Source organism: Callorhinus ursinus, unplaced genomic scaffold, assembly GCF_003265705.2.
Source record: "Callorhinus ursinus isolate GAN/ISIS: 27379988/994484 unplaced genomic scaffold, GSC_fseal_2.0 scaffold8, whole genome shotgun sequence".
Classification (NCBI taxonomy): domain Eukaryota; kingdom Metazoa; phylum Chordata; class Mammalia; order Carnivora; family Otariidae; genus Callorhinus; species Callorhinus ursinus.
The window spans coordinates 46,430,928-46,570,998 of NW_027397070.1; the positions used below are offsets into that span (position 1 = coordinate 46,430,928).

The window sequence follows — 140,071 nt, forward strand, 5'->3', positions numbered from 1 at the left end:
GAGTACCCCACGCTTTTAAATCTTCCAAGCTCTGTTTCCAGTTCTGTCTCCTTCCCAAGGGCCCTTGGGAGGAACACTTGTTCAAGATGACTAGCACCTCAGTGACCTATCTCACACATAACCCTTTCCTCTGCATCAGTGTTCTTCCTGTGAACCGTGACCTTGTCCTCATACGAACCATTTCCCTCCCCAGATCCAACTGTAGTGTTTATTAAATAATTATTCTCAGTAAGCAACCCAGTCATTTAAGCAGTTTTTGCTTTTTGGATTACCAGACCTGAATGGCTAATCCTAGATCAGCTTCCCTTGGCCTGGACCTCACCTATCAAGTCACTTTTCCTACGTCCATGGGTTTTCTCGGAGAACAGACTTTTATCAACCTTTGCAAAGCATAATTAAGATCAATCTTAATTGTTTCTTTTAAAAAATCAACTAAGATTTCAAAACCAAATGTACAGGCTTGGAAATTACTCCATGCTTATTGCTTTTTATTAACCCGAAGACCTGACTAAATGTCAGGCCTCCCACCTAAACCTCTCCCAAACTGGAGATACTGGATATCGGGTTCCTTTTATTCTGTAAGCAGGGGTGCTCCTCATGCTTTTTTGATGACCGGAGTCTGGGATTGTTCTGCCCTGGAATTCATGCAAGAGAGGAGCTATGTCTGAGCCTCCACGGCTTGCTCAGTGGACTAGAAAAGTATGAGACTGTCATTGGAAAGAGCATGACCTTTTTTATGTAGCCTAAGTTTCAGTGCTTCTCAATGCTTTGATGACTCAGGGGGCGCCTATGAACTGTCTGTACAGAAGGCGACCTTTCAAACTAACGCCCCCATGGGAGCACTACCTAGCTCACACGGCGGGCGCTGTGTAGCCTCACAGTGGCTGGTAAACAGTTATAAGCTGTTGCATGACCTTCCTGCTCCGACTGAAGGGTAGATGCTATCTTTAACATATGAGGGCACAAGTACAGAATGCAGGGCAGGCCGCTGTGAGCCTCGAACGCGCTCAGTGACAGGAGCAGTCTTCTGGGGGTAGGGAGAAAGCCGGCACACATGAGAACTGAGCGTTTCCAGGCATCTCAAAGAGTTCCATGCAGAGGATGGGCTCATTTTTCTGAGGTGACATATCATCACACATCCGATTGAACCTTCTGATTTTCCTGCTATTTCTAGATAAGAAACAAGGTCTACCTCCTAGAATAATAGCTAACATCTACCAACTGTGTACTATGGGCTGGGGGGCATTCTAAGTGTTTTACACACATCAACCTGTTTAGGCCCCGCAGCCCTGCTGTTTATTATCCCTATTTAACAGGTAAGGAAACAGAAGCAGAGAGGTTAAGGGATTTGCAGACTGCACTGGTAGGTAGTCCTATGAATTGGTGAAGCCAGGATCCAACTACCAGCAGTCTGAAGTCAGAAACCACAGTAGTTACCCTTCTCTGGAGTCATCCAAGTCTGACAGACCTAGGGCCCATCATGGTGAGACTCATGAATGGGCTGACCCTCTAGACACAACGTGAGAGGATACACAAAGTATCTCAGCTAAAGAGGACAGTGGTTGAATGGCTCTAGGAATTAACTAGTAAGGCTTGGCTGCTGCTAACTTTATTCCTGATCTATGGCTGTCCCCTGGTGGTTTTCCCGGGAAACTCACAAGCCAAGGAACTCCAAGGCTCTAGTGAAGTTAGTGGGATGAAATGAACTGGACCAAATGACTTACTTGCTGCATAAGCACCCCAATCTAAAAGGGATGGCCTTTCAAAGTCCACATTCCCCAACTCACCCATGAATAGGGCCGTAATACTTGTGACTGCTAAAAGCTGACTGACAGTACAGATTAAAACAAGCAGCAAAATACATGCCCCACGATTGTATTTGCACTTCAAAAGCAGTAAACTCCAAGATTTAATTAACTTGGCTAGCCATTATTTGCCACAACTTCACATTTCATTTTTAAGCTTCTGGGCTTTCCTCATGGTTAAGGCTCCCAAAAGACTACTATGCTTCATGCCAACTTGCAACCTCTTACAACTCTGCCCCCCCACCCTGCCCCCAATTTAGTTCCCTTGACCTTTCGGATGTTATTCAACTAGGTGGTATTTGCTTTCACTGCTTCTCTCAAGCACACCTGCTGGTGGTAAGAGTATGCAAAATAGAGCAAAACGATAATGTCATTTTGTATAAAATAGATGGGTAAAGTCTAATTGGGCGAAGAAGGAAGAAAGGGCAGTGTCTGAAAGAGCCATGTCTTTCCCGCATTCCGGGACCATGGGACCGGGAGTCCGCCTTCCACAGATCTGGGGGAAAACACTCTGAAAGAAGCAGATGACCACCACCAACATGCAGAAGACAAGACTGCCAAGTTTTATTTATTTCAAAAGGACATTTCCAGGTGCATAAAGAGGCCACAAGTTAATGTTGTTAAAAAAAAAAATCAAACATCTGCTAATCAAGTGCTACATTTAATGAAAACCACCTAAGGAGAAAAGGAGACAGGAGATCACTGTAGAGGACCGGCCGCTCCGAGGCGGGTTTCTGTGGCGGACCACCTCCCCTCCACCGAGATGCTGGGCACCACTGGACAGCAGGTCACTGTCGTTGAAGCGGCGGAGCTGGAGCTGCTGGCCCAATGCACTGAACTCTAGGAGGCACTTGGAGATGAACTTGCAGATGTAATATCCCAGGAGGTGGGGGAGGTCTGGGACCCGTCCTCTGCTGCCAGGGCCGATAACCCGAGGGCAAGTTATCCAATAGCCCTACGCAGCCTCATTCGGGTCCTGACCGGCTGGACCCTCCTTATTCCAACAGCAAAAAACACTGAAGACAATTCAATCCATGCCTATCCCTCCCTCTCTCTTCTTTCCTCCAACCCTTCACAAAAGATATTACAAGGGCAATAGTTCTGAGCTCTCAGGAAACAGGGTCTGGAACCTTCTGGAGGTTGAGAGGCATAAAACAGTGGTGTAGAAATTCCTTTCATCTTATGGCACTGATTTAGGTTAGACTGGATTTCTCCTGTGCTCTCTCACCCCCAGACGGACATACTGGCAGCAAAAGATCTAGCCTTCAATCTGCACTGGGATTTCCCAGCAGAAGAGACGCTGGTCTTTGTCTCCCAGGAGCTCCCACTGAACCACCAGTTTTATCTGGAGAAAGAGAAAAAGAATTGGGAAAAATGAAAGCAGGACCTCGCCTCGATCCAGAACAGGTTTAACTATGAATCCTAATACCAAACTGCCTAATTCCTCAGCTCTTTCTTCTTAAATCACACTATCATGAAGGCTGCCTGGGATGTGGGCCCACCTGTGGCCTTAAGCTCAGAAGAGCAAACCAAGTCACATCTGTGATTCGGTGTTCACTGCACCACATACTCACCTCATTAGCTCCTCAGATATAATTTCTAAAGCATTCTTTTCCCTCTTAGATCAATGGTACAAAATGAAGCCTTGCACAGGAGAGAATTTTACATTTGAACAATCTCTTATGTGTTTGGCAATCTGATCCAGCTTTCTCCAAGCATAACCACTTAAGAGCAGAGAGTAGAATGTCAGATTCGTAGGCATAACAAAATACCTTGTTACTGGTACTGAAGATGTCAACACACAAAGGATGTCCCTAGAAGTTTATGACTGTATGAATAATTTCTGGAACAATAATGCTTTGTAGCAATATAGCTTCAGTTATACCTTCCTGGAGCTGTGTGTTTTTTTTTTTTTAATAATACACCTCATTAGAAATCTCTGCTTTGATCTGTTATACTATGAACTGCGCCTTCTAATTCTTAATAAATCACCAATAATTTTCCAGTCCTTTCTTATGTAGACAGCTGCTTGTTATTTGTTAACTACCTCTAATTTGTACTCAAATGTTTCTTTACAACACATTTGAATGACCGGGATACCTGGTTTCTCGAACCTTTTAAGTCTTTCAAGACTAGTACACATTGGGGCGCCTGCGTGGCTCAGTCATTAAGCGTTCAGCTCAGGTCATGATCCCAGAGTCCTGGGATTGAGCCCCTGCATCGGGCTCCCTGCTCAGCAGAGAGCCTGCTTCTCCCTCTCCCACTCCCCCTGCTTGTGTTCCCTCTCTTCTGTCTCTCTCTCTCTGTCAAATTTAAATAAAATCTTTAAAAAAAGAGTAGTATATATTAACTGTTTCACTTAGTGCTTACATTAACGTAGTTTAAGCCGTTTTTCAAATGAAATGTAATTCACTTAACAATAGCTACCATATATGAAGTGCCTACTACATGGCAGGCCCTAATTAGACATTCCATATAAGTGACCAGAGACTCAGAAATGCCAGTGATTTTATGGATACCCTACAAATTAATCTACAAACCTGTTCTTGACCTGTAGGGTCTCCGACATCCCTTAAACACAGGTACCTTCTATTAGAGTCTCTTTGCAATGTTCTTTAATGACTTGCTATTTCTAGAAAATAAATGGCCAGGTTGCTCCTGGGTTCTCCTTAATTTCCTTTCAAAACAATGCAGCTCGTTTTCCTTTATGGAAAACAGGAATCCCTTTACTTCCTCCATTCTTATCAGGATTCCTATCTTTAATATACGCCCATTCCAACAGCTTCTGCCTCACAAGTGTCTGGTAGAAAAAGAAGTAGGTATAGCAGGGTGAGTCAGAGGGGAAGGTAGGGGCTGGAGATGGATGCAGGGGAGAAAGAAGTGTGTGGAAAAAGTGACCTCTCTGCTCTGGAGCTGGGACATTACTGCTCTCTTAAGAGATTAATGGAGAAACCAGAATTTTTGGGTAACAACTTGACATCTTGACTATTTGATACCTGCCTAAAATCTTTTAACAGTGCACAGGTTTTGGGGGTCACAAGGCCTGGCTCTAGATCTAGATGTAATATTTCTGAGCCTATTGCTTAACATCGGAGGCTCAAATTTTGTCATTCACAAAACAGACATAATATTGCCTCAGCAAAGGGTCGTCATGAGGATCCAGGGAAACACTGTATATCAAAATGGCATCAAGAGGTGACAAAGAGGGCGCCTGGGTGGCTCAGTTGGTTCAGCGACTGCCTTCAGCTCAGGTCATGATCCTGGAGTCCCGGGATCGAGTCCCGCATCGGGCTCCCTGCTCGGCAGGGAGTCTGCTTCTCCCTCTGGCCCTCCCCCCTCTCATGTACTCTCTCTATCTCATTCTGTCTCTCAAATAAATAAATAAAAAAATATTAAAAAAAAAAAAAAGAGGTGACAAAGAACAGAGGGGCATGGTGAAAATTATCTGTCCTACCTCAGGGTTCCTAACACTCCAACTCCTCTCCTCCTCCTCAGCCCCCAAGCTTCTGCTTCTTCATCACAGAGAGAAGGACTCCGACCGCAATCTTTTCTTTCTGCCCCCTCTCCTCAGATTTCTCATCTAGTCATAGGTCTTCAGCATCCTGAACGACAAGGTCACTTACAGTGGGGTACTCATTCTTCACTGGTAGTTTATTCACGTAGCTGTAGGTCCTGTCCTTTTGGATGGGGCAGTTGATTCCACTCTTACAACCATCAGCCTCAGGAATGGGAAAGGGCACTGGGACACCCAACACGATGCCATGCACCACGGCTTTGCTACTTTGAGACGGAATATCTAAGAGGAACAAAAGAGAACAGATAGTGAAGGGAACAGCCTACACTAAACCCTAAGTAAAAAATTCAGATATGTTCCCAAACAATGGCATTGCTAGGAAACAAATCATAAAGTTTGTACTTCTTAATTCCTAGAGTCTATTTCTCTTCGTAGTTATGCTTAATACCTCTGCGAATGCTACAGAATAAGTATTCACTCCAAAAAAAAAAAAAAAAAGCAACCGAGAGGGTTATTTTCTTTGCTCTCACCCCCACCTTGCTCTTCATCGTCTTTCAGTTTCTAAGGAGAATCAGAGCTACATAAATAACCTTATCCAACAGAGTGAGTTTTTTGGCAGTAAACTTTCTATTTGTTAATTATATCAGCTTCTGTCAAAGTGTACAGGGTATCTTACAGAGTTTTAGAAGACTGGTTTCTGAATTCTCAAATGACCTGCCCACAGGATTCCATTAGAAAATAAGAACAAAATGGAAACGAATTTCCACAGAAATGCCATGGGCTGTAACAGTAAGAGATAACCCTTTAGAAACTGGCTAAGATTAGAAAGAAGAGGTACATTTCTTGCTATCCCTCTACCCTCCATATCACAAGATGGGCAGGGGGAATAAATACAATAAAATTAGGGCAACTAGGGTTATGAGCTATTAGGTTATCCTGCAGATCCAGAATATTGGCTGTTTGTTTCTTTCTGGTTTGGGGATTACTTTTGTTTAGAAGGCACATTTTTGGTTTGGGACAGTAGAGGTGGCAGGGTATCATCCAGGAGAGAGAAAACAACTCTAGTATTTAGAGTTGTCTTTAGGCTTAAGAACAGAAGATGACAGGAACTTTGAGATTTCTTATTGGACTGCCCCGTCTAGTTCCACAGGATAGAAAGTAAGGAAAGGATTCATGGTAGATGCCCTTTCTAGAAATGAGGCTCAGATTTTTTCTTGGGTCCCAAATGGATTCCTTAAACCTTATAGAAGGTAAGTCTGAGCTTTGCACAGTTTGGAAGGGAGGTCACAGACGTCCTGACTGCACTGCCCCTACCGCACATCCCCACACATTCCAATACTTGAGACTGTTGTTAGGCTTTAAGATAAACTTGAAGGCAAGAGCCACTTTTACTCACTACTGGTGAAGGTGACATTGACACTGTAAGACTGGCCTTTGTGCAGTTTGCAGGGCTGGGTGGGGCATGGGTTCACATTCAGTTCCTTTATAACTCCAAGCCCAGTACCTGTTAAAAAAAAAAAAGAAAAATGAATTGGAATAGGAGGGAAAATAAACCACCTATGCTGTTGCCTACCTAATGGGAAGGTGCTCTGCTCTCCGAGAAACTCTTCGTATCTGATGGCTGAGAATGAATAAAAGCAGTTAAGTATAAAAAGCCAGCTCCACTGCTCTAGATCCTGGGAGGGCTACACCAGGGAAAGTCATCCCCACCCCTCCTCCCATCCCCCTGTAGGATTTAAAGCAGCACACACATGGCACAAGTGATGGCTCAAGCCTCAGGCCTGCCCTATCCACCTAGACTCTTGAGACTGGCTGCTCCTGAACTGCCCCCACCCCAATGTCCTTCAGATCCTGTCCTGGTTTTGCTCCAAACTGGTGGTCGACCAGCTTTGTATACCCCTACCAGTGAAAGCAATTTTAAGAATGCATCTGCAGTATACAGGCTTACACTCCACTGTGGAAACATGTGTTCTTCAAAATAAGTGTCTCTGAGACCGGGTGTGTGTCTTTGCAGTCTAAACAAAGACAAAAGTGCTGTTTGTTCCCAATAAATGCTTGACCTAAACAGGTTAAGTAAAATTTTTAAAAATCCCACTGCCTCATCCAGGCCCCTGAAACTGGACAGCTGAATGGAGAGATTGCAGGCAAATTGCCTGTTAACACCACCTATGCCATGGAAAGCTTTTTTTTTTCCCCCAGAGATTTTATTTATTTATTTGAGAGAGAGAGAGAGAGAGAGAGAGAGAGCACAAACAAGGGGAACAGCAGGCAGAGGGAGAGGGAGAGGGAGAGGGAGAAGCAGGCTCCCTGTTGATGCTCGATCCCAGGACCCTGGAATCATGACCCAAGCTGAAGGCAGATGCCCAGCCGAGCTACCCTGGTGGCTGCCCCCCCCCAAGGAGAGCTTAAGCTCAGCCATCATGGCTAAGAGGTAGGCTCTGGGACCTGACACCTGGGTTTGCAATCTCACGGGCTCCATGACTTACTGAGAAACCTCAAAACAAGATACTTCACCCCTCTGGGGAAAATAACAGTGACTGCCTCATAGGGTAAGTGAGGTAACACACTTATAGCTCTTACATAAGTGTTTGCAACATAGTAGTGCTATGTTCATTTTATTGTAACAAGTAAGTGTTCATTTTATTACCATCATATGGGATTCAGTCCTCGAATTTAGTCTAGAATAGTTGCTCCTGGGTGGGTTGGCAAGTTCCTTTTTGACACAAAAGGTGGGCCTCTCCTTTGCAGTCACCAGGTTAGCTTAGCCTATAGGATATGAAGAGAAGCTCATGTAGATGCACTTGGCTTTTTCGGCCTGTGCCTGCTCTTGAGTGGGACAGTTTCATCATACAGACCAATACTGCTCCAGCTAGGTCTGTAAGTAAGAACTTGCTGTCCCTCATCCGCAGCATGCTTCTCCATCATGGGCAAAGTTCTCAAAATACACCTGCAAGAATTCTCTTCTTCAAGCACTGTCTTCCACTGTCCTATCTTCTACAGACAGGAAAAAAAAAATCTGGAACTTGAATCAACAACCTACTGAAAATCAGTGCTTATGCTAGAGCTTTCAACATCCACTTCTACCTGCTTCTTTCCAGGCTGGGTCACGTGATCTAGTAGGGCCTGAGGAAAGGGTAGTACTTGTAGCTCCCTCATCCAGTTTTACTGAGAAGAGGTGCTTGGACTTTCAATGTCCACAGAACAAACTCCTCAGTCCTAACTGGCAAAAACAGCAAAACCAGTTTGCTTGGTCCCATTGCTTACTTGAGGAAATACCACTCCAGGGGAAAGGGTCGGTGGTAAAGTGGAACTCAACTCGAAAACCCTTTGATGTGGGCGCTGAAGTTTTTACGTTGTTATTTCCCAATTCAGAAGTCAATTGAAAATCTGTAACTGAAACCACCCCTCCCTTAAGAAGTTCTTGCCATAGGTGGACATCTACTTTTTTCAAATGAGTAGAACAGTATCTGGATTTGCTTTCCATAGTTGTTGTTGTTGTTGTTGTAATGTTAATGTTACCACTGAAACCCAAAGTGGTTCACAAGCCCCCACTAATTTCCTACTCCTTACTAGCTGTGAGAACTTGGAAAGTTACTCCATGTGCCTGATTCCTCATCTGTAAAACAGATCCTGAGGGTTGAACGAGTTAATAAAGTTAATATAATATCTTCATCCAAATTTGGCCACTAAGTTTAATGGAGGGAAAGGCAGTAATTTGAAGTGATAATACCATCTTTCAAGTGCCAGCAATTTAGTGGAACAGCATTTGTTAAGTATTAAGAGGCCAGCAGTCTTTACTCCTTAATCAATCCTGTCCCCTCGCCTAACTTTGCTTTTGCCTCAACATGAATTTTGATAATATAGTGGAGAGTATTTATTCCCTCATTTACTTTTTCAACAAATATTTATTGAGCAGTTACTATCACCTGGGCACTAGATATAAAGGATCAAACTAATTCTCGTTCCCATTCTGCTGGGTGACTTTGGGTAATTTATCCAACATCTCTGGAATTCAATGATTGACTCCAGGATCTCCAAGTTTCCTTCCAGCTCACTGATTCTATCAAATGTCTTCTTTCATTTACCATTGCACCTTTTCACTTCAGGAAAGTTCTGCTCGAACGAATAATTCCATAGACTTGACTATTTTGTATCCGCCCCTCCCCCATTGTATTTCCCAACAAAGATCCCTACCACAGCGGCAAGGGGAGGTTATGTGTCACAAGCTGTGACCAGCAACAGGAGTTTTATATGTAGGAGGAAACAGTGATTAAGGATCACAAAATTATATAGCCCAAAGGAAGTGGTAATGGAGTAAATCATGAAAAGGAGAATTGACTTTTGACTTGTCAGCAAAAGGGAAATTAAAAATAAAAGCAAACGGCGTGGGGAGGGAGAGATCCTCCAAGATACGAGGCATATGTAAAAAGAAGTTCTGCGCCCCACCGCTCACGCCCCGCGCAGCGTTGGGACCTTCAGTTGTCTGCTCTACAAACTTTAGGAAACTTCAGCAAAAGGCCCAGCTCTAGGAAATGTCCAGGGACCCCAACCACGCGTCTCAGGAACGAGACAAAGTTGTGGGCCGTTGGGTTTCGCCGCCCGCACCTTCTCCCCGACCCCTGCCCACTCCAGCCCACTCCACGTCGAGTCCGCGGCTGAGCCTGGCCGCCCGCGGGACCCGCCCAACCTAGCGGGGGGTCTCGGCGCGGGGCTCCCGTAGGGGTCCCTGCAGAAGGCGCGGGAATCTCGGGCAGGTTCGGGCTCACCGCAGTCCTTGAAATGCACCGGCTCCGCAAGGGCGGAGGCGCCGAGCGCCAGAAGGAGGAACGCGGCGACCAAGAAACGCATCGCAGCTAAACAGGTTCCCAGCGCCAGGAAGGAAGAAGCGACCGCCTCAGTCACAAGATAAACTTGCCGGGGCGGGCCGGGGGAGGAGCTCGGTCAGGCCACTCGTCACCAGCAACCAGGGCTGGGCCTGCCCGCGCCCCGCCCCCCGGTCCGGCGACCCAAGCTCGGCTCGGTCCCGCCCAGACGCCAGCTTTCTCCGCCCATCTTGTCCGCTCCGCGGCCCCGCAGGCTTGGATCCATCTCCGCCCCGCCCCCTCCTTTCTCCGGCGCTCCGCCGGGTTTTGTCGGTTCGCCCTCACTTCCGTAAATGGGAGCATTTCTAGCCAATCAAATCCCTTCTCCTCCAGCACCACCCAATAGGTATGCTCGGAGGCGGGGTCTCTGTGGGTCCCGCCTCCGAAGGCCCAGGTGGAGAAAGGGATTGGGGCGACGTGAGGGGCGGGGTTCGTGGAGGAAGATGGCGGCGGTCCGCGGGTTATCTCTAACGACCGCGGCGCTGAGGGCGGTCGCTCCTTGGGCAAGGGGCAGGTACGAAGCCTACGACAGCACCTGGGAAGGGTGTTAAGAGGCGCATAACTAAGGCCTGCGGGAGGCGAGGGTTTGGCGTGAGGCTGTCCAAGTGGAGGTCGTCAGGTTTGCCGTGAGGCTGTTCAGGTAGAAGTCACCAGGTGCCCCTCTGCTCCCGGACTCATCCTCCTCCGTTGTGCAGCAGGCTCCTCGCGGCCTCTCGCGGACCTCAGGCTCGTCGGGAAGCGTCGTCCTCCAGCCCCGAGGCCGGCGAAGGGCAGATCCACCTCACCGCCAGCTGTGTCCAGGTAGGAGGCCGGACGCGGAGAGGTACGGGGGAGAGGGCCCGGAGTGCAGGGCCTTCCCCTTGGCCCACCCTTCTTGCCTGGCATTCTTGCCTGGTATTCTTGATCCCCCTTTTTGCATTTCAGAGACTTCTGGAAATCACCGAAGGGTCAGAATTCCTAAGGCTGGAGGTAGAGGGAGGTGGATGCTCCGGATTCCAATACAAATTTTCACTGGATACAGTTATCAACCCCGACGACAGGCAAGAAGGAAGGGGTGGGTCCTCAGAGAATGTGTGGGAGGGATAAAGCACGTTTATTTCAAATTTAAAAGGTTTGCTAAGAACGCCTGACACCACCCTTCTCACACAGTGGGAATACAGTGAAGATTTGTTGTCATGATTCAGAATAACTATGTTATAGGAGGAAGGTTGGCTTGCCTAGGTCCGTAGTGTAGAGTCAGGCTGGACTGGATTCCAGGCCTAAATCCCTAAACATTTACCAGTATTATTCCATTGACTCTTTTTGCCTCAGAGAAAAGCAGCACCTGTTAGATAATAAGGAATGCTTCTCCTGTATTGGGAAAACAGGATGTGCACCCCAGGGCTCAGAGAGTGTTATGGTTTTGGTGGTTGTGATAGTCATTAATGTCTTCCTCCTGTTTTTTTCAGGGTATTTGAACAGGGTGGGGCAAGAGTGGTGGTTGACTCTGATAGCTTGGCCTTCGTGAAAGGGGCCCAGGTGGACTTCAGCCAAGAACTGATCCGAAGCTCATTTCAAGTGTTGAACAATCCTCAAGCACAGCAAGGCTGCTCCTGTGGATCATCCTTCTCTATCAAACTTTGATGCTGTGCTCGCTTTGGCAGCACATACACAAACTTTGATGTGATGACAGGTGACCCAGAGATTGCTACCACTTGTACCAATCTGTGGAACCTGGGATTAGTAGAATTCTAGAGGTTTCCTTCCAATCATGTCCTACTCTCAATTTTATTTCCCTCAGTCCAGGAGTATTGTGTTTTGCCACTGTTTTCAGAATATGAAGCTTTTATTCTCGATCTGTTTTCACTCACACATTTCTAAGGCCAAGCCTCTAAGTGCTGTGATCTGAGATCTACTAACTGGTTGAAACCCACCCAGTATAATCTGTAGAGCCTCCAAGGTTCCAAAATTTGGAGTCACTTCTCAGGCCTTCAGAGTTGCTTGTACATAGGTATATAGCTATGTATAAAAGCTTCATTTTGAAGAAAGTCCTTATTTACTTGTGTTCTGGATCAGGATCACAGATTGGGTAACTTGAACACTGGTTACTAGGCTAGAGAGGATGAGAAAGGCAAAGGGAAGGTTCTCTTTTTCATCTCATTCTTCCTGAATGTGCTAGTTGACGCCCTTCTTTTTCTTTCTTTCTTTTCTTTTCCCCCACATCCTTATTTTCTGTGCTGCCCATTCTCCACTTCCCATTTGTTAGGGTAGATACATTTTCCTCTCTTACTTGCCAGTCTGCTAGAGTCACAAAACCAGTAGTCCATCATCCAGGAAACTTGGATCTTGGTTAAACCCTTGTTTTCCTCAATAGCCTAAAAGTTCATTACAACAAAAACTTGCATTTCTGGACTGGATTGGAATTAAGGTTATTCAGCAAAAGAATTTACCATTAAAAAGGGAAAAGCAGAGTTTAAAGACAAGATATCTGAGACAGAAGCTTAGGTACTTACATTTCAATATGGGAAAACCTAGGATTTAGAGAAAGCAAACCTATTGTGTGTACAGTGTGTACAAAGAGGAAGGAGGGGACACTTAGAAACCTGACCTTTCTTAGCAGATTCCTATGGGAGGGGGCAGAAAACAGCATATCCTGGGAGCATCTGTTTAACTTTACTAAGACATTTAAAGTTGCTGCCAATACCTGGGCCTAATAAGATTTTCAGCTCAGACTAAGTCTTTTCATCCTCTTTTCTTTTTTTAAAGATTTATTCATTTGAGAGAGAATGACAGAGAGAGAGAGAGAGAGAGAGCGAGCACAGAGGGGGGAGGGTCAGAGGGAGAAGCAGACTCCCCACTGAGCAGGGAGCCCGATCGGGACTCAATCCCAGGACTCTAGGATCATGACCTGAGCCAAAGGCAGTCGCTTAACCAACTGAGCCACCCAGGTGCCCCTCTTTTCATCCTCTTTAAAAGGAGATTTTGCTACATTTTAAATGTTAGAATGTACTGTTTTAAAGAGTACGCTTTATTTTATTTATTTTTTAAAATAAGCTTAACACCCAACACGGGGCTTGAACTCATGATCCTGAGATCAAGAGTCACATGCTCTACTGACTGAGCCAGCCACGTGCCCCATAATTTTGTGATTTTAAAACTCATGCAGAGCACAAGCTTAATTGCTTTAGTTGCCAAAATAACCATTAAATTGCAGTGGTCAGTTAGATAGGAACAGAGTCCCTTTGAATGCCTATATGTAAGTACCTGCTGTTAATGGGAGAATAGGAATTCTGTGTTTTAGAAAAGGTGGGTTTGGGAGAAATCACCTTTATCACACTGAGAAAGCCGCATGGGAAAATCCTAAGTAGTAATAAGCTTCCATTGGAGTAGGGTGATGTAGAAATTTTAAGAGCATAGAGCATAGAGAAATAACAGCATCAAGGGGTCAGTGGGCAATTTGCTTGGGATAAATAGTATAGTAAAAGAGGGTTAGGGTCTTTTGCAGGCCCTGTATGACCAGATGCCCTCTTTCTGGTAAAGATCAGCGGATGTTTTCACAAATTTTGCTCACTGTGCAAATTCATTTAGGAAAACTTTTATACTCTTCTGGTATCCATCGGAAGATTTTTTGCTTCCCCATTACTTTCAAGGGGAAAGGCCTTATTGTTGCAGGATTGGTTTTATTTTTTATGCAAGTTAGAGAGTGTTTGGGGGCAGCATACCCTCCCTTTGCCTTAGTAAGACATAATGCAAGAACCAAAGGCAAGGGAGCCCCGCATCTGCTTTATGTTGTGAATCTGCGTTTTTTGTTTGTTTGTTTGATGTTATTCATTTGAGAGAGAGACTGAGAAGGAGCAGGGGAAGGGGCAGAAGCAGACTCCCGACTGAGCAGGGAGCCCAATGTGGGGCTGGATCCTGGGACTCCAGGACCATGACCTGAGCTGAAGGCAGGTATTTAACCAACTGAGACACCCAGGTGCCCCAGTTTTGTTTTTTTTTTTTTTGATGATTTTATTTATTTGAGAGAGCAAGAGTGGGGGCAGGACAGAGGGAAAGGGAAAAGCAGACACCCCACTGAGAGAGCCTGAAGCGGGGCTTGATTCCAGGAACCTGAGATCGTGACCTGAGCTGAAGGCAGACGCTTAACCAACTGAGCCACCCAGGTGCCCTTGTTGTGAATCTGCTTTATGTTGTTGACTCAAAGCGGGGGGCCTCTTAGTCAATGTCCAGATCTTACCTTGTGGAATCGTACTCTTCAGTTATGTGATTGATAGTGACTAGTGGTATGTGAACTGTAGGTGTCCCACCCACCCTTAGTTTCTTTGTGTGGGAATGTCGACAGATTACAAAGGATTAGGAGAAAACAGGTTTAGAAGTAAGAGATTAGGAAGGGCTACTAAAGTAGGTGTCCAAGAAGAACTTTCTAACTTTTCTGACTTCTAAGAATTGAAACCCGTTATTTCAGTCTTCTGTATAAAGCTCTGAGGGGAGGGTTGACATTTGGCAGGAGCATCCTATATAGAGAAGTGGGCAACACTGATTGTATGGTGTAGCCCTCCCTTAAGTGCTAGCTGAGAGTGGATAGCATGCCGCTGGTAGTGTGCAGGACCTAACATTGTCCACTGCAACATAATTAATGGTTTTGTATGTTTGTGTCAAAGGCAGGAAATTCCTCTACTTTTCTAGGTACCTAGCAGTGGTGTTTATGATTGCTCTTTTAAAATCCCTGTTTGCCATTTCTCCACAGAAATGTTTGCTTTAGGAAGTTCTGAAATAATTATGTGGCTTTAATTGTCAGATAAATATATAAATATATAAAGAAGGGAGCATTTAAGCAGTCTATGGCCAAAGCTGTATTTAAAAATATTTTATTTTTTGGAAAGGTAATACACATGGTACAAAATTCAAAAAGACACAAAAGGGGATACAGTGAAAAGTCTTCCAATCCTGTACCCATCCACCCTGTCACCCTCCCCATAAACCACTGTTGTTTCTAAGAATTTACTCTATAGGTATAATCCCATAGATATAATGTGAAGTAACATATACACAAGAATATTCATTATAGCATTACTTATAATAGCAAGAGATAGGAAACAATGGAAGTGTCCATCAGTAGGGGACTGACTAAATAAATTATGATTTATCCATTCAGTGGCATAGTGTACAGTTATAAAATAGAATGAGACAGTTCTTTATGCGCAAGTCTGGATTAAGTGAAAAGAGCAAAGTGCAGAACAGCAGGCGTAGGGTGCTATTTGTGTTTTTGATACAAAGAAATACGTGTATGTGAATGAAGTTTTTCTGGGTGAGCAGGAAGGTGAGGGTTGGGAGGAGGCGTAGCGCCAGCGGGTAATGGAGGAGTGGTGAGCAGCTCTCTGAACCATGGGGTGTGAGGCAGAGTGGCCAGGATGAGGTCAGCAGATACCCAGTTGTCTTCCCCCTTTCTTTAGACAAATAGCAGCACATGGTCCACTTTGTTACACAGCCGCCTTTCCCCGCTTAGTCTGTTTTGGATTTCTTGTCAAGGTATTTAGAGCCTTTTTTTCCTTTCATTTTTAGGCCTCCGTAGCAACTAATTGCTTCTAATCTTTTGCTGTTACAAGTAATGCTATAATAAATAACCTCTTACATGTGTTCACATTTGGTGAGAATACATCTGAAGGTTAAATTCCTAGAAGAGTCAAAGAGTAAGTGCTTTTATAATTTCGAAAGACATTGCCATATTATCCTCTTCAGAAGTTGGGTCAGTTTAAGCCCCTGTCAGCTGTGTATGTGAGTCCCTCTTTCACCAGATGCTTGCCAACTAGGAGTCTTAACGAACTTCTGATCTTTGCCAATCTGAGAGTTTTAAAAGTGTGTTTCGTGTGGTTTTAACTCGCATTTTTTTAATGACTATTTTGATATGTGTAAGAACTACATAGTTTTGTCTGCTGAAAACATCTCAACCAGTATAGTGACGTAGAGAAAATTGTTTAAACTCTGTGTCTCCATTTCCTCATCCATAAATTGGGAATAGAAATAGTGGGATTGCTGGATGATTAAATGAAATTTGTGTTGAGCACTCAATATAGTGCCTGGCACGTAACAAGCATTCAATAAGTTATTATGGGATGGCTGACAGAGCAGCAGGTGGGACAGGACAGATTAAGAAAATAGTATTCATCTCCATGTCTTCAGGCACGTGGAGTCTTGTTCAATTACATTGCCTTTCATCAGACAAATGCAAAGGCAGAGCTTTCCTTGTCCTAGAAGAGTAAAGAACCTTTTCCCATTGGATCCCAATCATAGGCTATCGGCAGAGCTGGCAAAAGGATAGGCACAGCCTCATGTCTAATATTTAGACTTAGCCAACATGGTAAAGAAATTTGGTTTAATATGAAATAAAAACAAAAACAGGAGCCCAAATGTACATTTCTTTATTCCACCATGGTTCTAAACTCCTAGCTGGCCAAGGATGGAGTGGGTCTCTCCTTATAAACTGAGAGGGATGCCAGATCCCATTTTTGAAAGAAAGACAGCAAGGGCTTCTGAGTAGAGAGAAGAAACAACATGGCAAATCTGGCTTCCCCTAAACCAGACAAATCGACCCCTTTATTTTTAGTACTTCAAACTGGTATCCACAAAAGGAGAGCCCAGGAGAGATTTGTGTCCTGCAAGAAGCGGTGTGTATTTAATACAGGTCTTCGGAGGCGGGCCCCCGGCCTGTGGCAGCCTTGCTGTGGTTGGTGCAGGGAGCTGTCGCGGGTAGATTGCGAATGTTTACCCAAAGCTACTGAACATTTTCTTTAGCCTTGTTGAAAGCCTTGGCTCCCCCTTTCTTACCACCTCCCCATATTTTTCATATTGCCCTCTTGCTGCGTTCTCAGTCTCGTGCTCCCCTTCACTTGCGTCTCTCACACTCAGCAAGCTACAATCAGTCTTGCTCCTCTGAGATGAGGAGATCTTCTGGCCCTGCCTGGGGCCGCAGAACTGCTACAGGACGGACATGTGGCAAAATCTGGCCCAGAGAGATTGGCTGAGGTGATGGTTCTTGGGAGGAGGCCTTGGAGTCACTTCCCAAACTTCCCCCAATCCTTTTTTGCTCAAGAGATACTGAAGAACCATACCTGGGCAGATGTAATCTCTGACCCAGTTGTGGAATCATCAGGATGTTATGTGGATCGTGACTGGGAAGGGTGTCTGCAATGTGAGGCCGAACGACCTTGCATGTTCGCACAGCTTGAGCGGGTGGATGAGGGCCATCCTTCGGTGAGCATTCCCTAGCAAGGCCAGGACAGGTGGCAGACTCATCCTCATGGCCGGTGGCTGAAGCATGAAAGCATTTGGTGGTGTTTGAGCCAAGCAAGGGCATGGCAGCATGAAGGCAGTGACAGAAGCTCACAGCCAGGGCCTAAGCTGGGAGAGTTGAAAGGCAGGCAGGGCTGGCTGGGAGGCTGGGCTGCAGGGCCTTCTGCCTGCTTCTTCATGGTGTCTTCCCAGCTAGGAAAGCCTCCTCCAGGCCCCTGCCTGTGGCTGGGGCCCATTTCCAGGTAGCTGTCCACACCCACCCCTCACTGCTACTCCTTGGCAGTGCAGTGTGGGGGGCCTGCCTCGGCCACATAACCTGGGGAGCAGTGGCAGCGGTAGGAGCCCTCGGTGTTCTCGCAGTGACCATGGGCACAGAGTGCAGCAGGCCCGTTCAAGTCATCACACTCATTCACATCTAAGAGGAAGGGAGGGAAGAGAGCGCTGTACGGAGCCCGGGTGCCTCTGCTGCTGTGGCACTAAGCTCTGGCCCCTGCCCAGCAGTGGAATCCTACATGTGGCAAGCGGAAGTCACTGCCCAAAACTAAGCCTCTCAGAGACACAGAGCAGGTGGTAGTGAACCTGTACTGGGACCCTGAGAGTGACCGTGCTCCCCTGTCCCTTTCCTCTGCCTAGGAATCTCCATGAAAGGGTTTTCTGTACCCAGCTGGAGACCCTCCTTTGGCACGTTCTCACCGCTTGGCCTGGCTCCAGGACGCCACACTAGGGGGCAGCAGTGGGTTTCCCAGCCACCCTAAGTTCAGTCCTGCATCTCTAACTGAGCAGTGGGGCTGGTCTGACCTTTCCACCTGCAGCCATCAGGGTCCTCCTGCTCCCTAGGTGTTGCCACTCAGATCAACACTTACCCACACAGGCCATGTGGGCCATGTCCAGCTGGAAGCCCTCAAAGCAGTCACAGGTGTAGCCCTCCCTCACGCGCACACAGCGGCCATTCTCACAGCCGTTCAGGACGCCGCATTCCTCTGCCTGCAGCCCTTCGAAGCCAGCCTGGTGCTCTGGTAGGAGGGAGTCAGAGAAGGAAGCTGAGGCCTTGCCCCCGACCCTGGGGCCCTCACCCTCCACCACGAAGGGTTGCTCCTGTTGAACTAAGGTCAGGGCTGGGAGGATCTGAACGCCTCACGGAAACCTGCTGAAATAAAAGGCTGTCCCCTTAAGAAGTAAGTATGTGTCATCGCTTACGGTGGCAGAGACATGCTGTGCTTTAAAGGTCAGCTCCAGGAAGGCTGAGACTCACTACTTTCACAGTGCCAGGGCTCCGGAGCAAGTGGGTGTCTACGGTTTTGGTTTTGTTTGTGGTTGGTGGTGGTTAAAATCTTTGCATGGTTTTTATGTGGGGAGGAGATGGGCAGCAAGAGGGGATTACCCTCACTCAACGCAAAGCAGAACTTAGGGATCTGCTTGAATCTCTCCTTTCTAAGCAGCTCCCAACCCCTGAGAAAGACCCAGCCCCTAATCCCCGTGCAGCCTTAGTCTGACGCAGGGGCTGTGCCCGTGGCAGCTACATCCGTCACACAGGTGCCAGGCCTGACCTCTTAGAATCCCAGTCCTGCATGCTGCGGTTATTGCCACTAACAAACCGAATCACCATAGCAGGCCTTTAAAGTGATTAGAAATCCGTAATGCACATTTCGGGTGACAAGTGTGAGCTCGTAGAGCAGGTTATTTTGCACACTGAGTGGCGTGGAGGGAGAAACACAGAGCGGAGTGTATCTGCTTTCCCTTGTTCTCCCAACTCCCTCAGGGAAGCTTTTGAGGTTGAGGTGGTGTCCTGTACCTCTTTGTGTCCCCTGTGCCAGTTTATCAGAGAGAGTTGTTAGGGTCTGACCCGGGCATTTGGAGTTGGCCCTTGAGTGACCTGAGAGGGCTCGGTGGGTCTTCCCCTCTGCGGCCCTGCCCTGCCGGCAGTGATTAGTGGGTAGAGGAGGCAGGAGTGAAACCGCTGCGGGGCCTACCGCTTCCCCATGTGGGCGGCAACACACACCTGGCCCGCTGGCCACATAGTGGGGCTGGAGGTCCGAGGGCTGCAGGGGTGACTCAATAACTGGTGTGTGGGCCCCGGTGTGGCTGGCTGTGTTGGGGAAGGGTGGCTCTGGGATGGTGTCCTCAGGGCCCAGGTAGTTGTAGAAGGGGGCCCCCTCGGGGCCGTAGAGGCTGTAGTGCAGATCCTCGGGCCCAGGGCCGTACTCATAGCCTGGCCGGAAGTGGACCCCTGCCTCCCGCTCCGCTTCAATCCGGGCCACGTTGCACAGCTGAGCATAGACCTCTGTCAGGGAGGAGGGAGACAGGAAGCTGCCAAGTTCCTGCTAGCTAAAGCCTGGTGTGCTGTCCCCCAGCTTACTGCCCGGGGACAGGGAACATGCTGGGACTGGTCCCCTCCGGGAGCTCCCGGCTGTGCTCTTTCCCCCCCACCCCGGCCCCCAGTTTTGTCCCCAAGCAATAGGGATGGAAGACAGGGCCACACTCTGCTCTACTTCTAAATCCCTCCCTCCAAGGTGAGTGCATTCCCTTCCCTAGGGCCCCTCCCTCTGAGCAGGCACGGGTCACCCTTCTCACCAGAGCTCCTGGGGGGGCAGAGGGCACACTGCTGGCTCCAGGCCTCGCCATCCTGGCAGCAGCATTCCGTGTAGGTGGTGCGGCGCCCGTGCAGGGGCTGGCTGCACACGTAATTGGTGACTCTTTTCCAGCAGATGTCCGTGTGGATGTCGTGGTCAGGCAGGTCCTCTGGTGGCACAGGGCCCAGAGGCACGTGAGCCCTCCCAGCCCAGATCCAGTCTCCCTGCCGCCCCACCACTCCAGGCCTACTGACCCGTGCTACCGGTGCTGTTCACGCAGCGCTGCTGGCTGAGGTCCAGGGTGAGGGGGGGGGCTGCAGAAGCAGTGGAAAGAGCCTTCGGTGTTCACACACTCACCATTCTCACAGGCCAGGTCCTGGCACTCGTCGTGATCTGGGGTGGCAGAAAGAACGAAGGAATGTGTGGGGCAGTACCAAGGCAGCTTGCCCATGGGCCGTCTTCGTGAAAGGAGGTTTTCTGGTAACTGATAATGAAGAGTAGCACCCTGCTTCCCCCTCCTCCCCTGACCCAGCCCAGCCTGTGAGGCACCTCCCCAGGGATGCCTCAGGGGCTCACATGCAAGCCCTGACAGCCCCACAGCTCCCCTCACCTCTGGCCTGCCGGCTGCAGCGGAACCCCCCCCCCACCCTGCACTGATGGGGCTGGCCGGGGGTGGGCGTGGGGGCGGGGAGGGGTGGTGTGCGTCCTCACCCTCACACTTCCTGTGGATGGCATCGTAGTGGTAGCCGGGGTTGCACAAGCAGATGTAGCCAGGCACTGTGTTGAGGCACCGGCCGTTCTGGCAGAGACTAGGCCCAAACATCACACACTCCTCTGCATCTGTGGGAGGGCAGAGATGAGGGGAGAAGCTGGACGAAGCAGAACTTAAGACGAGGGGCTCCAAAGCCAGGCTCCCTGGGTGGGCATCCTGGCGTTGCCACTTGCTAGTCTGGTGACTTTGGGCAACTGAGTTCTCCTTGCCTCCGTTTCCTACCTGAAAAATGTGGGTACTGTGACTTAACGTCTTATCACTGTTATGAAGATTAAAAGGTTAATATAGGTAGGTGCTTACATAGTGCTTGGCACATAGCAAGCACTTAAGTAAGGAAAGCCACTTCTGTTTCTATTCTATTTCTGTCTCCAGCTTCAGGATTAGGGCACCGAAGGGCTCATACCTCACTACCCACTTTGAATGTGGGTTCCCCAAAGTTTCTGGCTTGGTAAGTGGGGCCCGGGGGATAAGCAGCTGGCCCTGTACAGCAGTACTCCCCACCCTGACTCTGTGCCCCATGCCTGGGTTAGTCATGGCATCATAGTTTGTTCTGGAGGCTTCAGCCTCAGGGGAGCAGAGGAACCGAGGTCGGGTTATATGGACACCTCCAGGAGGGACTCAGGGCAGACCTTCCAGCTGCAAATCTGCAGGTAGTCAGCCCTGGGACACGAATGAGGGAAGCGACCTGGGAGGCTTGGGGCTGCATGCAGAACTTCCCCCCGGGACCTCCCGGAGGACCAGTGTGGGCCTCCTCAGGTGAGTGGAGTTTGGGGAGGAGGGTCTCTAGGGAGGTTACCTGTGTACGTGGTCTGTCCAAACATCCAGGCTCCGTCCACGGGGATGTAGCCTTTACCACTAGGGCAGATCTCACTGAATTCAACTGTGCAGGGAGGCATCCAAGCTTAGAGACAGAAGGGCTCTGCCCCCCTTCCTCTCTCCCCTTCTTCCAGATTGACTGTACAGAGCTGACACTGAGGATTTGGGACACTTGGGGGCCTTACCTGAGTCCTCAGCTGGGCAGAGGTCACAGGCATCCCCCCAGCTGGCGCCCTGGGTGCAGCAGCACTCGGCCCGTGTGGTGTTCCGGCCTAGAAGGCTGGAGCAGGGCAGCTGGCCGTTCTGACCGGAGAAGCATTCCATGCGGATGGGGCTTGGGGGGCGGTCCCCTGACGGGGCCTCAGGAATACTCTGACCTGTGTGTGATAGATGCCCTTTATCACTGTCTGTCCCTGGCCCTCTGGGGCACCCTAGCTTTTGAATTTATTTTCATGGTTTTACATTTATATAGCACTTCACAGTGCGCAGCATGCTTTTACCTGTATTTACCTGTCTCACTTGATGCTCTTGACAGCATTATATTATCAGCTGCCTTTTGCACATGACGCAGTTGAGGCTGAGAGAAGCTACGTGACTTGCCACAGTCACCAGCTATTAAGTGGCACTGACCCCAGTTCTTCTGGTGCCCAAACCCCTGCTCTTTCTGGAGTAGCTCCCTGCCGCCCCCGGTATAGGAGGTGCCCCCTGTCCGTGGCATACCATATGGGCAGCCCCTCCATTCCTCAGCCCACACTGTACCCCAGCCCCTCCCACCTTTCCTTGTTCCAAGTCTTGCTTTCGTTTTCCCCAAGTCAGAGGAGGCCATCTGAGTCCTAGGCCAGCCGGGGGTGACAGGCTGAACCCAACAGCTCTGGGGTGGAGTGGGCAGGAGAGAGTGAGGCTCAGCTCAGCTTCAAGGCCTCCCTCACCAAAGGGCTCCCTGGGGTCACTCTGAGGCTCAATCTGAGATTAAGTTGGCATCTGTTCTTCCTGAGCCCCCTGTAGGGTTGTCACAGCCCCAAGCCTCCAGGACATTCCCTGACCTGGGACAGACGTCCTCTTGTCTTGACATCTGCCATACTCTGACTCCTCACTCTGTTCTACTCCAGTCCTAAGTAGCACCCTTGCCCACATGGCCCTGGGCCCGGCCCAGGCTCCCTCTCAGTAGCCGGAGTGGTGGAAGCGCTCTGTAAGCTGCAGGGCGCTCATGCATAATGACGGGGTGGAGTATGCGGCGTGCTCACCTCCAGCCCCCCGCGGGCGACAGTGCCCCTCCTGAGCGTCGTACTCCTCCAGGTCGCTGGCACAGAGGCACAGGAAGGAGCCCTCCACGTTCTCACAGAGCGCCGCCCCACACACCGCCAGCATGAGCTCACACTCATTCACGTCTGCCAGGCACGAGGACAGGCTTGGGGGTGGAGAAGACGCAGCCCATGTCCCCCCGGCCCTCTGCTTCCAGCCCAGTGGGCAGATCCTCCTCTCATCCCCTCAAAAGAAACCGGCTAGGTCTCAGGGGAAGAGCAGAAGGGAGTTAGCAGGAAGGAGGAACAGATGAACACAGAGCATCAGAAGGGAGAGGTGAGAAGGGTGGCAGAAAAGGGTCACTAAAGGGACCAAGAGGAAGGGTCCCTGCCTCTGTGCACATTCTCCCACACACTCCCCACGTGCCTCTGGAGGCTGTGAGGTCTCTGGAGCAGGACAGTGCGCCTTCACTGCGGTGCTCGCTCCCCCTGCTGGTAGAACATGGCCACCCTTCTACCGAGCTGGTCAGGGTGCCCGCTGCGGGGTGGAGCTAACTCACCCTTCCTTGCCTACTCCCTGAGGACCTCTTATGGAGCCGTGTGACCTTGAACATTCCCTTCCCTGGCCCCGAGCCTGGCTAGCCTGCAGGCTTCTCACCAACACAGTCCCAGCCGGAGGACGAAGTCTCGAAGCCCTGGTCACAGAGGCAGCGGAAGGAGCCGTCGGTGTTGTCGCAGAAGCCGTGGCTCCCACACAAGGTGTCGTTGGCACACTCATCTATGTCTGTGGGACAGTGGGGACCAGAGTGTAGGCTGCACTCTTGCTCTATTTGCTGGGAATACTTGGTCTATTGACATCAAGGTCTGTGAAAAGTGACTTTAAACATAGGACAAGAACGCTCTAACATTACCGTTCCCCTTCAATTTCTGTGCAAGCCCTGCTGTATGGAAAACATGCAAGCTTCGAACTGCTACAAAAATGAAGTCCTCAGGACAAAGTCATTGCTAGCTGGATACGTGAAAAATAGGTGTCCTCCACCCTCCCCGTTCCTACTCACCAATGCAGTCTCCAGCTGGAGCCGTGTGGAAGCCAGGCTGGCAGCCCAGGACACAGCGGTAGGAGCCAGGGCTGTTCTCACACCTCCAGGCCCCACATGCCGAGTCTCCATAGTCCTCACACTCGTCAACATCTGGTCCCAGAGCCAAGAGAGGGGACAGAAATGGGCAGGTCACTGCTCTGGCCCCACCTCCTTGGTATTACAAAGTCATGCCCCACAGCCTTTGGGGTCGTTGATCTGTTACAAATTACTGTGCTCATCTCAACTCCAAAACATCAAGTTCAGGATCATTTCTCCTGACCCAGAAGGGATGATTGTCTAGGCAGAGAACTATATGTGATTTAGGAAAGCACTGAGCTCCTAGCTGCCTGCGACACCCCTTCCCCCACCCCTTCTCCCTGTAGCAGAGTACTTTATGATTCTCGTTATATAAAACATTCACCAAAGTGTATTGCAGAAAATTGTCTTCATATCCGTCTGCCTTGCTCAATTTCAACACTGTCCATAACTGTCTATTTGTCCTAGCAAAAGACATTGAACCTAGCGGGGGTTTAATGTCTATTGAATCAATTTGGCTTTAAAAACTAGACTGTGTGCTCTGCTAGCACAAGGATTATGATTATCTTCATTTTGTCATCTTTGGATAGGCCCTGAGTCAGCCAAGGCTCAATAAATGCATTATCCGTCGGATGATTAATCTGTGGGAAGTGCTCTGCTTCCTGCAAGCTGCAGTTCTGGTCCTGGGGAGCTGAGGACCAGGCAGGGGTGGAGGTGGGCAGATGTGGGGCAGCGCCCTATCCACGCCCCCTGGAGCCCTTACCCACACACTCCCCGCTCTCTGGGGAGGGCTGGAAGCCGGCCTCACACAGACAGCTGAAGGAGCCCTCGGTGTTGACACACTGTCCTCCCAGACACCGGTCTGGGACTGCACATTCGTCCACATCTAGAATAGAGCACCCTGTCAGCAGACCCAGCCACGGGGCCCCAGGGCCCGAAGCAGCCCAGAGGAGAGCCAGAGAGCGGCTCGGGGCTAGAAGATCTGAGGAAGTGTCCCGAGCTGGAAGCCAGAGGCCAGGCTGCGGGGAGCAGCCCTTGGAACTGAGGCACTATCAAGGGCAGAAGGGTGACACCCAAAGGGTTCAGAGGGCGCCGGTCTGTCGTAGACGTGGCAGAGAGGCCCTGTTGGAAAGACTCTGAGTGCCTTCCCAACACCTGGCTCCCTGGCATCGCTCAGCCTCCCACCTCCCATCCCTGGGTGGGGCTGGGAGCACCACATTTCAGTCTAGACATAGCCGCCAGCAGCCCCTGCCGCTGGCAAGTGGACATGGCCCAGCTGGCTCCTCACCCTGGCAGCTGGTGCCCCCCTCTGCGCTGGCGAAGCCTGGTGCACAGAGACAGAAGAAGGACCCGTGGCTGTTGAGGCACTCGCCACGGGGTGCGCAGTACTCCTCTCCCACACACTCGTCCACGTCTGCAAGGAGAAGGCAGGCAGTGGTGTCTCCCAGGCGTGCTGCCACCTCCCCTGACCCCCCACTCACTGCCCACAGTCCCCGATGGGGATGCGGAGCCACTCACCATCACACACGGTGCCATTGGTCAGCTGGAAGCCTGGGGGGCACAGGCACTGGTAGGAGCCGGCCGTGTTGGTGCACTCGCCTCCCCGGCAGCGGCTCCGGAAGTCTTCACACTCATCCACATCTGCAGGGTCACACACGGAGCAAGGCAGCCTGTGGCGGCACCTCCCAGGGACAGGAGGCAACCGGGGAGGTCTCCAGAGGGTCTGTGCCCTGCCTGGGGAGTCCGGACCCGGAGGGGCGTCATCCCCTTGTAATCGGCATAGCTGGGGAGGGGGCCTCCGGGAGCAGCGTGACTGCAGCTCCTTCCACTTCTGCCTGGAGAAGCCCAGCTGGCCTTCTCCGGCTGCCCACACGGTGCCCTTGGGGACATTCAGCCTCTCCCTGCAGGGGTGGCCTCTCTCTAGGGTGGCCAAACCCCGCTGCCCTTACCGTGGCTGAGACAGCTCAGATTTTACGGAGAAGCGATGGGAAAACAAATGAGAGATCAGTGAAGGAAACAGATATTGAGAACCGGAGAAGGTCACAGAAACTAGGTTCTTGAAGTAGGTCTACGGATTGCCTGGGACAGGCCGATGTTTTCCAAAATCCGCTCCCAGCTCCCACCCTGACAAAGAACCCAGGAGGCTGCGTGTGGAACAAACTCCCCTGCAGCTTGCGATCTGGTAGCTCACTGACCCCTAGACCCAGACTGGCAGCCGTCTTTCCAACCCCTGTTGAGGGATGGGGGAGGATAGGTGTCCTTTAGATGCCATCCAAGGTGGACAGAGCAGCCCCTGGCCCGGAAGCAGTCCCTGCTGTGTCTGGTCACTCCCTTCTCTAAGGGTGGTGGGTTAGTCTCTGGCACCCCATCGGTGCTCCCCTTCCTCATGGTGGCGGGGGAAAGGGGGTTCTCACCTTCACAAGTGTGGCCCAGGGCGCTGGGCCGGTAGCCCGCCTCACAGTCCCTGCAGGAGAAGGAGCCGGCCGTGTTGGTGCAGACTCCTGAGGGGCAGACTCCCGGGAAGGCGCACTCATCTAGGTCTGCGGCAGAGGGCCAGCCAGTCACCCTGGGGGCCCGGGAGGGCTCGCTCTACCTGGCCTCCTACCAGGAAGCTCCCCACACCTCTGGCCTCCCTCTCTGAGCTTGTGGGCCTTTCTCCGGGCCCCTGGGGAGGGGCAGGCCCTGGCTGTGGGCCTTCTGTGGGACAACCCTTGTCCCCCTCTCCTCAGAATGCCCTGGGGGCAACTCTGCCATCAGCTTCCCTCTTGTCTCTGTGACTCCCTTTTTTCCCTCCTGTCCTCACCTCCAAACCTGGGGATGATGACAACAGACGCTCTCCTCGGGGCCAAGTCTATTTCTAGGGTCCTCTAGTCTAGCCTGGAGACCCTCAGCATCAGCCCAAAGCTGGGGGACGAACAGAGGATTCTTTGGGAGGTAAGAAGGCCTATATCCTTGGTCCCCCTCCGCCAGCCCCTCCCCGGGGGTTACCTTCACAGGCAGTGCCGTCCTCGTTTACCCAGTAGCCACTCTCGCAGGCCGAGCAGGTGAAGGAACCCTCGGTGTTGAGGCACAGGCCCGTGGGGCACGAGGCCCGGCTGGCACACTCATCGACATCTGAAACAAGCCAGTGAGTTCTATGTGGGGCTCTGCAGGACAGACATGGCAGGACAGCCGGAGACTGACAGGTCGGCAGGGGTAAGGTGAGGGACGGGTCTTGGCAGGACGTGTGGCTGGGTCAGCATGGTCAGGGATGTGGGCGCAGGGCTGGATTAGGAGTGAGTGTGCAGAGGGAAGGAGCTGTAGGCTGATTTGCCTGCAGAGGAAGGTGCTTTAGCATCTTTGTACCTTGGCAGCCCTTCTCGTCTGTGGTGACCTTGTAGCCCTGCTCACAAGAGCATCTAAAGGAGCCCTCCAGGTTGATGCACTTTCCATGGGCGCAGACCCCGGGGGTCAGACACTCATTTATATCTGTGGGAGAGAAGTCCAAGATGGCGGGCGGGCCTCCTGTCCTTCATGCAGTACCCATTGTCAGGCTTAGGGCATCTTAATGATGAGGCCAGGGAATCAGCACTCAGGCCATCCTGGGAAGGCGCTGAGGTCGTTCCTGCTCCTGGCCCCCCCCCCCCGCCCGCCCGACCTACGCAGGGCAGGGTGCCCTTCCCTCCTGAGCCCACTGCAGCTCCATCTGGTAACACGTAGCACTCCGCATATGTCCTAGAAAAGGGAGCCAGGTCCCCCAGCCTTGAGGCTGGTTTGGCCCATCTGAGGACACCCGGAATGACATGTCCTAGAACCTTGATTCACCTTACAGTAGATCTACACCTTTCTGGCCTCCTACTTGCCAACCAAACTGGTATGATTCTATGTTCCCAGCCCAGCAACCAGCTTCAGTACGTGAGTGGGCAATGCAGAGAGAGGCCAGTCTATGCCTGGGTGGCTGAGTGGCAGTCTCAAGGGCCTGGGAAATGCCTGCCCTCCCCAGAGCCTCAAAGCATCTATTCACAATTCAGTCCCTCCTGGCATTCTGAACGCTGGGCCCTTCTTCCTGCAGGGACTGATGGGAAAGAACATTCCTTCTATAGCTGACATGCAGCCCCCTCTGGGGGGAGAAGAGCACCCCTGTTCAGTGAGGTGTTGCTGTTTAGACATTGCTGTGGAGATGCCAAAGGCCCCTCCTGCCCGGGAACCACAGCAGGACCTGGCTGTGAGCTCACACCACCAGAGTCAGCCTCTTCCTAAGATTCTTGGCAACTCACTCTACCCAGCAGGATCCGGCCACAAAAGCTTCTGGGACCTTGGGCTGTAGCTCCGGGATGGACATGGCCAAGGAGCCAAAGGGGCCCCCGCCCAAGCCGATTCAGAGGGCAGAGCAGCAGTCACCCAAGCACACCCATTTCATGGCCAACGTCATGTGGGAACCCAGCCAGGTCAGGGAGGACAGTGGCCTCCACGCCACTTCCCTCTGCCCGTCTCTTTCCCTCCCTGTGTGTGGGCTCAACCGGAGGTCCCAAGGCCACACAGCCCTCTCAGTGCCTTGGCGAGCAGCCCTCACCTACACAGCTCCCGCTCTGGCCCCGGTAGCCCTCCTCACAGGCGAGGCAAGCGTAGGATCCGGGGGAGTTGACGCATCTCCCGTCGGGGCAGGTGCCAGGGTGACGGCATTCGTCGATATCTGCAAAATAACATCCCCTTCCTTGGTGATCCCTGGGAGCCACAGCACATGGGTAGTTCTGTGAGGCAGCCAATCCTTGACCCTGCCCTTGGTGGGGGAGAGGGAGGGATGCCAGGTTCTGTCCAGACAGAAACTAGGAAAAAGTGAGTGCCGTCCAGTGTTTCCAGCTCCACCTCCCACCCACTGTCCCGGACAAAAGAGAGAGATAGAAGAACTTTAGAAAGGGAGACTCCCTGGGTGGGGCCAGAGGCCATGGTCACCATTAGCCCTGGGAGGGTGGGAGAGCTCTGCTTTGTGAACTGGACTGCTGGGAAGGGCCTTCATAGCTGCCTGGGTGAATCCTGTTCCTCTACATAACCGGGATGGCGCATGCTTGGCACAGCAGGTCCCCGAGGCCCCAGAACGGATCGCCAGCTGGGCAATGGAGGCAAAATGGGCTTTCCTGCAGCAGGAGAGGGGGAGCGAGGATGACCCCCAATCTCGGAAAGACCAGCCCTGAGGCCGATGCAGAGTTATGGGTGGAGGCTGGCAAGGCTTCTTGGCTGGAGAGACTTTTGTTCCAGCTGAGAACCACGTAGGGCTCCCAGCACTCTGCTGAGGTCCAGAAGAGAGTCAGAAAGGGTGAGCCTGGGCACCAGACAAACAGGGGAAGAGGGGACCCGAGGAGGGAGAGGAGCAGCCAGTCCTCGGAGAAGAACAGCAAGGAGGACAACAGAGTTCTTGCTCCCAGAGACCGCAGGCAGTGTTCTTCCTGGTGCGACCCGGCGTATCCGAAAATCCATCACTCAGGGCACACGGGGGACTTGCGCTGAGTTAGGGAGGTCACAGCGCAGGGCTTGAACTCCGGGTTGGGACTGCAGGAGGACGTGATGTGCCTTGGGCTCAGTGTTGAGGCTCCCAGTCCCTATTTGTGACAGATTGAGCTCCAGAGGAAACAAGAGGACTTACTCTTCCTAAAAGGGTAATTGTCACTCTCCTGGAGGAAGTCCACCGGCTTATGCAGATTCAGAAGCCCTCCTGCCCAAGAGGAGGACCTAGTTAGCGCCCATGGAGGGAATGCAGGAGGCAGGGCCAAGGGTCAGAACACAGACTTTCTGCAAAAGGACGAAAGCCAGCAGCTGTTGTCACAGAACAAGACATGGGCCCTGAAGTGAAGAGCGAAAATGAGTCTCCCTTGAGGTTGTTTGTTCTGCAGAAGTCAGGCCACATCAAAGCCCTCTGTCCCAGGGAACTGGGACCCTCTCAAGGCCAAAATTTCACCCCCCAGAGTCCAGAAGAGGAAGATATACACAGGGCAGGTGGTTGTTCAGGTGGGTATCTGCAAGGAGATACCCAGAAGCCCTAGGCAATCTTGGGGACACTGAGATAAGGCTCATCTCTACAAAGAGGGTAGCCAAGAGCCCTTGGTTGGGCTGGGCTAACCTATTCTAAGGGCTTCTGTAAAGACAGAGATGGAGAGAATGAGACAGGAGGGGGATTGAACAGTCTAGGACCACTGACTTTGGCCGTCCAGGAGAGAGCAGCCAGCACCATGGCCTCGGGGCCTTGGCTGAGGTACAGGAGGAAGATGGGCAAAGCCATTGGGAATGATAAGTAATCCCTGCTTCAGGAGATAAAGAGGCAGAGGTGAGGACCCTTTTCTGGGACCACTCAGAAAAATGAAGTCTTTGGATCTCTCCTGCAGGGATCAGGCAGTGTAGGAAGGAGATTAGAGTTAGCAGGAGCAAAGAGCCCTGATGTCTGTCCTGCCCCAAATGTTCTGGGCACATTCGTGGAGGTGGTACCCAAAGTGTCTTACGCTGGGCATTAGGAGACTTGTGGTACTGATGCTGTTCACTAAGTATTCCAGCTCTCCCGTTGCTGGCCAGGGTGGGCTTGTGCCCCTGGTTCTCTGTGGTTGGGTGGGACCAGGGCGTTAGCGCTGGCTCATGAGCTATGAAGTGTGTCATTTATGGACCAAAGCATAATCGTGAGCCACTCTGTGAAGGGTGCTCTTCCTTTCTTCCGTGGAGACTGGCCACATTCAAGACACTGGCTATTCCTTTCGGCGAGTTCTAGAGTCAGGAAACGTGGGGCACGATCCCCAGCTGACCCACGATGGACACGTGGCATTGGTCAGATATAAACTTGCTGCGTTCTAAGTCATGAAGGTTGGGGTTGCTCATTAATGCAGCATAACCTAGTCTGTCCCGGCACCCCACTGCTGGCTTCCTTCCTCAGACCAGAGCCCCGCCGGCGATTACTGTATGCGAGAGGTGGGTCAGCACGTGGGAGAGGGAAGGCTCTCCCAAATGGGAGTGGATGTCACAGAGCCATCTGCCAAGCCCTTTGAAAGGAGCCAGATAAAGATTCCAGACGAAGTAGACTCCACTTCTGACCAGTCTGTGTTCAGGGCACAGATTCTGATGTCACCAGATATCCTGAGGCTGTTCTACCAACCTGGTACGTGGACTGGAGCCAGATTGTTCTGCAGTCTTAGTCTAGGATTTGAATTTTAATCTAAGATTACCATATATTTTGGTAGGTTCTAATAGCTTGGTAACCGGGGGCAGGAGCTATCTGTCTTACTTATCGCTATATTTTCCTAGCCCGTGGCTGGGACAGAGGTGGCCCTCAACACATGTTGTTCACCAAAGAATGAGGCCACGGGACTAAAACTTCACACCCTCTTGCTGTGAGGTTGCTGAAGAGACCCCAGGAGACCCAGGGAAACAAGCGCCCCGGGACCAGCTTGCCAACCAGCTCTACACCCTGGGAAGATCCTGGAGCCTTTGCATGGGGAAATGTAAGGGTCCCTGTTTCGGCTCCTTGTGAGAGCACGGGGTGGGAGCGGGAGGGCGCTTGGGGCCAGAAGCTCGGGAGAATTTGGATGCAGTTGGGGCACAGGAAAGGCCTGGCAGTCTGCAAGGGGTCTACCCCTTTCCATGGGAACCCAGAGTCTTGGTATGACAGAAATGCCACTGAGACTTTGGATGGGCCACTGTCCAGAACATTTGGGCCTTCCACCAGAGACTTTGAGTTGAAATGGAGAGTGGTTTCTCAGTTGGAGCGAGAAGAAAGAGGGAGAAGAAATTGACCAGGCTCCCGGGGTGATGGCTGGGTCTGTGGTTCCTGATGGAAACCCTGGAAGAGTTTGCAGGCTACATCAGGCTGTCCTTTCAGCAGCCTGAGTGTCTGCCCGGGGCCAGAAACCCACCCTGACCTCCCAGCCAAGGTGCGCGTCTGGAACTTTTCCTCCGGGAGGGAAGGGGACAATCCAGAGGCGTGGACTGGAGCATGGGGGGAGTCTAGAAGTAAAAAAGAATGGGGCCCTCACATAGAAATGCCACCCCCTGTGCACTGGAGGTCTTGTCGTATGTATTGGCTTATTTGGTCCTCACAAGGGCCTCTGAGATGGGCATTACGGTTTGCATTTTCAGATGTCAAGACAAGAGCCAATCCCAGGCCCGTCTCTACCAGAGCCTATGCCTGTAACATGGACTGCTTAGTATAAATCTGATCTTTTTAATGTCCTGGTATTTTCTTGGTTCATCTCCTTTAGTTTTGCTTTTTTTTTTTTTTTTAAATAAAGTCTAATGTCAAATTTGTCATGTTGTCATGCTTAAACGAGATAATCTGTTAAGTCCTCACACAGCTCCTGGCACATAGAAGGCAGCCAGCAAAAGCTAACTCCCTCATTCTCCATTCTCCTGGAAGATGCCAGGCTTTCTGACTCCAACATGCTCACGAGGACAAAGAGAGTGCATTTTGGCTTTGATGGCGCGTAGGCCAGGGTATTAAAGGGAGAACACCAAGAGGGAGGCATTGAGAGGAGAAGGGGACCCCCGGGGGGTACAGTTAGAGAGCTGTCTGTCCTCCACCCCCAGCCACCTCTCCCCTTTGCTAAGACCTTCTAGGACTCTGGACTTGGCTTCCCTGGTAATGGCATTGGACAGGGGCACTCTCCCTTCGTAAGGTATTTACCTCCAGGACCCTGTGAAACCAGGGCAAGTCCCAGCCAGGAAAAACCTGGAGGCTGGCCGGTGGCTAGTCCTAAACTTGGGTCAAGGGCAGGATTTCTTTCCAGAGAGAACCTTGCTTTACCCTCCTTCATTCCTATCTCGGCCAGTCTTAGCACATAACGTAGGCCTCTTGCAAGCATTTGACACCCCAGCCTGGCAAGGAGGGGGTGGGCACAGAACTGCCAGGAGCTGGCATGATAGCGGCTTCCAGCCAGCCTGTGAGGAGACCACTTGGCAATGTCACGGCCGCCTTTTGGCAGGGCCTGGGAAATGGAGCAATGATCGGGGCTCGCACATCCATTCTTTACTCATTTACTCATTCAGCTAGCATTTGCTAACATTTGTCCAATGCAGGACATTTCTCAGGTGTCCGCACATGAGTCATCTAAGGATAGGGTCCAGCCCCAAGGAGCTCATAGCCTAACAAGCTTTAGCAAGTAGGCCAGGGCTACACCCCCAAACTCCTCCCGGAGAGACCAACTTCTCCTCTGTCATATGGGAGAACAGTATAACTCAAGGCAAGGGGAAGCGTTGTATAGAGGGATGTTCCGGGCTCTCACGTATATAACATTGGTTGTGCTCCCCTGCTTTGTGGGGCAGACAGGACGCCAAAATATCACTGAGGGGATGGAAGGCCTCATGAATTCCCAGACAAGTCTCTGTCCACAGGAGTGGGCTCAGCATCAACGGGCCCAGTCGGAGACAAGCTGGAAGTTGAGGTGGGGGCAGGCAGCGCCCCGGGGAGGGACCAAGAGGTGGTGGGCTGGCCGGCTGCCTCCCTTATCTCATTTCTTACCTTGACAGTGTCCCTTCCTGACCATGATGTAGCCCTGGTCACACTGGCAGTGGTACGAGCCCTCTGTGTTGGTGCATCGTCCCCCGTGGCACACCCCTGGCTGCTCACACTCATCTATGTCTGTGAACACACAGAAAAGTCCTGAGTTGGGCCAGCCCTGCAGGGAGTCCTGGGGCATCTCTTCAGAGGACAAGGACACCATGCTGAGGCCCCGGTGGGAAAGGCATCCTTGATGCAGCCATGATTGGTGGGGGCTCCCAGGCCAGGTCTGAGACTGATCTAGCTCAGGCCTCTGCAAACCCCTGAGTTCCTTTCTCCCTGGGGACACTACTTTGGGGGGCCTTGGGGACCCTCAAAGCTGTCTCCTCACCCTGAGGCAAAGGGCTGGTCTTGAGGTCAGGTGGCAGTCCAGATGGCATGATCTGAGGAGGCCAATAAAATCCCCTTCCTGACCCCAATACCTCCTCCAGAGGTCTGCTTCTAGAGTTCTTAAGGGCCTTCCTAAAAGTTAGGGATTAAGCAGCCAGAGAAAGAGCGTCTCAGGCAGCTGCGACCTACTGAAGTGGTTTATGCCATTGTCCCAAAGCGTCCTGGTGCCCCACAGCGGCTCAAAAGCCCGACCCGGGTCGTGCCACTCCCTTGCCTAAAACGCTACTAGGGTTCCCTGCTGTTTCAGCCTGGCTCACAAGGCCTCTGCCACCTGGCCCCAGCCTTGCTGTGTTTGCTGATCCCCACCGGTCCAGCCACCAAGCCTTTGTTCACACAGACGTCTCCACGTGGGGTATCTTTCTTCGCCTTTATGGTCAGCAGAGTCCTACCCCCATTTCAAGGACAGGTTCATTTGATCAACTCAAGGTTGCTTTGGCCACGCCCCATCCCTTGCCCCCACATCATATCAATGGAGGATTTACCTTTGCCCCCCACCCCCTGGCACTGGTTTAAACTCTTCACCGGGTAACTGTGCAGATTAAATGAGATAACTTCAATGAAAGAAAGTGTAGAAGGATATCTTTGTAGCTTAGGGTGGGGAAGGACTTCTTAACTAGAGCCCCAAAAGCATAACAAATAAGGCAAAAAGGTGAATTTCAATACGTCAGAATCAAGGACTTCTGTTAAAAGGAGGACATGTGGGTAAGGTTAGTTAGTGGGCAGAGGATGAAGTGAGAGGGTTGCAGTACCTAAACCCAGGCAAGTATCTGGAATATATAAGGAATTCCCAAGGAGCCACAGGAAAAACCAGCAACCGCTGGAAAACTGAGCAAAAAATAGGAACAAGCAATTTTCAGATAAGGAAACCCAGTGGCTAAAGTACGAAGAGATGTTCATACTTATTAGTAAAGTAAATATTTTTTTAAAATATCTAATATTCAAATAATTTATATCGATCCATTAATTTATACTTCTATTAATTTTAATTCCAGGAATGGTCATAATTTATATTAATTATACAGATTAATGAAATAACTCCTACACAATTAAATAATGAGATACTGCTTTATAAGACTGGCAAAATGTAGAAGGTGGATGTTATCCTGAGCAAGGTCCTACTGAGTGGCAGCCGAGCCCTGCTGGGAGAGGCACTGGCAGCTGACCTGGGGCTCCCTCCCCACTGCTGGGGCCGGCAGAGACATCCCACTGCTTGTGCCCGGCAGGTGCCCCAGGCTGGGCCTCTGACCTACAACACCTGCCCATGGGACGAAGCCCAGAGAAGCCCCCTGCCCCCAGCCTCTTCCTTCACGACCCCCAGGCTGCTCTGAGCCGCGCTGCTGAGTCAGGTCCCTGAAAGCCAGCTGAGTGCTATGGCCACCCTCTGCTTACAGACCTCCCCTGGTGGCTCACTGTCTGCAGGGTGGTGTCCAAACACTTCAGCCTGGCACTCAAGGCTTCACAAACTGGCCTTGGCTCCTGCCACTTCCTCCTCAGACCCCACGCTCCAGTCATACTGGATTTATCATTATTCCCAGAGCATGCCAGGCTTGTTCACCACTCTGCTCTCTGGAGAAATGGTTCCCTTTCCCTGAAATACTCTCTGCTTTCTCCATTCCCTCACTGTGCGTGTAAGGGAGTGTGTAGGAAGCAAACCATGCTTTGGGGCCAGAATGACTTTGATTCTGTTTCTAGCTCTGCTGCAACTAGGTATGAGGTCCCCTGGTATTACACTTCACCTCTCTGAGCCTCAGTTTACTTAATTATAAAATGGGGTAAGGCTTTCTACCGCCTGGGGGTGGGATGATGAGCTTCATATGATTAAGGGCTTAGGACAGTGCCAGCATACAGAAGTGCTCGTGAAATGTCCCGGGGACTACTCTGCCCCAGCTCTAACACTCCAGCAGCGAAACCTGCCTGCATCCTTCCACGGAGAACCAGCTGTTTCCTCACCTGGATCCCACAGCACCAGGAGAACACACCCGACTCACTGCAGGATCCCGGAGCTTACATGGTACCTGGCATGTAGGTGTTTAATGCTTGGTATGAATCCACGCCCCCCCCCCATTAAGTTAGCTGGTTATTCTCCTCTATTTCCCTTTCCCCCATATCAGGTGAGGGGACCTGCATGGCCCTGATCTCTGGAGACCAGATCTTTAGGGGATTAGGACCTGGGGGACTCTGGTAATGAGAGGATGCACAGCTTCCTGGCCTCCAGAAGGGGACTGTGCATAAGTGCTGGGCTGCCCCTGCCAGAACCAGCCACAAGAGCCTCAAGAGCAGCGGTGAGTGCTCCGGCTGCGTTATGCATCATAAGGCACTGCTTGGAAAGAGATGCGTCATATCCTCTGTGAGCTGATTCATAAAAATGTATGCGGAGGCTGTGTATCTCGGTGCAAATGCTGGATATTAAAGGGTTTGTGTGGGAAGCCGCTTTGCCCAGGGCCCTGTGCAGGGGCAACAGACACAGGCCTTCCCAGGGAAGTGCAAAGACTGCAGGCTCTCTGAGCTGCTGGGGACCCTCTTGCCAAGGCACTCCGGCTCCCCTGTCTGCCAGGAGTCCCAGCCAGTGTCCTCATGTGCCGCCCTCCTTACCCAAAATGAAAGCAGCTCCTAGTCGCACATAATCTGGAGACTAGCCTTTTAGTCCTCATCTCCACCACGTCCCTGACCCCCTCACACACTCAGCTCCAGCCACATCTCCTTGGAGCCTTGGTGAATGTTGTTGTCTTTCAGGTTCGAACCTCTCCTTCTGGTCTGGTCTCAGCGTAGGGGTTGGCTTCCACTCAGGTCCAGGTCAGAGCCCTGAGTCTCTGTTCTCAAGCCCCTGCGCTCCACACACTGCAGTGCAATGGCTGGGTGCTGTGAACGCCTGGATCCTCTTCCACCTCAACACTCTCTAGTGGGTCCTGAGCCCATCCCAGGGATGCAGGCAGGCTCGCTTACCTTGGCACTCCTGTGTGGTCCCCGAGGTGGCCAGTGTGTAGCCAGGGTAGCAGAAGCAGGAGTAGGAACCCACTCGGTTGACGCAGCGCCCTCTTCCCATGCAGGGGTCCCTCAGACACTCGTTGTCGTCTGAGCAGAGGAAGGTGGGGAAGGAGGTCAGGTGGACTTCCTTTGGGCACCTGTCAGCAACATGCCCATGCTAGGAGCTGGACAGGGAATGGTGCTGTGGGTCAAGGGGGGATGTGGGAGGAGGAGGCAAGGGAGATGAAAAATCTCTAAGGCTGGGGTTATGACATCTGCCCATGGGGCCCACTCAGGCACCAAGGGCTTGGAGTAGTGGCCCAGCACTTCCTCCCTGACCCATGTCCCCCTCCCCCAGTGGCCCCCTGATCACTTCCTTTCCTTTAGGGCACACTGGATGTTTCTCTCCTGTGTCAAGCTCTTGAGGGGGCTGAAAATCAGTGGAGACATTTCCAACTAGGGTAGGCCTTGGTCTGCTCTGGAGGCAGCAAGATGGCTAGTTGGAAGGGTGGGCTGATCTCAGAGCTGAGGGCTCCAGGCACTAGTCAGGGGGCCCTAGGGTGGCTTCCCACTCTCCCAGAGTCCCGGAGACTCATTGGACAGTGCTCCCAGAGACTTATCTCCCCAAGGTTAAGGTTGGCTTTGTCCATAGGGCTAGTAGTCTTCTGCAACTCATCAACCACACAGCACCACTTGGACCTTCTGCTGCCTGGACACTTGACTCTGTCTCCAGCCGTTGAGTGAGCCCAGGATGCCCCGTGCATACCCGTGCAGTAGGCCTGGCTGGGGTGCAGCTGGTAGCCGGGGCTGCAGATGCATTTGTACCCGTCTGGGAGGTTCACACACGTTCCGGGCCCACAGATGTTGGTGGCGCCGGCGGCACAGCTGTCAATGCCTGTGGGAGACAGAGCAAAGCAGAGGTTATGGCGGGGTGAGGACAGATGAAGGCAGTGAAGCCGGGCAGTGGAGTGGGATGGGAGAGTGTGGAGGGCAGGGCACAGGGGCCTCAGAGGACCCACAGAAGCCTCACTCCATTCTTGGCTGGACCCTCCCATATCCGTGTGTAGCATGGTCTTGTATAAAACCGCATGGCACCCCTCCCAGGACCCCGAGTCCCAGGACAGAGTTGACCAAGACTCAGTGGGCTCCACCAACTCGTGTCCCAGCCAAGGGCCTCTCCTGCTGAGGCCTCCAGGCTGCCCTCTCCCTGAATAAGGGCATGGCTCTCACCCACAGTCCCCAGAGCTGCCCTCCCTTTCCCCTAGACAGATAGACAGAGCTGGTAAGTAGGGTATTGGGGGACACCTGCCAGAGGGAGAGAGAAGAGGTGGGTTGGGGCCAGCTGAGCAGGGCCTTGAATGCCATGTTGAGACAGGCCTATGAGAAAGGGGGTCATGCAAGGTGGGGTATGATCAGAGCTATCTCAGAAAGACCCCCTCATCTTGCCATGCCATCTTGCTCAGAAAGTCAGCAGATGACTGATGGACTGGGCAGGAAGGCACAGGGGGCTCTTAGAAACCTTTTGAAATAATTCAAACAGGGACTGCCCTGGGTGGTGGTTATGGGGTAAAAAGTGGGGAGACATGCTGAATTCAGGAACAGTTTGACTTGCCTGGACTCAGCACTGAGGCCGCATAGAGGCTACTTTTTTGAACTGTGTCCTTAACACTAGAAAAGTGCCTGGTGCTTAGGGTGTGCTGATTGAATATGGGAGTGAGAGGCGCTTGCAGCCTTGTGTCTACCCTGAGGTCTTTGACATAAGCCCACACGCCGAGGGCTCCCCTGCCCTGCCCCACAGCACTGAGGTAACCCCAGAGACCCAAGGGAGTGGACGAGGTCTGGGTTGGTCCCCAGCAGAGCGTCAAGGCGTTCACTAAATTGGACTGAATTGAATGTGCCCTGGCCTGTTTGCAAGGCTACCCTGTCCCTGTCCTGGCTCCAAGTTTGTGTCAGCCCAGGGGATTTATGGGGACCCCCTGCCTGGTTCTAAATATCCTCCCAGAGGGATGAGGTTGGGGGAAGGCAGGGGAGAAGAGGGATTAAGCTGTGGGTGGTGACTGAGGGGGGGATTCTGTCCCCCCACACAGCTGAGAGCTGCTGCTGAGCCTGGGCTCTTCCTCCTGCCCCTCACTCCTGTCCCTGCCTCCAGACCCATTTTTCTTGTCAGAGAATCCCCAGCGGAGCCCCTTAACGCAGCTCCTCTTACCGGGGGGACGAGGACCCTCCCTGAGCACAGAGGAGAGAGGGAGTGGGAAAGGGCGGCAGGATACCCTGGTTCAGGCCTAGGAGGGCCAACCCCTTCCTCCACCCCACACTCTCTGGATTGTTCCACCGGGCTGTATAGTCTCTCTCTTTGCCGGAAGAAATCCAGAGCTACCCCTCTCCCCTGAGGTGAGCTGAGTCTGAGGTGAAGCGGTCAGCCAGCCCCCCGCGAGGGCACACGGGAGGGCGCACACACGGGAGGGCCGCACATGCAAGGATACACTTGCACAGGGAGCAGCTGCGGCATCACCAGCTTTGCTTCTCTTGACCCAGGTCCCCAGACAATGAGCCTTTGAGGAGGGCACATTCCAGAACAAGGTGGATTTGCCAGGGATCTCCCCCACACTGCACCCCCTCACCATTGTAGCCGGCCAGAGAGGGGGAACGCGGGCTCCCAGACAGTTAAACAGCCTTGAGAACAGAAGCACTTTCCTTCCCGAAAGCTGGCCCTCACTGTGGGCAGGAGGCTGCACTCAGGCGACTCAGGGTCAATAGCCTGGAGGAGCCAGGCTCCAGGAGGCTCCTTGCGCTGCCCTTCCTCCAGAGGGCCCCTGGATGCTTCTAGAAAGCCTCCGAGCAAGAGGCGCCCCCAAGACCTCCCTTCTCTGCCTCCTCCCCCGCTTGACTGGTGATCCTGACAGGACTCCTGGGTTCCCGAGGGGCACCCTCTGAGGTGAAGCCAGGGTGCTGAGCCTGAGCGGGAGTTCACTGGAGACGGTGCCTCTGTGGGAGAGGCCGCAGCTCTGACCAGGCTGACTGCAGGTACCTGAGGGGCCCAGGGCCACCAGCCCCTCGGCCGGGGTGGTCACATGCTCTGCTTCCTGGCTGTCCGGAATCCCTTGTCCAGGAGGTGGTGGCGTTGGTCTTTCGACGGCATCTCCTGGGGGCGGGGTGGGGGATGGAGAGGGGAGAGCAGCTGGGCCACAGCCCCTTGGCCACCCGCCTTCCCACCCCCAGACAACGTTCCCTGCGGAGATCCTGGCAGTGGCCCCTTCCCCCCTCCTGCCCTTCCGACTGCGGAACCAGGGGTGGAGCCTAGGGTGGGTCAGCCCCTTCTGCCCCCTAGGCTCCAGAAACTTAACCTGGCTCCAACTAGACTCAGAGAACCTGAGAGCTCTAATGGGTCCTTGAGCACACCCAGTCTCAGCTTCCATTTCACAGGGGACGAGACTGATTTGTGGAAATGGCCACTTGTTCAAAGCCAACTAGCTTGGTGGAGACAGAGCCCCTGGACAGTGCTGTCCCCAACTCCAGTGACCCTCAGCAAGCTGGGGTCTGCAGAGCTCCGGCCATTTCCCAAAGGAAGATGGGCCACAGGGGAAGGGCTCTGGGGACCTGACCGGCCCCTGCTTCAGCCTGCACTTCTGCTTTGGTCTCCTTTATACGTCGAGTGGCACCATGAAATGCAGAGAGGGTGCTGTGGCTAGGGAAATATTTGCAAAACAGCTCAGCGTCTTTCACTGACCTTACAGCACCTTAGGTGGCTAGAGCGCCCTGAAAAAAGCATTCACGTGTCACACCAGCCACCACCTCATGTATTGGCCCACGGTACAAATTCTATGGCGTCTCCTTCCCTCCCTTCTGTTTTCTGGGAGCCACTAGGAGCAGGGACTCACCTGGGACCCAGGCAGGAACTTGGGTAGCACTGGTTGTGACCTGCGCAGACATAGGAGAAGGTCACTGTTGGTTCCTAGGTGCCCCCCCCACCCCCACCCCGTGGCGTGCTTTCTTCCGCCACACTCACCCCTGCCTCCAGGCTTCCCGGCCACCTCACTTATTCACCTTCTCATTCCTTCCAGCTCTTGATGAGTTCTTCCTACATGCTGGGCACTGTGCCAGCACTTTATGTCTGTTGTCTTAACTAATCTGCTCAACTAGCCTGTGACAGTCGGTTGTGAGGACTAAGTGAGCTGATGTATGTGCTGTGCCCGCTCAGTGTCACATCAGCAAAGCTTGACGATTCTCTCAATGCCATGAGCCCAGATAAAGCGGCAGACGCTCAAGGTTCACCAGCCTCCCTAGGGTCACAGGACCGGTGTGGTGAGGCCGAGACCCTAGGCCATACCTGGCGTCCCTCACCACAGCGACCGGCCAGGGGCAGTGACCCAGGAGGGTCAGGGGCACACTGGGGGCTGTGAGGACATGGACAGAGAACTCTGGTCTGGGAGGACAACACATGATTTTCCAGGGAGAGAAGTAGCTCCCTGGAGAAACGGTGTTTGGGGCCAGTCAGGTCTGTGGGTGGGAGGGGCAGACAGGTGAGGGAAGAAGCAGGTTCACTCTTCTGGAATGTTTTTCTAGGAGGACATTCGGTTCTTTACAGGGGAATCCTGGGCCCAGGGAAGGCCGTGAAGTGGTTTGAGGCCATCCACTGCTCTGTTTCCGCTTCCCCACAAGCCACCCACAGAGATCTTGAGGTATAAGCAAGTCAGGCTCAGAAAGTGCCGAATCCAGAATTAATCTGGAACCAGTTCTAGACCTTACCTGCAGAGCCGGGACTAACAAGACATGTTCCTACTTCCTTTCTGAAGGGGGCCCCAGAGCACCCCAAATGAGAGAACACTTGTTCAAGAGCTGTTCTCACTTCCCTTAGGGTAAAACCAGGTCTTTGGATGGACCCTCCCACTCCAGTATCGCTCCAGGTAACACTCTACACATAATCCATCTGTCTCCCTTTCCTCCTTCAGGGGACACCGCCCTGCAGCGTCAGTGGCGACCCTGTCCCCCTCTCTGCCCCGCTTGCCCAGCCCTGCTGGGAGGATGCACTCACCTGGCCAGCCTGAGAGTCTCCTGGGAAGGAAAGGCGAGAGCATGAGCTCAGGGAGGAGAGCCAGGCTGCCTTCTCCCCTCCACCCATGGCCAGGGTTGGTTCAGTCTCTGACCTCCTGACTTGTCCCCAGAGGTCAGCCGTGGAGAGAGTGCAGAATCTTATTACCTGCTTCTGCCCCTCCCGCCCTGCCAGGACTGGCCACCACAGATTCCCCCAGAATGCCAGGTCTGGAGGGCCTACAAGGTGGCTTCCTTGGTGAGAGGAAATCTCTTGCCTTCCTCTAAGGCCTCAGGGACGAGTCCCACCCTTTCCTGGGCCAGTCCAGCTGTCAGTCCTGGATGTAACCTTCCTCTTTGCTCTGCCACCGCTCCTTCTCAAGCCTCCCCGCCACGCCGCGTCACTCCGCCCCTGCCCTGGGCTACAGCCCCGGGCAACAGTTCTAGAAAGAGAGGAGCTGCTCCTGGCCTGGCCAGGGTCCAGTTCCCATGACCACTGGGGCTCTGTCCTGACTTCCCTCTCTGTCTGTTCCAGATTCCTGGGGCAATTTTGGCCATCACATAGCTCTCCTGGTCTTAATATGTCCTTGGCCTCCTGCACTGTGGGCTACCAGGAACCTGGGTGTGCTTTCAGTGTGGTTCCCGGGACCCCCTCCAGGGGTGCCTCAGCCTCTCTCTCCAGCCTGTGCCTCCTGGGCCCAAGGTGATGGAGCTGCAGTTAGTGCTCAGACTCTAAGGCCAGGGAGGGGAACTACAGCAGCCAGACTCCCCAGGGTCTCCCTGCCAGCTCTCAGTCCCTCCGGCCAGCACCAGCCCAGAAGCTGCACGGCCGGGGGCCGGGGGCGGAAAGGCCTGATCAGCTGGGGTTGGGGCTGCCGCTGATCTCTCCCACCTCCAGCAGCACCCCTTGGGGTGTGGGCACCTTTGACCCCATACGTGAGGGGAAGGAGGTGAGGCCTTCCCAGCACGCCGGGCGGTGGGTTCCTGGGGCTGGGCACTGCTGCTCTAAACTCCCTCTCCTCCTGCTCCAGACTTGGGAAGCCATGGGTCCAAGATAAGTACCCAGGGGCTCTTTGGGGGGGGTGCAGGGGAACCCCTCAGCACCTCCCGCAGCCCAGATACCCTTGTCGGGGACGGTCTCGGGCTCTAGCCAGGTGTCAGTGACGGCCCGGAGCGGCTGCCTCTCCGCTGGCCCCGGCGGGGTCCCGTAGCTCTTCTGTGCTTGCTCCCTGGAGGGCCTGGCCAGTTCCTCCTCCTCGGCCTTCCTCATGGCCAGGCGGATATGTGAGCTCGAGTAGGTGTAGCCGTGGCCAGCAGGGCAGATCTCCCTGAAGGCCTCTGCAAGGTCACCGGACAGAGGACAAGCTGAGCGGCGCAGTTCCTGAGGGAAACCCGGGCCCTCCCTTCCCTCCCTTCGGGGGACAAGCACTTGTGGCAGCGAGGGAGGGAGGGCCCCAGGTTGGGGCAAGGAGTTGAGCAGGAAGGAAGGAAGGACTAAGGGTCTTCTGGCTTGAGGTGAGGTCCAGGTAGGGGAAAATGGTCACTGGCTTGGAGGAAGCCCCTTGGTGGCCGGAGATGAGACTGGGACAGATGCTTACCTGTGCCAGGCAGGGGGCATCTCTCACACTTGCTGCCCCAAGCTTTGCCCACTCGGCTGCAGCAGCAGATTTGCTTGGTGATGCTCTGGGCCAAAGGCAGGGTGCAGGTGCCAGGCCCCAGCGACCGGTAGCACAGCCCCTGCTGCATGGAGACGGCCTTGTCGGCTGCAACAGACACAACAGGTGGGGTGGGCAGGTGGCCAGCCTCAGGGGAAGTGTGGGGAGGAGGGGGGCAGTGGGCAGCCACCCAGCTGGCCTGGCCCGAGTCTCAATCTGTAGGTTCAGGCCCTGGAAATGCTAAAGGAATGTTGGGAGGAATGGCCGTCGTGGAAGGCTTTGGCATCTCCTTGTGTTACCCGTTGGAGGGGCCCCTTGACTTCCACCCTCTTGTGGAGAGCCGGAGGGCAGGAAATGGGGATGTACGTGCTTGTCTCCAGGTGCTGAGTGTACAGGTATTTACAAAAGGCATCGGCCTGGGGATGGGTGAGGAGCAATGTGCTCTAGGGCCACAGTCTCCCTGGGGAGACAGGACAAGGTGAGAGCCAAAGGCCTAATGGGGAGCTTTGAGGACAGGGACCCTGTCTTGGCCATCTTTGTAGCCCAGCACCCTGTTCAGTGCCTGGTACAAGAGCACAGTAAATGCTCGCTGGACCCATGGGCATGGATGGCTAGATCTGCAAATCAAAATTCTATGAACCACCGTGAGTGTGAGCTACGCTGGGTTTAGATGATCATAGTACTACCAGCACTGTCCCCTTTCTTGGCCTTTGACGGTGAACATCGAAGACCATCCTCTTGTATGTTATCTCAATGAAGGATGAAGTGGTCATGCCAAATGGGAATGACTGAATCCCTTGTCAGGCCGGACGAGGGGATGAGAGATGCATGGAGAGAACAACATGCACAGCTAAGGAGTTGGTGGCCCTAGGGAAGTCCAGGTCAAGGCCCAGGACTCAGCAGGCCAAGTTCAAATCCCTGCACCACCAGGAGCTACATGACCTCCCTGGATTTTACCGTCTTCATGTGTAAAATAAGGATGATGGCCATGGGGAGGAGATACCTGTGTTTCTCCCTGCTTGGCATCTATGCCCCTGTATTCTGGTGACAACATCCTGGTTTCCCTAGGGGATCCACCCTGTCTCCCTTTCTGTCCATGTGGAGTGGAGGCTGACCCTACTTCCTAGCTGAAAGAGTCCATACCCCTGGTCATAGTGAGTGGGTCAGGGATAGGCACTTGACCAAGTCGGCCCAATGATAATAATCAACTGTGGGACTTTCCCTGGATTATTACAAAAGAGATACTTCTTATTTTTCTATTTTTAAATTGGAGTTTGCAAGGCTGGGAGATGTAGGCCTGGACTGTCTGGTGGACACCTTTGAAGGAATTATGAAATCAACACAAAGGAAACAGAGCAAGAGGCATCCCAAAGATACTGTGTGCACCTGGATCCAACCAAGCCTGCGGCACACCCACCCCTCGACTTTCTAGTTGTGTGGACCAATAAATTATTTTTGCTTACAGTGGTTTGAATTGGGTTTCTGTCATTTGCAACCCAAAGGATCCTGACTAATATACTTTAAAAAAAAACGTTTGTTTGTTTGTTTAAGTAATCTCTACACCCAAGGTGGGGCTCAAATTTATGACCCCGAGATCAAGAGTCACACACTCCACCAACTGAGTCAGCCAGGTTCCCCCTGACTAATACACTTTCTTCACAGTGATGTAAGTAAGAGTGCCTTGTCAAAGGTCATGTCCTATATACACAGATCAATTATTGGTCAGTCCATGAGCCTGGGTCTCCAGGTATAATCGCTGCTTCCAATAGCCATTTCCCTTGGGATACTGTAGGAAATGGCTCAGTCCTTTTGAGCCCCAGGGTGTAGGTGACCTGGCTGAAAGTATCAGGAGGCTGCCCCAGCACAGAGGGGCCCTTGTAGACCAGCTCTGGTCAGGTGGTGGGGAAGAGGGCAAAGCTCAGAAATGAAGGGAAGAGAAACTTCATGTCTGCCCCTTTCCACCTACAGGGAGGTAAACCATCAGAGGAGCTGGAGCGGGTAACAGTAGGGAGGGCCGTCTCTGCCTCTGTATTAAGTAAGGGTCTCTTTCTGGCACTAATAAGTAAAAGTCACTTCAGGAGTTGAAAATGTCTGCCTAAGAAAGCAATCTTAAGTGGGGGGTGGGATGAGGAGAAGGAAGGGCTATATGCCCCTGGAGGCCTTGACCACATGTCCCTGTCACCATGAAGTCTCCCTGAGAGCCCTCTGACATGTTCTCCCCCCTCTGGCCTCTGCCTGTCTCCTCTCCCTGGAGACATGGACTGGGTCCCGCCTCACCCTTCCCTTCTCATGGGATGCTCCCCCTGGGTGGCACTGCAGTCTGGCTCATCCTGTGGCCTCCCCACACCCAGTACCTGGTGGTCTGTGGACTGAGGGCCTGGCCAGCCGCGGGGAGCTCTACTGAGCGGGGGATGGGGGCAACCTGACCTGGGCTGCCACTTTACAGATGCCAGTCAGGACTGGTTTTATTCAGTTCTGCTCAGGCCTCCCTGCCCAAGGAAAGCCCTGTCCGGGCCATGGTGTCAGCTCTGTTCTCTGGGGGGTGCTGCCAGCCTGGGCCTTTTGCAGCGGGAAACCACAGAGGCCGCCGGAAACCACTGCCCGGGGCGGGGGTGCGGGGGGGGACACGCATGTGCACACACGGACGCACAGTGTGCACACACCCAGACGCGGTGCCGACATGGCCAGGGGCACGTTATGTATTCGTGGATGCAGACACACTCCGAGCCGTGAGGGACCCCAGGTTTGGGGGCTGGCCTGGGTGCCAAGCAGTGCCATACATACCACAGATAGGCCCTTTAAGGAAGGCCTATCTGCAGTTCAGTGACCAGGCTGCCCAAGTTGGGCCTCGAAGAGGCAGGCACAGCTCAGCCAGACATCGGAGCAAAGACAACACACATCTCCCCGAAGTAAATGAGGCAACAGATTGGACAGAATGGATGAGAGGAAAAACAGAAGGAGAAAATCCCAAACCGCAAAGCCCCCAAAGACATGCCAAAAACCCAAACTGAAGTCACAGCTGTCTCTGCTCCAGCAGGGAGGGGCAGATCAGTTTCTGTACACTGGGCCCAGCTCCAGGTTGAGACACAGACCCTGGGCCCGGGGATGGGGCCTGGGGGAACCTACTGCTCTGGGCACGGCCGGTGGACCCCGAGGATCCTATCTTGCCTCCCAGTGTCCCCCATCCCTGGTCCCCGCTGCCACTTACACACACAGCGGCTCCTGGATGGGTCCAGCATGAGGCCAGGCCCACAGGTGCACAGGTAGCTGCCCCTGGTATTCACGCACTCCGAGTCCTTGCACAGATCCAGGGTCAGGCACTCGTTGATATCTGCGGGGGTGGGGGGGGTAGGAGGGGGTTGGAGGAGGTGAGGGAGCACCCGCCCCACCACGGCCTTAGGGAGGGGAGCGGCTGGGCAGAGATCTTCCAGTACTTTCTCCGAGAAAAAGGGACAACAATAAGAGAGCTGCCATCTATTAAGTGTGGTCCCTCTCTCCCTGTGCCTCAGTTTCCTCGTTTCTCGTAACTACCAGATGGTCTTGTTAGGAGAATAAAATAAGATAAAAATTACAAATCACTTGATTCCACTAACTGGTAATGAAGATCATAATATTAAGAGTTAATGTTTCTTGCTTGGGTCCCTATCATGGGCCAGGAACCATGCCAGGTGGCTGACGTATGCTACCTCACTGGATTCTTGCCAACAATTTTACCAAGTAGGTCCAAGTGGCTTCATTTCATAGGTGAGGAAACATGGTCCAGGAGTAACTTGCCCAAAGTCACTCAGCTAGTGAGTGGCGTGCTGGGATGCAAACAAGGGGAGCAGATAAGGGGACAGTTTGGGTTGGAGTGGACAGAGCCATCTGCCCAGTCCCTCTTATTCAGCCTTCCTTGAGGGACTCTGAAGCATCTCCACAGGACCCCAGACCCAGGAAACATGTCCACAGTGAGAGCTGCAGGCTGGAGGGAGCCCAGCAAGGACGGGAGGCAGGAGGACGGAGACAAGCGCTGAGGGGCAGAGGGTTGGGATGGCATGTTTCCAGGAGGCCAGAAGGCCTTGGGCAGGCCACACACATCCTCCAAGACCAGTGGATGCTCACGCTGTTCTTCAAACAAGGGAAGGACATTAGCTTCCTTTGTGATCTCAAAAATATTTCATGCTGGAAACGTCTTCCTGCCAAGGGGAAATCCCAACCCTCACATTCTAAGCTCCAAGAAGTCTTGATGATGGTGCCTTCTTGAGGATGGTGAGTGTGGAAGATTTGTGAGGAGCACCCCCACCTCCAGGACCAGGAGATTAGACATGGCAGCCCTGTCACCAGAGTCACCTGCTCACCCACAGGCTTCAGAGAAAGTGGCACTGAGCACAGGAATGAAGGGGCTAGAAGATGGCCCAACTATTCTTTGGCAGGACACCCTATTGGCAGGGAGGCGCCTGGGGAAATGCCATTGAGATCTAGGAAGGGGAACAGACCCATTTGCCTCTGGACTGTGGCCAGAGTGATATATCTAAATCTGACATGCCTCTGGGGTCCCCATTCACCTCCCAGAGGGAGCTCCTAAACCCTCACATGGTATCCAGTGCCCTCTACCATATTTCCCCAAAGGCTGGGGGTGAGCAGGCGGCTCTGATGGGGCCCTGGAGGCCTGTGCTGTCTCCTGTGAATACGTGGGCTGTCCTCCAGCCAGCCCAACTGTTCCTTTGCTAGTGCTGTTCCCTCAGCCTGGAATGCCTGCATCCCATTTAGCTGGTCACCTCTACTCAATCTTTAAGTCCAGGTCACCCATCACCTGAAGCCCTTCTCCTACCCTCCCAGTCTGGGAAGGGACCCCTAACATGCGATCCCATGGCACCCACAGCTTCTTTCTAGCAAGAGTACTTCTCCCATGGTGTATAATTGTTTAAGCATCTGTATTCACCGGGGGCAGCTGCTGTGTTTATCTGTCACCGTGGGCTAGCACCTAGCACAAAACATGCAGCTCCTAACCACACCTCAAAATTGCCCCGTGGCAGGAGAGAAGGATGGAGACAGAGACAGGATGGTGAGGCACACGGGTGTCGAGGTGAACAGGTCCCCTCCCAGATATGGAGACCAAGGCCATAGACATGGGAAAGGGGGGAAGTTTAAAGGGCAGGCCCTCCTCGGGGAGGGCCCCTTGGCTTCCTGTATCCTTGGGGCTCAATGGAGGGAGGGCCAAGACCTCCTTTGAGATCCTGGGAATAACTTTAACCCTGCGCACTGGGAAACCTGCCAGGAGGAGAGGGCCCTCGGGACAGTTTAGATATAAATGGCCCTACTGTACCCTCCAAAGGCAAAACTAAAGACTTCTCTCCACACCCACCATCCAGTCTACTAGTCCTCATTGCCCCCAGGGGAGTCTGACCTTGAGCTGGGTCAGAGGCCTGCCCTTTTGCCTGGTCCAAGCGCTTTATCCATGGGCCAGAAATCCCCTTTGGGCCTGGCACCTCCCAGGCAGACAGCCTAGCCACCCCAGGACTTCCTCAGCTCCCTCTCTCCTGGAGAAACCTCCAGGGGGAGGGTACTTAGGAGGCCATCTGGGTCAATCCCCTGTCTCTAACCCAGTTTCATTTAAAGTAAGCCATCGCGGCAGCAGTGTGTCCAGTTCTCCAAAGGGGAAGCTGCCTCAGCTCCCTGCTGACCTCTGCCAGCCCCAGGAGCCTCCCAGCTGGAAGGCCCTGCTCACATCTCCTACTGCCAGGCCCGCAGCCAACAGGGGCTCCCTGCTCAAAGCCTGAGGGGCAGCAGCTGCCCCTCAGTGAAGGCTTCTGGACCTCTCAGTCATCCTGGTCCTATGCATCAGCCCCACTGGGATTCCCGTAGTGACGAAGCCATAGCTGAGCCCGCCTCCCAGCCCTGTGTCCCAAGGTGCCTCTGGGCCTTGCTGCTCTGTAATGCAGAGGGCCCCAGACCTCAGGTGGCCTCAGAGAGCCGGTCAGCCAGGCCAGCAAGGCCAGGGGCTTTATGGGCCCCTCTCCTCCACCTGTGTCTTCCCTTTCCCCTCTCCTGGTTGTGGGAGGGAGGTCTGAGCAGCGGAAGGTGATTTGTTGGGGGAAGTCTACAGAGGTCCCCATCAACGCAGGCTGACTAGATCCTGAAGTCAAAAGTCCTCCCATTCCAAGGAGATTGGCCGAGGAGGTGAGGGGACGTGTGGGGGCTGGGGCAGTACCTGCACACACAGACCCCACAGCTCTAGAGAGGCACCTGGCCCAGGTCCGGTGCGGGCAGGTGGAGATGGGAAGAGGGACAGGCTCAGCTCCCAGGGCCCTTTCTAGGCTTGCTCTCTCATTATCCCCCCAATTTCCTTAGGCCCCTGGAACCAGCAGCCCCCACAACTCCCCGCAGCTGGGGCTTAGAGATGCCCAGTGAAGACCACTCAGTGACACCACTCCTTCTGTCTGGGGATGGTGGGGGAATGCACTGGCATCCTCAGACCTTCATCATCCCCCCGCCCTAAGCCTAGCCCGGGCCCGGGGTCACCCTTACCTTGACAGTGAGTGAGATTCAGTCTCTTATACCCCTGGGGACACTCCAGCTGGCCATTTTCAATCACCGGGGAGGCTGAGGAGTAAAGATATAGACAGGTCTCACCGAAGGGCCCTTGGGATCCTCTGTCACCCATGCTGAAAAGTGGGGTGCAACCGACTCCACAGCTGTGAGGCCCTGTGCCCCCAAGTCATCGCTGTGGAGAGCTGTGCCTCCTTGGCTACAGTCCCCCCACCCCCACCCCACTCCCCGGCCCTGGCTCTCGCCAGGTTACTCTTGACCGACCCTGCTCTTCCTAGAAATGACACTCGGTGACTCTGTCTTGTATATAGTTATAACATGACCTACAGTGCATTAGCAATGTTATACACGCTAATGGGATTAAACAAGTTTTATGTATGTATTTATTTATTTAATTTTTGGGTTTTGAAGTAATTATAGATTTGCAGGAAGTTACAAGAAATAGTCACAGAGAGGTCCCGTGTGTCCATCACCCAGTTTCTGCTGATGGTTCCATCTTCCATAACTATAGCTGGTTTAGTAGTTTTTAAACATGTAGATGCAACAATTCACAGTCTAATTCTTAGTTCAGCTTATTTTGATCCTGGGTTTTAATGCTGCTATAGCTGACAAGGTATCTCGGCTCAAGATGGAAGAAGCTCCCTGTCGATGGGATGGCACGGAGAAAACCACGCTATTCAGTTTTCACGCACTCTCACCAACTGTGTGATGCTGGTATTGAAAGCTAGCCAGTAACTTTCTGTCTCCCCTGAGGCTGGCTAGTCGTTCCTACAAATGTAAAATACATTCGAAAATGCCAGTTTTCAAGTTTTTTAAATGTGCAAATGGAGTTGGTTTACAGCAACAAATCCCATAATGATGAAACTGCTTCCAAACATCCGTTTTCTCAAAAGGCTCTTTCTGTAGCGCAGATGTCTTGCCCGGCAGCCCTGCCCAGAGTTAATGGCTGACCAAACCCAGCGGCTGTTTGACTCCAGATGGACCAACAAGGAAATAAGTCTCAGATTCTGGGGCCAGATACCTATCCTACCTTGATTTCCCAACATTCTTCCGTACTTCAAAGAGGAAAAAAAAAGTGCTTTGAAAAAGAAAAACCTATTGACTTAAAAACAGGGAAACATCTCTGTTACTTTGAAGAGACAGACTAGCATGTCAGCCTCCAGAGGAATGCTTTGAAGGGTGTTTTTTGTTTTTCTTTTCTTTCCCTGAAAAGCTCTAGCAGGTAGCAGAGTCCTGACAGACATTTGTCATCATAGGAAAGAGCAGCAGATGTGGACACCCATCTTTTTGGGGTTTTTGTTTGTTTGTTTGTTTGTTTTTAAAAAGAATAGCTCGTCTATAAGTGTGACCATTTCTTGGCCAAGACATAGCCAGCAATTCTCAAGGGAGAACAGGGACTCTTCTGACATAATGTTCCATTAAGATCCCCTTCTACTTTAAAGTTTTGTTTTATAAAGTGAACCACACGATGACTTCCTCTAGCAATTTGTCTCCTGATTTTATTTATTTATTTATTTATTTTATTTATTTGACAGAGACAGAGATAGCAAGAGCAGAAACACAAGCAGCGGGAGTGGGAGAGGGAGAGCAAGCTTCCCTCAGAGGAGGGAGCCTGATGCGGGGCTCGAGCCCAGGGCCCTGGGACCATGACCTGAGCCGAAGGCAGACGCTTAATGACTGAGCCCCCCAGGCGCCCTGTCTTCTGACTTTGACTTCCTTGTGGCAGTAGCCTGCCTATGACCATATGCTGTGGTGAGGGGATTTTGCTCGGAGCGCCCTCCACCTCTAAGTTCTTTTTATTTCACTCAGAGCATCAGTAACTACCCTTACAGAGTTTTTGGAAAACTTGTTTTTATTGAAGACGTCATTTACTGTTGAGACTATATGCCTGTGGTTCATCCTTTCTTTAGTAGTATCTTTACAAAAGGATAGTTCTTCATATATTTTGTTGAAATGGACTCTCGCAAATACCAAGAGGCATGTTAGAGATATCTACGTTCTCATCCAATTGTGCAGCAAAGCTTGAGCATCTTGGTGTTTTTAAATGTTTTTCTAACCCAGATGGCCTCTGCTCTATTGTTAGCTGCTCGTTCCCAGCACATTATAGAATTGGGGCAAAGTCCGTAATTCGTGATTATTGATCTAAACCGTATTTCATACAGCCTTCTTGATCATTTGGATCCTGGGGTCCCTTTTGGGTCACATCTGAGAGGTCCTCATTATTTTTACTTCGGAATACGGTTGATTACAGGTCAGGGGAGAAGGGGCAGCGGTTTAAAAGCGATTACTTGCGATTATGTAGTCTTATTTCGAATCCTATTTCTTTGCAAGAATTTTTTTAGAGTCACTTTTCCACTTGGTGAGGGTTGTTTTCGATAAAACTTGACAACATAATAGAAAAACCCCATAAACCCAGCATTGTTGTGGGCTACGTGTTGTGATATGCCAGAGACAAACATGAGGAGGCGCCATGTTTTCTTGGAAGCCCGCTCTTCCCTGAGAACACTCCACAAGCCAAACATGACATCTGACAGTCTGACATACAGACCAAGTGAGGATGTAAATCAGTAAAGCCTCATTTTTTCTTTAACATTAAAAAAATGTCAGTTGAATTTGTACTATCTTTGCCCGCTACAGATGACAGTCTCGCTCGGGCTTTGCCTGTCGTCCCACCGTCGGGGGACTAGGCTCCGGCCTGGTGGGGATAAATGAGGATTCTGAACATGCTGACGTTGAGACAGAAGGATGGGAGTGAGCCTGGGAAATGTGAGAGCCCCTGGCATGGGGCCTGCGGGTATCAGCTGAGGGCAGGGAGGACGCAAGAGAGGGGGGAAGTTGTTTGGAGAAACTCAGAAAGCAAGCTGATTCGATGCAGCCTGCAAACATTATGAGGAGAAGGTGGGAAAAAATAATGGGAGGCAGATGCCTGAGGGCCGAGGAACGGTAACAAGGGAACATTTGGATGGAGTCATGAGGCCATTGGTATACATTATCCTGTCTATTTCCCACACAACCATCCTGCAAGGCAGGGAGCATCATCCTCATTGTCCAGATTAGGAAAGCGAAGCTCAGAGGGGGCCCAGTAGTGGCTCAACCCAAGCCTCTGGCTGCGGAGGCCACATCCCTTGCATGTAACTGCTGAGAGCAGGAGGGAGAGAAGGGGCCAGGAAGCCAGAGCAGCACCGTGATGTCAGGAGGGAGACATGAGGCGGAAGGACCCCGCTTCTTGAGTGAGCAGGAGAGGAGTGGTGGGAGCGGGACTTAGTGCTGGCACCTGTGAGAGAACCCAGGAATGTGCAACCTGAGAGGAGCTGTGTTCATTCATTCATTCATCAGGATTCACGTGCTTTTCCTATAAAGGGATTTCTTCCCCAGAGGACTCTGCTCTCTCGCTAGCCTTAAGAGAAACTGTTGGAGGGACAACTGTTGGTGAAGGCAGACTTCTTTAGAGAGGAACAAATTTCAAAGCCACTGTCCCGGGTGAAATTCCCATTTTGCCAGCAACCCCAACCTGATCCCAAAGAGGGCCCTCAGACCCTGCCTCACACCTCCCAGAGGCCACCTACGAGCTTCTGTGAGACCAAGTGCAGCATCCAATCCAGAAAAGTCAGCTTCAGTCTCATCCGGGGACAGAAGGCTGAAGTTTAGATAGCCACGTGGAAGGGAGAACCTTGGCTCGGGGTGGAACTCAGCACCCACCCGCGGCTCCAGGCCTGATCCTGGCAGCCGGAGAGCTGTGTGATTCACAGAGTGGGAGAGGGCAGGCACCACTGCCCCTGCCACCCACGCTAGGTTGCCTCCCAACACACTCAGGCCTTCCCTTGCCATAGCACTTAAAATGCTGTCATGACGGCCGGTTTGCTTGTCCATGTCCCCCACTAAAGTGTAAGCTCCATGAAGACAGAAACCTTGTCTTCACCATTGCTACATCCCTAGAGCCCAGCACAGCATATGGCACACTATAGGCACTCAATCATTTTTTTTTTTTTTTTTGGTAAGCCCAACATAAGGTTTAAACTCACAACCCTGAGATCAAGACCTGAGCTGAGATCAAGAGTCGAATGCTCAATTGACTGAGCCACCCAGGTGCCCCTAGAGGCACTCAATCAAGATGGAATGAATAATAAAAGCAAACATTAAAATAGCATCTACTATGGGCGAGGCCCTATTATAAAGTCCTTACACGTATTAACTTATTTAATCCTCATAACAATCCTCGAGGGAACTTACTAATATTCTCCCCATTTTATGGAGGAGCAAACTGAGGCACAGAGAGGTAGGAAACATGCCCCAGGTCTCCCAGCTGGTGGATGGAGCTGGGATTATCAACCCAGGCAGTCTGCCTCCAGAGGACAGATTCTGAACCACTCCTCTCTACTGCTGCCAAATAAATAAATGAGTGAACTCACACCAAGCCTCAGGAGTTGTCCAGGCAGGAATCCTAGGGTCTGCAGGCTACAGGGAAAACCATGCTCATCAGGAAGTATATTACCCTTTTTGGGAACTTCTCTTCCCTTTTTTTTAACATGGGTTCAGGAGAGCAAGTGGGAAAAACAAAGGCAGGGATACCCAGAAGGAGTCAGAGATGGGCCAGAGGACTTATGGTCAGAGATGGCCCAGAGGACTCATCAGAGGTTGGGTAAATGACCCACAAGGTCTACCACCGAAGTGTCAAGCAGAATGAATAAAGGCAATGGGGCAAAACCCGCACTACACCTCACGGCCCCTCAGCCAACACAAGGAGGACACTGGGGTTGGGAAGCAGAGAGAAGTAGATCTGGAAAGAGTGGCTAAGCTGTGTTTCCCATGGGCACTTCAAAGAGACATGTGGACAGCTGCCAGGGACCTTGCAGTTGAGCTTCGTAGGCCTGAGAAAGCCCAAGCAGCTGCCAAGGGGTCAGCTGGGATCAACCCCAACTCCCAGGAATCTGAGCATCACAGAATGCCCGTGAAGCCTGGAAGGCAGACATGCGTAACTTCCTGGTACGGAAATGTGGGTCGTGTGGGCCAGAACCTCAGGTCTTCTGGCCCCTGACCCCAGCCCTGTCCCCTTATCACTGCACCTGGGCCAGCTCACACACTGGGGAAGGAAGCAGAGGGGCCCCTGGCTGCGGCCTGCCCCTGCCCTGCTGACTCTCCCCCTTGGCTGCTGGGACTCCCAAGGAGGCCTCAACCAGCACAGACTAATTCCTGGAGACAGTTTTGGCCCTGACTCTACAACAGAGTTCAGGGAAGAGATGGTGGAGACATATGTCTGGCCATGGGGCTGTTTACAAGCCATGCAGATCTCAGCCTGTGATGACAGATGGCCCCAGCAGGGAGTACTGGAGGGTACCTTGCCATACACCACTCTGCCAGAAGACAGACAGACAGACAGATACACACACACACCCCGGGTGAGGCTAAGCTGGATGCACTGGGGCATGTGAGTGGACTGGAGCTGAATCCTCGATTTGTAAGCCTCGGGCGGGTAAGCTGCAAAGAACCTTCTAATCCCCCAGAGCACTGGAAGGACTGTGGGTTCTGGGGCAACCAGACCCCATTGAATTCCTGGCTCCCACTCTGACTAGCTGTGTGACCCCGAAGCACGTTTCTTAACCTCTGTCAGTCTTCATTTTTTCATCTGTAGAAGTGGGGACAGAAACTCAGTCTCATGGGTTGTGAAGGTCAAGTTCACTGAGAATCAATGTCAGACTGAAGCTAGCACCATGCCTGGCACAGTCCCTGTAGATGCTCCCTAAGACTTAGTTCCTCCCTCTTCCTTCCCTCCCTCCCTCCCTCCTTCCTTCCCTCCCTCCCTCCTTCCTTCCTTCCCTCCTCCCTTCTTCCTTCCTTCCTTCCCTCCCTCCCTCCTTCCTTCCTTCCTTCCCTCCCTCCCTCCTTCCTTTCCTCCCTCCCTTCCTTCCTTCTAGCAACACAGTTTTAAGGTTAGCAAGCAGGCTGCTGCCCCTCACTGGCTGGAGACGCTTGGGCAAGTTGCTCAACCTCTCTGAGTTTTCTTATCAGTAAAATATAGGTGACAATTCCTTCCTTGGGGCTATTGTGAACAATAAAAAAGCATGCAAAACTCTGAGCACGATCCTTGTCACATATTGGTGATTATTATAAGGTTCATTATGCCACATTTTCCTGCTTGGTAAAGTCCTAATGGATCCCCCAAAGGATTGTGGAAATCCCACCCAAAGATGGGCTCTGACTGCTTCCTTGGGGTAGCATAAGAGCTAAAGTGGGTGTCTGGGTCACCACAAGCAGTGGGGTGGAGAGGGGTCTGGTCAGACCCTTGGCTCAGACAGGTGCCACTCCAGCCAACCCCACCGCAGCCCCCTCCCCCCAAGGACCTCTCCAGGCCAGAGATGCCACGTGTTGGTGACCCCCGCCCTGGGTTAAGGAGGGCGCTAACTTGAGCTGAGGCACAATTCCCTGGAGGCCTTGAGTCCCTTGGAAGAAGCTCTCAGAACATCCCTGAGCCAAAGAGACACTGCTTTTTTTCAGCCCAACAACTGGAATTCTGAAAAATCCCATTTCTTGAGGGCGGGAGTCTGGGCGTCTCTGCCAGAGTCCCAGAGAACAGGAGCCCCACCCCAGCACAGCTGTTCCCTAAGCCAGGGTCCTCTAGTTGAGCAAATTCCGCAAGCCAAGTGGACAAGAAGCAGCCTAGAAGGCAGATCCAGGCCAGTTAGAGGTAGGGGGTCTCAGGTCACGTAGACACAACTTCTTCACCTGTAAAATGAAGAAGGTCATGCCCATCTCCCAGAGATGTGGTCAGGATGCAGTGGAATGAGGAAGCACTTAGCATGGTGCCTGGCACACGGCTGCTAACAGCAATGGTGACAAAAACAATGTTGCTGCTGTGACTTGCCCTGGTGCTGCCCGCACCCCCTCACATGTGCCCCCCTCCGCAGGGGATGGCCTCCCCTGAGCCGGTCCCTGGGCAAGGGCCCTGGCCAAACCAAGGCAAACCAAAGTTTGCCTTCTACTGAGGGTTTCCAGCATAGTTTCGGACACATACATATGAACCTCCATTCCCTCAAAAATCAGTATCCTTTCCAGCTCCTTCTATGAGCCGGTTCTTAGCAGGCTTCCTTTCTGTGGTGGGGAGCGAAGTACTTCTGGGCATGCCCCATTGTATCGTTGGGTTTTGGTAAGCTGCAGTTTTTAATAAGCTGTTCTTTGTGTTCAGTTTCGAACTGAGCTCTGCTCACCAGAAACATCCACACATTGGCATTAGCCCTCCAGAACCACATGGAACAAGTCTACCGGCTTTGCTCTGGGACAATTCATCCAGCACATCTCTGTGAACACTTAGGCCTGAGCTGTAGGTTGCTGCCTGCCTGTCTATGCAATCCCCATCTTCTTGAGGGATATTGTCCTTTACACACACATAACTCATGAGACATGACCCCGGGCGGCCCCGTCTTGGCTGTGAACTCTGAGTCTAAGGTCCTGGTTTTTGTTGTCTTTGGGTGGGCTCAAGTCTCCCCAGAATCGTTCGGGAGATTCCGGTCAGCTGAGAGTCAGACACACTGTGGTTTGAAGCCCCGCTCCCCTATTCTGCTGTGTTACCTTGGACAAGTTGCTCAGCCCTCTCTGAGCTTCATCTTCCTCATCTGTCAAGTGGGGATAAAGACCCTTAGCTTGCACGTGGTTGCGACAATTTCATGAGATCAGGCAGGTGAAGAGCCCAGTGTAGCATGTGAATGTTCAGCAAGAGGGGCTATCATTGCTTTTAAGAGGGAAAGATGCAGAACTCCTTGAAGGGGCAGAGCAAGAGAATCAGCAGTCCCTGGAGGGACAGGCAGGGGCCTGGGTTTTGAGGTGACCTCATCCCATGCCAGGCAGATGGACAGATGATCTCGTGGCAAACAGCTGGAGCCCACCACTGCGGTCTGAGAGCAGGGTGCCAGCCCCGCCCACCCCAGCCAAGGGGCCTGGGGGTTGACACAGCCGGTGCCAAGCCAGATGGGGCAGCGGCCAACTTTCCAGTCAACCCAGATGTCTGTCTTTCTCAGACAAAAACTCAAAAATGTGGCCTTAATCAAAGTGGCTTTTGAGAGCTGTCACTCTTTGGACCCTGACAGGGGGACTGCAGAGGCTCTGAAAACTCCTGAGGGTCAGGAAGATGGGGCTCAGGCTGCGTTCTGGAAGGTCAGCTGCATCTGTCACCCAGAGCAAAGGAAGAAAGAAGGGAGGGGATCAGAGGCTGACCTAAATGGACTCCCTGAGCCATCTCCCTGAGAAAGAGAGCACTGGAGAATTTTTTCCGGAAGAAAAGGGATTTATCTGTGCCACGTAAATGAGATTTCAAGGCAGTCTCTTTCCTCATCAGAAATAGCATTGTTCTGCAGGGGCCTTCTTTGACAGTCCAGCATGGAGCCTCAGAAGTGAAAAGGTGATCTAGAGGAAGCTATGAAGTCACATAGCTCCCCGGCTGTTGGCTTTATTACTCCCTTCATCCCCTGATTCTGCTAGATGACCTTGTTGGGGATGACAAAGCCCTTCCCTGAAGGACACAGCCTTATTTCATCAGAGGAGACTTAGAGGCTCAGAGAGGCAAAGCCACCAGGCCTAGGAATGTTCTAGAACCCAGAAGTCCCGCCTGCCTTGCCAACCATTCCCAAACCTACCCCAGCAGCTCACCTTTTCTTCTTCTGACTCTTGCATGGTAGCTTGCTTGTCATACCTACTTAGAGAACCATCCCCAACCCACAGCCCTAGGCTCAGGCGTGGAGCTAGGTGTCTGGCACCCTGTCAACACAAGAAAGTTTCCTCAGCGTCTTGCCCCTTCTCTATACAATGCCATTGCACTTGAACGTGTTGTAAGTGTTTACGTTCCCTGGTCTTTGTTATTTCTTGCTCAGTGTGCTGGAATGCTTGACATTCCAGGGTTTGCAACCTGGTGCCTGGCTTGCTGAGATGTGCTGAACACAGTGCGGGGGGGGGGGGGGGGGGACTAACTGGGACAGGGAGGAGGTGAGGGCACAGCTTTGGGTGTGCTGTGCTCCAGGAAAAGTCTCTCACTCTCTTGGTCTCACCTGCATCTGTAATTTCCTTGAGTTGTTAAGCTCTTCCCCATCTTTTTGGCCTATTCTAATAATTCTTCAGATCTCATCCCGGATGTCACCCCCTATAAGAAGCTTTCCCTGATCCACAAATTTGAGCTAGGATCCCCTACCCCACAGTGAACAGATGTGCAGGCTGTCCACTGCACAAAAGCACATCTCAGAGAATTGCTGGCATCTTAGATTTGTATTTGTAAAGACTGTTTTGAACAAAGGAAGTGGCACCTTCCTCTAATTTGTACAAAGGTGCTCTAGGACCTATCTATGGTCCCGGTTCCGCTGTGTTCCCACCGCATCTGGCATTTGTCTAGTTAGTGCTACCTGTATACGCCCCCCATACCCAAGACTGTAAGCTTGGAGAAAGGAGACACTGCTTCTGGCTCAGTCTCCACTGTCTTTCCTGGGCCCACACACTAGGAGTACTTCAAATGGGTGCTTCACTAACGTAAATATCCATTGACTGAATGGAATGTGGGATGTGGAAGTCTCAAGGGTGGGCCTAACCAGAAGGAGGAAGGGAAAGAGGGGAAGAAGAAATGTGGCGAGACATCTCTGGCCTGCAGGGGGAGATGCTGAGCAGTTCAAGGCCCTCTTCCGCCTCCGGGCAGTGAGTCCCCACCCTTTTCCCTTTGTGGAGGGATACTTTGCAGCAGTAAGAGTAACAGCTACTGTTTACTGACCTGATGCTAAGCACATGCCTCATCTACTTGCCACAGCAGCCCCACCGTCTCCATTCTGCAGAATGCAGAGGGCGCAGACACGAGGTCAGCCAGCAGAGGTACCTGCTCCGTGCTGGGTGCTCAAGCCTGGAAGCTTACAGCTAGCCTGGAAGCTCCATCACACTGCAAAACCAGCCACACTTATTTTTAATTTGGAAAATATGGTCCCTGCTCCACAACCAAGTCTTAAGTTAAGAACAGCCCTGCCCCTCCCACCTGTGGGCACCAGGCCAGGCCCCCTACAAAGCCAACTCACCAAGTTGACTGTTGACAGGAAAAAGAAATCCATGCCAGGCCTGGGCCCAGACCCCAGGAGTGGGGCCGGGTGGGAGAAGAGAGGCCCAGCGGGCAGAAGCTATACTCAGGCACAGGCACCTGATCACCCACCTCCCAACCGGAGGACTGATGCCTAGGAAAGCAGCATGAACAGGCATTTTGCTGACTCCCAAATCCTCAGTGCTTGGCACACACAAGGCACCTGGTTAGTATTTGCCGAATAAATGAATGAACGAGTGAATGAATGAATGAATGAATGAATACATGTTAGGCTTTTCCCACCATCCAAAAGAGAGTGGGGAACTGGGTTTCCCATATCCCAAGGCAGAGGACCCTCTGGGACAGACACCCAACCTTGACTGGGTTAGGAAACAGGAGGTGAGGCGGAGGCCTGGAGGCCCCTCCAGGGAGAGAATGAGGGAAACGCCAAGTCACTACATCAAGGTCACTGGGCCCCTGATGCCTGGGCAGAGGGGTATGTAGAAGGGGGCCCAGCATGGGATGGGACCCCTACAATCTGAGCAAGAACAACTGGCATGAGGGAGGAACCTCTCCCAGGCAATCAGATAGAGGAGTGAGTCCAGGCTGCACCTGGGCTCGAGCCTTCTGAGCTGTCAGGAGTCTCAGCCACCAGCCAGAAGCACCCTCAAAGCAGATCTGGAAAGCCTGCCCAGTTTACCAGCCTGTTCTCCCTGCCTGGCCTCTGAGACCCTGGTGGGAGATGAAGCGGAGGCCAGACCTTGGGAGAGCTGTGCCCCAAACCCTACACCCCCACACCTAGCACTCACCTGGTCTGGGTGGGCATGGGGCACATGAGGTCACCCCCCAGAAGGCTCCCACACTGCCACAGCAATCCTCTTGGGCAGTCAGCTCCAGCAAGGGGTTGGCACACTGGAAAAGAGGCCATGGACACCCATCACACCCTCTTCCCTTTCCTGCTGTGCACAGAGCTGTCCCAGGAAAATCTGAGGTGAGGGCTCAACCCCAACATCCTGCTACAGGGATGCTTCACCCAAGGGAGGAGAGGAGAGAGTCAGGGGATGCCCCGGAAGGAAGCAGAGAAACTTGCAGTCCATCCCACCAAACCCTAAACTTGGGGGCAGGGCACACCCAGGTAAGAATAGATCTGCTCTGTGCCAGACTGCAAACTGCCCCCTTCCATGTCCCCAGCCCACAGAGGGTCCCAAAGGATGGGCTCTCCTCCATCAAACTCCAGGGAACTATAGGGTCACCTACGATGCAAGTCTTCCCCGCGAACAGGGTCTAGGCTCAGGGACACTGCAAGCTGAGAGGCCAAGGAGGATCTGGGGACTCAGAGTCCCTATCCCTGGGCTACCCCCTACCTCCTCCAGTTCCCTAACCTCAGGAGGTGTTTCTGGAAACGCCAAAATGCAACTCTAACAAAAACCATCTTAGGTCTGGCTTAGCCCATTATCTTTAGGTGCCGAGATTCAGAAAAACTCCCCCGATTTCCCATCACTGACTATGGATGCCTCCAGGAGGGATGGGGTGTCTCTCATCTTTTACCCCCAAAGCTTTAAGGGTTTAACCTATCTGCATCTCTGTGATCTTCAATTTCAATGGAATACCATACTTTCTCTTGTAGGATCTAACAGCCCTACCGTCTATGCACCGGGAGTCCTAGGCTCGGCTCCAGTACGGGCCAGGGTTTACGGGGACCAGAAGATGCTGGTGCCCTTCCAGAGGGGGACTCTTTTGGGCTTCTTCGGCATGCCTGGCACTGACAAGTATCCAGTGGAGCCTAGGTAGTAAGGAGGCCTCTCCTTGCTCACACGATTTATACTCTACATTTTCCCATATGGGGAATAGGAGACTCTACAGACATACATTCCGTAAGGACGAGGAGCAGAGAGAAGAAGGGGCAGAGTGAGGAGCAGTCACTATTTTGGAAGCCTGTCGGGCTGCGGCAGGGGATGCATTCTCACCTGTCCATTCACAGAGCTCAGATAACAGCGGCCCAGCCCTCCTGGAGGCCTGGGTGCTGCTGGGGGCGGTGGCTGAAGGGCCTCTCCAGACCGCGCGGGGATGCTGTTGCTGTCCCAGTGGCTATGGCGGGGGCTGGCGGGGAGCCAGGGCGAGGGTCTGGTCTCCACGCTGTTCTCCTCCGGGACTTCGCCCCGCACCCGAGCCACCTGATGCACCTGCACGGAGGCCTCCGGCGGGTGGCGAATATGCACCTTCACCAAGGAGGGGTTCACGGAGGCTGGGCACAGGGGCTGGGTCAGAGTCGGGCAACAGGGCCCCACCTTCTGAAGATGGCCCAGCACCCCTGGGCCAGGCCACTGGCTCTATGTCTCCCCCAAATTCTCCTTCCATTTTTCCACTCTCTGCTCAAACCCAGTGAGGACAGGATGGAGCACAAACTCCTTCACTTTGCTCCTTCCAAAGAAGGACCTTCATACTCAACCTCCAAATTACCTTCCTGATTCTACCTCCTCCCACCATCCTGCACAACCCCTGAACTCTGGCCTGACAGACCCCGCAGGGCCCCACCTCCACACCGTGGCTCATGCTGGTCCCTGCGCAGGGGAACCCCTCCCACCTTCTCTGCTTAATCAAAGGCTATCCACCCTTTAAATCCAGCTGAAGTCCACCTCCTCCACGAAGCCTTCCTGAGCACAACTAGGGGGCTCTCCACCCCCTGACCTCCTATGGAAGTCTGTATTTTTGGTAGATTTTACGTGGCACCTGATAATGGAAGGCATGTTCCATTCTTCCTATCCAGCCCCACTCTCTTGTCCAGGCCTGAGGGTTCCCTGAAGGCAGGACCCCGCCTTTATACATTTTTGTCTCATCCATAGCACCCAGTAGGGAGCAAGGGCAAAAAAAAATTATTGATGAATTCAGAGGAAGGGCAAAGAGAAGTTTAGGAAATGAAATTGAGCCCCGGGGGCAGAGAAGGAGGGAGGTCTGACTGGAGGCAGCTTCCGTGCCCTCCACCATGATGCCGGCACCCCCATGCCCGTCGCCCAGTGCACCCCCCAGCCCCACACTCACCCAGCTGGTTGGAGAGAGGCAAGGTGAAGGTGGACTGCCTCAAGGGGCCTTCCCGCAGGGCCCCGTGGCGGGAGCCCCTCTCTGGAGGCCCCATGTCCAGCTTCGGGGAGGGCAGGTGGCAGAATTTTCCGGTGGAGTTGGCAGGGCACCAGCACTCATCCCGGCCGATGCAGCGGCCCCCGTTCAGGCAAGGGATCTGGCAGAAATCTACAACATTGATCTCAAGGTGACCAGTGGTAGAACAACATAGCAGTGCCCACCACGGGGCCGGGGAGTGACCACAGGGAAGCGGGGGAGCAGGCACTCCAATCTGGATGGCCCGGGGAGCCCAGCACACCCTGAAATGCAGGGACTTTCCAGGATGCCGGGAATGAGGAAGGGTAGATAACAGCCGGCCCTTGCCTTTCTGAAGAGCCTTTTCACACCTTCCCGGCATCCCACAATAACCTGGGGACTGGAGGCCTAACTCTACTAGCTCCCTCACTTCTCTGTGGGGGAACCATGGACTCAGGTGGGTTATGGGACTTGCCAGAGTCACACAGCTAGGCTGTCACAGAGCTGGGTGAGGACTCAGCATTCTGTGTGACTGGGGACAACTCACAGGAGCCATAGTATGAGAGCTGTAGGCTTCCTTCCTGCAGAAGGTCTGGGCTCCTGCCCAAGGCAGGCCTGTCCCTCTGGGTACCCTGCCCCTCCCCAGGGCCTGGGAATCCCCTGAGGAGGGCGGGGGAAGGGACTCACAGATTCGGAAGCCAGACTTGGGGTCATGCCCGTGACCACCCTGACTATATAGGGTGGTGGTGTCGCCGCGCTCACAGTTGTTGGAACAGTGTCCATGGGCACAAGTCTGCTTGCAGATGGTGGGAGTGAAGACGATCTTGATCTTCTTGATTTTCTCAGTGAGGTTCAGCCCTGCAGAGAGAGGGCTTGGGTCCAGGGGGCAGGGCTGAGAGGTGCAGCTATGACCCCCGGGGGCTGGTTAGAAAGGCCCATGGGGTCGGGGGTGAATGCTTCCCAAGGGCATTTGCTAAGTACCTACTGGAAGCAAGGTCCCACAGTGGGAGCAGGGTGGTGGTACCTTTGAGAAGCTCACGGTCCGACACGTATCGAGGGATGCCAACGTGCCAACCACTAAGCTCGTGCTTTATGCACATTCACTCTTATCCTTCTTGGGGGAGTACCCTTTTAGGTTGAACCATTAGAAATTGCCATTTTTGTAGGTTACAGTGGCCGAATACTGACCACGTTCCTATACCCAATCTGATATTTCTGTTTTACAGTCAAGGAAACTGAGGCCCCCAGAAGGTTGGGTTGCCCCACGTCACACAGCTGGCAAGTGCCACAGTCGGGCGTGGAACCTGCGGGCAGAGGACTGACTGTAGCTGTGACTTGCCAGAGGGAGTTTTCTAAGAGAAGGGGAGGAAGACAGAGGCTGTGAGAAGGACCAGAGTCAGGCTGTGGGTGCCCTGATTGCCAGAATGAGGACAAGCACCGGCCCTTTATCTGGTTGGTGGTGGGAAGCCTTTGAAGGTTTTCAGCGAGAGATCAAAGAGGACGCGTGGAGGACTGGTGCCCTCCCAGCTGGAGTGGGCAGGGGGGCGGGGAGACGGGGAGACCAGCTGGGAGGGCACACAGCACTGCAAGCTGGTTCTGTAACACAGGTGGTCGTGGTGGAAATACAAAGGAGGGGTATTCATTCAGCATGGGGAGCCCCAGGAGGGAAACCAGAGGGAGAGGGCTTGAGGAGGGAAGTACAAAAGGTCTGTGTAGACCATGTGTTCAAGAAGCTAGCCTGGGAAGGGGGGAGAGACAGGGAGGAAGCCCGAGGGAAGTAAAGAAAGAACTCTGTGGATGTGTGTGTGCGCGTGCAAGTGTGTGTGTGAGAATGCGAGCGGGAACCAAGTGTATCTGCTGGTGGGAAGGAGCTGGGGGGGGGCAGGCTGAAGAGGGAGGAGAGAGGGTGTGTGTGGGGGTAGGACAAGAGATGGTCTAGTGTTCTAGAGGAATCAAGAAGGGGGGACATGCCCTTTTCAAGATGGCAAGAAAGGAGGTCATGGATTACAAAAAGGAATGAATACTGACAGGGATAAACCTTGAAAACATGATACTAAGTTATAGCAGACACCAACGGCCACATATTGTGCAGGCTCTGTTAGGACACGTCCAAGGTAAGCAAATCTCTAGAGACAAAGTAGATCAGTGGGGCCTGGAGCTTGGGAGAGGGGGAAAGAGGCTTAATGGGTACAGGGTTTCTCTTGGGAGTGATGACAATGTTCTAGAATTAGATAGTGATGGCAGTTGCACAAAATTATACACTTAAAACCACTGATGTGTACACTTTAAAAATGGTTAATTTTATGTGAATTTCACTTCAACTTTTACCATGGCAAGAAAAGAAAGGAGGTGAGCTCAGGCATGGGTTTAGGTAAGGGAGTGGTGTGCACGGTGGGGCAGATGGGCAGGAAGGTGAGGAGCTCTCCAAGAGGTGGCAGGCATGTCTGTGTGCTGATGGGATGGGGCTTGGGAAAGTGGAGGGCAGCTTGGATTAGCCGCTCTGAGGGATGAGAGACACAGAGAGAGGGAGCAGGCACAAAGGAAAGGACTATTGGGCAAGGAGCAGAATGTGCCGAGGTGTGAACCCACAGGGATGCTCAGTTGTCTCCTCTAGAACGCAGAAGCCCAGCTGTGGGTGCTAAGGAAGCAACTGCTCAGGTTGGTCCAGGAGGTTTGCAGGAAGGATAAGGTGGAGGGAGCAGGGCCAGGAAGGGGAGGTTCATGGCTGGATACGAAGGAAGCAAAGGCAGGATGTGTGGTAGGGGCCAAGTCCCCGATCAGCTGGTTTGGGACCCTTGGAGCCCAGCACAAAGCAGGCACTTGGCGACTGCTGGTTGATTGGCCGAGAGGATGAGGGACGGGTGAAACTCGGCCGGCCCGTGAGAGGGAAGGGGAAGCAAAAGCGGGGACAAGGAGGTCAGAGATTTAGACGCCCTGCTCTCCTAGGACCCTGAGACAGGGCATCCTTACCCCAGGGGGATGACAGGCGGTCCAGATACGCTGCCTGCTGGGCGCCATCCCTCCGCTCAAGGCCTGGCCCTGCGGGCAGGGCATTGGAGGTGAGCTGACCGCTGGCTGCGGCGGTTGGGTAAAGCCGGACAGTCCGGGACAACCCCGCGTGCTGCTGGGAGGGCTGGCTCTGGCTGAGCCCACTCAGGGTCCTGTGGAGATGATCGTGGAATGGGGGTTCACCGCCGAGGAGCAGCATCGCTGTGCCCTCTGTCCCCGTTTGGGCTGCCCAGCCCCCACCTCTGCACTAGAAGAGTGCCCTCTGTCTGGTTGCCTTCTCTCCACCCATCCGCAGCGGCTCAGGGATGTGGAGGTGCCCTGAGGAAGGGGGAGCGAGGTAAGGCCCACCAGTTGGTTCTGCGAGAGTGCCTACCCCTATGTGGAATAGCCAGGCGTTTGCTGGGTTATTCTGGGCAAGTCACAGCTTCTCTGGGCCTCAGGACCCGAGACTATAAAACAAAGGTGTTAGACTGGTCCCATGTGGCTCTGACATTCTGAGAGTCTTTGAGACTCTTAGGGACCAACCTCTGCCCCCAAACTGAGTCCTGCCCCCAAAAGCCTGCTCCTTGCCACTTCGAAATTCAACCCTTAACACAAATTACCTGTGGAAATGGTGCCCAACAGATGCTTATTCACGGATTGATTCGGGGGCGGAGCCTAGACTCTCCCTCTCATTTCTTTTCATTGTAAAAATAATATAACAATATTCAAGGAGAAAAAAACCTAATTCAGCATCCCCCTGCCCCCATGCAGCAATTACTTTGCACATTTCCTTTTAACCTTTGCTCAAATATACATTCTTACCCCATTGTCATCACCTGTAGACACAGCTTAAATTCTGGTTTTTCACTTAACATTAGATCATACTTTATACAATCCCAGTTTTCATATTTATCATCTCAGGTACTACACGATAGTCTATCTGAAGACAAATCAGATTTATTTATTCAGACATTTGCCTGTTGCATGGATTGTTTTTAATTTTTGACTGTGGACATACTTATGTTCACGTTAAGTATGGCTTTTTTTCCTTCCGTTAAAATATTCCTTTAGTAAAGGGGGATTCGTTATATTATTCTATTTTATTTTGTATGTTTGAAAAATACTTAAAATAGACAGTTAAAAAGGATCATTCTTTTAGGATTAATTCTATGGACTAGAATGACCATATTGAAGGGTATAAGAAAAAGGTTATAAACATTTATGGCTCTAGGTTCACACTGGCGCTTTGTTTTTTGAAAGGGTGTATCAAAAGGTGTAACTGTACCACTCACAGTGCAACCTCTACATCCTAATGTGTTATTGTTTTTTATACTTTGCTAATTGAATAAATATAAAATGGTACTTCACTGTTGCCCTTTCTCTCCTTTCCTTATTACTTCTGAGTTGAAATGTTCTTCATATATCTATTTACCACTTGTGAAAACTTTCTGCTCATGTCCTTTGATATCTTAACCATTTGAATGGTCTCACAAATTTGAACGCGTTATTCATGTGTTTATTATTAGGCCAGTCTACAAGGCAGCCTCCACGGTAAATATCCTGCCCCTTCACAGTGTATATGAACCGCTGTATATGATGGTGTCTGCACTGTGGTGAGTGTGAGCACACTGTGGACACTGAAGCTGAGGGAGCAATTCCTGGTCCAAGGTTAGACATCCAGTAAATCAGGGCCCTGGGATGCCAGCCCAGAGCATCCTGACTCTTGTGCCACCTAACAGAGCAGCCCAGACCATGATGGAAGCTCAGCCTAGGAGCATCTGCTCAGGCCTGGAGGGCACTCCTTCCCCCAGTTGGTCCCTCCTTTCCCCAGTGGGTCCCTCCTTCCCCCAGTGGGTCCCTCCTTCCCCCAGTAGGTTCCTCCTTCCCTCAGTAGGTCCCAACCCTTTCCTCTCCACTGGATTCCTTGCCCAAGTGGGACAAGGTGTAGGACCCTCTCCTTCTGCTCTCTCTACTCCAGTTCTGTTGACCCCGAGTGCCTAGGCCATTAACAAGCTTCCTCTTATCCTTTCTTGGCAGAAGCCAAATCAGGAGAGATGTCAGAGGCTGGTACCCCAGTACTTTCCTAGGCTCCCCCAGGGCCCTCTGCTCAGAGCTTGGCTCCCATAGGCTTTTTTTTTTTTTAAGATTTTATTTATTTATTTGACAGAGATAGAGAGAGCACAGGCAGGGGGAGTGGCAGGCAGAGGGAGAGGGAGAAGCAGGCTTCCTGCTGAGGAAGGAGCCGACGTGAGCCTCGATCTCAGGACCCTGGGATCATGACCTAAGCCGAAGGCAGACGCTTAACCGACTAAGCCACCCAGGTGCCCCTCCCATAGGTTTTAATGCTGTTCTTCCTTCCAGGGCCATCGGCAGCAAATCTTTACCCTGATAGGCCCCAAACATGCCTCACCCTGCTTCCTGAGTTTGGGGTCTAGAGTGGGAGAGAGGTCCTGTTAGCCACTTGAGAAGTTCTGGGAGCTGTAATGGGCCAGAACTGGGAGCCCAAAACCTCAGGCACCTGCTCCTCATTCCCAGGAAAAGATCAGCACAACCAGCTGCAGCAGAAAACACAATCCTTTCAAGATCTTCCCAGAGTGTGCCCGAGAGAGAGAGAGCTGGTGGGTTGGTGGGAGTCTCCTCCTGGTGGCACCGGGCTGGTGCCATGGCTCAGCTTAGTGCCAGCACTGTAGAGCACCCTAGAAAGATGAAGGGAGTAGCTCATGTTCTGCCCAGTTCTGCACTTTTTTGAACTTGACCAATAAAGAGCTCCCCAATCTGGTCAAGATGGAAACTCAAAGCATTTTTCTTGGTAGTTTGTTGTCATTGTTATCACTGGTGTCACTCGTTTCTCCAATGGAACTCAATGCTGATGGCCCCAAGATTCCTAAGTTCAAATCCTAAGTCCAGTGGTTAATGTTGCAGTGAAGAAAAAAGCCACCGCCAACGAAGAACTTCCCACGTTCCCTAGTTGTAGGTAGGACCTGGCTGTACGGAGGGGAGAAAACAGGATCAAGCGAGGCAAATGTCAGTTCTTCCTCTTCTAGCAGAATGGCCTGAGCAAGTCACAGAGCTCCCCTGAGCCTCAGATTCCTCATCAGTAAAGTGGGAATAGCAATGCCGCATCATGGGGCCAGAGTGAGGACTAAGAGATATAGGGAGGCTGTGTGATTACTTTGCAAATATAAGTAAATGGCATGAGTTGAAAAATATGCCAGAATTTTACAATCACATGAATGACAACAAAAGAAGTGCTAGATACAGTTCAGACAAGTATAACAAATTGTTTTGAAAGAAAGCCACTGAAAATTCTCCTTCATCTAAGGGGAATGAAAGACTCCCCAAAACACTTTGTTATACTGTCCAAGCATCCTTATATGTAAAGGGCCAAGTGCCCAATCTGGTGTCCACATATTTTTAACAACCAGAGCCTCCTGAACCTAATCCACTGTCATCTACTGTTGGGATGGGGATTTGGGGTTAAATGGCAGAAATCAAAAGTTCTGCCTTGTCTGAGAGGCTCACAGCAGAGTAAAGGAGGAAGTCCCAGTTCTTTGATAGGTTCTACCTCTTCCACCCAAATTACCCCTGTAAGACAACCACCATCTCCTTTCTTAAGCCCCAGCTCAGTCCTTAGAGGTGGGCAGCGAGGCCCACAATGTGAGGAAGTGGCCTCCAGCTGGTTGCCTGTGCCCTCAGCACTTAGAAGGTCATAGGCAGCTAAGACGTGGTGCAGATCGTGAGCTGGGGAGTTTGCAAGCCCCATAGTCTGGCTTTGTGTTATCTTGGCGCTCATTTCTCTTAAGTGATTCACAAGCCTTTAGCAAAAGCCCGGTTGCATGCCCCATTCTAGTCTCAGGTCGTGGGACATCAAGGAAAGGGTGTGGCGCCATGTTGGGCCCAGGGTAGTCTAAAGAAGCAGTGCCCCCTTAAGGACGAGAGTGGTGACAACAGGGGCAAGCGAGAGCTTCACCGAGAACGTGACTTTCTTAACCACAGTCCCCCACAGGAGAGGGTCCATCTACTCAGCCTTGGAAGAGTTGCTTTGATTTCATCAAAGGATAACAGTTCTTGAACTTTCCTGGCACAAGAAGAGAATTTGCTATCCCTCTGGGATTATTCCAAGGAAGTCCTGGCAAAGCAGCCACAGTGGACAAGAACAGCTGTCCCTAGACTTTAGGATCACAAGGATCAGTAAAATTTTGAAACAAATGCAGGGGAACAGCATAAAGTTGCCAACTTTTTGTTTAGGTAAGTAAGAAATTCACACACACACACATACACACACACAACTACCAATTATTACCACCATAATTCCATGAAAGAAAAGACATTCCAATTGTTGAAAAAGAAACATTTGAACAAGCTTAACTTCATGGAAACCTCACCACATTGACTTTATTTTCTTCATTTCTTCATGGACCAATGAAACATTCATGACAGGCTAGCACCAAGCCAAGAGGAAACCACTGAGCTACAGTCTGCTCTAGTCTGAGGACTTTCGGGCTCTTTCGACCAATTTGGGAGAAGAAAAAAAAAACTTCCTGTCCCCGCTGCTGGGATCTTCAGACCCAAGTGAAAACTGCCCAGACAGTGCATACCTACAATGATGTCACTCAGTTCAATGTGGTGTACCCACATTCTGCCATCCTGAAAAGATATTTAACACTGAGGTTTTCAAAAGCAATTGGAGAGACAAGTGGGTGAGGGGCTCCATGCCTTTCACCCCATCCAAGTGCACCTGAGCCTAGAGGCTCCACTCTACCTACTTTATAAATTGGGCTTCCAAATACTGTTTTGTTTGAAAAGGCTTTTGCTGCTAAAAGAAAGTTTAAAAACATCACTATGCGGTGCATAGAATAATTATAGCTAGCATCTATTGAGCACTGAGCCAGATGCTTTATTATTTTTTACTTTTTTAGATTTTTTTATTTGAGAGAGAGAGTGAATGAGTGAGAGAGAGCATGAGCGGTCGGGGGGGAGCAGAGGGAGAGGGAGACTACCAGACACTTGGGATCATGACCTAAGCCAAAGGCAGATGCCTAACCAACTGAGCCACTCAGGCGCCCCAAGCCAGATGCTTTAAATGCATCATCTTAACCACATTATTTTATTGAATGATAAAAGTAAGTTGCAGAATAACATGGATAGTATGCTTCCAGGTTTGTGTCTTAAGAAAAACTTCTCTCTCCCCCTATAGATATTTATACAGGCATGGGAAAGATCTGTAAGGATTTGTAAACCATGGCTACCCCTGTTTTTACATTCTTGGAATTTTTTTCAGTAAAACATTTTACAGTAAACACGTATTATTTTGTAATAAAAATAAATCCTTAGTTTTCACAACAGCTCCATTTTATAGATAAGGAAATCGAGGTTCAGGAAAAGCATGGTAAATATGTGCAAATAACTTGGATCCAAAGTGGACCATGATGGCTGACAGGGGTACAGGAATTCAGATGTAAGAAAGACCACGTCATCTGAGTTGGGGCTTAAGAGAGGGGTAGGATTTTTCATAGTCCAAAATGAAGAGGAAGACATTGCAGATAGGAAAAATATTATAAGACAATGCATGGAGGCGGGAAGCATGGGCTTTTTTCACAAGAAAAAAAATACAAATGTTTCCGAAGCACATGAAAATATGCTCATTCTTTTTTTTTTTTTTAAAGATTTTATTTATTTATTTATTTTAGAGAGAGAGAGAGTGTGAGCAGGGGGAGAAGCAGAGGAAGGGAGGGAGAAAGAATCTCAAGCAGACTCCCTGCTGATCACGGAGCCTGAAGCAGGGCTCGATCTCAGGACCCTGAGATCATGACCTGAGTGGAAACCAAGTGACCTGAGCAGAAACCAAGAGTCAGATGCTTAACCGACTAAGCCACCCAGGTGCCCTGAAGATATGCTCATTCTAAGTAAGATGTACAAATGAAAACTACTCTGAGATAGCATTTTCAATCCATTAGATTAATAAAAATTCAAAAGTTTAATAATGGACTAATTTGGCAAGATTGTGCTGAAATAGGCACTCTCAAATATTGCTGTAGGAACGTGAATTGATACAGCCTTTAGGAGAGCAATTTGGCAATGTCTCTCCACGCTGAGTGCATCTATCTGCTTTGCTCCTGCAGTTCTATCTCCAAAATGATGCTGCAGATAAATCTGCCATGTAGGCACTGCAGCTACCCTGCCCAGGTCCCCCTTGCAGCTGGTGCACCTCCCACTGGCTGCATCTGAGTCTTGCTGGAGGCGGATGGCAACCACCTGACAAAGCCCCTCCCACACCAATGACTGCCTGAACAAGACGTTCAAAAACCCTGCCCCTTGCCTCAAGGGGAGACTGCAAGCTCCACCCTCAGTCAGGCCTTGGCTTGATTTCCTTGGAACCAATCCTTGCCAAGCTCTTTCCACCTTCCCATCCTGCTTCCCTGCCTCGGTAATCCCCCAATAAATCACACACCATGGGAAGCCATGTCCCAGCTCCACCTCTAGGGGAGTCTGACCTAAGACACTTGAGAATGTCCAAAATGATGGATGAACAAGATTATTCATAGCAGCACTATTTTATAATAGCAAAATATTTTGTAAAGAATAGAAACAATGTAAGTGTCCTTCAGTAGGAGATTGGTTAAACAAACTAGGATATATCCACAGGATGGGGTCATATGCCCTCGAAATAGAAAGAAGCAGCTTCTTACATCTATAGGAAAGCTCTCCAAGACATACTGAAAAGTGGATAAACAGCCCCGATCTGGCCCACTGACCGTTTTTATACTGATGGTGAACTAACAATGGTTTTTTATATATTTAAATAGTTGAAAAAGGCCAAAAGAAGACTATATTTCATGACATGAGAAAGCGACATGAAATTCAAGTTTAAGTTTCCATAAATAAAGTTGAGTTGGGACAGAGTGACGCTCATTGTCTGTGAGCTACTTTTGCTCTAAATGGCAGAGCTGAGTAGTTGTAGAACCATATGTCATACAAAGCCTAAAATATTTACTATCTGGCTTTTTATGGAAAAGTTTGCTGACTCCTGGTGTGGGGTGTGTAAACTTCTGTGTAAACGTAGAGAAAATAAGCATATGTGTTGCATTTATTTGCATCTTCCTAAAGCAACCTAGGAAGGCTACCTTGGAAATTAATAACAGTGGTTACCTATGTACGTGGGGTGGCAGGGAGCGGGAAGGGGGCAGACGGGGAATAAACTCATGCCACCATTTAATGAATGCTCGCTCTGCACCAGGCTCCATGCCTATAATGCACATTGCCCACATCATCTCACATAGGTCTCTCCGTAACTCTAAGAGTTACTCATTATCCCATTTCACAGTCTAGAAAACAGAGAGTAGCAAGTTTCTATCCCTTCCTGAAGGTTACAGAACTCCCAAGGGCAGAAGCCAGGTTACCAAACCAGGTTAAGTTCATCCTAGAGCTACCCCACCATTTGTTATTGCTGTATCACCATTTTACAGATGAGGACACTGAGATTTGGGGGATTGAAGAAGAATAGGTTCCAGTCCAAATGGTGGACAGCGTGAAGTATCAGAGAGGTGTCTGCGCTGTATTGAATGGGTGAGGAAGAGTCTCTGGAGAAGCCCACCTTCTTTCACTCATTCAAGAAGCACTTACTGAATGCCTGCCACATGCCAGGCACTGAGGTCCAAGGATGGCAAAGACCCTCTACCCCTCTCTGCTCCCATGGAGCCTGGGCAAAGTGTCCAACACTCCAGCGAAGGTGTGGGGGCACGGGGCGGGGGCTGCATATTAGCCTTGAGATGTTCATGGTCTCCAAGCAGGTCTAGGACATGATGAGATAGGCCTTTTCAAATGATTATTACTCTGGTGAAAGATGACCTAGGTGCAGATGGACCAGAGAGGGGCAGGCTGGAGGCCAGCTGGAAGGCTTTGGCTGTGGTCTAGGCTAGCAGGGACCAAGGATGGGACCAGGAAGAAAGTCTGGATTCAAGGGATAGTTAAGTCATGGGGAATTCCCAGTTGTGGCTTAGAGCAACGGTGGAGGGAGCTCCAGGGGCCAAGGTCTCAAGTGGGAGATCCAAGAAGTGGCTCCGTTTGGGACACAATGAGTGTTGGATGCCTCAAAATGGATCTCCACATGGAAGCACCCAGGAGGCAGCACTCAGGAGAGAGACAGGGCACAGTCGGGAGCATTGTAAGGATAGAGGTGGTGGTCACGGAGGAGTTAGGAGGGAGGGATGACAGCATTTAGGGAGAGCATGCAGAACAAACCCCGCTTCAGAGCTCCCTGCTGGACTGAGGCGTTAACTCTGCTAACACTTCCCAATTTCAGGAGGGAAAATGTGTTAACGAACAGACTGGTCTGAGTTCTAAGTTTTGTTCCCATAAATTTGTCTCCAGCCTTTGGCACCTGCTACCCCTTGTCGGCTAGCACATGATAAAACAAATGAATAAGCAGTAAATGCATATTAACGGAAAATGTGGCAGTGGCCCATCACACTTCACCTGACAGCATGTTCCTCTCACGGATATGTGCGTGTGCCTAGAGCTGGGTTTTATTTTGAACACCCAGACGATCGTCATAGTTTCTGCTAATAAAACTGTTCTCAGCTCCAATCATGGGATTAATTACACTGATGGCATTCCTTATGACTCCCAGGCGCCCTGACACCTAAACCCTCTGAGAAACAGAGGCGTGAAGAGAGAGTAAGCAAGGGTGGAGGAGGAGCCTGGGGAGCACCAAGGCCTGAGGGCAGACAGAGGAAGAGACTGTGAGGGTGTCAGAGGGGGAGCAGCCAGACGGGTAGGAGGGGCCAGGGGGCCAGGAGGGCCCTCCAGAATGCCGTCCCCACTTCTGGCTCTCCTGTGACTGCAGGCCGTAGTGGCAGGTGCCCAGGCCCCAGTGCCTCCCAGGTGGCTTAGTCTCCCCTGAGGATGTGGGTGCCGGCAAGACAAGGGAAGCCCTCGCAGAGCTCTCTCTCTGCTCCATCTCTCTTCGGGCCCAGGCCAGGGTCAGCCGGCCCTTGTGCCAAACCCTCAGGGACCCACTGTAGTGTCACCAGACCTCCTGCTCCGGGTCCTGCCACAAACCTGCCCCGCCTCAGCCGAGGGCAAGGGGGCACCCGGCCAGGGTGGATCAGGAGGAGAGGACACCGTGGCCCGGGAGCCCACTGGTCTCGGCAATGCACGGCGTGGGGGCTGGGCAGGCGAGAGGCAGGCTGGCTAGGACTTAGCAGCTATCACTCTCCAGCGTCTGGGTACCAGACGTGCCAGGTTGGTGGGTTCTTTGGTGACAGGAGGAGGGGAGGGCTTGAGCAATAATGATGACTATGTATTGAGTGCTGATTCTGCATTGTATATATTTTTTATTCTTTATAGATTTTTATTTATGTGAAAGAGAGAGCGAGGGTGAGAGAGAGAGAGAGCACAAGCAGGTGGAAGGAACGGCAGGCAGAGAGAGAAGCAGACTCCCTGCTGAGCAGGGAGCCCGACGCGGGACTCGATCCCAGGACCCTGGGATCATGACCTGAGCCAAAGGCAAGATGCTCAAGCGACTGAGCCACCCAGGCGCCCTGTGCTGTGTATTCATTGTTACATTTGCATTATGTTATCTGATCTTCACAACCACCTTAGGGGCTAGGTATTGTTATTAGCCCTACGTTTCAGAAAAGGAAATTGAGACCCAGAGAGGTTAAGGAGCTTGTCCAAGATCATTCGTCTAGAATCATTGTGTCCGTCAGAACTTTCTGTGGGGATGGAAACGCTCTATAGTCTGCGCTATTCAATATGCTAACTACCAGCCACTTGTGGCTTTTGAACACTTGGAAATGTGGCTAGTGTGGCTGAGTTTTACGTTAAATCAAATTTAAATAGCCCCATAGGGCTGGTGATTACCATATTGGACAGTGCAGTATAAAAAATGGAGGAGTCAGCATTGGAATCCCAAAAATCTATATTGGCCTGTAACTATGTGGATAGAGGTCCCCCTGGCTACCCTCATTGTGTTCTCTGTCCGCTGAAGGCTTTGCTCTTACCCCAGGCACTAGGGTCCCCCGACTGTCCTTGCCTGGGGGAATCAGCGCCCTCCTAAACCCTGCCCTCCCGCCCCCAGACTGCAGTATCTGGCATCAGATGTGAGGAGGGCTGTGGCAGGGAAGAGCCTGGATTTGCAGAGGACAGACCGAGGACCATGCCACAGGGGAGCAGGTTTCAGCAGAGTGTGAGGAAGGACGTTTTTGACCAGCGACAGGGTGACCCCTGAAGAGGCAGGAGCTTTGTGTGCCTGGGATAGTGGAGCTGTTCCTGAGTGCCAGAGAGGAAGCCATAGGCCTCTGGGCTCACGGCAAGCTCGGTGGGGTGGTGCCCGGGGGACCCAGCACCCGCCCTCTGCCTGGCACACTGATGTGTCATCAGCGCCGGCATCCTCACTCCCTGGTGCCCTCCTGAAATGTCTGAGAACTGGCTGTCCTGAGACCTCTTCTGTCGCTCACCCTGTTTTGCCCACCCCGCTGTGTCCAATCCCTGGGACCTCAGTGGTCAGCCGGAGTCCCCAGCCCAGCCCCACCTCAGCTACCTGTGAGTCACATCCTCCTGCTCCAAGGTCTCAGTCTTTCTTTGCCCACACCCAGGTCTGAGACTTGGAGATGTGGGACAAAGACCCCAGGGGATGCCTCTGCCAGGTTGGGGGGTGTGTGAAGGGGGCAGAATCCTGGGCGGCGGGGGGTGGGGTGGGAATCTGTCCTGCCTAGTCTCTGCCTGCTCTGCTCTCCCAGCCAGCTCAGGGGGAAACACAGCACCCCTGTTTCCTTGTAGGTAAATAAGAGGCAGAGGCTGGCGGGAGTTGTGCACGTCCAGGGGAATGTCTGCGGGGCACAAGCCCGGCCTGGGGCCTGACCCCCACCTCTAGAGCAGCCCTGAAGTACTAGTTGCTGCCTCAGTCTCCCAAGGGCCCAGAGACCCCGCTAGGCCTCCTCACTCTCCTCCACCCTCTGGACTCCCCACGACCTCATGCTGACAAACCCTTTTACACTGAGCAGCCTGCCTTGTAGGCTGTCAGGCTGCCAAGCCCTGACCCCTTGAAACTCTGCATTCCCTTTTTTTCTCTCCTGGCTGGGTGAGGGAGCAGAGCAGGGGAGCCACAGCGGGCTGCCCAGGGCCCCAGAAATGCCCCTCACTTTCTACCCAGCTTGCCCAAGTGTCAAACTGCTAGGGTCATCGCCCTCTCCCTCCCAGCTGAGGAGAGGGCCCCTCCAAGAGTTCCTCCATCTCCCTTTGGGCCCAGCAGACCACCCAAAGTGCTGCAGCTTGGCCAGGAACACAGATCCCCCCAGAGAGGGAGGCAAGGGATCAAGTCTTATATTCTCTTTATATTCTTCATGGAGTCATCACAGTGCTGGGCACACAGCTACTGTGCCCAGATAGGCACCACATGAACTTTCAACTTCTCAGGGGGCTCTTCTGGCCCTCTCTCCCCACTGGAGCTATTTCTCCAGCCCTGGCTGGGCCCGGTCCCACAGCAGCTGGTGCCAGCAGGCAGTCGGAAACCTTTGGCTCCAACCTCCCCTCGGAAGACTTGTCAGCTCATGGGGCACCTGGATGTCATGAATTCATCATTCACCTACTTCCAAGGTGCATTTATGAGCATTTTATAAGGAGCACAGTCCCACATGGGTACTGTGGGAAAGGCATCTTGCTCCCTCCAAGCAAGGAGGCAGAGGGTGGGGAAGGGCCCACTCTTGGTGCCTTTGTGTGAACTAGAAAAGGGGCCCCTCTGGGTATCCAGTTTACAGAAGCGGCCCCATTTCCTTCACGGTGCCAGAGCTGGCTGAGAACATAGGCTAGATTTTAGCCGCTTTCGTACCCTGACCAATATCTTTGTGCAGGGCACAACGCACAAAGCCATACCCAGCAGCCCTGGGACAAGACCCTGAACATGGGTGATTAATGACCATCCAAGAGCAGAAAAGCATCAGGTGCCAAGAGTCTCACAGCTGGATGCACGGCGAAGGCTTTCTAGTGGTTGTGCAATATGAGCTGGAGATAGGGCTCAGGAGGGCAGAGTCCACCCAAGGCAGAGAGAACCCTGAGCATACAGAGACACATTAGGGCATGTGCTATTGGTATTTAAGGAGAAGAAGCCTTGTCTGGTTAAAGGTAAAAGAGAAGGGGCCAGAGATGACAGAAAATAAGAGCAAATAGCTCTGCAGTGCCTCACACATCCAGGCATGGTTCTTCCCACTTTCCATACATTAACTAATTTAACCATCTTTAAAAGTAGGAAGTAGGTATTATTATTATCCCCATTTTACTGATGAGGCACAGAGAAGCTAGGTAACTAGTCTAAGGTCACACAGCAATGACTAACAGAGCTGGGAATCAAACACAGATAGCCTGTAGCTATTCTATAGACTATCTATAGCCTACAGGTACATAGATCTATCCAGAGCCTGTACTCTAAACCTCTACACCCTCACGGCAGCTTGAGAACTATGTTTTAGGACTGAGCTGTAGAGCCAAGGGTCCCAGCCTTATCCTGCGTATGTCATACGCAAAGCTTATCGTGCCCTTCATGCTCTCCCCGGAGCTGCTACAGTGGTGTGCGTGGCAGGTGCTCCGGGAGATCAGAGGAGGAGTGGCTCGAGGGGAAGCAGGGGAAGGAAAGAGCTTTAGGCTGAGAGGATTGAGCTTGGACCATCTCCCACCGCCACGAAGAGCCTGGTGCATGGGCATTTCACTACCATCAAATTGGCATGAGATGCCCACCTCCCGAACCCCCGATTTCCCAGCTCATGGTCTTTGGGACCCCTTTATGCTCCATAACACACCCCCATGCACAGAGCTTAGTAGGCCTGGCTTATCAGACAGCAAACACAGGCCTGTGATGTCAGATGAGTTTATCCCACTTTTGGACCTGCCCAGAGAGGCTTACTGGGGGGCGGGGGAGGGGCGGGGGCTGGGTCAAGGATATACTCCTCAGGGGCAGGCCAAAGTCCTGGCAGCCTGCAGTCAGTCTGCTCTTCCTGGGGCTGAAACTCGACCCCAGGACCATAAACAAAAGGAGATTTCTATGAGAACGAGGACCCCAACCTCAGGAGTCTTCAGCATCGTTGCAGCCCAAATCTACCAACTGATTATGTGCCAGACATCTACTATAGGCATTTCATTTTTTAAAAAATTTTTGCGGGCTCCCGGGTGGCTCAGATGGTTAAGCATCTGCCTTCGGCTCAGGTCATGATCCCAGGGTCCTGGGATCGAGTCCCGCATCGGGCTCCCTGCTCCTTGGGAGCCTGCTTCTCCCTCTGCTTCTCTCTCTTTCTCTCTCTCCCTCTGTCTCTCATGAATAAATAAATAAAATCTTTAAAAAAATATAAAAAAATTTTTTTGCTAGACTCTCTATGTTTGATACCTCACGTGATTAGCACAACAACCCTATGATGTAGGAACGACCACCCACCCCCCATTTTAGAGAAGAGAAAACTGAAGTACACAGAGGTTATCACTCTGGCCAGGATCAGCACCGACGGGGAAGTGCTGGGGTGGGGTCTCAAGGCCTGAGCTCCGCCTGCCTTCGATGGATGATATTCCCCACCCTGCTGCTCACCCTTGCCCACAACAAGAAACCTCACGAGGGCCAGAAACAACTTCCTGTGGTCTGGGCAATCTCTCAGAGTCTCTAGGTCTTGCTGCTGCTTTTCTGATGTAAACAAAAAGCCCAGGTAACCCCAGAGTCCAGGGACAAATAAGGGTGGGTGCCATTCATAGAACATGTCAAAGGTGCCAGATGCATTTGGATATATTAGTAAATTCCCCTGACAATTCTATAAGGAAGGGACGGATATCCTCAACTTACAGATGAGAACACTGTTGGCTTAAATCACCTGCTCACGGCAGGCATAGCTGTCAAGTGGTAGGGCTGAAATTCAGACCCAGGCTTATCTAACTGTAAGATATCAATAGTTTCACAATCCCTCCCTCACACACCACTGCCTGCTCCAGGGGCTCTGACCTTGACTCCCAAAAAGAAAGAAATGTGGGATGAATGATTCTCAAGGGCATGACCTGTCTCAGGTCCCCCTGCAGTACCAGATTCCCTTGAGAGGCAAGCCCCACCCTCCTCTGGGTGCACACATGGGTGGACATATTAGGTAGTAGTCAGGGCCTGAGGCTTAGCAGGGCTAGAAGCAGACATGTGGTCGCTCCAGAGGGTTTGATTTGCAGTCTTCATTTTGCAAGGAATGGGGATTTTTCTTTTCAAAAACACTGGACTTCCTTGAATTTTAGACCTTTCACAAATATTTTTTTAGGAGAAAAAAGAACAAAAAACCCCCACAAAATGCCTGTTGCAGCTACTCACTTCCACAATGAATCACGGACACAAAACCACAGCTATGTGGCTAACAAAGCAACTATGTGTTTTCACATTTTGTTATTGGAAATCATCTAGCGATCGTCACGATGTCATCTGCAGACAGACAGACGCGCATACACACCCCTCTGGGTCCTAAGCAGCCAATCTTACAACTGTGGTTATCGGATGACTTTGCATTTAATCCATTTGTCCTTCCTAATCTTTTTCTGGGAAATTATCTGGCAAGCCTTAAACCTTCCTCCATAGCCCTCTCCAGAGGTGGTGTGTGTGTGTGTGTGTGTGTGTGTGTGTGTGTGTGAGCGCATGCATGGGCGCATGTGTGCACACACGCACACATACACGTTAATGATCAGGAGAGGAGTGCTGAGGCACTGATTGTTAGCTCCACGAGTGGAAACAAGTATACATTCGAGCCCCTTTTTTACTAGTGTTATCATGGTACCACTTTACTTTGGTAAAGAATTTTCACTTGGGAAGCTTACAGTGCCTTTTCTGACAGCGGCAAATTCATTAACTGATGGCAGATTTAAAGATCGCATAACTGGAGAAACTACCGGACCCATAAATCAGAAACTTCCTCTGCGTCCCAGACAAGGGGTGAAACCCGATATACATATATTTAAAAACCTTGAGCTCAAAAGGAGAATTCACAAAGCCTGAAAAAAAAATCTCCATTATAATTTCTTAGGCATGTTCTTTCATATAGCTTTCCCAGCCATGCCGCATGCGCGTGCGCGCGCGCGCGCGCGCACACACACACACACACACACACACACACACACACACACCCCTCCCCAGAGGGTGACATTCACTGAGTAGCCACAGTTCTGTACAAAGCCACCGGATGGGACAAACCATCCCTTGGGGCATCTGAAAAACAGCACTGACTGTCTTTCCAGACCCTTCTTGCTTCATCACTCCCTAACCTTTTCCTTTCAAACAAAAATCCTAGAGGACTTCGGTCAGCTAAATGCTATGAGTCCAGCCACAAGCTTGAAATGTTTGTTGTTACTATTTTTTAAGCTGGATGCTGGGAACTGCATACATTCTGTTTTAATGATCCCAACAAGCTGCCTTTGTTCCCCACACGGGGCTGTGCAGAAGCTACTCCAGGCTCTTGCTGGTTTTCTCTAATTTCCTGCAAAGACACTAGATGCCTTGCCTGACCCTGTCCCTGTGGCTCCCTCACCAGGCTTGCTGCTCTGCACCGGCCTGAGCTCACCTGCTCTACAGGCTGTTTAGCAAAATGGCTGCTTGGCAAGGGTTCCGGAGTCTTGAGCAGAGCTGGACTGGAATGGCCCTTCCCTGCAGTGCCACCGTGAGGACTCATTAATGTTCTAGAGATCTTCCACTTGCTCCTCTAGACCTTTCTCCACCCCACTCTGGGCCCTGGCGGGCTCCTTCGCCCTCTGCCTTCCAGTCCTGTTCAGCCCAAGCGGAAACCCAGCAAGAGGGCAGGAGAGGGAGTGGAGGTATTGATCCTCCCAACTCCCTCCTGACAGGCACGGTGGGGCAGGGGATGGGCAGTAGCATGGTCAACAGAGGCCTTCTCCTGTGGCTGTAGCTGCTCTGGTTCCAGTAACCACTGGCACCCTGCCCCTCTAACCCTGTCCATGCCTTTGCAAATAGACCCTTTATCACACTGTTCCCACTGCATGTGCCATCTGTTTCCTCCTGGAACTCTGATACAGATAAGGAAGAGTATCAGCTCTCGAGGATTGAGCACTTAGCCATGTGACTCAGCACTTTATCTACTTCTTTTATTTTATTCTCAACACAACCTTGTGCGGTCAGCATTAGCATCATCCTTTTACACTGAGACTCAGGGAGGCGAGGAAACACACAGCATCACACGGCTGTGAGCAACAGAATCGGATGAAACAGAGGTCTGACTTATGACTCATGCTCGTAACCACTACGTCATATGGTCCCCATTTGTAGGTGGTGCCTGTTGAGTGTTCGGCACAGGAGGGCCAGGTGACTCAATAAGGTTCCATAAATGGTAGGTTAAAATAACAACCATACCACACACACACACACACACACACACCCCAGTCCTAAATTCTACTCTAGCATAACTTTAACCCAACACTACCCACAACCCTAAGGTTAAAATCTCACTGTAATACTACACTAAAGTTATCCTTTCTTCTTTCCCTCACCACCACCCTCTTGTGAAATACAGTATCACCCCAACCACAACCCCAGTCCCACCCAATCCTTACCCAACATTCACCTCTGTAGCCACAATTCTAGGCACCCCATCGGGGTGAGACTAGGGTCAGGGCAGTGGTGAGCACTGGGAGGTCTCCGGGACCCCTCTGCTCCTTGGTGATTATCCCCATCCTGTCAGCAGGTGCAGCCCTGCCACCTCACTCCATTTATACTCCACCACTCAGACTCAGCCTGATTGGCCAGAAGACATTTGTGTAACATCTCTTTCCCACATGTCACTGAGCTGGAGATGCCCTCAGTGGTGGTGAGGAAGAGGGAGGATTGGAAGAGAAAGAAGCTCTGTAGCTTTCTCCATCACTGTGCTGCAGCCTGTCGGCAGACGGGAGGTGAGCAGCTCATATCTCAGGGACCTGTCGAGGGCCAGGGCCAGCGCATGGCTGGGAGGGAGCCCTCCTCTGTAATCGCACCCAGGGGAGGTTCTGATAACTGTCAGCTCTGGGGGAATCCTGGAAAAGCGAGTCATGCAGCCTTCATCAGAGATTTTGGGGCTGCCTCAGGCCAGATGTTCACCTTCAAGCTTAACTAGGAGAGAAAGGAAGGCAAGAGCAAGTGTGCAAGCAGCAGACACCATTTCCCTGGAACCCGCCCACTTGTCCTATGTGGAGAGCAAGAGAGGTGTTAGAAGGTGCTGGGTTCCCTTCTTCCCTGAACACTCAGAGGCCTGAGCTTGGCATCCACCAACTTAGAGGTGTCCGCACTGGGCTGAATGCTCCTTCTTCACCATCTCTGGCAGGACCATGAGGCCTAGAGGCAAAACATAGCCAGAATGCATGCCTCAGGCCGCATTTGCCCAGAGCCTGTGTCTTTTTGTTACTCACACATGGCTAGCCAAGACCCTGCCCAGGCCCTGTGAGCTCTGTGGGTCTCAGTTACATACGTGGGTTGAGGAGCTGCATATTAACACACTTCAAAGCCCCAGAGGTCCACCCCCAAAACACCACTACCATTTCAGAGAACTCTAGAAGGGACCTCAGCAGCCACACCCAGCTACAAAGGACTGCTTTGAAGCAACATGCTTTGTAGGGGACATGGGAAATATCTCCCTGCTGAGAAGAAGCCAAGTCCAGGGTCACTTCATACAGCTGCACAGGCTGTGCACTGCACAATTCTTGGAGTACCTATCATAGAGACTATAATGTGATGGCCATCTCCTGTTGTATCCAGTGACTAAGAAGTCCAGCACAGAATGTCTCCCTCCTCTCCCTGGTGGGAATGGAGTGCTTCAGACCTAGCTACTTCCTCCAAGCAGTCTCCTGGGCAGTGCTGAGGGACCCTCCACAAACCTTCATGGGGCCCAACTACACTTGTAGAACCTCTTGCGAGCAGCAGGGAGAGGGGCGTGGACAGGAAAGGAAGTGCTTGGCTAAGACGCAGATTTTTTTCTACTCTCCTCAAAAAGCAGCAGCAGGGCTTCTGGGGTTTCAGACTTGGGAAAATAAAACCCTCTCCATTTGTTCTGGCTGGAGGCCCACAAGCGAGCATCTCCCTCTGACTACTCTCCTCCAAGCCCTCCCTCTTCCAAACCCACAAGCCCAGGGAGGGGGGTTCATGGGGCTCTTTTCAGGCCCTGGAGACAGAAGAAACTGGAAGGGGACCCCCTTCACAGCTGCCACAGTCCTGTACCAGACTCCTGGCATGCCTCAGGGTCTGCTAAGTCTGGCTCTTCCCCATTCTAGTCACCATTAGGGGAGAAGTATTGCCCTAGGCCCGCCCTGGCTCCAGAGCCCCCAGGCCCAGGGGCATAGAGTGGGCAGATACCCAGCTGCTGGGAGGATTGGAAGATCCCCTTCTTGATCTGTGTCATTCTAGGGGATGGGCTGAGTGTCAGCTCAGAAAGGAAGGGACCAAAGACCATCTTTTTTTGCTCCAGGAAGCCATAGGGAATGTACTGCGATAGGGATGGTCATTCAGTAGATATTTATTTATTGAGCGCTTACTATATACCAGGCACTGTTCTAGGAGATTGGGATATATCAGTGCACAAAGCAAGATCCCTGTCCTTGAGTAGCTCACATTGTAGCTGGGGGAAAACAGATGATAAATACTGAACATGACAAATTAAGTTAATTATAGGTTAGTTAGAAAACAAAAAGTAAAAAGTACTGTGAAAATAAAAAGTGAACAAGATGAGGGGGATTCTCAAGTTGGGGGGGTTACAATATTAAGTAATAGAGAGATAGGAGACATCTCCCTCCTGGGAAGGAACCAGGTCCAGGATCACCACATACAGTTGCACGGGCTGTGCACTGCACAACTGTTGGGGTACCCATTGTAGACGCTATGATCCACACCGTGAAGTACATCCCTTGGTTTGTGTCCAGTGGCTAAGGTCAACCCTAAGGCTAAAACCTTTAAAAGGTGGTCAGAGAGGGCCTCAATGAGGAGCTTCTCCTGAAAGTCACCCATACACAAATAGGAGGCATAAGCAAATACCCCAGCCCACTGTCAAGACTGCTAACTAACAACACTAACCAGCACTTCCAATAAACATTACAGTTCACAAAGCAATCTTTTGCCCACAATGTTTTTGTTAATCTTCACAACATCCCGGTGAGGAAAGAATTTTCTTTCCTATTTTATAGATAGAGACATGAAGTCTTCGTGAAGTTAAGTGGCTAGCCAAAAGCCACAAAGCTACTTAGTGTCCCAGCTTGGAAGCAAAACTGGGTCTCCTGATTCTTTCAAAATAGTATATTCAAGGTCCTAAGGGTTGGGGAACTCCAGAAAAACCCCAGGGGGCAAGCTTGGGGCTCAGAGTTACAAAAACAAATCAGAAAAAAAATAAGGCTTAAAAAAAAAAGGAGAGAGAGAGAAGGAAAGGAAAGAAGGCACTCCATCCCCAGAGATCTCAAACGCTTGCCTCAGCCTGGACTGAAGTTGCCCTGGCAGGGAGGCACCACTGTATGGCCATGAGGAAGGGGTGACACAGAATGAAAGACGCAGGCTGCTAACCCCACAGAGGGCTCACCAAGGAGGACTCGAGGTCAGATTGTCAGGGACAGTGAAGGTCTGTCCCGGTGAAGGCATCATGTGTCCTTGTCACGACCTTGGAAATGGATAAAAGGGGAGTAAGCACACATCACCATCTGGGATGGAAAACGGCCAAGCTGGAGGCCAGCATCTGAGACCATTAACTCGACCTCAGAGAAGACCCACTCTGTGTCTCTGATTTATAAACGTGGAAACTGAGACCCCAGGAGGCAAAGGATTCTAGCCTTCCAGCATGAGTCAGGCCCTCACCATGTCCCAGGGGAATTGGAGAATTGTCTTGGGTCCAAGGTGCCTTGAATGAGGAGCGAGGATAAACAGGAGCGTCATGTCGCCCCAGGGAGCCAGAGGAGCCGGAGGAGGGCATGTGGCAGCATGTGGACACCCAGAGCAGAGGAGGGGAGTGGCAGGGAGGGGCCTGGAGCAGAACCCAGGCTCTGAGGACCCTGGCAAGCCCTCAGACTGGCCCGAGTCAGCATCTCCCGGGTTCCCAGAATAGACCCATAACCCAGCTGCCAACTTTTGTCCTGCCTCAGTTTCCCTATCTGTAAGTCCAGACGGTGGGGTGGAGAAAAACCCATCCTGGCAAACAGGGTACCTCACACTGATTTGTCAGAGGCATGGGGAATAGAAAGGTAGGGTCAGAGATTTTGCATTTATTGGACCTCCTGTGTGCCAGACACCCCCGACCCCTCCACATATGTTATTTCAATGAATCCCCTCAAGCACCCTATGAGAGGGGCATTAGTTTTCCCATTTCAGAGCCAAAGAAACTGAATTTCAGTGAGGTGAAGTGAATGGCATGACTAGTTTGAGAGGCACCGGGGTTTTAATCCTGCCTGGCTCCAAAACCCAACGCTGTCCCCTGAGACATACACTGGCTGCTTCCTCGCACCTTCTCGTTCCTTCTGTTGCCCCAGGTACCTCCTTTCTGGTTCTGGGTCATCGATCTCCTCTTTGCCATTTTGTCAGGCAGCAGGTGCTGCCTTCGCCCCCAGGAGAGGGGCCTGGGTCTCCCCTGCTGTGGCTCCTGGTGCAGTGATCTACTTGGGAAGTCACGTCAGTCATCAGCAGCAAGAAAGCAGATAAAAACCCCTGTCCCGGGGCGCCTGGGTGGCTCAGTCTGTTAGGCGTCTGCCTTCGGCTCAGGTCATGGTCCTAGGATCGAGCCCTGCATTGGGCTCCCTGCTGAGCAGGGAGTCTGCTTCTTCCTCTGCTCTCTCTCAAATAAATAAATAAAATCTTAAAAAAAAAAACAAAACAAAAAACCCCTGTCCTCCTGGACCTGACCTTTCACGGGGGTAAGAAAAACGATAAATCAAATAAATAAGTAAAACACAGAAGACGCTAGTGCAACGGAGACAAATTGCTGGAGGTGGGGTAGGGAGTGTTTGGGAGTGTGCAGTTTTAAATCAGGTGAACAGAGCCCCCCCCCCCCCCCCCCCCCAGAAGAAAAGACCTGAAGGGGGAGGAAGCAAGCCATGGGAGTATCTAGAAAGAGTGTTTGATGTGGGTTGTATCGTGTCTCCCCCCCAAAATGTGTTGAAGTCCTAACTCTCAACCTGTAATTTGGGGCCTTATTTGGATATAGGGTCTGTGCAGATGTAATCAGTTAGGTTTAGATGAGATTATACTGGATTGGGTGGGCCTTAAATTCATGCACGCCCACGTCCGCGCGCACGCGCGCGCGCGCACACACACACACACACACACAGAGCAGGCCATGTGACAATGGAGCAGAGATTAGTGTGATGCAGCTACAAGCCAAGGGACACCAAGGATTGATGGGAGCCATCAGATGCTAGGAGAGAGGCATGAAACAGACTCTCTCGCAGAAGGAACAACCCAATCGACACCTTGATTTTGGACTTCTTTCCTCCTGAACTGTGAGAGAATACATTTCTGTTGTTCTAAGCCACTCAGTCTGTGGTCATTTGTTATGGCCATCCTAGGAAATACTAACACGGTATTCTAAGGAGGGGGGCTAGCAAGTGCAAAGGCCCTGAGGTGGGAGCATCTCTGGCATATTTGAGGAAAAACCAGCTGGCCAGTGTGGCAGAAGCAGAGTGAATGGGGAGAATGAATGGTGAAAGCTGACATCAGAGATGTCAGAAAGGTTTTGGGGGCCAGATCATGGAGGGCTGCCCTATGACAAGACCCCGACAAGGGGAGCTGTTACACTTCAAATTGGGGGATCCCAGCTGGAATGGGCTGCAGTGGGTGGGTTTGGTTGGCCCCCATGATCTTTGTCCCCTGGTGTTACACCTTTGAATATGTTACATTAAATGGCAAAAGGAATGAAACTCCTATAACACTGTATGTTAACTACACCGGAATTAAAACTTAAAAAATAAATGGCAAAGGGTAATTAAGGTAGCAGGTGGAACTAAGGTTGCCCATCAGCTGACAAAAGAGGGAGTGTGTCCTGGAGTGTCATCACATGGTGGGGGGGGCTATGTCATCTGTCATCAGATAGGGCCTTAAAAGTGAAAGAAGAAGGCAGAAGGGTCAGTGAGAGATTCAGCCAAAGAAAGAAGCAGAGGGGAGATTCAAAACATGAAGAGTTCACGTGCCATTGCTGGCTTGGAAGATAGGAAGGTGGCCACAAGCCAAAGAGTAGAGGGGGTTTCTAGGTACTAGGAACAGCCCTCAAGTGACAGATCACAAGAAATGGAGACCTTGGTCCTACAACTGCAAGGAACTGAATTCTGCCACCAACCTGAATGAGCAAGGAAACCGATTCACCCCAAGAGCCTCCAGGAACTGAGCCCTGCTGACACCTTGACTCTGACCTGGTGAGACCCGCGGCAGATGTTTGAGCCGTAGAGCTGTAGGTTAACACATCTGCATTGGGTTAAGTGGCTCGTTTGTGGCAATTCGCTATGGCAGCCACAGGAAACTAACACAGTGGATGAAGACGTTGGGTGTGTGGAGACAAGGAGATCCAGGAGAGAGAGAGACCGGGTTGGTAAAAGAAGGCGGACCCGAACTGCCTTCTGGGGGAGCAGCCCACGGAGAGCCACCAGCATGGGGCCCACAGCTTCCTAGACATCTCCCTACCAAACCCGCTTAGCACCGTCCCCCAGGCCCGTTGTTGCCCAAGTCAGGAGCAAACCTGCTTAGGATGTCCCCAGGGCCCAGCCTCTAGGTCCTCTAGGTCAGGCTAAGGAGCAAACCCCTTGGAGGTGCCTCCCATTCTGAGAAATGATGCGACACCTCCCCTCGGCCCCCTCTCCCATAGGGCTGGTAAGAACGGTGCTGGTGGAACGAGCCAGCCAGCCAGCCAAACCTACTACTGGGGTCACGGTGGGACCTGCTAGCCTCCCCTGAGGCTGGGCGGGATCTGACAGCTCCCCGGAGCGGGTCCCTACACACACGCAGGCACCCCAGGTTTTGTCTGCTCTTTGCCACCCAAGAACCCCTAACAACAACAACAACAAAAAAAACCCAGCCTGCTGACGGCCAAAACCTATTGAGGATTAACTCCTATCGGGCACTATACTAGACTAAGTGTTCTAATCACATGGTCTCATTTCATCTTTTCTGTACTCCTATCAGGTGGGGACGGTTGACTCAGAGAGGTTAGGAAACATGCCTAAATGTCACACAGCTGGTGAGTAGTAAATCCAGAATTGGACCCCCAGGATTATCTGAATCCAAAGCCCAGGCTGGACCCTCACTATTCAAAGTGGGGTCCGTGGACCGGCAGCCTCAGCACCACCAGAGACCACATTAGAGCTGCTCTCCCCTGCCCTACAGAATCAGCAGCTGCCTGCAGGCAAGTTCCCAGGTGATGCCCATGCCCGAGGCAGTTTGAGAAGCGTGGATGTAAAGCAGGTTTCCCAGGCTGGCTGCTCCTGGGTTGTTGTAACTGCCCCACCCTCAACCTCATAAGGCCTGTCCCCAGCTGCCTGGTTCTGGCTCCCGAGGCGGGACAGGCCCTCTGCCCAGGCTTCGGAAAGAAGCCTGGACCTGGGTCTCAGGGGGAGTCTCCAGGCCCCTGCAGCCAGCCCAGGCCACAGCCGGACAACATCAACCCTTGTCTGGCTCTCCTTAGGGCATGCTGCTGTGGCTGCCTGAGACTCTCCTGGCCCCTCCCTTTTTACTTCCTTCTGGAACGCAAGGCTCTTGGCCTCGGTCTAGTGCTCTCCTGAAGGGGGTCTCTGGCATCACCAATCCTTGCAGTGTCTCCCCTCTCTAAATATTTTGGGCCCCCCTCTGGCTTCTAGAATGCCCCCTGCTTCATGTCACTCCCTCTCTCTGGACACCAAGGGCCAGTGCAAGTTGCCATCGGGAAAGAGGCCAATGGCTGCTTGGGGAATGTAGCCAAGCTCACAGGAAATGTCTGACACCACCAGGCAAGCGGGATTTGGCCTCTCAAAGCAAAACACAGCTGGGCCGACAGCGGGCCACTCGGACTTTCCCAGATTTCATGGCACCGAGGTCCCAGGGCAGAGACAGACCGGGCCGGCCTGGAGGCGGCAGCCCATTCACGACATCACAGTAGCCCCTGGCGAGGGAGCCATTGAAGCTGGAAGAGGATATCCCTGCTGTGGGCCACCGACCTCCCTGGGGCCCTCGCCCTCCACTGCCTCCTGCACACAGTGACTCCTTTGCAGGGGAGGGAAGGCTCCTGCAGCTCCTCCTCTCTCCAGCATCGGGTCGCATCCATTCATTCATTTAGCTTACGTAAATTGAGCACCTACAGTGAGCCAAGCCTGTTGTTAGGTACCAAGGCCTGCACGAAAGAGCAGGACATAGTCCCTAGTCTCCAAGAGCTCTTGCTGCGGGGAGCAGAGGAACAGACCACCCGGAGGCAGAGTGTAGGGTGCTCCGTCAGGAAGCGCAGAGCCCCCTCTTCCTGCACTCAGAGCAGCACAGGGGCTGTTGCCCTTGGTTCTGGGTACAGGGTGAGGGTTTGACAGTGGGTGGGCCTTTTCTTAGGTAACTCTATAGTTTGGACCCAGTGAAGCAAATGGGGATTGAGCCTTTTTTCTTTTTCTTTTTCTTTTTTTTAAGATTTTATTTATTTATTCATGAGAGACAGAGAGGCAGAGGGAGAAGCAGGCTCCCAAGGAGCAGGGAGCCCGATGTGGGACTCGATCCCAGGACTCTGGGATCGTGACCTGAGCCGAAGGCAGACGCTTAACCATCTGAGCCACCCAGGCGCCCGAGCATTTTTTCTAAGCTAAGACTATGGGAGGAGCTTTGGGGAGATCCAAAGAGAGAAGGAGTCTCTGCCTTCCAGGGCTCAGCCCACACAATCTGATTGCAGAGAGGGCGCAGATCCACAGGGTATGCGCTGCAGGGGGGCCAGAGAGCTGGGTGGAAGTGATCAGGGGGGCTTTTTGGAGAAAGTGGTACTGGGAGGAGTGGGCTGAGCTGGGCAGATGGGGCAGGGGCTATAAAACAGCTCTGACTCAAGGGTGCAAGGGAGAGAATGACCTGCCAAGCAACTATCCCCCATACTCACTTGTGTGCACACACGGGGGTTCCATGCATTATAAATGGAATGAATCCTACAAGCCAAAAGAGAGCTTGCAGGGGAATGCTTGCTCCGTCCTGCCCTTGGCTGACCCTGGAGCTGGTACCTCTGGCGGTTTTCCAGGTGCCTTCACACCAGGCCCACCCACCTTGGACCATTGGCTGGGACCAATCATCACAGGGCTCAGGCCCTGCCCACCTGCTCACAGCCGATCCCAGGCCATCCACCCTGGCCCCTGTGTTGTCTACCTGGCCTTCAGCTCTGCCCCTCTCTCTGCCCCAGCATTCCAAGGCCTTGGCCAAAGGGTTTGGTTCTTCTGGTTTTGATTTGGATCTCCCCAGACCTCAACCAGAGTGCATCCCTCTATTCTCTGTGCTTCTGGCTATGCTTGTAAACTATCTGCTTGGGTGCTTGGGGCTCTGGGACCCCACCTTACCGAGACTCCTGTTGCCCCCTGCTTCAGAGCTGTAGGATAATCTCAAGCTCCTTTCTCTTCTCTCCTGAGCCTTCCCGCTGGGGCCCTGACCTTGAGGCCAGCCTCCTTTCCCTGGTTCTCCTGGCCACCCAGACGACAAATTCTTTTTCCCCTTAGTTCAGCAAGACAAGGTTGCAACCTTTTAGAAAGAACATCTTAAGTAGGAAGTGAATGGAAAAACTCGCCTGAAAAAACAAAAGGAAAACACAGCCCCCTAGAAATGGACCAGTTTACAAAGTTCAGATTTCCTGTCCAGAGCTACAAAAAGTCTAGCCAGGTTGGCTGGCAAGCAGGCCAGGGAATCCTGCCCGTGAACGTTCTCCTTGCCCACATTTTATTCTACACCCTCCCCCCACATGCTCCTGCTATTTCCTTCAAGGACAGAAGTTATTGCTGGGCAGTGAGTGAACTGAAGGGCTTCTTTGGGCAGAGGGGGCCTTCCTGCATGGACCACAGGCAGAGGAGGAGGGGGAGGAGGAAAACATTTATAAAGAGTTTACTATGTACCAGCCACTGTTCTAAGCACTTTCTTTATATTAACTAACTTAATCCTTACAACAATTCCACGCTTGTGATGATCATCATTGTCCCCACCTCGCTGTGAGGAATCAGAGAGGTAAATAAATTGCCCAAGGCCACCCAGCCAGGAAGTGGCCACGACAGGGTTCGAAACAAGAGAGTGAGAGGGTTTATGCCCTCTTCAGCTTCCTCCTAGGCCCTGGAGGGTAGCGAGTCCATCTCCCAGCTCCCCTGGCCACCCCAGCCTGGCAAAGCCTGTGCCAACCCCAACACTCACCTCCCTGCTCACTCACGGCCCCTGTGGTCAGGGCAGGGAGGGGTAGGAGAGCAGGGAGGAGGAAGGATAATTCTGGTCTTCTCCACCAAGGTCTTCACCAAATGGTCCCAAGGAAGAAGCCCCGCTGGAGAGGGACAGTGCCCCTGGATCCACTGTCCCACCGAGGAGGGGACTCACCTGGCCGGCGGCAGTTGTGATGCCAGTGACCGCGCCCTGGGGGTTGTGGTGCTTTCTCCGGCAGCGCTGCTCCTGCGAAGGTTAGGGGACCCCTCGGCTGCGCGTCGCGGTGCTGGCCTTGAGTTCTGGGGGTCGAATTCCTCCTCGGGAATGACCTCCTCACAGCGGGCTCCGCGGAAGCCAGAGCGGCACACGCAGAGCTGGGGCCGGCTGCAGGATCCCCGGTTCTGGCACGGCGGCTGGCACACAGCTGGGGAGAAAAGGGAGAGCGGTGAGGGCCGGCGGGGGCAAGGGGGTTGACACCTTCCTGTCAGGAGGGCCGCCTGCTGTGTGCCTCCCCCCCCCCACCGCCCCAGGCCAGCAGGAAGCCCGACTCTGGCCTCAGAAAGCTCCCTGGGCCCATCTGCCACCGCCCCACCTGTCGGTCCCCAGGGTGGGGTTACCCTGTCATCTCCGAACAGCCCATCAGGGACTGAGTGACCAAAGGTGTCGAGCACTCCCAGCAGGACATCTGACTTTGTATTGTATGCTTGTGCTCACTTTTAGCTGTCAGTCCCTCCTCTCAGACTGAAAGTCCCAGGGGGCAGATGTTTTGTGTTCTTCCCTCCAGTCGCCCCAGCACTTGGAATAGAGACTGACGCAGAGTAGATTTTCAATAAAGAATGGATGAATGAATGAATGAATGAGTTTTTTTAATGGGAAAGGGCTCAACACTGGCCTGAGAGTCAGGGTGGTGGGGGGCTGAGTGGTTGGGGTTTTCCTGTTTTCTGTGAGCTGTGTGATCTTGATCTCACTGAGCCCCGATTTTCTCATGAATCAATTGAGGGGCAGGCTGGGGAGGCTGGGGGGCATCATAAGGGTTCTCAAAGCTCCCACCTTCCTGAGCAAGTGCTGGAGCCCCTGACCAGGAGCAGGAAGGACTCTGTCTCCCAGGCCCTGGGATCAGCCTGGAGGCAGAGTGGGGCTGGAACTGGGCCCCTTCCTCCAAGCGGGTGCTGTTCTGCAGCAATGGGTCGGCAGCGCCGTGACTTTTCACTGCCCTTCCTCACCTTGCCGAGTCTGGAGCCCCCTCCAGTGACTAACAGCCATGGGAGAGAGAGTCCTGTGCAGAGAAACACACTGGGCGGCAGGGCCCTGACCCACTCCTCCCAGGACCTCCTCTGGGGGACACGGGGGAGCCCAGGAGAGCATGGTCAGGCTCATGTTGTACCCTCTGAATCCAAGGTCCCCTCCATCTGTCACTCATTCATTCAACAAATATTTGCTGAGCCCCTACTGTGTACTAGGCACTGGGCACGAAGTCCTTGCCCTCCTGGAGCTTGCAGTCCAGTGGGGGAGACCAATGGCAAATAAGAAAATAGCATCAAGTTACCTTGGGGCAGTATCTCAGGCTATGGAGACAAACAGGGTGATGCAGTGGCCCACGCCTGACATTAGACGGGAAGGACAGCCCCAGATAAAGCTCTGGGGCTGGACAGAACATGGTATGTTCGAGGAGGTGCCAGAGGTCCAGGGAGGCTGGGGTCTGATGATAGCAGGGAGCACTCAAGGTCAGGGAAACAGAGGCGGATGATGCAGACCCTCGTGGGCCTCAGTTATTCTAAGTGCATTTGTAAACTCCCAGGCGTCACTCCCTAGCCCCTGAGCCTGGGATCACTTGAGCTATACTCTCGTCTCTGACAGCAGGCCTGGAATCCAAACCATGGTCGGTCTGAAGAAATCTCTCCAAAATTCCACTTGGCCCACGCCACCTCCTTCTCGGAGATACTCACTGGCTCCCGGGTGCCTCCAGGATTCAAGTCCATAGACTAGCACTGAACACCTGTGTCTGATCCCCCTCTAAACATAAATCCCTCTAAGTCAACCTCTGCAGCCAGACTGGCCAGTGGGTATGGCTCTCTCTTCTCTCTGCCTTTGTGTGCACTGTGTCCCTTCCCTGGAACTCTTTCCCATTGCTTTCCACTTACCTAAGTCCTACTGTTCCTTCAAGGCCTCCTGCCCATCCCTGATGACCGCCTCCAGCCAGTGCGCCCTCCTTAGAGCAATGAGGAACCGCACTCACTGTGCACACCACACATCGGGTACGCCCCAAGGGCCGCAATCGGCGTGATGGGTTTTCCACATACGTGACTCAATTCCCCAGCTACTATGATCAGGCCCTGCAACTGCCCCTTATACCTCTTTGCATCCTTAGCTCCCAGGATATGCGTAGCAATGATGCAAGAACTCCTATTTTTATTGTGGCAGCTACTGTCTATGGAGCACTTATACTCTGCAGGTACTGCACTTTGCATGTACTATCTCATTTAACCCTAACAACAATCCTCTGCAGCGAGTGTGGTTATGAGTCTCATTTTATAAATAAGGCCTCAAGCTCAGAGAGCTTAAAAGCTTGCCTGAGGTCACCTAGCCATCAGTGGTGGATCTAGGATTCAAATCCGGGTCTGTTTGACTGCAAAGCCCAGGTTCTTTCCTCCCCACAGCCTCCCAGCAGGGCTGGTACGGTCCTTCCTCCCTACCATTTCTGAATCTTGACCCGGAGCCGATGATGATGAAAGGTTCTGTTGGCTTCCAGTCAGCCATCAAATGCACCTTTGCAGGTGGTGGAGACTTCAGGACCCCATCCCTCTCCAAAGCCCACACAAGAAATCTTAGATGATGATGGACCATGTTTACCAGCTCATGCATTTATTCGGTGAACATTCTGCTCACTAGGTATGAGCTCAGCCTGTGGGAGAAAGGGCCCCTCTCATTTTTTTAAAGATTTTATTTATTTATTTTAGAGAGAGAGGGCATCAGTTGGGGGGAAGGGAAGAGGGGGGAGGAGATTCTCAAGCAGATTCCACACTAAGCACGGAGCCCAACTCAGGGCTAGATCTCACAATCCTGAGATCATGACCTAAGCCTGAAATCAAGAGTCGGCCGCCAAATTGACTGAGTCATCCAGGTGCCCGGAGAGGACCTCTCAAGAAGTGTACTGTGTCAGGGTGCCTCAGGTGATTAAGGGCCTACCTTCTGCTCAGATCATGGTCCCAGGGTCCTGGGTACAAGCCTGGAGTTGGGCTCCCTGCTCAGTAGGGGGTCTGATTCTCCCTCTGCCCCTCACCCTATTCATGCTCTCTCAAATAAATAAAATCTTAAAAAAAAATGCACTGTCTCACATGGAAGAAGGGAAAGTTGGGGAAGGCTTCCTAGAGGAAGTGATGCTGATCAGAGACACAAAGGATGAGTTGATTGGGTATCATGTCAATCAAGGGCAATCTGCTCACTCAGGGTAGAGTAGGGGAAATAACAGGTCTCACTTCAGGATTCCAGACATGAGCTGGATCCTGATGCCAGAGCATTTTCCTCAGTGCCTTGGCATGACTTCCTGGCAAGCCCCAGGTCTCCAGATAAACAGACCATGTCAGAGAATTGTAAACTTGAGTGCTTCCCCAAAAACAAAGTGCCACAATGGCAGGATTTGGGCCTATGGCCTGGCTGCCACTCCATCTGCCCAAGCAGACTTGGCCCGCACCTGACCACCCACCAGGCCCCATCACCACCATCACCAGAGACCAGCCTGGCAGCCAAACCAAGGCTGGTGAACACTGGGGAAGCAGGTTTGCCCAGGGCAGGTCTTGGCCCTGCTTTAGTATTGGGAGGAAGCAAAAAGGGAAGGCCTGAGTGGTTTCCCATGAACACTGCATGACTGCAAGTCTCTCGGACCAGGGTTGGCAAACTTTGGTGGGTGCAATGAACAGCTCGTACAAAATGGGTGGTTGGGGGAAATCATAAAAATAGCTTTTATATACTTATGTAACACCATGGTAAATAAAAGTTCTAAAAGGCTTCCAAGCCAGCCCAATTTGTTGATGGAAAAAACCTGCTTGGGAAGATAACCTTTCTGGATCAACCATTTTTGAAATTGCACAGAGGTCAGATTTGCCAAGGAAGATCCTCCAACAAGTGTCAGGTTTTCTGAGGTGTTGAGCCAGCTCTCACCCATTCCATCTGCATCCTCTCTCAAGTTGTACGTGTTTTAGCAAGATGCAGGGAACCACCGGACATCCTCACTAAAAGTGGTCATGCTTTTGTTCTGAGCCGAGCATCTGCATCATGAGTCTGGCACATAAACTCTTCTCTTCTCTCTCTCTACTACCCTGAAAATCACCCCCAAATGGCTCAAAGTGGTGATTCCTAGGGCCCATCTGTCAAAGGATACATTCTTATGACAGTTTTTACTGGTCTGAGTTTTTGTGTAATGCTATTTTTCCCATTTAAAAAGCATCCTTTATTTTGAGATTGTGTCTTTTCTATTTTTTTTTTCATTAAAAGTGATGGCAAATGGTAATTTGGATTTCTAACATCCTCACTTGGCAAAATGAAAAGCTGCCAACTGTAGTTTGGTACCTGTGGTGTATAGGGATATTTTATGGGTGCATGTAATCTAAAAGTTTGGGACCCTTTGGCCATAGTGGTCATGTGGCCTCTTGTTGAAAGGAGACTGAAGCAAAACATTCCTGTCAAATGAGCACAGATTTCAGAGCTGAAGTACCAGAAAGGAAACCATCCATGTCAGAATGGCCGATGGCAGCGGCTGTTGCATAAAGCAAAAAAAAAGGAAATGCCGAGGGCCCGGGGAGGGGCAGTTCCATGCAGTGCTATGAGAATTCTGAGAGAGAAAACTCCCAGCCATGGCCAGCAGGGAAGCCTTCATGTTTTGTTCTTGGAGCCCCATCTCTTCCATTTTCCCACGAGAGCAGAGATCATGCCTTATCCTTGAGAAATCAACCCAGGATGGGGTACATGGCTTTAGTGTGTATTCATTGATTAATTATTGGTAAAGGTTGTGGAGCAGGATGCCCTGATGTCCATGTTTAGCCATCGAGGGCACATCCTTCCCCCCCACCCACCCGGCCACTCCCCCACCAACCAGAGGCCACCATCCCCAGACAACCAGCAAGCAAGGCTCTATCAGCCTTCCTGTGCTCACAAGACAATGCCAGCTCTTAGCCATTCATAATTTGGGCTCCTCCTGAACCCTGGCTTTTCCACACTCTCCTGGCACTCTCCTCCTCACTGAGGATTGGACATGTGGAAAGTTTCAGCCTTGGGAGTTCAGCTCTGTGCAGTTAGCAGGATGCCAAAAGAGAGGGGAACAAAAAGAAAACTCCCGAAATTGCTTTGAAAGTAAGAAATAGAAGGTATCGTTCCTCCAACCCCCCACCTTCTGGCTGTGCCCCTTCTACCTTCACTTGGCTCCAAAACAGTGGAGCAGAGATTTGTTCAGATTTTCCACGCAAACCCCTGCCTCTGGGAGGAGACCAAACTCAGAACGGGCAGGCCTGGAGGGATTCTGGAAATAGCTCTCACCGTGTGGCCTGCTCCTACCACCCGCTCAGAGCCTCTGTGATCAGCTACTTGGTATCAGAAAGAACATGAGGCCGGGAGTCAGGAGGATCTGGTTTGACCCCAGCTCAGGCACATCCCTGCTGTGTGACCTTGGACTGGTGCCTCCATGATCTCGTCTACAAAATGGGGCTGAAAATTCCTGCCTCAAAGAGTTATGTGAGTTGTAAGAAAGATTGTGGCTGTGGAAGGGCATTGCATTCTCCAGGGCTGTGCTATGAGCCACCGTCTTATTTTTTCTTTTTTGGTGGGCAGCAAGGCAATGTTTATTGGACAAGAGTAGAAAGCTACCAGAGAGGGAGGGGGCCTGAGAGGGTTGCCCCCAGAGTTTCTAAGTTTAGGGATTTTTATGAGCTCTTCAGTGGAACTTTCTTAAGCAATCAGGGTGTGCTGAGTCATGCCAATCAGGGCTTTGGTCACATATCTGTCTACCTATTAGGTTAATATCAATGTGCTGATGGTCTCTTTTTGCTGACATCTGGGGGCTTATGTCTTAACTGCCCTTTGCCCGTGATAGGGACAAGTGCTTTGTGGTTAATTGTCTTATTTTAGGACATTTTGCAGAAGTCATGTCTGCAAAGGCTACAAAACAGAATGCTAGTGAGGATGCACTCCAGTCTAATGCTGTAGCCACAAGCTGTAGGAAGCTATTTAAAATGAAATTGATTAAAATAAAATAAAATGGTGCATCTGGGTGCCTCAATTGGTTAAGCAGCTGCCTTCGGCTCAGGTCATGATCCCAGGGTCCTGGGATGGAGCCCCATATCAGGCTCCTTGCTCAGTGGGGAGCCTGCTTCTCCCTCTGCCTGCCATTCCCCCTGCTTGTGCACTCTTTCTCTCTCTCTCTCTCTCTGTCAAATAAATGAATAAAAAATCTTTTAAAAAAGTGTAAAATTCAGTTCCTCAGTCACATTAGCCACATGTGGCTCATGGCTACCATGTTGAACAACAAGCTATAGAACGTTTCCATCAGCACAGAAAGTTCTATTGGACTGCATTGCAAAACTTTAAGAAAAACCACCATCTCTCTCCCAGCAGCAGAGGCAAGCTGGCCTCTGGACTTCTCTTCCACCACTGTTTTCCCAGGGAAAGGCAATGTCAAGCCCTGGTTAAAGGGATGGACCAAGCCCTCTGGTGCAGAGGCAGGGCTGCTTTTCAGGTGCCGAATACAGCCAGTCCCCTCTCTATCCCTACCCCCACCCCCACCCCCACCGCCCAGAGATACCTTCTCCCTCCATCTGTGACCTATTAGATGAGGCACTGACTTCAAGATGGGTCCCTTAACCCTGTGTCTCCTCTAAGACCTCCAGCACCATCCCCTCTTGTCTGGGAGATGAACCTTAGCTCCAGATCGGACTCTGGCCCCAGCACGCCCACACCTGAAGCTCACCTGCTCCCCAGATGCAATCTCCATCTTTCTTAAAATCTGTGTCAGTGGGACACAAAGAACTTACCCACTGAGTTAGTGGTCCCTCCCTCAGGATGGGGCCCTGTCCCCTTCCACATCCAGAGGCCTATGCACCCTGAGTATTTATCTCAGCCCTGCCTTGGGCACCCCACCTTAGGCCTCCACCCAGAGGTTTTGGTTAGCCCCGGAACTCTCTTATAGGGGTGGGGTGTCCACTTAGGCCTTCAGCAGTTCCTCCACAGCCTTGACCTCTGGTTTCTACAGAAAGGGGCCTGATGTCAGAGATCCCTGAGGCCAAGGAAATCCCTGTCTGGTTCCCACACACGTGTCTTCAGAATCCACCCGGACCTGTCCTCTCCATACACGGGGCTCTGCCCAGGGGCCATGTCTCCAGGCCCCAAGCTCGGCCCCGAGCCCCCAGGCTGTAGGCAAAGTCAGGTCCTCAAGGACTTGCCCTGCTCCCGCCACAGCTGTGCTGGGGCTGCAGCTCGGGACGGCTGGAAACGGCCCTGGGGCTCAGGGGCCAGCCAAGCAGCCGGCTCCAAAATAGCAGTTGTGTTCACATAAAAGCCTCTAATGAGAGAAAGATGCCGTTTCTTGGCCCTTCGTGTGCTCTCTGCAGACGCCGTCTGGCAGGCCAAGCGGGCCTCTACCGTTTGGCGGCCAGAGGGGAGGAAGGGGAGGTGTGAGTCAGACCTTGGCCCCCAGCCCCTCAGCATGGACCGCCCTGCTAATTGCATTAACAAATGCCACAACGCTGGGCCAGTCAGGGGCAGGAGGCCAAGGGCAGGGAGCAGTCCCAATTCCCACCGGCTCCAGCAGGCATGAGGAAAGAGACCACTGGGCAGGGCTCGTGGCCCAGGGCTGAGGCCTGGGTTTGTCTCCAGCTCCTGTCCGAAAGCAGAAGAGTTACCCGGCTATCCGCACAGCCCCAGGGCCTCGTCTGGGAAAAGGCAGGGCTCTGGAGGTGTCAGAGCCAGAGGGGCCTCTGGAGATGAGAGAAGGATGGGATGGGGTCCCGGGACAGCCTCTATCAGGGATGAGCCCAGGAACCAGCCTTTTCTAGGGGAGCAGGTCGAGGGCATGGAAGATAGTTCTGTGGCTGACAAGGAGCCACCAAGCCCTTCTGTGGCAGCACCACATCCCTGCCCAGGGTCCGGGAAGATCAGGAGGGAGGGAAGACACTCCTGCTTACAACTCAACAAAGGTCAGGACAAAAGCATGGAGGAGAGAACAACCTTGCACCCAAAGAGACCTGTGTTTAGATTCTGTGTGACTTTGGGCAAGTCTCTTCACCTCTGTGAGCCTCAGTGTCATCTAGAAAATGATCACGCATCCAACATTTACTATTTACCTAGGATGGTAGGCAAGGCAGACATCGTCCTTTTCTTTATGGAGCTTCCAACTTAGAGAGATGGTCACAAAACAAGCAAACGAATAAGTAGAAGAACCGAAATGGAGGTAGGTATGGGTTATGGAGGGAGAAAGATCCAGGGGCTAGGATCCAGAATAACGAGGCTGGTGTAGGGAAGCCCCAACAGAGTGGTCAGGGGAGCTCCTCTGAGGAGGGGAACTTGAAACAGAGATGGGAAAGAGGACAGGGAGCCGGTCGCATAAAGAGAGGAGGGAAAGCAAACAGAGCAGCCTGCGCAAGAACCCGGAGGCAGTATATTCCAGGAGTCCAGGCTGGATTGGGCGAGCGAGGGGGGTGCTGGGAGATGAGGCTGGGCTCACGGCAGCGGGAAGGAGGGAACAGAGCTGTGTTATGATATGATGTCTGGAGAGAGAACCAGAGAGTGGGGAGAGCAGGCAGCCGGCTGCAACCATCACCCAGGAGCCCACACTGGTGCCTCGGACGAGACAGGCAGCCGGGGAGGCAGGGAGCAGCAGATAGGCTCCCAGGAGATTTAGGAAGTGAAACGAAGAGAAAGAGCTCGGTGAGAAAGGTGTCCCTGATGGCCCCCAGGTGTCTGACTCGAGCATTCGGGCAGATGCGGATGCCTTTTAACAGGGCGGATAACAGCTGGGCAGGGGAACCTGCACAGAGGGACGGAAACCACGAGCTTGTTTTGGACAAGCTGGGGCTGGGGATGTCTGGGGAGCATCAAGAGCAAATGTTGAGTAGGCATCCCGAAGAAGGAGTCTGGCGGTCAGAGGAGAGGGCTGGCTGAAATATCTATCTATCTATCTATCTATCTATCTATCTATCTATCTATCTGGGTGTCGTCAGCCCAGATTTCCATCCATGGGAATACATCAGATCATTCCAGGAGGGGTGTGGTGAGAAAGAAGAGGGCCCAGGACTCAGTCCTGGGAAACCTAATGTTTAGTCGTTGGGTAGAGGACCAGCAGCAGCCAGAGACATGGGAGGCGGGCGCGGCAGAGAATCACACAGTGACCACTCACGGGGTGAAGGGCTTGAAATGTTTAGTGTGGTCCCTGGCACAGAGCGTGGCTGCTATTATTATTTTTGACTGACAGCAAACAGTGCCCACTAGTGCTCAATAATAGGGGACAACTAATGCTTGGCTTGGCTCCCATGGCCCCGCACTTTGCATGGGAGATTTGGAAGATCTGCGGCGTCTTGGGGAAGCCCAACATTAAGATGTTGGGTAGAAAAGGAGAGGCCAGCCGAGAAGGCGAGAAGAGGAGGCTGGGGATGGATGAAGGAAACTACCAGGCCACCCATGTGGTCTTGCACCTACTCAGTCCTTTAGCAGACAGGTACCAAGTAGGCACTCCCCTGCTATCAACAGGACACAGCACCTGGCTTCAGGAGCCCCTGGGTAAAAACGTCTCCTAAATACTTCTTTGAGCAAAGAGCCTTGGGGACATGTGCCTGCTCACCAGGAAAATCTCAGGTACCCATACGTGGTGGGGAGAGGGATGACGGTCTCTTGCTAGGACCGTACCCTTCACGTTAGCTGGGTCTCCACTGAGGTCATGTGATTATTCCCCTTAGCCACCTCTCACCTTGCTCTCCTCCACTCCCTGCCAACTACTGAGTCTCCTAGGACGGTTCTTCCAGAGACAAGCCACACAGAGGCTCCAGACTCTGGCTCCTGGAAGTTCCTAACCAGTCCTTGGCGATCCCACCCCTACCGTGACCCTTTTCTCTAACGTTTGCTCAGCGTTTACCATTATGAGGCCCTGGGCTAACTTCTTTACATGTATGACTTCTCTTCATTCTTATAACTACTATGGGTGCTATTCTTTTTTTTTTTTAGAAGCATTGTCATTTTTTTTTTAAGATTTTATTTATTTGACAGAGAGAGACACAGCGAGAGAAGGAACACAAGCAGGGGGAGTGGGAGAGGGAGAAGCAGGCTTCTCGCCGAGCAGGGAGCCCCATGCAGGGCTCGATCCCAGGGCCCTGGGATCGTGACCTGAGCCGAAGGCAGACGCTTAACGACTGAGCCACCCAGGTGCCCCATGGGTGCTATTCTTCTCCCCATTCAGCATATGGAGAAACTGAGGCTGAGAGCAGCCAAGCAGCTTACCTGAGATCACCATACTACTAAGTGATGGAGGAAGGGTTTGAACCCAAGGTGTCTGGCTCCAAAGTTGAGGCTCTTACCCACCTGACCATAGTTTGCCCAATGGGATGGAGTCATTACAGAGATGGGATGGGTGGGGCCACATCAGGGCCACATTAAGGGGTATGGGGTCCTCATCTCACTGAGATGTGGACCAGAACAAAAGCCACCATGCACTCAGAGGCTCTGGACCAAGAAGGCAGGAGCAGATGCCAAGGCCCATTCCAGGATCTCCTGAGTTTTCTGGAAGGGTTGATAAAAGTGAGGCAGCAAAAGGGGACCTCTCGGCATAGTCCTGGGATAGGCCCTGCATTATTCAGTACGTGCTTACTGAGCCTTTCCCTGGTGTCCAGTGAGCACCTGCCACTGCGGCATGCCGAGGGCCATGTGACACAGTCCCTGCCCTCGGCGTCAAGGCCAAACGTGTATGGAGCGTAGAGAACATGCCAGGCCTTGGACTAAACTTTTAACCTGAGTTATCTCATTTGTCTCTTATAACTCTGTGAGGTAGAGACTAACACTAGGCACATTTTACAGGTGAGGAAACAGGCACAGAGAGCATAAGCATCTTGCTCATAGCCACATAGCTAAGGGGTGGGACTTGCATTTAAATCCAGGTAGTCAGCACAGTCTCCTGGATGTGGATTAAAATGACAGCTAAACTCACCATGTGCCAGGCTCTCTACACAGACTTGCCCATTTATCAGGAGCATGATCCCAGTACTCCCGAGCCAGGCTACCCGGATTCACATCCAGGCTCTGCTGATTCCTGGATGCATGACTTGGGCGAATAGCTAACCTCATTTGTAAATGGGGAGAAAGATCAAATCTAGTTTAGAGGATTGTGAGGATTAAAAATTAACAATATCAAGTCCCTTGAATAGTACCCGACCCACAGTAATAGCTACAGTGTTATTATTAATCCTCAAAAACGACACTATAAAGATTGTTATACCCATTTTATGGTTGAGGCTCTATGGAAGCAGAGGGCCAGTCACTTGTCTGATACACAGAGCTGGGATTCAGATCCACAACTCCTTGGATTTGGCACCAGAATCCACAAAGCACATGCTCTTAACCTTGAGCCTTACTGCTTGGTGGTGGAGATGGTGGAGTGACCCACCTACCCCCCTCCTCAACAGCTTCGGGACCCCCTCTGCCCTGCCCAGAATAGCCTCTGTGCATCTAGGCTGAGAGAAAATGAGAAATCAAAGAATTCTTCGAATCTTCCTCCCCGGTGTGAGCTTTCAGAAGCCCCCAAAGCTTGTGTGTGTGTTGGGGTGGCGATGGGGGTGAGCCAGTCTGGGAAGGCTGGACAGTCTCCCAAAAGCCCTCACTATAAACAGGATCCAGTCAGCCCACCCTCTACAGTGCCCCCCCTCAGGAAGGACTTCAGGCAGGCCCCCGGCAGCTGCCTCCACAAATATATAAACACATAAACCCCGTAGCAGAGCTGGCAAAGCCACAGAAGGGAAGGCAAGTACCTTGACCGGAGGAGGAGATGAGAGCCCAACTTCTGACCTTGCCAAGGTGGAGTGAGGAGCTGGGGTTCCAACAATGGCCATCTGCAGGTGCAGTGGCTCCCAGAGGTCCAGGGACCGGACAGGGACGAAGGAAGGGGCCTGCCAGGCAGATGGACTTGGGAGGTCACAGCAACTGAGGATTCTCTGAGAGGAGGTAGGAGGGGGCCGTGGGGCGGCCCAGGGGGCAAGGGCCATCCCTCCCTGCACTTGAGTAGTGGGTCAGACCCACAGATTTCTGGCAGAGACCAGGGGACAGACTGAGTCTCCACAGGGTTCTGGGACTAGACTTCATTCTTGGCAGTGGGGGTAGGTCACCCACCCCTCCTTGTCAGCCCCTCTCCTGCTGGCCAGGGAAGCACCCCACATGTGTGAAAGTGCTAGGAAAGAGTGCTGAGCATTCCCCAGCCTTGGCACTCTTGGCTCCAGCCAGGAGGGCAGCGGTGGGGAGGGGAGAGGAAGATACTAACCACCGGGCAGGGGGTGGGGGGAGCAGGAGGGCCAGCTGACAGGGTGTGGAGCCAAGAGCCCCACATTCTACAGAACCAACACCCCACCGCCCACGTGGTTCTCGTTAGGCTCTTTAGCAGCAAAATAGCAACAAGCAAACAGCACAAGGCCCAGCTAATTAGCACACAGCCCTTCTGTGGGCAAGGCAACTTCAAGTGGGAAAGGCTAATGCCCACTGGCAGTTCCTCTGGGAGGGCTGCCAGCCTGCGGGCCAGGGTCTAGTGGGGGGAATGACCGGGAGAGAATAGGGGGGCTGAGGACTCCCAGGCTGGAGCGGGATTTGGCAGCATGCTGGAGCATCCTCCGGCTGGGGCACAAGGGTACACACACACACACACACACACACACACACACACACACGTTGCTTCTGACAATCTGCCGACTCACCCATCCTTGAGTTTCCAGCGTCAAAACTCCAGTTTGGCAGAGACTACCACGGGAAAATCATGAACAAGTTAGGAAACCGAGAACCTCCAGCGCTGGAGGGCAGGAGCGCAAGGCCCAGGCCCAGGCCCAGAGCCCTCGGGCAGCTAGTGAGAGGCCAACGCCCTCTGAAGCCACTCGGCTCCAGCTTCAACTCAAATCTCAGCAACCCTCTCTGCCAAACTCACTAGAACATACCAACCCTCCTCCCCATCTCCCACCCCCAAATCCCTCCCTGGTCCTCCAGGGTGCACCAAGGCTCTGCTACTCGAAGTGTGGTCCCCGCACCAGCGGCAGCAGCCCCTGGGAGCTTGTTAGAAACTCAGACTCTCCAGCCCAGACCTGCTAAATCAGAATCTGTACTTTTTTAAAAAAATCTTTTAAAAAAGATTTATTTATCAGAGAGAGAGAGAGCATAAGCGGGGGGGGGGGGGGGAGGGGCAGGCAGAGGGAGAAGCAGGCTCCCCCCTGAGCAAAGAGCCTGATGTGGGACTCGATCATGACCTGAGCTGAAGGTAGATGTTTCACCCACTGAGCCACCCAGGCATCCCAGAGTCTGCACTTTAAATAAGATCCCAGAGGATTCGTGGGAACATCCAGATTTGGGTTAGGGTCCCCCAGGCACATCTTCCTATGACTGACCAAACCCTGCTCAGTGGTCTTCAGCCCTGACTAGAATTGCCTGGGGTGCTTTAAAAATATACCAGTGCCCAGGCTCCAAGGGCCCAACCTCAGAGCTTCTGCTGAGCCTGAAACCCTCTGGCTACCCACATCCCTGGTTTCTCTGCCCAGGGGAGCTGCTGATTTTGAGTCTCTGAACCTCCTCCAATGAGTCTGTGACCTTAAGCAAAACCACCCAAGGCACACTGTCTTCATCTTTGTCATTTTGAAGGACAAAGGTCCTCCCCCCGCAGCCACAGAGGGCCTCACTCATCCAGGCTCCCTGAAGAGGAAAGAATTTTCAGAGGAAAAATCTGCCTTGTTGTTTGGTTTTGGTTTCTCTACCTGGAGACCCTTAGAAAGACCCAAGATTCTGCCTGAGCTTCACCGTCGGGCTGGGAGAGGGTCCGGTTTTCCCGCGGTAGCCCCTGCCACGGGGTCCGAAGCAGAACCAAGAGCTGGGTAAGCCAGCACCCCCACCGTGTTCCCATCCCATCCCCATCTCCGGAGGCCTCAGAATCAGAGCTGAGGGCATCCATCAGGGCTGGGAACACCGCAGGTTTTTGTCATAGACCATAAGCTGTGAAACCCTCACACTGAATAGGGCCTGGGGCTTGTCGCTGGGCAGGAAGGGGTTCTGGTGAGCCTGAGACTTTGCAGCCAGGCTTAGGGCCTGGCAGAAGGTAGTGGCAGGGGGCAGTCAGGCGGGGCTCCTGGGCCAGCCCTAAAGGCCTCGGGAGCTGATAAGACCTCAAGAGCGGCCCTGGAGTGTGAAGGAGAAAGATCCCATATCTATTTTCACCTGTGAGGATTCCAAATTCTAGAAGGCCTGGGGCTCAGCTGGGGTTGGGAGGGAACAAACCCCCACAGAGAAGAGTATGGGGTTCTGAAGTCAAACCGCCTGGATCCAGCCCCTGCTCTAGGCCTTGGAGTAGCGTTACCTTGGCTGTGTTTCCCAATCAAGCCAAGACTCAGCGTCCTCGTCTGTAAGTGGGAATGATGACTAAATACCCACTGGATAGGATTATTGAGAGCCTCGATAAAGACATGTGCCCAGAGCTTAGCCCAGCAGGGGGCCACAGAGCAAATGCTCAGCTGTGAACCAGCAGGAGTAGCCAGCATAGTGGGAGTAGCTGACTAGCCGGCATGGTGGGAGTAGCTGTTCTCTGCTCACAGGTGCAGAAAGTGAGGCCCGGAAAGACGAGGTCAGATAAGCTATCTGGCCGCAGGGTGTAGTGATTAAGAAGAGGGACCCTGGAGTCAGGTCACCTGAGTTCAAATCCTGCCATTTCCAGGCCATGTGACCTTGAACAAGTGATCTGCCTGTGCCTGTTTCCTTCTTTGCTCAATGGATAGTGGTCCTCCCTGCCCCACAGGCCTTGTAAAGTGTACCTGGCACAAAGTGCGGGCCACGTAGCCACCGGCTCTTGTTGGCACTGCCTCTGTCTGGTGAGTGAAGGCCTGGGCATCGGGGCCCTCGCTCTTCCTGCCTCGCTCCTTGCTTTCCACATAACTAAGATGACGACTCTCTTTGCTCTCATCGGGGCCAGCCAGGAGGAAGGGATACTGCTCCAGACATGGGATCGGAGCCTCATCTGACCCAGCCTCATGCCGGCAGGGGGCCTGACAGAGGCCAGGACCGGCGGGGGCAGGGGTCCAGGCAAAGGGGGATTCCCATAGCAATTCCCACAGCACACAAGGTGAATGGTGCCCCTAGAAATGAGGTTCTGGGGCCAGGCATGTGCAGCAGATCACGGGGGTGTGTGCGCGCCCAAGGGCCCCTGCGGACAGGGCGAGCGGGGTACCAACACAGTGGGGCAGCAGGAGGGGAGTGCAGGAAGCTCTGAAAACACAAGTGGGGAATTTTATCTGAAAGTCGTTTTCAGCTGGAGGCCTTTTTAAAATCTCCCTTCCGCCGTCCATTGCCTCCATTCTGGAGAGGCACACAAGGAAGACACCTTTGCTCCAGGTTCCGGAGTCCCTGGGCCTGGCCAACCTCGAAGGGGAGAGGGGGAGAAGGGTGGGTGGGGCAGAGGCACTCACGTTTGATACAGTGGTTGGTGCTATTGGCTGTTGTCCATCCTGGGCAGCACTGTCCCCCGCAGACATTCCTCCTGTGGGGTCAGCACAAGGGTGCTCAGAGAGGTACCATTCCCAGAGCCTCTTGGATGGTTCCACCCTCTGTGCGCAGGGCGCTGGGAGCCCTGCCACGCTGGCCAGACTGTACTCCTTCTCTAGGGAGTCCACGTGGCCGCGGGGCAAGAACTTGGCGATCCCGCAGATCTGACAGTTGAGTCCTGACTGTCATTCTCTGCGTGGTCTTGGGCAACTTCAATCTCTCCGGCAGTATGATGGAGGGAATAACACCTGCCTAACTGGATTGTTGTCCCTAACACAAAGAAGGCGCTCCCTAGGACAATTAGTGACAGTGATGATGCAGACGATGAGAAAAGCAAGTTCAGAGAGGTTCAATGACCTGCCGAGGCTCAACAATGAGTCAGCGCCGGATTCAAACCTGAGTTGCCCCGCCTCTAAGTTATGCTCCAACCCTACACTGCCTCTCACCAAAAAATAAACACCGTGGTCCTTTGCCCCACAGATGCTGACTATCTAAGCGAAGCTGGAAAACATACATAAAACAGCCTTCGGGAAACACATATGCATCATCAGCCAACAAATGCGCATGGGAGGAGCCTTGCCCTTAGGCAGGCTGGTGCTTGGTGCAAGGGGAGACAGAGGGACCTGGGGTTATAGAATTTCTATTTAAGAGGGGCTTGAGGTGGGGCGCCTGGGTGGCTCAGTCCGTTGGGCGTCTGCCTTCGGCTCGGGTCATGATCTCAGGGTTCTGGGTTCGAGTTCTGCATTGGGCTCTCGGCTCACCCTGCTTCTCCCTCTCCCTCTGCTCCTCCCCCGGCTTGTGCGCTCTCTCTCTCTCACTCACTCTATCTCAAATAAATAAAATCTTAAAAAAAAAAAAAAAAAGAGGGGCTTGAGGTGATGAGCTGGTAGGAAGATGAAACTGGGGCCTTGGGTTAAGCTGCCTCTGCATAGTGAGCACACTCTTTTTATTTGGGCAGGCGAATGGAACTTATTTTATGGGGGATAGGCCTTCCCCAGGTATGGTGCCAGCACTGAGGGCCCCCACAGGAGAAACTGGTCTGTAACTGCTGGGGTACTCACCCAACTCACCCAAACTTTGCTTTCAGGTGTGTGGTGAGGCCCCTGTAGCACCAGCAGCTTTCACCAGCTCTGACTCTCCATCTAGAGACTCAAATGCCTGGACCTGCCTGACTTCTCTAGAAGGGTTCCCCCCGGGGAAAGCTCCTGAGGGCCTGGGCCTGGCCCTGGCTGTGTGGACCCCATTATTACCATCAGAAATTGTCTACTGAGCACTCACTGAAACAGGCTGAGTGGGGCAGCAGAGAATGAGCTGGAGAATCAGGGTGCAGAGAAGGGGGCCATTCCTGTGACCTCTGTGGGTGGAAGAGGGAGCATCTGGTCTCGTTTACGAGTTTATTTGACATTTGAGTGGACCCCAAAGCTTGTGTGGTTTTTGAAGCCTTACAAAACATTCAAAATAAATTCCTGCAGCTTAGAAAAACTGAAGCCCATTTCTAGCCCTGTGGCCCAAAGTTGTGGGGAGCTGCCTCCCAGGGAGCTCCCGGAATGTCCTCCCAGCCAAAAGCTGGGCTATCCTGGCCACCTCGGAGCCTCTCGGGACCGCGGCCTTCTGCTGCTTCCTGGTGCTATGAGAGCCTCCTCCCCGTCAGGGCCCAAGTTGCCGTGTTCTGAGGAAGGGGCTGCTCCTCATATGCAGGCTTTCTGAGTGTACGCACTGGAGGAAGGCATGGGTATACTAGCCACGCATTTGGAAGTCACTACCCCTTGCGGTGGTGACAAGTCCTCTTAGAGGCCAAGGAGGTCTTCAAAAGGAAACACACTGCATGCTTGAGAGTTTTCTAAGAACTAGGGTCTGTTAGTGTCCAGATAGCACAGACTGAGGGGCCTACTTGACTGGGAGATCATGGCATGGAGCCCAGCCAAAGGAGGCCCCTTGAGTCAGCTGTCACCCCAGATGCCCTCGGGACAGCTTTGTAGCTGACTGTAGGAGGCAGCGGCCTGCCCCACCCTGCCTACCAGTGGTAGAGCCCTCAGGGCCTTCAGGAACACAGCGAGGCCTGGTCAGAATCAAAGGCTGCCAGGCTGGGACGGCCAGGCCGGGGCTGGAAGGGCACTCAAGAGAGATTCAGGAAATCAATGGGGGACTCTGAGAGTTCTTTCGAGGCCAATATTAGAATCTTGGGCAGAGGTCCGGAAGGTGGGAGATGAGCATTCAGCTGGGAGATGACCATTCAGCTGAGAGATGACCATTCAGCTGGCTCTGGCTAAAGCGAGTAAGTCTGACTAGCTGGGGCATATCCGACTTAATGGTTCTGACCCCTTGGAAAGTACCACCATGAGATCATATGAGCCCAACCTTCCAGGTGACACCTCTCAGCAAACATCAACTCAGGATCCAGCATCATTGTCCAACCTTTAGGGACACATCTGGCTAACAGCCTGGAACAGCTCCTGGTCCACTTCAGACCAATGTGATCATACTGGTCCTTTGTTAAAAACCTCCCCTGACTCTCCGTTGGCCCCTTTGAAGCTGGCCAGGCCCCCATCTGCTTATGCAGTCTAATTGCCCCCATCCCCTGTCCTGTCTCCACAACCTTCCACAACCAAGGCTATGATCCTCCAAGGCTACAGAATTTGTTGTCCTGCAATTGCACCACATAGGGCCACATTTTGATGCCTCTGCTTAAACTGCTCTCTGCCTAGAATGCCTGCCCTCTCTTTGCCGACTGAAATCCTTTGCATACTCCAAGACTTCCAGACCAAATGTTATCTCCTCTGTGTAAACCTCCCCTGATATATCCTCTGCCTTCCCCATTCCCCATCCACTGCAATCATTTAGTCCTGATTATCTCAGGTTAATGGTCATATGGTGTCCCCAACTTGACCATCTTGAGAATTCTTTCTTATTCCTCTTTGTGTCTAGCACAATGCCTGACACGTGGTATACATTTAATACTTCTTGTTTCACTTAATCCACTGTTTCCCAAATAATGGATGAGCCACACCCAGGTTAGGAAAGGGGGTTTTAGGTTTCCACAACCACAGCATTCAACAATGCAAGTCACGTGGTGAGAAAGTGATCCCCTTTCCAGTGATCGTTCTAGCCTGATTAAATCAGCAAAAAAAAAATCAGTCTGAGGTTGGGTCCCCATGCCAGGTCCTTCCCTCAACACTTGCTAGTCTCCCTTTTCAATAGGAAGAACATACGACACGGCTGAGCTATTAGACACCATTAGAATTTAAAAACATTTTCTTTTCATTTCAATTTTCCTACAATTACCTTCTTTTTATGCCAAGTGGTACTATTTTCAACTATGATAGTGATACAAAGTGTCCTTGAAAAATGAATTTATTTGTGTAGAAAAATGAGTCAAGCACTGTTCGCAATAGCAAAAAAAAAATGTAAGTCATCTAAATGTTCAAAAACAGGAGGATGGATAAACTGTGGTATATTCAGACAGCAGCATAATATACCACAGTTAAAACGAATAAACGTGGGCTGATTATATTAACATGGCTAAACTCAAAAATCTAATGAGGAGGGGAGAAAGCAAATTGTAGGAGGATAATACAGTATGGTATCACTTATCTGAGTTTAAAATATGCAAAACAATATTGTGTATTTTATGGAGGCGTGCATCTGTAGTAATAGTGTAAAAACATACATTGGAATCATGAGTAAATTCAGGGTACTGGTTAACTCTGGGAAGAGAGAGACAAATTTATGGAGGGATTTTAAAGAAACCAAAAGCAAAAGATGCCAAAATATTAAGGTTTGAAAAATCTGGATCGTTAGTTATATTATTTCCAACTTTTTTTATATGTTGTACAAAACCTCATAATATAAAATACTTTAAAATAGAGAAAATACAAAATCCTGCTATTTTTTACAGTGTGTAAATTTAAAGAAAAATAATAGAACAAGAGAGAAAAGAGCAGGGAAAATTATTAGGCTGTGAGGCTAGTTCAAGAAACACTGAATATTGTGAAACAATGGCTTTAAAAATCCTCTGTAGACCGTAAATTCCATTAGTGCAGGATCTGTGTCTGTTGTGGTTACAGTGTATCCCACACACTAGCACTGTGTCTGGCACATGCTTAATAAATCTTCACTGTGTGCAATAAATCCCCACTACATGCAAGTTCTGTGAGGACACCGGCTGTGTTGGCCTCTGCTGTATCTCCATGGTCCAGCACAGTGCCTGGCATACAGGAGGCTTTTCAAATATTTGTTGAATGAATGAACAATCGCCCATAGTAGTAATGTAATTCCAAGCTTCACCAGCAGGTGGCACTTGGTCCTTGGCCGTGAGCAGCCCACTAGGCAATTGCCAGAGGTCAGCCTGGCCAGAAGCCATTAGCCAGAACGCGCCTGCATAGAGGAAGCAGATGGACAAGACTGCTACTCAGCTCACTTGGAGTGGTTGTGTGGACTGCCAGAGGAACCCACCCTTAATCAGAGCTGGAGGAGCGTGGTGAGAGGAGCAAAACCCAACATGTGATTCGATGTGTGCACCTGTGTATGACAGGTGCCTAGGGGTGGCACCCAGCCCGTGTCCTTACACACCTGTGCCCATATACCAGCTTTGTTGTGGTGACAATCTGCTTTGCACATCCCCACCTCATTTCACAACTTCTAATAGCGCACCCTTCCAATCCCAACCTCCACTATTCTACCTTCCCCCAACTTGCACCTAAATGCCTAAACTATAAGCTCCTCCATGATCTGGCCCAACCTATGCATCCAGTCTCATTCCAATGGCTTCCCTACACCAGGGGGCCATCCTACTCCAAGGCCAGTGCCAACAGTGAGAAGCCCTCATCCTTGGGCAGTGCTACACCTCTGGGCCCCACTCCGGCCACCTCCTCTCTCGTTTCCCTGAATACTGCCCATCCAGCCACAGGGACTTCAGCTCCTCTGAGCTCCGCAGCCATAACTGTCCCATTCCTTTATGCTTAATAGGAAGCTACCGTTACTAGTAAACACATTCACTGGTATATATCTGTTCATCTCTCCAACTCCATTTTAAGTAATTGAATTGCCCTCTTGGCAGGAACAATGCCTTTGTCTCTGCACCCCCATCCCCTGTCCCAGGCTCTGCACACTTGCTCTTAGGAAGCATGTATTCACTTGTACACGTCAGGAAAGGAAAAAACTGAAACACAGCGGTGCTCCATTAACACTTGTTGACTGATCCTGTGTGTAAGCAACTTGGCAGTGCATGGGTCTGCTCTCCGCCTGTTTTAAGCTGGGCCTTCCTGGGGCAGCAGGGAGTTCATTCACTTGTTCAACAGATACTTAACAAATATCAACTGTCTGCAGGCACTGTTGTAGGCACTAGTAACAGCAATGCACAAAACAAAGCCTCTGTTTTTGTAGAATTGACGTTGGTGTGGGCAATAAATGCAGAAACAGGTAAAGCACATGAAGGGAGAGAGGGTGGGGCAGGAGTAGTCAGAGCAGACCTGTCTGAGCAGAGATCTGAATGAAGGGAGGCAATCCTGGGGAAATAGGAAGAGTTCAGCAGCCGAGGAAAACCTCAGCGGAAGGCCACCAGGCACACCATCCTCCAGAGTAGAACAGAGGGTACAAGTGTCCTTGCTGTGCACTGGGACTAAAATCAACTGGTAAATTGGGCCCAGGCCATACAGGGCTGCCAGAGCCCTTCCCAGCCTCTCGGATCCTGCCCTCCTCCAGCCCCGCCCTGCCCGGGGCTCTCTTTGCCCTCCATTCTGGAGACACATGGCATACCCAGACAAGGCCAAGTGCCCCGCAGCCATGAGGATCCCCGACAGGGCATGGGGTTGGCTCCGAGCCTCCCGACGCTGCGAGGGCGCCCCCAGCGGGCAGCAGGGGTGCCGGGGGAGAGGGGAAAAAAGCAAATCGCCGGGTTGGGGGACTCAGCCCTGCAGATTGTGCGAGTCGCGCTGACACCTAGCTGCACAGGCGCACACACAGACCCCCCTCTCCCACGTACCCACTGTGCCACAGCTCGGAGCGAGCGGGCTTCCAGCCCAAAGTGCCCTCGAGGCCATTCCCCCTCCCACGTCCAGCCATGCGCGGGCCCAGCCCGACTTGCGTCCCAACTCGTACACTTGTAGCCAAGTTCAGGATTCGCTGCCAGCCCGCTTCCCGGAGATGCATCTGCCTTGGCACTCTGGAGCCCCGACGTCCTCCACCCACCTGCGCTCTGAGCCCGCTCAACCACTCTACGGCCTCAGGCGACTGGAACGCCCACCCCGCTGCCCCCTCTGGGCTCCCTCTCGGATCCCCGCTGTGCTGCGGGAGTCTGAGGGCACTGGTTAGCGGGGGGCAGGAGAAAGCATGGGCGCCTTGGGAAAGGATTTAACGTCAGGTCTCGGCGAGCTGGTAGGAAAGGGTGAGGATGGTGTTTCTCTTTGCCCTCAACTCTACAAAAGTGGGTCAGATCTCCGAGCCTCAGCTTGGGGACCCCCGTGCTTTACCTTGCAGTCTTGAGGCCGCCTTGGTCCCAGAGGAACCAAGGACACGAGCCCGGGGCCCTCTCCTCTCGCCTGCACATCCCTCCACTAATGAGCACATGGAGACCCACCCTCGCTCCCTCCCCCCACAGCCCCCCTCCGGCTTTCCTCTGCGGTGCTCACCCCGTAAGCCGCCCCCGCGGCGGGGTTGGGGGCGCAGCCCCGGGCCGCTGGAGGGTTCCGAGGCGCGGGAGGGCCGGGGCGGCCCGGGCCCGGGCTGCGGGTTGCTGCTGGCCCGAGGGACCGCTTCTCCAGGTCTGCGCAGGTGGATGGGCTCGCCGCGGCTGCTGAGCGCGGGGCGGCCTCCTGGCCAGCGCGTCGGCGGGCCTCCGGGGGCTCCCCCAGCCGGGTTGGGCCCGCTCCGTGGGCGGCAAGCCCGGGACCGGCGCGTCCTGCTCTCGGAACAGACTGTACACCTTGGCTGCAGACGCTGCGGGGTGACTGCCCCCGGGGCGCCGCAGCCGATTCGCGTCCCTGCCAGCCAGCTCGTATCTTCCCACCGGGTCCCTCTGAGCATGGCCTATGCCCACGAAGACAGCCAGGGTGAGGGCCAGGAGGCCCCCGCAGGGGTTCTGCAGGGCACGCCCGGGGCAGCGGTGGGTGGTCGGGGGCCTCATGGCGCCAGGGGCGACTGGAGAGCGGTGAGCGGGGGGAACTGCCCCGGGGGCTTGCGGCGGCCGCGCTCCGCTCCCCGGCCGGCGGCCCGCTTCTCCCGGTCTAGGGGCTCCAAGCCAGCCTTCGCGGGGCGAGGGCTGGGCGGCGTGAGCTGTCCCGGGGCTGCGCGCCCCGAGCCTGGCGTCCGCTCGTCTCCAGCCAGGCGCGCACCGCAGCTGCACCTTCGCGCCTTCTGCCGTCTCTGCAGCCTTCTGAAGGGGAGACGGACGCTTTTATTTTTGGAAACCTCCCCCTGTTTTTTCGTCTCTTTTATCTACACCATGCCCCCTCCTCGGAGGGACAGCTCAGCCCCCTCATTACGGGAGAGGGAGAGAGGAATTCCAGCAACACCCACTTTGGCACCGGGAAGCGAGCGGGCGGCGAAGGGGGGTTAACCCGTGAGGAGCTGGGGGCAGCGCAGGGCTGACCCGACGGCTGGCAGGGGAGACGACGCCTGCCGGGACAGGGGCGCCTGGTCACCTTTCTCTCGTCCTGGTCAAGCTCGAACTGCTGACCTGTCCCGAATTTATCCCCTGCCTCTGGCCTCTGGAGCAAACTCCCGGTTGCATGACCAAGGCTGAGGCCTCGAAGGTCTGAAGGAGGCCAGGAGAGGTATTAAGGTCGGCGTGACAGGGCCGGGCCCCGAGGGACCGACGCCCTGCCCCTTCGCTTCCCGCCCCCGCCACTGGGGGCGCCCGCTCGGGGGTGGGCTAGCGCGGAGCAGCGCGGGGCAGCGCGGGGAGCTCGCCTCCCCCTCGCCGCCGCAGGGTGCGAACGCGCTGGAAGGTCGCCGGGGGGCGCGCGCCCTCTAGTGGAGCTGGCTGCGTCTTCCGCCACCTTGCAGCCGCTGCCCGCCGCCTGCGCTCCTAGATCTTAATCATTTTCCTGCTGCGTCAGGGTCCAGGCGAGGCCTGAGGCGGCGATGGCGGATCCTGGAAGAGATACCATCTTTTTAACAGAGGTGTAGACACAGAGGCTTTTGAATAAGGTCACACCAGGAAACAGCATGTGTCCAAAAAGGGGATGAAATCCTGGCCTCCTGCTTCAGGCTCAGAAGCCCATTGGACTACCCGGGGGAATGTCCCAGAGGAGGGGTAGGAAGGAATCGATGAGTCTCCGATTGACCTGGTGTGTGCTCACAACTTGAGTTGGCAGCGAGGGGGCAGGGTGCAAGAATGCTGACTGCCACCCATCTGACTACCTCTAACAATGAGCTCATCATTCATACCATAGCCCCCTGCCCTCAAGTCTGAAGGCCTGGCCAGTGTGCTGTCCCCAGTGCATTTCCACAGCCGCCTGTTTCCCAGAAAAGAAGAGTGACAGAGCAGGCAGGAGCGCACCCGTGGATAACGTCCCACACTACCAAAGGATGGGCACCGTTAATACCGAGTGTTGGCCTACGGCCTCCACTTCTGACTCTGGCCAACAAAGCCCCGCATGAATGGGTCCCCTCTCTTGCAGCCTTGTCTCTGCTCTTTGAACAAGCCACATTAATGCCCACTGCCCTCTCCCTGGAGCCCTTCTCTCCAAGATGTTTTACAGAATTAGCTCTTCATGGCTCCCTCTCTCAACTCAAATATCACCCGCCTCCTGGAGTGGCCATCCCTGAGCCTCCAATCTAGTGCAGTCCTCCCACGTGGACCACGACACCCTGCTTTACCTTCCTTGCTTGAATGCCCAGTTGCAAGTGTCTTTTTTATTTGTTTACCTGTGTCACTGATTTACTGAATGGGCTGAACTTGGAGAGGGACAATGAGGGAAGAGCTACATTTTTCTCCCCTCACTGCCTTCAACCATGGTATGGTGATTTTCCCTTCTTCGCTTTAATGACGTCTCAAGCAGAGTCCTTGGCTTGCCCATCCCTGCCGCCACAAGAACAGTCTCATTTCTGTAATTAAGACCAATTTTCAGGCCCTAAAAAGTCTGGCCCTGTCCAAATCAAAACCTCATCCAGTTTAATCAATCTTGCATCCAATTTAATACTCCTCTCCTCCCCCCACGGGCCTATCCCCTAGCCTGAGATCCTGTGGTGGGGAGAGTAGGGCATGGTCTGTTTTTGTGTTGTTTTTTAAGGTTTACTTGTTTATTTGAGAGAGAGAGAGCAGGGGGAGGCGCAGAGGGAGAGGGACAGAATTTCCAGCAGACTCCCCGCTGAGCGCAGAGCCTGACCCGGGGTTCGATCTCATGATCCAGAGATTATGACCTGAGCCAAAATCAAGACGTAGACACTCAACTGACTGAGCCACCCAGGTGCCCCTCGCATGATCTGTTTTTCTAATCTCCCTTTTCTGCTGTGGCTCCCCTTGTCAGGGTTGGAGGAGAGGTGTTAGAGGAACAGTGGCAAAATCCTATGTGACAGGTGCCCCTGGCTGGCAGGTGCCAAGTGCTTGTTCTTCCATGGACACATCTGTGGGCTTTTGGAAGTCTCCCTGCAGGACCTTCACCCTGCACTGCTGTAGCAAAGCACTCTCTGGCCAGCCTCTTGCAGACTCCTGTATTCCCTGCCTCTTGTGGGAATTGCCCGTCCGTGCCAGCAAACCACTGGTGACTTGGCTGCTCCTCACTCTGCCATAGAAGCCACTCCAGCCAGGATCCACAGTCAGAGTTCTCCATTCGGCAAGTGCACTCAGGTCTCTTCATTTATGCCCATCCTCAATTCCTGAAGACACGTGTTAGGTTCTCCCCAGAACTTCCTTGCTGTGCCTTGGGTCACTGCGGGGTGCTTGCAACCTCCAGCAACTCAGCCTCCATGGAGAGAGAGTTATGGGGAGTCATGCTAGTCTCCTCTTCTTGGAAGCCCCCAAGCTCTATGACTGGTTCTTTTGGGGCTTGGTTTGCGATGAGGAGTACCCTCTGGGGAAATCTCAGCCTTGCCTACTAATGCAGCAGTTCCCTACCTCAACAACTTTCTTCAATCCCTTTCATGTATAGACTGGAAGCCAGGGATGTGGTGCAAGTGTTGTTGAACCAGTTCTGCCTTTAGGAAGGTGTCTAGTACTTATTATTCTAGTCTTCGCGGCCTCAGCGGAAATTCAAAGATCACAGAAGAATCCTGTTCAACAACGTATAAAATCATGTCTGACTTCCCAAGCCACAGTGAAAGCTCCAAAGGAATAGATATCTTGTCTGCCTGGCTCACCACTGTTTCCCCAGAACCTAGAACAGTGCTTGACTCCAACAGACAACCAAGAAATATGTGTTCAACGGTTGGCTAAGTAAATGAATGACAGAATGATTCCATCAAGTAAAAAGGGCTGGTATCATTAGACCCACTTTAGGAGAGAAAAACTGAGTTTCTGGTGGTAGTTACTGGTCCAAGTTCACATGCTTGCTGCCTCCAAGGCTGGTCCTAAGGATCTCCTTGAATCCTGTGCCTTGTGTTTTGAGATGAATGCCATTGGAATTTCCAGAATGTTCAGTTTTCTCCCGAGACACTGCACCTTCCCGGCTTTGGGAAAGCCTCAGCTCCACACTTACCCCCTTGCCCTGTTATCCACCCCACTCTTCAGCTCTGGGGGAGCCCCCTCCTCCTCCCACTACCTGCCCCATTCCTTTAGGATCTCTCCTCTTCATCCCTCAATGCTCACCTCAGAGCGCCATGAGCCTCCCAAGGCCAGAAACCTTGGCGTCATCTTTGTCCCTGAGCTATTTTTTCCTCCCATGTGTCCAAGTCATTATTACTGCTCCATCTCCTCCGTCTGCACTTCTGGAAGTCTGCCGCCCATTCAGCCTCTCACCACTGGCCTGGGCCAAAATCCTCATGCAGACACACTTCCCTCACCACTAGGCGCCCCGCCCACTCCTCCGTGAGTACAAGTGGTCCTTGGAAATCCCCACCCTGTTCTCCCGGGGCTGCAGCCTGGCTAATCTACCCTGAGGACTCTCCTTCTGCCACACCCAGGTGCCATCCTCCTGTCCTGGCTCCCGTTTACCACCCATCACTCCCTCCCTTGTAACTGTTGGGACCTTGATACAGCTCTTCAGAATCGCCAATCCCATACTTTTGTTTGTTTTTCTTTTCTAAAGCTGCCAAAATTTATGGAGCCTCCGATGGCCCAAGCACAGTGCTAAGCATGCTACATAAATTGGCTCATTTAACAAAATAAAGGAGGCATTAGGATTTCCAGGCAGACAAAGGAGGAAACTGAGGCTGGGAATAGCTACTGGCTTGTTGTTAAGTAAGCTTGTGAGCCTGCACCATGTTGTTTTAACCCCGGGCTTGTGCCCCAGCACCCCTCCTCACAGCTGAACGGGGACCTTTCCCGGCCCCTCTGCTCCTGGCACAGCTGCGTCCCTCCACTGCACATTCCCCACACCCTATTCCCTGCCTGCAAGCCCACAATCAATTCCCTGCTGGTATGGAGTTACCAGAATCTTCTCTCCCCCCGACCCATCTTGCCCAGTAGAAGAAGGGGGGCGAGCTATTTCCGGCATGGCCCCTGACTCACCCTGTGTCATGTCCTCACCCCTGATACCAGCTTCCTCCCCAGTGAGGCACAGAATGCTGCCAAGCCTACTCACCCATCTCTTGGGGCTGGGGAAGGAAATCATCTCTGGAGAGCCCTGCAGAGAGGCGGAAGGGATTGATAAAGGATTCCTGCGGGGGGAAAGGTTTGCTGGGATACAGGCACCACAACAGGGGATGGTGAGATGCTAAACACCCAGGGCAGCCTATTCACTTTCCCATGTTTTGTCAGGATAATGTTGGCAGCTGCGTGGCTACCAGAACCTAAACTAAGTTGGTAAATAAGGACCAAAAACAAGGGATGAATTTCTGTTCCTTTTGCTGAGACCCAGACTTCCAACAGAATTCTGGGGATTTTTCTTCCTTGGAAGTGACTGGACCTCCAGCCCCAATTCCTCTCCCCAGGAGAGCTTGTTCTCCTGCTCAGAACAAGTAACACATTTCCTGGTTAATCAGTGGGCAGAAGAGCTGAAGGAAGGCTGATTGGGCCCCTGGCCTTCCCGATTGGAGCAGCTCGTGGGCTCAGATGTTCTTGTGCAGACACAGGGGAGAGCTGGGACCTCGGCAATGCACAGCCTCAGCCTCCAGTTTGGAAGGTGGGAGCTGCACCGAGAGGCCCCAGCTCGCTCCTGCATGAGGCCTTCAGGGCCCACGAGGGCTGCCAAGACCCTTCCACCTCAGACACCGAGGCCTGGCATCCCCCCAGAGCTCACCGCACCCCCCCCTCCCCTTGGTCGTCCAGTGTGGTCTTCTCCAGCTGGGCATGAATGCTTCTGGCTTCTGTGAACTGAGCTCAGCTCTCAGCTATTTTCTCATCTGAAAATGGAGACAAAGATGCTCTTCTTGCCACTCCCACCTTCAGGGCAAATTAGATAACCAGCCCGTTTAACCTGTGTGTGTGTGTGTGTGTGTGTGTGTGTATGGGGGGGGTTAATTACCACAACTCCATCTGCCAGCTGGTATTTCTTGAGTGCTTAAGATGCACCAGGCGCGTTGCTAAGTGTTTCCCAGACATTCTCTCATTTAATTCTCGTAGCAATCTTAGGAAGGAAGGACTCCTATTTCATCACGTAGCACCTGAGGAAATGAAGGCTCAGAGAGGTAAAATGGCTTACCCGCAATCACAAAGCTAGTACGTGGCTACACTAGGGGTTCATTCCCTGGCTTGTCGGGTTCCAGGCATGACGCCAACGCTGGCCTCCAGAGGAGCATTGCTCTGGAGACGCACCTCCGGCTGCAGTTCCCTGGGAACTGGGAGGATTCATAGCTGTGTGTGGTGTGGTGTGGGGTGCCGAGGGCCACTTGGAGAGCCCCCACCAAACACGTCCCACCCTCCTCGGGTCTGTTTCCGGCTAGGTCCGATTTTTGGGTCAAGGGCAGATAAAAGTCATCACGGTGAGTCTCAGTGAATCTGATTCCCCCCCATGGAGGAGAAGGAAGGAAATGAAGCTTAGCCTACATCAAATCGATTTCAGTTGCTAAATGACGGTCATCTCACCCCTCAGCTTTTCTCTTTGGAAAAGAAAAGTGCCATAAATAGAACATCTGTGTGCCCCTGTGTGGTAGGCATTGTAATTCCCATGTCACAAACCCAGAGGGGTGAAGACTCTTGCTCAAGGTCAGACAGCTAGGAGCCGAGCCAGAGTCAACGAGAAAGTCTGAATGGCTCCCAAACCAATGCTGCTTCTGCTCTAGCACACTACCCTTGCCCCAGGGTGCCTCCCAATGATGTGGAAATGCAGCTCATTTTCTCTTCATTTCCAGTCTTTGATACAAGAGTAGCCTGATCTGAAAGCTCTGTGCATTTAGCTAAAGCTCAGACAACGTTTCCCACTTACCTGCATCAATTCCTTCAGCTCTGACTGGGGTAGAATCTTCTAGAACTCCTGGGGGATGAAACATAGCTTCTCTCCAAGCAGAGTCTCTGAAGACCTGAACAGGGAAACAGTGGGAGCAGCCTGGAAGGCCTCCTCCTTCTAATTCCTTCTGGTGAGACCACAGGGGCTTTGAGTGCTCCCCGGCCGGTAGGAGTGAAGGGGATTTGGATGGGGAGGGATCTCATACTGTATTACCCATTCAAAATCCCCAGAGAGAAAGTGCTGTGGGGCCTAAGGACTGTGCCGACCTATCCAGGATTCTGGACCAGCTGTGCAGGAATTTGAGGACAAGGCAAGTAGGAACAACTTCCCTTGGCTATCATTGGGCCCCACCTTGGCTTCCTGCTGCGATGCAGTGGCATCCCTCATACCCCAAAGGATAGGAGTTGTGGGGACAGAGAACAAAAGCTGCTGTAGGGTGTTTCCCAGAATAAGCTCTTCCCAGGAGGCCTGTAAGCAGCCTCCCGTGCATTCTTCATCATCAAGACAAAGAAAGGGGGTAACGCCTTCTGCTATCATCTCTTGACCTCTATTGCCCCCTGGATCATACGCTGAGAAAGGAGACACCCAGTGAGGTTTTCCCTGGTGTCCCCAATACTCTAGTCTCTAGGACCCCAAGCCTTTGGGGTCAGGCTTGGACCCTAAAACTTGTCAAGATAGGGCACAGACACCAGGCTGGGGAGTGGGACAGGAAGTGCTGCCAGACCCCAGTGGGCCCCAGCCTGCCTGCATGACTCATTCCTTGTTTCCGTCCACTCCGGTCTGAGTGCCTTGGCCCAGGGGCCTCCAGGAGGTTGTAACACAGGCTGGCCCCTCGCCCATCGGGGCTCAGCAGACAAAAATTAAAGATCTCACTGCTCAGGAACTCACACAGACAGCAGGGGCATGCTCTGTGCTCTGCCTCATCAGACCAGACCTCAGGCCAGAGGGGGTGGATGGCCAAGGGAGGAAGGAAGGGCGTCTCCGGCTCCACCCCCCTCCTCTGTATCGCTCACATCCAGTCGTGCAGCCCTGGCCACTGCCCACTCTCTTCTCACTCCTCAGGCCATCGCCTGAAGATGGTGGTGCCACAAGCACTCCTCAGCTCCCCTGCTCTCCTCCCCATCTCTGCCTGAAGACAAGAGTGGAGGAGAAACAGACTTGTAAACAACTCCTCGGACTTTTTCCGGCAGCAGAGTTCTAATCAGGCCTCTCACCTGCTCAACAACCCTCAATGACTCCCCAGGGCCTCACAAATCAAGCCCCAAACTTCTGACTAGGCCTGGCACACAAGCTGGTCTCATTTATGTCCCCTCATGTACGCTGGTATTCAGCACAGTCCTACTTGCTCAGAATTCCCCCTAGTTTCCTCTCCCATGTCTCCTCACCCAAATACTTACGCTCACACCATTTCCTTCACCTGGAATATTCTTCTCGCCCCTGCCTGCCTGTCTTTTAACTCCTCTCTCAAAGGCCACTGCTTCCAAGAAGAAGACTTCCCAGAAGCCCCACCCCACCCCAAGTCTGCAAAGCTGGCTCCCTCCACTGAACCCCAGGAGCTCCCGATGTACCCCACCCCACCCTGCATGACTAGGCCACAGCTGCCAGTCCTCCATGGTGGGAAATACCTGGGGCTTTGGAGTGCCACTCTGTACTATCATTCACCAGCTTTGTGTCCCGGCTAAAGTGACTTAACCTCTTTGAGACACGGTTTCCTTACCAATAGAATAGAAACTGTAACACATGCCTTTCTAAGCATCGCATCTAGATAGGCAACTGTATTTACCAACCACACAACATTCCAGACACAACTGACTGGACCAGAGATAAGCACCTGACCCAAGGGAGCCTTTTCATTGGCGGTCAGGGACCTAAGGCTTCTGCGGTCTGACTTGAATGCAGACATCCTCGGTTACTGGAAAAACCGGATTCTGTTTTAAACATTTGAACTAATAGACTTTTCTTCAAAAACCAAGCCCTGGGATTAAAACAGAATAGGCAAGTCCTAGTTCTTGAGAGCTTGCTGTCCAAGGGGGTTCATATAACCGTAGAACGTAAAGCCAGGCAGGTGGTGTGACTTGTGCAGGGTCACACAGCTAGTCAGAAACACAGAGAGGGCTAGGACTCGGGTCTCTGGACCTGGGTTTAGTTCAGGGTGGTTAGCCCCTGCTCCACGCTCAAAATCATGTGGCCCTGAGCAGATTGCTGAAGAAGACTAAGGAGCCACCATGCCCCACATCAACCTGTGCTGGCCCAGCTTTTGCACAAAGGGCTCCTCCCTTCAAGGCAGTGGTTAAAAGACAAGGTCAGATCATGGCAGGGAGCACAGACCCTGGTTCTAGTCCCCCATGTGTTCCCCGTGTCCGCCTGGGCCTGCCTCTTCCTCTTCCAGATGTCAATTTCCTCATCTCTAAAAAGAGAGGATTTTACTGGATAAACTCAAATTCAATGTCAACACCAAGATTTTGATTTGAGGAGCAGACAGACAATGGGTGGGTGTGGGTCCAAGAAGTGTAGGATCCACAGAATGTGAATGCTGGAGGGGACCTCCCTGAGAGATCAGCCAGCCCGCTCCTTCGATTTACAGTTGAGGAAACTGAGGCCCAACGGGGGAGAGATGCTTGTCCGAGGTCACATGACTGGTTATTTGGCAGCCCCAGCTCTTGAACCATGGTCTCCTGACTCCCAGACCTCTCAACTCTTTCTCTTTCTCTCAACTCCCTCAAGAAGCTGGGAGCTATTTGGCTGCCTCAGCCAGGAAAGCCCAGAGTGGCTGTGCATGTCAGCAGCAGGGCCTCAGAGCCTGGGAACATCTCTGACAGGGTAGGTGCAAGTGCCAAAGCTGCTGGTGGGGAGGGATGGGGCTGGGGGCCAGGGAGGGCGTATTGGAGATAAGCTGTCAGCATCTCTCCTCTTCCAGTTGGCAAGAAGAAACAGAGAAGGGTCCATGATGATTGAGGGAAAACAGCCCCCCTCTGATTGAGCCATTGCTCCATGGAGGGCTGGCGTCTTCCTCTCTCTCTTTCTCTCTCTCTCTCTCTCTCTCTCTCTCTCTCTCTCTCACACACACACACACACACACACACACACACTATCCACCCCTGCCTAGCTGCTGAAAACTGTCCCTCCACATCCTTGGTCTCAAGATGTGTATTGATATTTTCAGGGGCACTACTTGGTGGGGCCTGGAATTTCTTTCACTGTCAGAGATGTCTCCAAGTATCTGCCTACCTTCTGCTCACGCTGTCATGATGCCCTCCAATTCTACAAACACTTTGGAGCATCTAATATGCAGCCAGGCACTGCGCTAGGCACTGGGGATGGGTAGGACATCCTCACTGCCAATGTCATGGTGAATGCTTCCATAGGGGAATTAACAGTCACCTGGGCTCACTGAAGAAGAACTGCTTACCATGCAGGGTGGCGGTTGGCCAGGAAGAGTTTCTCAGAGTCTTGACTTTGACTTGAATCTTGAAGGCTAAAGGAGAGTTCACCATGTAGGGGAGGGGAATGTGCCACGGACAGGCACTACATAGGAAAAGGCAGGGGTGTGAGATGAAGTCTGGGTTATTGGGGGGAATTTCAAGTAGCTCATGTGGCTGGAGTTTCGATAGGAACAGAGGTTATTGAAGGGGAGATGAGGCTGGAGGGGTAGGCTGGGATCCGTTCATGGGGGGCTTAGCTCTAGTCCGCTCCTTTTTTCAGAAAGATGAACCCATTCCCCACATCCAAGCCATCACCCTGGAGGGCACAGACTATTTATCTGGAATTCTGAAACTGATATCCTCTGGTCACTAGCAGGGGGTCATTTGTGTGGGGAGGAAGCAGTATACTCGTAATCTCTGTCAACCCTCCCAAAGCCACCTCAAGTAAACACCAATCGACATAAAGTCCGTGAGCCTGCCATGCTTAAAAGCAGTCCTCCAGCCCTGCTTCCAACCAGCCTGTTCCCCCACATGGCTCCACTTTTAGAGAAATTGTGGAGCTGCCAACTCAGTAGGTTTGGCCTTTCCCCGGGCTCCTACTGCCATGGCCCACCAACCCTCTGCAACCCTTTCCCCAAGTACTCCCCTGAATTCCCCACTCTCTCTGGACCCAGATTTTCCTGGAGACTCAGTTCCCCTAGTCAGTCTCCTGTCCCCCCAGTCTCGTTCTTGCTGGGCCTCAGATTCCTCTCCAGTCCCATAAGTTCGTGTTGTTGAAGTTAGGTCATGCCTAAGGATCATAATACACATTTCCAAGCCCCACTCTGCAGCCTCCAGCTTAGCTTTGCCCCATCGATAGATAAGCCATATGTGCTTGACGTCAAACAGAGAGCTGGGGAGGGCCTGGTGTATCTCAGCCACCATTCATTAATCATCCTTTTGTCAGGCATCAGGGTTGCCAAGAAGAAGGCTTAGCCCCTTATCCTCAAGGAGCGTCCAGCATAGTAGGAAAGGCAGCACCACCTATCATGGTCAGTGCTATGATTGAGATGAGTTCAGGGTGCAACGTGAATATAAGGACAGAGCCCTCCCGGCTGGGAGTATGGGACAATTGGTCAGGGAAGATCCTACCTACGATGCTGTCTGAGCAAATGTTTTGGAGGGCAGGCCAGCTTTCAGCCTGGAGAAGGAGGAAAGAATGGTGAGGAGTAGGCACAGCAGTAAATACTAGAGCCAAGTTTGCAAAAATTAAACCTTGCACCAGAATCTACCCCATTTCCTTTTTCAATGGAGTTACAGATCAGAGAAATTTTTGCCCGAGTTTTGAATGGTAGTGAAATGAAATTCAAATGAGAGTCAATGTGGATAGGCTGGGGAAATGTGGAGCCTACAGTAACGCGGCTAGATATGTGTGTAGATGTTGACTCCATCATTCCCCACATTGAGGGATAGGTGAAGATTGTTGGGATCTACAGTAGCCCATGAGCCAGGGCTGGCACCTCCACAAGACTTCTCACAATTTGGATGATGTCAGAAAAAGCATTTTTATCAAATTTTCACATGACATAGGATTGGAGGAATAAATGATAAAAACTGGATGATAGGAGCAAGATACAAGCTGATCTAGATAAATTGAGGTTTAATAGAGATAAGTGAAAAGGTCTTGCATCTTGGTCCAAAATAAGTAATAATTAAAGGATGAGGGATACTTGCTTTGATAGCAGTTCGTGTGAAATGACTTTATTTGGGCAGAGTGTTGTGGGGAGGTACAGAGACTGTTGAAAGGGGAGATCCTGGTTAACTACTGGTTTGAAATAAACTAACAATGCAAACTTCTAAAAGGCCTAGTGCCATCTTGGACAGGATCCAGGACTTCGAACAGGAAGGGTAACAGAGTACTCCAAGCTATGCACATTGTTTAATGCTGCTGCCCTGTTTTAGATGGCTTGTTACAACTCGGCAGCATGTCTAGGAGAAGGTGACCTGAATGGAGATAAATACAACCCAGGAGGAGTACTTGAGATACTGGAGAAACTCTGGCCATGTTCAACTGTTTACAAGATTATTGGGTAAGAGAGGGATACAGTTGTTCTGTGTTTGCATTAATCATAGCAGGTTAACTGCAGGAACAACCTCAAAACAGTAAGCGAAATTTTGTTCATGTCAAGCAGGACTCAAATACACAAGGTCACGCAGGGCCCTAGGATCCTTCCGTCATGGAGCTCCAGTATAGAGATCCTTCCTCCTTCTCATTCAGCCAATAGATAGGAGAGGGAAAAAATGTGGAGGATTGCACAGGGCTTTTCAGGACAATGTCTGGAAGAGGGCAAGCACCATTCTGTCCACATTCCATTGACGAGAACCCAGTCACATGATCACACCTGACAACAAAGGAGGCTGGAAAATGTAATCTAACTGTATGTCCAGAAGAACAAGGCTATGGGTGTGGGCTTTAGAGATGTGGACTTGGAAGAGACTGCCTCAGGAGTGACAAGAGTTCAGAGTTTAATGTATTCACACAAAGACTTGCACATAAATAATGTAGACTTCGCAGCATTATTCATAAAAACCAAAGGTTAGTTACTGACTAAATGCCCATCGACTGGTGAAACCTGGTATATCTATACAATGAAATACTCCTCATCAGTAACAAGGAGTGGGCTACCAACACATGCTACTACATGGATGGACCTCAACAACGTTATGCTCAGTGAAAGAAATGAGTCACAGCACCATAAAGTGTGTGCTTCCATTTATGTGAAATATCCAAAAAAGGCAAAGCCATAGAGACAAAGAAGATGCCAGGGACATGGATGGGAGAAGGGGGAGGGAAGTTAACAGTAAGTGGGCACAGGAGATCTTACTGGGGTGAGAAAAATGTTCTAAAACTGAGTGATGGTGGTGCTTGTACGACTTGGTAGATTTGCTAAAAAAATAATTGAATTTTTCATGGGAAAATGGTGAATTATATTACGTATTAATATGCCTCAATAATTTTTTTAAGAGTTAAGTGTTTTGAGCTTTGAGGTTGAGGGAAGGAGAATAATCCTGCAAAGGAAATAAGACCATCCAAAGTGGAAAAAGGAAGTGGCACAGAATCCAAGGAAGGAGAAGACGTAAAAAAGGAATGCATGGCAACTCTAATCAAAGTTACTGAAATGTCACATCAAATGGAAAGTCGATAGCATTGTCTCTGCCACAGCAGAGTTCACAGTGTTGTCCCAGGTCCAGGATCAGGTACAAGATAAAACACAGATTTCCACTGGCAATAGATGCAACTTTTGGAGTTGTCCAACAGTAAGACAGGTCCCATTGCTGAGTAATGAAAGACAGGCTGGATGGGCCTTGTAGAAAGGATTTCTACGTGGAGGGAAGACCTCTAAGGAGGGCCGGAGTCTGTGAAGTGTCCAGGGTTTTCCAAAGATTTGATTACTTCCTTTCGCCCAAGGCCTCCTCTCCACTCTTGGCCTTGGGGTCCTCATCTCAGACACTGGGAGCTGCCTGTTGGGAAAGCAGAGTGGCTCTGCCTCCTGAAACCCTAGGCATCCTACAGCCACGGAGGGCTGCTTGGAGCCATGAGCTAGCTCAGGGTTCAGTAGTCTGTACAACAGCAGATTTCACCAACGTCAATGCAGAGACCTGAGTAATCCTGGGAGGCCAGGGGAAAATAGGCTGAAGAGCCAGAGAGATGACACGAGAGGATTAGTGCTCATTTTTAAATCACACTTGTCCACCATCCCCCCAGAGTTCGGACATGGGAGGGAGAGAATGCAAGATGAAGTTCACAGTAGCCATGTGGAGGGCTCCTGAGATAGGAAGAAGGGGAGGAGATGAAACACAAATGTAAATGCACATCTTCTGAGGGGCAAAAGGGAACTGGGGACCCACCATGCGAGTGGATTAGAAGAATTTAATGTAGCTTTCTTAATTGGAGCTTTGTTTGATGCCCCATCTTTGTCACCTGTCAAAAATGGCCACCATGGTGTAAAACTAAAAACCAACATCTAGAAGTTGGACGTATCTTTTTTTCAAAGACTTGGAAAGCTGTGTGAAGCTTCTGGATGGCCCGAGGAGCCATGGTCATGACCGAAGCTGCTGGCATTGCTCCAGCCTGAACTCTGACTCCGTGGCAAAGGGGAAGGAATCCTTCTTAGTTCCTAAGTGGACCTGACAAGCTATGGGGCCACCTGATCACCAAAACAGACACCGAAGAGGCAATTCATTCATCCAGAAAACACTTGTTGGGCATCTTCGATGTGTCAAGCCCCCTCACAGAGTTGAAGTCTGCTTCCTTCTGAGGTACAAGGAGGCCTGTCCCACAGTTCTGGGGAGTATGCCGACTCAGCTGGGTAACAGAACTGGAGAAAGGCGAACTAAGTGCATGCTTCGGACCCTGCCTCACAGAATCAAACCCAGAAGTCTTTTTTGTCTCTAGACAAGAACCACAGCTGGAGAAGTGAGGAGGAAGGAGGGGACAGCACCAGAAGCCCAGGTCTGCTGGGAGTGGAGGCTCTCAAACTTTGTAAGCACAGCTCATCGGAAGAAGGACATCCTACAACACGGTTCACCACACAGGGGCAAACATCTATACCTGGAGCAACTTACCCTGGCTACGTACAATGTGCTCTCATTTTTTTCTCTTTTGGAATACTGGTGTGACTCACTACATTGATTCCAGAACCCACAGATGTACTTCAACGCTCACCTAGGCTACAGGTATATATGGGCTCCCCCACCATGGTCTTGAAGAAGTCGGATAACTCGGCCAATCAAGGGGGCGGGTTGCTTAGAAGTGACTGGGATGGTCCATGGATTATGCCCCAGAAGAAAGGTCTTCAGCCCCTCAGCCTGGAGAAAAAAGAGTCAAAGGAGGATTCTATCAGGTCTTCATATGTATTAAGATGTTTGTTTAGTGTAGAGACATGGTGAGGATTTATTCTTCATGCTTGCTGAGGACAGCGTGAAGGGAAGTTCAGATGTCAGTTTAATACAGGATTTGTAGGTGAATACATGTGGGGAGAAAGGGCAGCAAGAGATTTACACACTAAAAAAGGTTCATGTGACCTTCATCCTGTTAAAGGCAAGGGAAAGGCAGAGGTCCTTAAAGGCTGGTTAAATTCTTGTCAATCTGGAATGGTTTTAATGTTTTTTCCAGAAGACGGGGAGGGGCTACAATGGCTTGAGGTGGTCTCTTCCAGCCCTTAGCTGTCATGACCTCTCAGTTCGCCCCAACAAAACCCGTCTAAGGACTTTCACGCTGGCTCGGTGCTGGCTGCGGAAGGTGGGGGCTAGATCTGTAGGATCCCCGAGCAGCAAGGCCTCCCCGTTTCCAGACCCTGGAAAGAGAGCCAGGCCAGGGCAAGTCAGAGAGAGAGGACCCGCGGGGGTGGGCGAGGGGAGGAGGGTGGCACGCTGTGTGCCAAGCGCTCTAGACTGGGTGAGAAAGCCGGGGAGCTGGGGCAGGGGCACGGGAAGGGGCCCCCAGCAGGCCGAGAGCTCAGTGGTGGGCGGGAGACCGGTCTGGCTCCTGTTGTACCTGCACTAATGAGCTGGAAGCGGGCCGAAGCAGCCCAGTGTGTGAAGGCCAGCAAAGGGAAGGCCCTCCCCATGCCAGCTGGACAGGAGAGGACCGAGCGGGGTGGGAGCAAAGCCCGCCCCCCTCTCCACACCCTGAATTCTCAAGCTGGAAGCTAGGACTTCCAGGACAAGGGACTTGGGAGGTCAGGGCAAATCAGCTGAGGCCGGAATGAGGCCTCCTGGGGGAAAGGGGGTTAGAAAGATGCCAAAGGTCAGTGGCATAGGGGGGAGAGAGGACCAAGGGGCTACTGAGGCACCCTGCCAACCCTGTGGAGGGTAAAGGCCCCAGGGGGGTTGCCAGCTGTAGCCGCAGACCCCAAGGAGAGAAACTGAGCAGAGGCAAAGCCTGTAAGGTCGACTGACTTAATAAGGGCAAACAGAATGGATGAGTCCGCCCAACCCTGCCAGGGCAGCAGAAACGGCCACAAGTGTTCACAGACTGTAAACACCAAGAGGGACGGGGCTCGTCTGGGTCTGCAGGGACCTGGCTAGGCCCGGCAGGGGAGGAGCAGGGCCAAGACGGAAGCCTGAGCCTGGCGCCCTCTGCAGAGAACTGTCCAGAGGCCCAGGAGGAAGGGTCACTCTGGGAGCTCCACAGCCAGCTCACAAAGCCCCACTCAAGCCGAGAGCTGGACACAGCCCCAGACGGGTCACTCCGGCAGGGGTCCAGGATCCAGGAACTCAATCCTGGCATTTCTGTTTGGACCTTAGGCGTGGCGCTAGAGTGTGGGGGAGCCCACTCTGCCTCCTAGTATCGGGGGGGCTGGGGCAGTGGGACAAAGATTTATGGAGCATCCACATGAACCTTTCCTATGATCCCTCCTAGTGGCTACCGTGGGGACCCTCACCCCTACTCCGGTATGGAAAATTTCTACTAGAAGCAGAAGCCTGTGGGTCCAGTCTGACCTGTGTGCTCCTTGTTCAGCACTGGCTGCACAGAAATGAGGCTGTGACCAGGGACAAGTCACCTCTGTCTTGGGGTCCCAGTTTATCCACCTGCAACATGAGGAGACCGAGCGAGCTCCGTTGTAATGATTTTCATTGGTACCGCCTTTCCCTCAGCCTGCGGTTGCCATGGGAACAGCCCAAGTCAAAGGTGGATCCAGGGGGCAGGAGGTCACCCACTATCCCGTGGCTAAGGTAGGCTTTGTTCTTCTGTCTGCCAAGCATCCTTCCTCTCGCTGATTCTGATAACAGCATCCCTTTTCCTTTACAGAATTGCCCTTCTCTTTTCTAGATCATTCTAATGGGGCAGCCAACTGCAATACCTGCCATGGGGCACATGACCCAAACTGGCCAATCAGATTGTCTGTCATGATTTGACCCTGAAGCAGAGACACACAGTTACAACTGGATCATCCAATGGCAGCTTCCAAAAAAGACATACTCCAAGGAGTTCCTGGGGCTGAGCCCTGTCGCTGCCTAGATACCTTCTTAGTACCTCCCTGTTTAATTCTTATTTCTATTTGGTTGCTACTAAAATCTCTCTGGTAACTCCACTCTTTTTTTTTTTTTTTTTTTAACGTACAAATTAGAGTTCCTGTTGTTGCTTGCAACCAAAGAACCCTAATTTATACACAAAACAAGAGAGACAGGCCAGGTGGATTAGATGCTGGGCCCCTCCTTTCTGCAGGCCTCCCTCCTTTGTGGTCCCAGGGCAGTTGGCTGCAACAGCACTTGGTTCGTGTAGGAGACATGGTGGGAGAGTGTCTGTTTGCTTGACAGGACTGCGAACGTCAACAACTAAGGACATCTGTATTCCAGATACACCTGGTTCAGGGTCTTGCATGCTGTAGATGCTCAGTTTCATTGAGTCAAGATCTAACAGCTCGAAGCAGGAACTCCAGGGGGGATAAAACTTAACAAGTATCAGGCGATAATGTGTGGAGGGCAGATATAATCAGCTGCTGAACAGAGCAAGGCTGGGATAAAGCAATTCCCAGTGCATGCAAGTGATGAGTGCTGGGGAGAAGTGGTCAGGGCTCATTTCAGGGTTTTGGGGAAGGACCACGCTGTCCCCCCAAATATGTCTTCCACCTGTTCACGAATACTTCTCGTTCCTGAAACAAGAGGCAAAGGCACTCAGTTAACACTTAGATATAGGGCTGGAAAGGCATCTACCCTGGGAGAGTGAGGACAATGTTTTCATTCGCTCTGAAGTGTAAATGATGGGTGTAGACCTTCCCCAAGAATAGGCCTGGATAGGGGCGCCTGGGTGGCTCAGTTGGTTAAGCGACTGCCTTCGGCTCAGGTCATGATCCCGAAGTCCCAGGATCGAGTCCCGCATCGGGCTCCCTGCTCAGTGAGGAGCCTGCTTCTCCCTCTGACCCTCCCCTCTCTCATGTACTCTCTCTCTCTCATTCTCGCTCTCTCAAATAAATAAATAAATCTTTAAAAAAAAAATGAATAGGCCTGGATAGGAGAAAGAGGGCTGGGAACACAAAGGTTTTCAGCGTGTGGAAAGTGCAAACAAGTCTGCAGGTGGACCCAGAGGATGAGCACAGTCCGGGAAAGAAGGGCCAGTACAAGTGTATGGGATACACATCCACTTTGGCGGCAAGTTCTGGAAGCTGACTCGGGCAAACTTAAGTGGGGAGAAAGTCCCCTGTATCTTTTGCATAAAGGAGGTGAAGGGAATCGGAGGAGGTGTTCAACAAGCCGGCCTGCGGAGCCAGGGGCCAGGGCAGCTCTGGGGGTCCGGGGCACAGGAGCCCATAGGCTAGCCGGCTTGGATGATTCCAAGCCAACTGTTTCCTGTGGTCAGTAGTGACCCCACCCCAGATTCAAATTCTCCAGGAGAGAGTCTGATGAGTGTACCTGGGGTCCTGTGCTCACCCTTTGGGTGTGGGGAGGTGGGAGAGCCTCCATGACTGGCAGCCCCACTGGGAATGCCTGGAATGGGTGCAGTGGAGTTCCCCAAAGGAAAACTGAGTTTCCTTTATCTGAGGAAGGGAAGGGATTGGTGGGCGTATGCACACAACAGATGTTCACTACACATGGCATGTCAATTTAGAGTGGAGGGAGATGAGTGGGGTGGGGTATGGGAATTGCCAGGACACTCCAGAATCTGCCATAGGAGCCAAGGTTCTGACGCCAGCCCTGAATTCCATCTCCCTCTCCCCCTGTAAAAGCAAGCTCAGGGAAAGAACACTGTTTCTGTTCTTGACAGCTCGCTAGAATTGTCTCCTTAGCTTCCAGTCACGCTCGGCTCCTGCTAGAGTAATTACCACCCACCTGTTCTCCAGGCAAGACTTCACAGCCGGTGGACACACATCTGGCCTGCAAAAGACAAGCTTGGGAGTCTCCCAGGCTGCTTGGAACAGGCTGGGGACAGCATAGGGTCAGCCACTGATTCACAGGCAAGGAAACGGCTAGCCTGAGAGCCGTGGTCACTGTGTCCTGAGCGGCTGCACACCCCTTCCCTGCCAGGCAGCTTGATGGATGTGGGTCAGGTGTGTCCTGGGACAAGCAAAACCCCTGGGGTTCAATACCGGGCCCTGTCGTCTTCCTCCATCATCTGGCTGTCCCCCCCCCCACCCCCCACCCCCGCTTCTCCAGTGGTGAAGGAGGAACTGTTACCCTACCTTTCTTAGGATTCCTTTATTTTTCTTCCCATTCCTGTCCACACCACTCCCTTCTGAGCACCCCGGAAGTTAGGAGAAGTCCAGGTAAGGTTTTAATGGGAGAGCCAGAAATATTTTGGTGGTGAAAGTAACTGCATCCACGTTTTAAAGATGTGAGTCCAAACCCGAACAGGCCCGAGGAGGCCTCGAGGCCAGTGGTTTTCAAACTTTCTAAAAAAATTCGCAAAAATCTTTGTGCAGTATTTCAGCATTCAACCAATATGTATTGGATACGTACTGTATGCCAGGAGCTGTGCGGGAGGATTCTGCTGTGACGATAGGGACGCGATTCCTGCCCCAGTGAGCTCCCAGTCGAGCAGGGGAGGCAGACAGTGAACAAATAATGAGGTCAATGGAGTGATAATGAGTCCATTGCAGTAGAGCCGTGTTAAGAATTGCATGCAGCCAGGTGGCCTCATACGGACTTGGGGGCCTGTGTTGGGGAAGGCATCCCCAAAGAAGTGACATGGGAGCCGAGATCTGGCAGGCACATAGGAAAGAAGCAAAGAGATGGAGAGAAGAAGGGTTGAGGCAGGAGATACTATGAGAAAAATCCCCAAGGTAGGAAAGCACTTACTGTGGGAGGAAATTGCCGATGGTCGCCGTGGTGAAGTGGGGCAAGCCGGGAAGGGGGGCAGAAGGCAGAGAGATGCAGGGACCCCAACGCCAGGGCCTCGTGGGTAGCTCAAGGACGAAAGCAGGAAACTGGGGCACTGCTCTAGCTGGGAAGAGGCTGACATCTCACCCCCTGCCACACACACACACACACACACACACACACACACACACACACACACACATCCCGTTGCCTTGTGGCCGCTGAGGCTTCTTGGGGGGAACCACAGGGTTTATCAGAACACAGCTTGGCAACTACTAACCCGGCCCTCGTTGCCATTCGCAGATGAGGGGAGTGAGACTTGGCAGTCATCCACACCCAGTGCCCTCTCTGTCAACTCTGGGCACCTCACCCAGCCTCCCTGGGGAGCGACTGGCCGGGTAGAGACTGGGGACGAACTCTGAGAACGCTGCACAACTTAATGTTGCAAGAAAGAGGGGTGGTCAGCCAGGGTTTGGCATGGGAGACGGGCCCTGAGGATGGGATTTTGCCCCTTGCCTGTCCTGGGGCCCTGTCTCCCCCCCTATAAGCTGAGAGAGCCCCGGACACCCGGGGCCCCTCCCCATCGCTCATCAAGAGGCACATGAAGGCTGCCTGCCAGGAGAGCAGATCCCACTCGAGCTCCGGCCTCAACATTCCTCTCCACCCGGGGGTCAAGGTCAAGTGTGGGGTATTTTCCCAAGCCCTGGGGAGTGGAGGCGCCTCCTGACATCTACAGTGACTGCCCCCAGCTAAAAGGGCAGCTACCAAGAAGTCAGTCTGGAAAGGAGAACAGTCAGCCCACTCTCAAAGCAGAGCTACCAGGGGAAGGGGGCAGGGGAGGAGGGGCCTGAAACATACCACCATCTTTAGCCCAGAAAGCAGAAGTATGAAGCTGGTGATAGGAAAGGGGGGTGCCTGGCAGGAGTCTGAGCCGAGGCTGGGATTTTCCTGCCCCAACCCAGCTGATCCTCCATCTAACTAAACCCTGGGGTCTGGCTCTCTTGAGACCCTCACTGGCTCGTCTGCAGCTCCTGGGCAGAAGCCTGAAGATAGCAGCTGGACCGAGACCCACCCCCAGCAAGGGCCAGGCAGGATAGGCATTACAGACCTCTTTGCAGCCCTGCAAGGGGGACAAAGACCATAAGGTCGGGCTGGTGGAAAGGTTCTAATGATGAAGGAAGAGGCAGAGACAGTCCCCTCTGGGCCAGATCAGAAGCAGCCCTGAGAAAGAAGTCCCTTGGGGTCCAGAAGGTGGTTTCATCAGCCAAGGCTGGCCTGAGGCTAAATTGTGCCAGAACAGCCTCCTTCCAACCCGCTCCACCCTCTGCCTCTTATCTGGACACGCTGCTTGTGAGCGTCGGGACCTGCCATGCTGCCCTCCTACCCCAAGAAGGCAAGTAGAGAGGAACAAGAGAACAGGTGTCAGAGGGCCTGAATTCAAGTCCTAGCTGCTTCCCATTGTAACTGTGTGATGTTCAGTAAAAGATGGCAACTTCCCTGAGACTCCACTTCCCCTTCTGTAAAAATGGGACGAATAAAACCTACAGTAGGCCTGTAGAAACACCTGAATGAGAAAATGCAAGTAAAGATCTTCGTTAGCTCTTATTTAGTGATCTACCGATACTCCTAACATGCATGACACACAGAGAGGAGGGGGCAAATGGGGGAAGTACTGGAGGACATTCGAGTTTTCAACATGGGGGTCCTTGATAAGTTGGGGAGCTTCCAAAAGTTTCACACCTCATTTCCAAGCTAGAGGCTGATCTGGATCATGGGTTCTCTTATTCTCTATGATAAAGAAAATGGGGAAGAGGGAAGTCGGGTCTCACAACACGCGTCAGCCAAGAGCCTGGGCAGACAGTGTCTCCTCCAGAGGAAGGGCTGGTGTTCTCCGCTCCGTTGCCCTTTGGCAGCCACGTAGCTCCTGTTTTCCTCATTAAGGATGGCCGTAACCTGGTCCTCTTTACACTGCTGACACAAGGTCCAGAAAAGACGGACAGCATCAGCCACTTTCAACAGCACCTCCTGGGTGGATCAACAAGGTGGGGCCAAACTTAGGGCAGCCTGCAGGGAGTCCAGACAGAGAGCACCATCTCCTGGGAGTGGAATCCAGGACCCAGAGACCTCGCCATGCGCCCAGCAATGTTAAGCATCATGGACACCATAAAATGTAAAAAGCTACTATGTGTTGTACACACACTATTGGCTTTGTGCTCAGCACTAACTAAAGTGTATTATCTCATTTAATTCACATAACAACCCTGTGCAATTGGTACCATTATGATTTCTATGGCAGAGATAGAGAAACTGAGGCACAGAGTAATTAAGTACCTCAACAGAGGGGCTTAACATTCATTGGGGAGGCAAGACTATAGGTTAATACCTTCCATGTGAGAAGGGGAAAAAATATGAACTGTCCTCCACCATCCCATGTAGCCCACTTCTCAGGTTCCCTTCACCACCTGCCCCACCCCAGTTTCCCTTGATTTCTAGCTGCCACTATGGAGGCTAGACTCAAAGGGTAGCCGTCACTCCCTGTCTAGGGATGGTCATGCTTATTTTCCCGAGTTTAGCTAAGGCATGGTCAGATTTTTTCAAAAGGAGCTTATCTAGAAAACTTAGAAGAAAATAGAACAAAATGAAAATATAAATAGCCAAGAATCTGAGAAGAGATGAATTTATAAAGCAGTTTTCATGTCCTTAAGGAAGGAAAGTAGTAAGAGCTACTGGTTGTGCCAAGTATCAGACACTATACTACGCTCTTGATATATGTTATTTTGTTTAATCCTCGAGGGTACCCACTGAGACAAGTATTATACCCTCATTTCACAAATAAGGAAGCAGATGCTCGGAGAGGTTAAGCAACTATCCAGGTCACACAGTTTGTAAGGAATGGAACAGGGGGTCAAATCAACCTTCACTCTTAACCACCTAAATAAAAGAGATGGGCGTGGTGGGTGTAACTCTCCCAGCTGCCAACCTGAGCCACCTGGTCCTAAACTGAAGGGCTTCAGCTTGGCCCCACTGCTCCAGCTGATAAATACTCAGCTATTGCTCGGGAAAGAATGTTCCTCCTGGGCAAAGCGAGGGAAAAACCTTGGCCGATCTGTACCTTCCAGTTCTCTGTCTTCTCCCACTTAGGCAGACCAAAACAAAACAAACCAATAAATCAAAACCCTTGAATTTGCACTTGTCCTTCATTTCACATTACCCTCATGACATAATTTCCATGATATTTCATTGGTTAGTCATTGGGCAGAAGGTTCCTAAAGCGCAGAGCTAATGTGAGTGAGCCCTTAACCCAGGGCTCACTCAATGAAATTGATTACTAATTGCATAGTTGATACCAACAGTTATTGATAAGTAATATTTACTGAGCAGTGCTACATGCCAGGTTTTAGACTATGTAGCTTGCTTGCCTCCATGGTCTCTTTTCATCTTCCTCACAACTCAGAAAGGTAGAGATTAGGGGCGCCTGGCTGGCTCAGTCGGTTAAGCATCTGCCTTCGGCTCAGGTCATGGTCTCAGGGTCCTGGGATCGAGTCCTGCTTCAGGCTCTCTGCTCAGCAGGGAGTCTGCTTCTCCCTCTCCCTCTGTGTTCTCTCTCTCTCTCTCAAATAAATAAATAAATAAAATCTTTAAAAAAAAAGAAAGAAAGGTAGAAATTATTTTTATTACTTCCCTTTTGCAGACAATCAAACTTAGGCCTGGAAATATTCAATAACTAGCCCAAGGTCACACAATTCCCAAATGGCACGTCTTCGGTTGGAACCTAGACAGCTATGTTCAGAACGTGCACGGCTAACCTCCATAGTGCACGGCCCCTGATGATAAGTCTGACAAGAAGATTATGGGGCAGGGGTCAAAGAAGGAAAATGTTGTTGTGTGCTGAGGTAGGGAGGGAAAGCATCCTAGAGGGGGGTGGGCCTGACTTGAAGGAAGGACAAGATGGGTAAAGCAAAAAAGAGGTAAGTTTTAGGCTGGAAGATGATCCCTGAAGTCTCAGGCGACCCGGAGGGCCCCCATCCTTGGAACACGAGGAATTGCTACCCCTTTAAGGCAGTGTCATTTGGCTGTCCAACAAAGGGCTCAGAGCTTGAACAGGAACCTATGGGGTCTCTGGCATCAGAATGGAGAGAGAATGGCAGTAGCTGTCCTGGGAGGCCCTGGGCATAGGGTTGGCCAGAGTCAGATGGACCCCCTGTCATCTCCACATGGACCACAAGGTTTGCTTTGAGGAAGAAGTTTTGCTTTGCTATGACTGTGGTAGGGTTGCCCCAGCGAGTGTGGACATGGGCCCGCAAATCCATAGAAGTTCACAGAAATCTTAGGGAGGAGCTTGAGTTTCATTTTAGCCATAAAAATGTTGGGGCTGGGGTGAGGGTGGGGATTTCATCCAATGGGTCACACAAATACTTCCTTGCCTCGGAGCTGGTCAGAAGGCTAGCTCCAGGGAGAGAAGGGCCACTGCTGGCCCTTGGAGGTCTGGCCGGGAACATGTGTGCAACCCCAGACTCAGTCCTGGCTCTCACATGCACTGATGGAATTTCACTTAGCTCCAGCCTGGCCTGGTCCGGCAAGCTTGCAGCCAAAGGCAGCCTGGAAAGAAATGGCCAACCCTTCTGAGAAGCAGGCTGAGGCCAGAGAAGTGAAAAGCCTGGAGGATTCTTCTCGGAGCAGGCACCTGTGTGAGAAGCCCCTGGCTCCTGTCACCTGTGTGTGTAGCCCTCACTGCACACACGGTGCCCTTGCTGACTTCTGTTGTGGCCATTGGTGTGCCTGTTTTGTTCTCCTATTACACTTCAAGTCGCTGTCACTCCAAGTGTGGCCCATAGACCAGCAGCAGCAGCATCTCTTAGGAGCTTGTTAGAAATGTTGACTCTCAAGATGCCTGGGTGGCTCAGTGGGTTAAACATCTGCCTTCAGCCCAGGTCATGATCCCAGGGTCCTGGGATCAAGTCCCACATTGGGCTCCCTGCTCCACGGGGAGCCGGCTTCTCCCTCTCCCTCTCCCACTCCCCCTGCTTGTGCTTGCTTTCTCTCACGCCCCCTCTCTCTGACAAATAAAAAAAAAAAAATGTTGACTCTCATCACAGAATGCTGGATACAGTAGTCCCCCCCTTATCTGCGAGGGAGACATCCCAAGACTCCCAGT

At 52.3% G+C, this 140,071-nt stretch overlaps 3 protein-coding genes and 4 long non-coding RNA genes across 10 annotated transcripts; 2 read left to right on the plus strand and 5 right to left on the minus strand.

The window, feature by feature from the left end:
* Nucleotides 1–2,345: 2,345 nt before the first annotated feature.
* NPC2 (NPC intracellular cholesterol transporter 2) lies at nt 2,346–10,236 on the minus strand. Its single transcript, XM_025869658.2, has 4 exons — nt 10,086–10,236; nt 6,716–6,823; nt 5,429–5,601; nt 2,346–3,150 (listed from the first exon to the last, which is right to left on the minus strand). Exons 1-4 carry the CDS (start codon nt 10,165–10,167, stop codon nt 3,064–3,066), a joined length of 450 nt encoding a protein of 149 aa, XP_025725443.1. The 5' UTR covers nt 10,168–10,236; the 3' UTR covers nt 2,346–3,063.
* LOC141373279 (uncharacterized) lies at nt 7,548–10,079 on the minus strand. The gene is made up of 2 exons (XR_012379070.1): nt 8,175–10,079; nt 7,548–8,085 (listed from the first exon to the last, which is right to left on the minus strand). It is a non-coding gene; the product is annotated as an uncharacterized lncRNA (long non-coding RNA).
* A 354-nt stretch (nt 10,237–10,590) lies between the features above and the next one.
* On the plus strand, nt 10,591–23,914 carry ISCA2 (iron-sulfur cluster assembly 2). Of its 3 annotated transcripts, XM_073895560.1 has the most exons (5): nt 10,598–10,695; nt 10,877–10,982; nt 11,106–11,221; nt 21,165–21,240; nt 23,432–23,914. In XM_073895560.1, the coding sequence occupies exons 1-5, from the start codon at nt 10,625–10,627 to the stop codon at nt 23,489–23,491; spliced, it is 429 nt and encodes a 142-aa protein (XP_073751661.1). In that variant the 5' UTR covers nt 10,598–10,624; the 3' UTR covers nt 23,492–23,914. The 3 variants fall into 3 exon arrangements, with proteins under 3 accessions (XP_025725442.1, XP_073751661.1, XP_025725441.1); XM_025869657.2 differs by lacking the exons at nt 21,165–21,240; nt 23,432–23,914 and adding an exon at nt 11,630–16,262 and having other exon boundaries at nt 10,591–10,695; nt 10,880–10,982; XM_025869656.2 differs by lacking the exons at nt 21,165–21,240; nt 23,432–23,914 and adding an exon at nt 11,630–16,262.
* Nucleotides 17,575–115,671, minus strand: LTBP2 (latent transforming growth factor beta binding protein 2). Its single transcript, XM_025869200.2, is given in 37 exon segments — nt 17,575–17,865; nt 18,314–18,463; nt 19,450–19,731; nt 20,022–20,189; nt 20,275–20,332; nt 20,334–20,413; nt 20,732–20,860; nt 21,589–21,672; nt 21,794–21,985; nt 22,853–22,996; nt 23,508–23,633; nt 23,908–24,039; nt 24,728–24,850; nt 25,253–25,378; nt 25,483–25,605; nt 26,379–26,504; nt 26,953–27,078; nt 27,310–27,432; nt 28,517–28,636; nt 33,434–33,553; nt 36,806–36,934; nt 37,593–37,721; nt 39,855–39,968; nt 40,705–40,744; nt 41,859–41,878; nt 42,977–43,192; nt 43,453–43,617; nt 46,718–46,840; nt 50,017–50,091; nt 60,880–60,982; nt 62,038–62,315; nt 63,110–63,316; nt 63,851–64,021; nt 66,134–66,324; nt 92,649–92,898; nt 108,140–108,210; nt 114,842–115,671. Coding segments are annotated over 37 exon segments (5,454 nt in total). The 5' UTR covers nt 115,336–115,671; the 3' UTR covers nt 17,575–17,719.
* On the plus strand, nt 106,948–109,624 carry LOC141373280 (uncharacterized). The gene is made up of 3 exons (XR_012379071.1): nt 106,948–107,082; nt 108,696–108,809; nt 109,303–109,624. It is a non-coding gene; the product is annotated as an uncharacterized lncRNA (long non-coding RNA).
* Nucleotides 115,672–119,953: 4,282 nt separating the features above from the next.
* LOC141373282 (uncharacterized) lies at nt 119,954–121,774 on the minus strand. Its single transcript, XR_012379074.1, has 3 exons — nt 121,676–121,774; nt 120,776–120,914; nt 119,954–120,653 (listed from the first exon to the last, which is right to left on the minus strand). It is a non-coding gene; the product is annotated as an uncharacterized lncRNA (long non-coding RNA).
* Nucleotides 121,775–126,842: 5,068 nt separating this feature from the next.
* Nucleotides 126,843–135,291, minus strand: LOC141373281 (uncharacterized). Of its 2 annotated transcripts, none has more exons than XR_012379073.1 (5): nt 134,896–135,291; nt 133,930–133,974; nt 131,602–132,755; nt 129,824–129,966; nt 126,843–127,499 (listed from the first exon to the last, which is right to left on the minus strand). It is a non-coding gene; the product is annotated as an uncharacterized lncRNA (long non-coding RNA). The 2 variants fall into 2 exon arrangements; XR_012379072.1 differs by having other exon boundaries at nt 126,843–128,924; nt 134,896–135,290.
* Between the last annotated feature and the right edge of the window lie 4,780 nt (nt 135,292–140,071).

Coding starts and splice junctions, on each gene's coding strand:
- ISCA2 (XM_025869656.2), top strand. CDS start 10,625: ATGGCGGCGGTCCGCGGGTTATCTCTAACGACCGCGGCGCTGAGGGCG. Junction 10,696..10,876: donor GCTCCTTGGGCAAGGGGCAG/GTACGAAGCCTA, acceptor TCCGTTGTGCAG/CAGGCTCCTCGCGGCCTCTC. Junction 11,222..11,629: donor GTTATCAACCCCGACGACAG/GCAAGAAGGAAG, acceptor TGTTTTTTTCAG/GGTATTTGAACAGGGTGGGG.
- NPC2 (XM_025869658.2), bottom strand. CDS start 10,167: ATGCGTTTCTTGGTCGCCGCGTTCCTCCTTCTGGCGCTCGGCGCCTCC. Junction 6,824..10,085: donor GGTGCATTTCAAGGACTGCG/GTGAGCCCGAAC, acceptor TTTTTTTAACAG/GTACTGGGCTTGGAGTTATA. Junction 3,151..5,428: donor TGAAGAATGAGTACCCCACT/GTAAGTGACCTT, acceptor CTCTTTCTCCAG/ATAAAACTGGTGGTTCAGTG.